General features: G+C 40.3%; 6 protein-coding genes across 11 annotated transcripts; 4 read left to right on the forward strand and 2 right to left on the reverse strand.

Annotated features, from left to right (window-relative positions):
- The first annotated feature begins 18,112 nt into the window (after nt 1–18,112).
- On the forward strand, nt 18,113–66,921 carry kcnq1.1 (potassium voltage-gated channel, KQT-like subfamily, member 1.1). Of its 3 annotated transcripts, none has more exons than XM_086294100.1 (18): nt 18,113–18,719; nt 25,812–25,902; nt 40,323–40,449; nt 41,022–41,100; nt 41,564–41,660; nt 46,843–46,983; nt 51,709–51,819; nt 52,280–52,375; nt 52,566–52,682; nt 53,789–53,927; nt 56,101–56,127; nt 56,406–56,462; nt 58,698–58,827; nt 62,942–63,017; nt 64,907–65,001; nt 65,201–65,247; nt 65,359–65,420; nt 66,226–66,921. In XM_086294100.1, the coding sequence occupies exons 1-18, from the start codon at nt 18,358–18,360 to the stop codon at nt 66,478–66,480; spliced, it is 2,109 nt and encodes a 702-aa protein (XP_086150226.1). In that variant the 5' UTR covers nt 18,113–18,357; the 3' UTR covers nt 66,481–66,921. The 3 variants fall into 3 exon arrangements, with proteins under 3 accessions (XP_086150226.1, XP_086150233.1, XP_086150234.1); XM_086294107.1 differs by having other exon boundaries at nt 56,104–56,127; XM_086294108.1 differs by lacking the exon at nt 56,101–56,127.
- On the forward strand, nt 34,169–37,724 carry LOC147339381 (uncharacterized). The gene is made up of 3 exons (XM_086294091.1): nt 34,169–34,258; nt 36,186–36,341; nt 36,770–37,724. Exons 2-3 carry the CDS (start codon nt 36,216–36,218, stop codon nt 37,001–37,003), a joined length of 360 nt encoding a protein of 119 aa, XP_086150217.1. The 5' UTR covers nt 34,169–34,258; nt 36,186–36,215; the 3' UTR covers nt 37,004–37,724.
- Nucleotides 66,922–70,447: 3,526 nt separating the features above from the next.
- cdkn1ca (cyclin dependent kinase inhibitor 1Ca) lies at nt 70,448–71,288 on the reverse strand. Its single transcript, XM_086299379.1, has 2 exons — nt 70,922–71,288; nt 70,448–70,828 (listed from the first exon to the last, which is right to left on the reverse strand). Exons 1-2 carry the CDS (start codon nt 71,286–71,288, stop codon nt 70,725–70,727), a joined length of 471 nt encoding a protein of 156 aa, XP_086155505.1. The 3' UTR covers nt 70,448–70,724.
- A 2,764-nt stretch (nt 71,289–74,052) lies between these two features.
- Nucleotides 74,053–94,132, forward strand: trpm5 (transient receptor potential cation channel, subfamily M, member 5). 2 transcript variants are annotated; one of them, XM_086294123.1, is made up of 26 exons: nt 74,053–74,190; nt 75,900–75,967; nt 78,949–79,105; nt 79,206–79,386; nt 79,729–79,895; nt 80,025–80,202; nt 81,034–81,098; nt 81,530–81,715; nt 82,043–82,142; nt 82,422–82,540; nt 84,024–84,371; nt 85,172–85,315; nt 87,031–87,154; nt 87,372–87,517; nt 88,165–88,277; nt 88,382–88,486; nt 89,229–89,487; nt 90,938–91,056; nt 91,220–91,352; nt 91,467–91,641; nt 91,822–91,990; nt 92,136–92,314; nt 92,528–92,660; nt 92,805–92,877; nt 93,008–93,098; nt 93,207–94,132. In XM_086294123.1, exons 1-26 carry the CDS (start codon nt 74,164–74,166, stop codon nt 93,350–93,352), a joined length of 3,705 nt encoding a protein of 1,234 aa, XP_086150249.1. In that variant the 5' UTR covers nt 74,053–74,163; the 3' UTR covers nt 93,353–94,132. The 2 variants fall into 2 exon arrangements, with proteins under 2 accessions (XP_086150249.1, XP_086150243.1); XM_086294117.1 differs by having other exon boundaries at nt 93,008–94,132.
- On the reverse strand, nt 90,695–101,334 carry traf6 (TNF receptor-associated factor 6). 2 transcript variants are annotated; one of them, XM_086294148.1, is made up of 8 exons: nt 101,095–101,334; nt 99,517–99,852; nt 99,115–99,265; nt 98,176–98,334; nt 97,995–98,066; nt 97,572–97,649; nt 95,653–95,985; nt 90,695–95,513 (listed from the first exon to the last, which is right to left on the reverse strand). In XM_086294148.1, exons 2-8 carry the CDS (start codon nt 99,831–99,833, stop codon nt 94,908–94,910), a joined length of 1,716 nt encoding a protein of 571 aa, XP_086150274.1. In that variant the 5' UTR covers nt 99,834–99,852; nt 101,095–101,334; the 3' UTR covers nt 90,695–94,907. The 2 variants fall into 2 exon arrangements, with proteins under 2 accessions (XP_086150274.1, XP_086150267.1); XM_086294141.1 differs by having other exon boundaries at nt 90,696–95,513; nt 100,990–101,331.
- ttc17 (tetratricopeptide repeat domain 17) lies at nt 101,200–130,157 on the forward strand. 2 transcript variants are annotated; one of them, XM_086294132.1, is made up of 25 exons: nt 101,200–101,438; nt 101,994–102,083; nt 102,234–102,403; nt 102,523–102,634; nt 115,371–115,502; nt 115,898–116,007; nt 116,103–116,250; nt 116,644–116,783; nt 117,077–117,237; nt 119,673–119,785; nt 120,702–120,854; nt 121,214–121,329; nt 121,497–121,653; nt 121,794–121,865; nt 122,162–122,386; nt 123,786–124,002; nt 125,897–126,025; nt 126,374–126,669; nt 126,782–126,935; nt 127,039–127,159; nt 127,359–127,518; nt 127,921–128,004; nt 128,486–128,605; nt 128,724–128,867; nt 128,984–130,157. In XM_086294132.1, the coding sequence occupies exons 1-25, from the start codon at nt 101,268–101,270 to the stop codon at nt 129,113–129,115; spliced, it is 3,627 nt and encodes a 1,208-aa protein (XP_086150258.1). In that variant the 5' UTR covers nt 101,200–101,267; the 3' UTR covers nt 129,116–130,157. The 2 variants fall into 2 exon arrangements, with proteins under 2 accessions (XP_086150258.1, XP_086150262.1); XM_086294136.1 differs by lacking the exons at nt 101,200–101,438; nt 101,994–102,083; nt 102,234–102,403; nt 102,523–102,634 and adding an exon at nt 102,657–103,957.
- Nucleotides 130,158–144,179: the final 14,022 nt, after the last annotated feature.

The raw sequence follows: 144,179 nt of genomic DNA on the forward strand, positions 1-144,179 counted from the left end.
ATCACCTTTTTTGGTTTTTCAGAACCAGATCTAAAATATCAAAATATTTAAAGATACAGTAAGTAAATACTGACTACATTTTCGGCTTATCTACTTCTTTCTATTACAGCCCAATGCACAACATATACTCAATGAAACTGCTTTGATTTGCATGTACGTGGGACTTGAAATGCGTTTTGTTAACACTGGATATGACATTCAAGCCGGTAATCAGAGTCTAACAAGCTGAAAATGCTTGTAACTCTATTAGATCATCTAAAAATGCCCAAGTGAACCACTGCAAACATTCTATTATTTGTGCACAGATTCACAGACAGGCAATTCTCCTGTTCCAAGCCAGAATCATGCTGGAGACCTGGTGGAAATTAGATTTGTTGTGTCTTTTAAAGACAGAGTATAAAGGTTTTATGTCGTTTAGATTGGATTATTCTTGACTGCTCTGAATGCTTTAGAGTAATATAAGACTTATAACATTACTGTTAATAACTGCTTGTTAGGCTTAGATTTCATTTTAATATTTGACTGATTACTTTCAGTGACTGAACCAATGTGGCTCCCATGTCTTTCATACAGCACTTTATTTTTTGTGCTCTTTTGAATATGATCATGTGCATCGTCCAACCATAATCTGTACCTGGCAATACAGTTAGGTCCAAAGGCTTTTTTGACATTTCTCCTCTCTGTACATAATTATGCTAAATCAAATAATCAGGATGATTGAAGTGCAACCTTTCAGCTTTGATTCAAGGCATTTAACACAAATGTTGCATTAACTGTTTTTGAATTACAGCCATTTTTATACAAAGTTCTCCTTTTTCAGAGGCTCAAAAGTAACAGGACAAAGGTTTACTGTTTACCGATGTGGCTGCACATCTTTTTCTTTTTCCCTTGGAAATCACTAAATTCTACGTTTCTTCCTTTGAGATGCTCTTCAAGGCTTTTACTGCGGCTTCTTTGTGGATCTCGCTGCTTTTTTGCCTTGAGTAACTGAAAAGCATGATTGAGATCAGGTGACTGACTTGGCCATTGAAGAGTATTGCATTTCTGTTTTGTGAAACCCCTGGGTTGCTTTTGCAGTATGCATTGGACCAATATCCATTTGCACTGTAAAGCACCATCCAATCAATTGTGCAGCATCTGGCTGAATCTGAGCAGAGAGTATAGCCCTGTACCCTCCAGAATTCATCTTTCTACATCTATAAGCAGTACCATCATCAATAAATACAAGTGACCTGGTTTCATTGGCTGTCACTGCCTGCACCATGTTGAGAAATAATGAGAGATGTTTCAGATAATAAGCTGTTTCTTTCTGACTTCATACGTTTTGCTTCTTTTTTAGATGTCTTCTGATTATCTAATCTGACCTTATTGTTCTTCAGTCTCAGCGTTTTGCACCTGTGCGTTTACAGTTATTTATTGAGTGTAGAATCTAAACTATTAATGCAATAATTTTTAGTTAAATACCTTGAATTAAATATCTTCTGCAGTCACATGACTGCTTTATTAAAGATCCACCCTGGTGGTGTAAAGAGGCAAAACACAAAACAAAGTGTCATTGTCCAAACCCTTGTAGACCTAATGTAAAGCATCAGAATAGTGCTGATCGGATAATTATGCAGTGTAATTATTGTACAAATGTTTAAATTCATGTCTTAATGAATACATTAGATAAATTACATTTAAACAAAGGCAGGAGCTAGATTGTAGACGGACAGCTTGATAGTCAGACAGACCTGATCTACAAAAACATGACATGAACAAGTGACACCCATTCTTGAGATCAGTTGTTATATTATTGGGCACACATTGTTTAAATAATATTTGCTCCCATACATTTCTTCATCTCCTGACTTTTTTTCCCTCTCTTATAGAACATTTTTGGAAAATGTCATATTGCATAATACTGAATTTCAGAACACAATGGCCAAGAGAGGGAGACAATAACAGTATTATTATTATTATTATTATTATTATTATTATTATTATTACAATAACAGTATTCTCCATTGCTGCTCTATGCAAAGATCACTACTGCAGGGTGCCAATTTTACAATAAATCAATCACGATAGTGGACAATTGTTAAAGCTTTGCATCCAGTTGGCTTTATCTGAACCAAAAATCTCCAATACTCCCCAACACTGATTACATAGTGATTTTGCACACATTTGTGCTCATTGTCACAGAGTATAAATGTTTGTTTGAGAAGTCAAAGGAGCTTGCAAAGAAAAGCATCTGGACTTCTTTAAGTTATTTGAAGATGTTTCACCTCTCATCCGAGAAGCTTCTTCAGTTCTAAGGTCAAATGGTGGAGAATCCCAGATATAAACCTAGTGGGAGTTTCCCCCCACAGAGGGACAAAAGGACCCCCTGATGATCCTCTAATCGCCTGAGCCAAGGTGTGAAACTGGGTGTGGGTCCCAATCAGCCAGCGTTTGGGTGAGTTCATTGTGAAACCTGGCCCCACCTTATCATGCGAATTCCTGAGATCAGATGGCCCAGGATGTGAGTGGGCATTAAGGCGTCTGGGAAGGGATCTCAAAACTGGATTATCGATGGCAGAGAGTTGGTGTCGTAAACCACCGCCTCTGTTCAAAGATGGTTGCTCACAGTGGACATAGATGGCTTCTTTCAGTCCTCTTTCAAACCATCTGTCCTCAAGGTTCAAGGTTCAAGGTTCTTTATTTGTCACATGCATAGTTATACAAGTATAACACACAGTGAAATGTAGCCTGACACGCTCCTCGACATGTGCAAAAAAATTGGGGGGGGGTGTAGAGGAAGAACATATATATATATATATATATATATATATATATATATATGTAGTATATACATTGGGTGAATGTGCAGTAGTAGCAGCAAGCAGGTGAATTCTGTACATTAATATGAATAGACATCTGACTATTTTACAGGATAGACAATATAAACATATTTAAAATTAAAGGAATTTGAAATGTACATTGTGCCTTGGTTTCGTGTCTGGAAGAGTCCTGTCTCAGTCAATTATAGATGATGTGAGAGGGCGGGTGTGTGTGTTTAGGGCACGGATGGCTTGGGGATAGAAGCTCCTCTTGAGTCTCTCTGTCCTTGCCCGGAAGATGCGGAACCTTCTACCAGATTGCAGAAGTTGGAACAGTTTGTTGCCAGGATGGGACGGGTCCTTCAGTATCTGCGCTGCTCTAGTCCGGCATCTCCTGGTGTAGGTGTCCTGAAGCGGTGGGAGAGCAATCCTGCAGCAGCGTTCTGCTGTACGGATCACTCTCTGGAGAGCTTTTTGGTCCTTCACACAGCTGTTCCCAAACCACGATGTCATGTTCTGTGTGAGGATGCTCTCCACAGCGCCTGTATAGAAAATCCTGAGGATCTTTGGAGAGACCCTGAACTTCCTCAGTTGTCGTAGGTGATACAGGCGCTGCCTAGCCTTTTTGGTCGGGACCTGAATGTGGGCAGCCCATGTCAGGTCTGAGGAGATGTGGACACCAAGATACTTGAAGGACTGCACCCTCTCCACTGGAGCTCCATTGATGATAATGGGCTTGTAGTCTCTGTGCTGACTCCTTCTGAAGTCCACCACCAGCTCCTTGGTCTTGCCGACGTTCAGCTGGAGGTGGTTGTCCTGGCACCACGATGCCAGATTCTTCACTTCATCCATGTAGGCCGCCTCATCGTTGTTGGAGATGGCACCCAACACCACTGTGTCGTCAGCAAACTTCACAATGGTGTTGGAGCCATGGGTGGCCACACAGTCTGAAGTGTAGAGGGAGTAGAGCAGTGGCGAGAGGACACATCCCTGAGGTGCTCCTGTGTTGATGGTGATGCTGTTGGAGAAGCACCTGCCCACCCTCACCACCTGAGTTCTGCCAGTGAGGAAGTCCAACACCCATGCACACAGACGGTTGTTAAGTCCCAGATCCCTGAGCTTTGTGAACAGTCTGTAGGGCACTATTGTGTTAAACGCTGAACTGTAATCAACAAACAGCATTCGCACATAGTTACCCTGTTTCTTGTCCACGTGGCTGAGAGTGGTGTGTAGGACGTGGGCGATGGCATCCTCTGTGGATCTGTTGGATCTGTAGGCGAACTGCAGCGGATCTGTGGTGTCTGGGATGGAGGAGGAGATGATGTTCTTCAGCAGCCTCTCAAACACCTTCATTACTACCGAGGTCAGTGCAACTGGCCGGTAATCGTTCAGGGATGAGGGTTTGCTGTTCTTGGGCACAGGGATGATGGTGGATCTTTTGAAGCATGTGGGGACCACAGACTTCGCCAGGGACTCGTTGAAGATGTAAGTGAACACACCTGCTAGCTGGTCAGCACAGCAGCACAGCAGACGGCCGGTGATGCCGTCTGGCCCCGCCGCTTTCCTTGTGTTCACTCTCCTCAGTGCCGCTCGGACGTCATGCTCCGCGATGCTGGTCACCGGTCTCTCGCTGATGACGTCACCGTCCTCGGTAGTCAGGCGGTAGATAGCATTAGCCGCCTGGCTAACCTCGAAACGGGCGTAGAACTGATTCAGCTCGTTGGTGAATGCAGAGTCAGCGTTGATCAGCGCAGTGTCCCTGGCTTTGTAGTCCGTAATGGTGCGTAGTCCGTGCCACATACTCCGTGTGACGCCCTGGTGGAAGTGGGACTCCACACGTTCCCGGTACCGGCGTTTGGCATCTCTCACCGCACGCCGTATGAGGCCGCTTTGTAGGCGCTCATATCGCCAGTGGTGAGACCCGCGTTGTAGGAGGCGGTCCTGGCGTTTACTGCAGTGCGGATTGATCTGTCCATCCACGGTTTCTGGTTTGGGAATGTGGTGACTCTCGCAGTGGGGATAATCTCCTCCGCTAGCATATTGACGAAGCATACTGCTACTTCCGTAAACTCGTTGATGTCGACTGCGCATGCTCTGAACATGTCCCAGTCGACGTCGTTGAGTGCGTCCTGTAGCGTAGCTTCTGATTGGGCAGTCCACCGTTTTACCTCCCTCGTGGTCACGTCCTCCCTCCGTATGCTTTGTTTATACTGGGGGATGAGGAAGATGGCGTTGTGGTCAGACTTCCCAAAAGCTGGGTGTGAGACAGCTTTGTAGCCCTGCTTGTATGGCGTGTAGCAGTGATCCAAAATTCGATCCCCTCTCGTTGGACACGAGACATGCTGGTAAAAGTTTGGCATGGCTTGTCTGAGGTTCGCTTTGTTAAAGTCTCCTGCTACAATGAGGGCTGCGCCCGGGTCCTTGTTTTGAAGCGAGCTCAGCACATCATGTAATTCGGACAAAGCCATACCTGTGTCCGCTTGGGGTGGGATGTAGACCGCCGTGGCGATGACCGAGGTGAACTCACGGGGCAGATAGAAAGGGCGGCACTTAATGCTCAGGAACTCCAGATGTGGCGAGCAGCCGCTGGAGAGAGTAGAAATGCTCCTGGCATCACACCACTTTCTGTTTACCATGAAACACACTCCCCCACCTTTGGTTTTGTTCGACTCTGCCGTTCTGTCAGCGCGGAGCACAAAGAATGAATCCGACGGAGTTACGGCCTGGTCCGGCACGGTGGGGGTCAGCCATGTCTCCGTGAAGCACAGAATGTTGCAGTCCCTCATGTCACGTTGGAAGGTGACCCTTGCTCTTAGGTCGTCGAGCTTGTTCTCCATGGATTGTACATTGGCCAGTAGGATACTGGGCAGTGGTGCGCGATGCGCCTGCTGTCTCAGTCTGTTCCTAATACCAACGCGTTTCCCCCGGCGCTTCTTTGTTCTGCGCCTCGGATGAGCGGCCCGTCCTTTGTTGTTCTCCGCGCCGCGTAGAATCTCTGACGGCCAGGAAGGGTCAGGTTTAAAAGTGTCCAAGATTAGATGTGCAACCTTGGCACCGATGTTTACAAGTGATCCGCTGTCATAAACTATAAGACTAGAGGATTTTGGGATGAAAACCAGAGCAAAAAATAGGTAAAAAACAAGAAAAGTAGATAGTCGGAGCGGAGTGGTCAGGAAGGCGTCTGGACGTGGCCACGCCATCTCTGTCCAAAATGTGAACGTTGGCATCCTCGAAAGAGTGTCCTTTATCCTTAAGATGCAGATGAACAGCTGAGTCTTATCCTGTGGAGGTGGCTCTTCTGTGTTGTGCCATGCGCTTGTGAAGTGGCTGTTTGGTTTCTCCAATGTAGAGGTCTGGGCATTCCTCGCTGCACTGTACAGCATACACCACATTGTTAAGTCTGTGTTTTGGCGTTTTGTCTTTCGGGTGAACCAGTTTTTGTCTGAGCGTGTTGCTGGGTCTGAAATACACCGGGATGTCATGCTTGGAGAAAACCCTCCTGAGTTTTTCTGAGACACCAGCTACATAGGGGATGACAATGATCTCAGGCCCTTTTGTTTCAACTGTAACTAAGCATCTATAGTTGTATATTTTATAAAGCCCAGATCATTTCCTGCTGTGCACTGCAGTTCTGTTCAAATATTAGTCACACCAAAGTAAATAATGCATATAATATGGTGCATTTTCAGCCATGGATTACAAAAGTGCTTGGTATATTTACAGCAGCAGGCTGTACTAACTAAGTGAAAATAAATTTCAAGGAGACTTCTTATGACGTGTGCTGACACTAAGGAAAATACATTGTGGAATATATCTGGTTTTGTCCTTTAATCTGACCAAAATTATCCCTGCATGTGTGTTGTATATACTGTTAACATGTCAATGTTTAATCATTTTCCAGCAGTTGAAGCCATTTCTGATGCTCTAACTACACACAGTCATACACAAGATCAAATCATTTTCTTTCAATATGTCTCTACAGCTGCCGTCTATCTTGAAACCATCTTAAATGGAAGTTGCTTTTGCTACCTCTCTGTAGGCGACACAGCACATGTGTCATGCAGAGCACCAGCACCCGGAGGACACAACAGGAGCAATTACACTTAACTCTTGGCATTTGAGTGACAAGGAAACTGATTCAGAAATAACTCGTAGCACAGAGCGCTGTGAAGTACAAATATCTTTGCTTAAAGGCAGTTTTAAGGTAGCTGAGCCAAAACAACAAGCATGTTGAGTTACTATTTTACACAGAAACTCTTCTTGTTAAAGAATTTCAGTGGGCTTCAATACAACAGTCTGCTTTCTAAGACCAACACAGCATGCTAACTGGATAAGATCAGACAGTTCTGCTTTAATATTGTACCAACTTTTCATTGCATGTTCTGCTGATGAGACCGTATTGTAAACAATGGATTTGAAAAATGGATTATATATAATCTCGCTCTCACCCCTGCTGCAGAGGCTGGTATGCGCATGTTCCTCAAGCTCTGGTTCTTTACCAGAGGCCTGGGAGTTTGAGTGTTCTGTACAGTATCTTAGCTGAAGCCACTCTTCAGGTTTCTGGATTTCACCTCCTAATACTCCTATTACCACTGGGATCACTTTGGACTTTACCTTCTACATGTGCTCCAGTTGTTCCTTCAGCCCCTGTTATTTCTCTTTTTTCTTGTGCTCCTTCTTCCACATCTATCAAAACTGTGTCAGTGGTCATCTTCTCCTTGCCAACCAGCGCTATGTCTGGTTGGATCAGCTACTACTGTCTAGAACTTGAAGTCCGACAGGATCTTATTGCTGTTGTTCTCAACCACCTTTGGTCTCGTCTCCCATTGGGACTTGGGGACTTCTGGTCCATATGCAGCACAGATATTTCTGTACATTACCCCTACAACTATGTTGTGTGTCTCAGTGTATGCAGTCCCTGCTTGCATTTTACATCCTGCTGTGTGTTGGATAATCTCCAGGGAACCTCTGCACAGTCTGAAACTTGGGTCCTGTCAGCTGTGGTGATCTGGTACTTAGGGGCTGTTCTTGTGCTGCCCCAGAGTCTCTGTGCTGTCCTTTAAGCTTGCCTTTTCTAGCCACTGATAGGATTTCTTGATATTAGCTACTTCCTCTATCTGTTGATGGGGCCCCATGTAAGGGTTGGTTGTCCATGATTAGTCTCTCATCTTCCTGTTCAAAATCACCATCTGTCTTCAGCTGCCTGAGGCATCTTTGAGGCAGCTTATCCCAGGAGGATATCTTTTATCATAATGTATTTACAGAAGCTCCAGATCTGGGATTTTGGATTTTTGGACAATCGCTAATTTTCATTCCCTTTCTTTCTGCTGATCATAGAACCTCAGGGTGTTGGACTCTGGGTGAAGATCTTTGTACACCATGAGGAGTTTTTGTGTCATAACATCAGTGGCATCTATCTCCTCCTGCAGCCAGCTTCTTATTCCAGCTGTCTGTCTGCTGACAGCTAGGGCATACGTATTGATACCTTGGATCTTCCTACTGTTCAGCCAGCTTCTCAGCACCTGCTTTAATTTCTGGGGGTATTTGACTGTGGCAGACCTTCACAAATTTTTGTGTTCCTGTTGATTTGCAGGATACCCAGGCAGTACTAGTTGTTCCTTATATCTGCTATTCTGCCTTCTGGTAGCACCACCCATTCATTCATTCTCACCATACCTCTCTTTACAATCATTCAGCTACACTTATCCAGTTGAAGTGACATCCCAATTTTCTGATCCTGGTGAGGTGGAGCTGTGAGTCAATGTTTTGCTCAATCCAGAAATACAGGTTGATGGCATCCATGTACCAGGGGTGGCTGATGGTCACTCCTGTATCGGTATCGTTATCCACTATTAGTGTTGGACTGGCTTAGAAGGGTTGTTTATTTGTGTTTAAGGGTTATTTGTGCTACCATGGATCATGGAGCGCTGTCAGCTTCTTCACCCAGTAATAATGGATTATTTCTGCCATCTTTCAGTATTGCTTAGTTTCAGTTCTTGGTGTGTCTGTCCTTTTGCTGTGCATCCCTTTGTAGCTGAGAGTATACCCTGGATGGATCTGAAAGTACCGGGACATTTATCCTCTTGGCCTCTGCTTCTCTTGTACATCTAGTCTAGTGACCAGACGTATGAGTCTTTGTTTGGCAGTTTCTAAAGCCTCAGTAGTAGACATCTGAGTGTATTTGTTTTTCATCCAGGATCTCTATCTCTCATGCTACTCTTCTGCATCTCACTTAACTGACTAACGTCCTTCCGAATTTTACTGATTTTGGCTTCAGGCCTTCTTCTTCACAGGGGGCTTCCTCTGCCTGAATCCTTAATCTTATACTCAAGGGCTTCTGGGATTACTGTTAGAGTGGTATTTATGAGCTCACTGGTTTCAGTGATACTGGTATTGGGGATTGTGCATCGCTTCTGAAGGGACTGTCAGTGAGTGCAGAGTCCTGCACTTGTTTGGGTGGCTACCTTGAGTCTGACCACAATCTGCATTTGTCATTGCAGGTAGTTGGGCATTGTGTAATTCAGTTCCACTGCGCTCTTCTTCCAGGGTTGGCACATTATTTCAGAACTTCTCGCTGTTGTTGCCACTGTACTGTATCACAGTTTTATCTTGACATTACTGCACTGAGCTATCCGATATCAAACAAAATTAGAAGCAGCCCCCTTCTCTGGTGGCAGCACACAGAAACAAATACAGTAAAAACTTTAAATTATGAATAACAATAAAAACAACTCTAAAAATACCAAAGTATACAAGTATACAAAGTTTGCTTTGTATTATTGCACTCAGTACTTGAAGGTAAAGACTTGTTAACATACTGGACAGGCAACAATCACAATCAACACGCAAAATTATAATTTCCTTGTCTTTTGAAAGTTTTTAAAACATGTTTAATATCATAATTATGTGAACTGGTACTCTAAGCACTACAGTATTTACACAAAAGTCAACATACATACACGCAGACATGCTAGTATACATAATTTGGCCTGAAGTCACAATAAGCCATTGTGTTTCCACAACACAGTTACACATTTTTTGTTTGTCCCAGCTGTTCTGGTGTCAGTTTTATTCCCTGCTTCCCTTTGTGTGTGTATGTCTCTTTTTCAGATGCTGACATTTCCCACCTGTCCACCAGCCACCCCCATTGTGTTTTCTCTTGTGCCTGACTTCCCGCACAGCTGGTACCCCTCTCCTCTGCTGTGTCTCAATCACTTATTATATGCTAATCCTAAATGTGTTTAGATTAGGTAGTGGTTAGCATGGGATAAAATGGTGGAAAAACAGAAGGATGTTAAGCTCTCTGCCAAAGAGTAACGAGTGTGTATTTGTGACCATGTTGCGTTTAGTAGTACAATTAAGAAATGGAGTAAGAGTTCTTATCTTTCTTTTTTTTATTGCATAAAAATCTGTCATTTGTTTATATTCCCGAATTTTATTTTTGATTCAGAGGAGGCTCAGGTGTATGGTGTTTCATAAATAAAAGCGAGCAACAGAGCAAGGCTACAATATCAAAGTGCTCAAAACAATAATCATCAAAGGAATCTTGACTCATGATAGTAAAAATCTGTATTGCATATCCTGAATACCACAGCATCGCTCAGCATTGTTGCAATACAGAAGCATCCGCTCATGGTCACATTTTTTGCCCTTTTCCAAATGAATGCTTCCTTGAAGAAAATATAACATGACATTGACTTACATTTACTCCAATAGCCGCCACAGTGACTGCATTCAAAGCCAGCAGAGAACCTGAGTTACAATAGGTTAAAACATTTGCAGGAAATATGTGATAGCATCATCAAGAAGAATGTTTCATGTTTACATGGTGGGTGATTGTTCAGTTATGGCAAAATGCAAATATTCAATATTTGTTTTCACTCTTTCATTTACTGTTAGAAGATAATGTTTGGTGGGTAATGTAGCCGGTCTGCCATTAAGTTGTAATGTTATCAAGCTGCTCGAAGCAGTTAATGTTTTGTTAGTTTTTTTTTAAACAATTTAGGCTGTCAGTTTAATAGACTCGTTCATATGAATTTTCTTGTAACAACCTCTTGCATCAGAGTCATATACAGCAAATATGTTGCTACTTTCTGGTTTCCTGTACCTCTGTCCAGAAGGTGATATTTTAGGTAATGCTTGCAAGCGTATCTGTCATTCTGGGGGGTCATGTTAACAATCCATAATCTGGGTTACGTCCGCCACGGTCTTCAAGGTGACCTTAACATGATTACTTGGTTGACAAGTAACAAAAAAACTTTTAAACTATGATTCTTACAATTATAAATATTACCAATATATAGAAATTCCCTTCTAAAAATTTGAAATAGCATGTTGATATGAAGGTCAAAGTGATTATAGTGCAATATAGAACTATTTCAATCTATGTTTCTATTGACATTTATGTTTGTAATGACAACATTTAGGGCATCAAGGGAATGTTATATGGGGATTCTAAGGTTCACGTTACTTTGGACCCCTGACCTCTTCAACGTCAAATAACCTTTCATTAAGTCATTTCATTTGCATCCAATGTTTCACATCTGCCTTTCTTTCAAGTTAACCTCAAAATGCATTCTATCTTCAAAGAAAGTATTCCCAAGAGAAATTCAACGAGCTGCTAAGTTTATTCTAAATATACTGTAGTGTTGTTTAATGAGCTCAAGTTGTTCATGTTCAGGTACTTATAGTAAATACTTATTATTCATAAACATCCTGTCATGCTACTGGATTTTTACAGTAAATTATTTAAAGTATATACAAAAAGAACAAACAAAACAATACTATTAAATAGGGCTGCACGATTTTGCATAAAATGAGAATCACGATTTTTTGGCTTAGAATTGAGATCACGATTCTCTTTTCCAGTATAAATATTTATTGCACTTATTAACTGCACATCAACTTCGTAACAGTTGAGACTGAACATAAAAACAATAAATAAACATAAAAACAACAAATGTCTCACGTTTTGTCGTTGCCGCAAAATGTTGTACTGCTTGAAATTCCGTCTCCACCGTTGCTCGACACTGCGTGTATAGAGCAGGTAGTGCAACAATAGAAAAATAGTTGCGGGACGGCACTGTGTAGCGTTTGTCTAGGGTGTTGATCATTTTCCTAAATCCCTCGTTTTGCACAGTGTTGATGGGAGCCATATATTTGGTCAGGTGATAAGTGATAGCCTCCGTAATTTCTTTGTGCCTGCGGGAGTTCGACGGGTATAGGGAAGCGCTGTATAAGGTTCCCGTTATTGATGTTTGGGTGGTTGACCGGGATGGATTTTCTCCTGTCACTTTCTCGTCATCCCTGACGTGTTCTCCGTTGTTTTTTCCCTGCTAATTTTAGCATCACACGGCACAGCTTCTGTATCACGTGGTATAAGGCTCCGCCCTTGTCATTTGTTGAGCAGGAAGCGTGAGCGCTTGTTTTCATGCAGATTACGTCCCGGATCAAAATGCGGTACAATCGTCGTCATCTTTTTTTTTTTTTTTTTAATCGTTGTCATTTGGAAATGAGATCGCACATAAGTATGAATCGAGATCGTGATTTTCTAAAGATTAATCGTGCAGCCCTACTATTAAAAGTGAATATTGGTGGAAGAGTGAGCTTGGCAGAGGTTTGCACTCTCAAAGTGGTTCTTGTTTGGTATGAAATAAGGAGGGACAAGCCTCATCTGGCCATAAAACTGCCTGCCAGTCAACTGTCCAATTTTGTCTGAGCCTCTGAAAATGGGGTATTAAGTATTGAATTTCTGTAATTCCTAATCACCTTATACAATGCTCTTGCCAAAACCCTTAAATAAAGCTAAAATTCTGCACTTCAGTCACATGTTGAGTGTTTTCTTTAATAACCACTGTGGTGGTGTACAGAGGCAAAATCACTAAAAATGTGTAAATATTCAGAAACTTATGGACGAGACTGTAGCTACTTACCAACAAGCTAGCTATGAAGATGATAAAGCCACCTCATACAAGTATTCAAATGCCTCCATGGGCAATGGCAAATGGCACAGAATGGCACAACACCAACGTTTGCTATCAACATTTTGGTAAAGGTGTTTACAGTACATCCTTTTACTGTCACATTTGCAATACTGTATTGCATTCTATCTGTAAAAGCTGCATTTCTCTATGTTGTTATGAGTGGATGGGGTTGAAAATAGGATCCAAAATAAAGAACAGCAGGCAGACAGCCAGAATGAATAAACAAAAGTAAACTTTAATAAAAACTTACTTGGGAAGTTATAAAAGGAGATGGCAGGAAAAACAACTATAAGTCCAAAAGAAAGAAAGAAGTAGTAATCTGATGAATAAAGAGCATAAGTCCGAAAGGTTAACCAAACACTCCAGCAGAGAGTAAAGAGACTATGAGACGCAATAGCATGTCGAGATGAGCTGACAAATGAAAAAGGATAAAGTTTAGAGTATATACACAGATAAAAAGGTTAACGACGGATAAAAAGGTTAACCACAGATAAAAAGGTTAACGACAGAACAAAATTTGAGCAAAAAGAAGCAAAAATAATAAACCAAAGTAAAACAAAGTGCCAACAAAGAGTGAGACCTCACACACAGAAAAACAGGGTTTTCTGTTTTGAATTTATAGGTGCCAACATCCCCTGAATTGGATAAGTAGTTAAGAAAATGAATGGATGGATGTATTGCAAAATTCTTGGACATGGTAATAAATCTACAATGAATGAAAACTGAATAATTTATAATAAACTACATGTCTAAATTATCTCGGATAAAGATCATTTACACCCATGTTGAAAGTAAGCTGTACTGAGATGTTTTGCACAGCAGAATTTTGTTCACTTCCTGGCATGCACACAGATTTACGACAGAGACATGGGGAACATGGGGAGATACAGTATCTCCAGAGCTGGGATGCAGTTCATCACGTCGCAGAGAGCCTAGAGAGCCTGATAATGGGGAGATGTATGGGTCTGTATATGTGGGAAGTTTTGTGTCTGTGTGTAAGAATGAGAGAAGATGAGGCAGAACTAAAACATGGTGTTCTGATGAACTGTGGGAATAACAATGGAAGAATTATATTTGTGACCGTGATGCCGTGTCTGGCTCTGCTCACAGTTAAGTCTGATTAACCCCTGTTACTTTCTTTTCTCTCTCTTTCTTTGTCTTTTTTTGATCTTGAGATCGAAGCGCAGACCCTTCATGATCTGCGGGTCCTCTGCAATCTTAAATAATAACAGCCCTCTGAAACGATGGCAGATCGGTTACAATCAGTTTGTCACTTTTATTGTTAAAGATTGAACATCAAATTTAGACCATTCCTGCAGAAAGTTGGTTAAATGGAGCTGTTTTTACTTTTGTTGTTGTAGCTTGGTATGGTACTTTACTAAATGTAGAATGTCTGCAACTAAGAAAATTATAACATTGATTTGTTTTTTCTTTTCTCTCTTTTTTTTTTTGCCAGGCTGCCTCTTTGGCCACTTGGACACCTCAGTGCTCTTTGGCATTGGTCCTGCTTTGCCTGTGTCACAGCAATAGTGAGATTAAACCTATCCAAACAGTGACTAAACGCAAAACTAAACCAGGAACAACAAACGCAAACAGTGCGAGGAAAAAACAACAGAAAAGATCACAGCCATGCAAATTACCCCGCAGTCGCTCCATCTGCCTTCATATGTGTGCTTAAATCAAGTATTTTAAACATGAGTTCTAATTATACAGCAAACACCGGAATAATGTTCATAGATGCACTCGAGGAAGAGCAATGTAGCTTCTCTTGTTATAATTTTACCGCATGTGACGACAGTAACTAAAGCTAATCAGGTAATGTTTCGAGTCATTCCCGTACCCTTTAGTGCTTTGACTGTTTGATCTTGTCACCCCATTGTTGTTTGCCAGAGTCCTTGATCTCATCATTATTAGTGCCTGCATGCAAATCACACGCAACCCACTTCCTCTTGTGTGGTGGGGGTGGCAGTCTGTACAAATGTGATAACTTCCGGTTGGTGGGTCTTACATACATAATAGTTTAATTTTTTTTATGTGTTCCAGTGCTGTTCCCTCACTGGCGTATGCACACTGCGAGGGATACACCAACTTTTGTTCTTCAATTGCAGGCAAAAGCGACAAGCATTTCTCAGGCTGCATTCAGGAGAGCCTTTGGAAGGGGACAGCCTTGTCATATCTGGTAAAGAAACACAGACTTCAAAGGATGCAGCCCTGAATGGGGCCACAGACAGCATGTGTACGAGAGCATCAGTGCACAGTGACGCACGCGGTGTAGACATTATTAATTGGGTTACATCATAAAACGTACAACACGAACACGTCTTCACGCATTATATGTTGTGGCTTCATTACTAAGGTCTTTACATGAATGGGCTTTGTCACTGATCATTTGTTTATAAAGCCATCGAGGGATGGAGCCCATTTTCTTTATGTGTTTATATTACTCATAAATATGGAGGACAATAAAGTCTGAGATCCCATGACTAATTTCAACTGACTGGGCTGAACGCTTGGACAGACTGTTTGGAAAGACTATCTGTGGAGTACCCTGCGGAGACATTTCAACCTTATGTAACTACTTCTAAGTTCAACATATTTATGACCAGGAAGATGAGTCTACTGGAAACTGTTTGTATTCCACTGGTAATCTTTTTAAATGTTCTCTCTGTTCTCGCTTAGTTGGTTACAGTGCAATATTATTTCTTGTCTTCTCACTGCAAACTAAATTACGAGTTGCTGTTTTCTCAGCTGGGTGCCTGGGACAACAACAAAAAAAGAATCCCCTTTTCTAATCTGGATATGCCTGAGTGAATAACAATAGCTTTCTGACTGCCCTCTGGTGTCAACTTCAGTAGGAGGAGGGTGTCTTTTCTTTGAGGGGATTCAGTCTTCCAAATTGGTTGTTGAACATGAGTAACAATAACCAAAATTTTAATATTATTTGCTCACAAGAGTACAAAAAAGAAATAAAAATTAAAAGAAATTATGCAACATGACTGCATTAGGTGATGTGGAGTTGGAGTGTCCTCCGTTGATCATGTTGAATTCAGGTTGTTATTTACATTCAAAAATGCAAGTAGGTGTTATATTTTTTTAATGCAGCAAAATCTTTTGTCTTTTTCGCTTAAAAAATGATTTTGCTGACTAATTGATAATCCAGATCTCATTACTTTTGCAATGACTAAGCATCTCTAAGTGTTGCCATTTTTGCTTTTAAATAGAAATTCAATATTTTATTTCCTCCGCACAATAAAATGCACATTGGAATGATGACATTTAGAATAATTGCCCTTTTTTATTATGAACAAAATCTCAAATGTAGCAGTGGCATCTAACAGCAAGACCCAGTTAGAATTGTTTTAATATCTACCTGTCAACAGATCCTGTCATCACGTGGATGCCACTGGACTCCTATTAAAATCTGCAGTGGGGGACTTGTTTCTTCCTCCTTGCACTTTCTTAGTCAAGGTCACAGCTAAAAATGAATGAGTAACAGGCTAACTTTGTCAAACTAAGCTCCATGTATAAGAGTTTTCAATTAGCCTAACACCAGTGTTATTTTAGCTCATGTAAAGCAAGTAACATCCACATGTTCATAGAAATTTTAAGCTGCAGTAGATCGTATTATTCCAGTTTAAGAAGGTGATAATAGTAATACGGTCTCTCTTGTCAGTTGTTAAAAGCTATTTCATATTTTGTGCACTCTGGTCTGAGTGGATGAAAGAAAGAGATAAGAAGAGGATATCAAAAGGTGAAAAACCTAATAAAAACACACACTGGTGCACACAGTGCAGCGATGTTTAGTAGTTTCAATGGTGGTGTGGGGAACAGGTGTGCAGAGGAGAGCTCTGTATAGCTCCCAAACACCAATGACTTTCACACAATGACTGCTAATGTTAAACTTCAAACTGGCAGTTTAATGATGGAAAATGACTGAGGCTGAATGCCTCTTCAAACAATGGAAGGAAATTCTACGCACTTCTTAACACATTAATTCAGCCAATCAAGTGGTTTCTTTGCAGAAAAGGGGTTGGAGACACGTTTCGCACACACTGCTCATTACACATTTGTTCCAGTAGGCGTCTGTGTGTATGTGTAATAAAACAGGTTACTGAGGTCACGTCCTAACCTGCCAATATAGCAGTCGCATCATATACTGACAATATGAAATGATTAGCGCTGAATGAGACCTCTGGCCTTTATATGATACTGAATGCTCACCCGCTGTCGATAGAGACATTTAGGGAATCTGCAAAAAAGAAGAAGCCATCACATACCCATCTATCTATTCTGCGGCTTATCCAATTCAAGGTCGTTGGGCGGCTGGAAGCTATCCCAGGCAAAAAAAACAAGGTACACCCTGGACAGGTCACAGAGCTAACTCAAAGAGACAGACAACCATTTGCATTCACACTAACACCTATGGCCAGTTTAGAGTTTAGGATCACCAACCTAACCCCACTCAGTGCATGTCTTTGGACTATGGAAAGAAGGCAGAGAGAACCCACGTAAATATGGCGGAGAACATGCGAACTCCGGCCAGATGATGGATTCAAACCCAGGAACTTCTCGCTGTGAGGCAACAGTGCTAACCTGCCCTAGCTTCCTACCCTCAACCCCAACTGGTCACAAATCACTGCCCCTCCCCTCCCCTGGTTTTGCTGGAAGTTCTCTTATGTCAAAAGGGAATTTTTCCTTCCCAGTGTCACCAAGTGCATGCTCACAGATGATTCTATGATTGCTGGGGTTTTCTTAGTATTATTGTAGGGTATTTACCTTACAATATAAAGTGCCTTGAAGCGACTGTTGAATTGAACGAAATATAAACAACAACTTTAGTTGCTGTCTAGTAATTTAATATCGATATGAAAAGACCTTTGAATGAAACGGGTTCCTTTTAATTTATATTGTGTGGTCACCCTTTTGTTTACACATTTGTTCAGTCTCTGCTACTTAAAGTGATTTATTATGCAGAAGTGAAACTCCATTAACATGTAAACTTAAGGTGCGAGGTGTCCTGATGTGCTTTGTTAAGAAGTTCTGGCCCAGCTGGACACGCGCGCATAAATGAACAGTGGCAGTTTCATTAACGTCGTTATAAAGCCAACTCTACTTTTAATAGAAATGCGTGTCACTGTTTTGCAGAGATGGTTTAATCCAAAGCTCGTCGCGCGACTGTGATGGAGTTCGCCAGGTTCAGATTGTTTTAAGCAGTTCTGCATTACAGTAAATAGTCTGAACAGCTGGCGGCTCGCAGCGCACCGCCTGGCGACAGCTCTCCAAGCTGATAAGTGCCCTGAAAGTAGCAAGGGAGGGGTTCCATTGAAGGCTGGGACTCGCCATATCCTCGACAACCCGGAGAGCTGTAAAGTTAAATTAAAGAAACCCCGCTGGTGATCTGGAGCATTAATAACTTAGTTTATGTTACAGTTTTATGTGCCTTGGTGCGATCGGGCGCGCAACAGAAGGTGAGCGCACATGGGCGAACATTTGTCCGTTTGAGTCAGTGACCGAAAAAAATAACTGTGAAAAAAAAAGTTAAGCCAGCGACAGAAGACTAACGGGAGGCTATAATGTCTAATTCTTCCGACCCTCGTCAGGAGAACACACGGAGGGGTTCTGGTTTGGCACGTGGAAAAAGACCACCGGATCTGGAGCTGTCAGAAATTACTTTTAGTGAGCCCGAAACAGGGACACCTGTGGGCAACAACACGTTTTGTGAAAGGGACAAAATGCCAGAGGACGGGTGTACCCCCAACGATATACCTCCCGTTCACCTCCACCCTTATTTTTCTCATCCCCGGATGTCTGTGCGGATGTCGGTGTACAGCACCGGGGTTCGTCCAGTCCTCACCCGAACCTACATCCAAGGGCGCGTGTATAATTTTCTGGAAAGGCCGTCTGGCTGGAAATGCTTCGTGTATCACTTCACAGTGTGAGTGTTTTTATTTTCCTAATCACCCAGATCCACTGGGTATTCAAGGGCATAATTGCAACTCTAAGATCCTAATTAAACAGGGAGTTAATTGCTCATGTAGAGCCTTGGAAGTCCTCACTACAAAGAACTGTTAATCCTATGAATTTTATAAAGATGCTACACAGATATCGCAGCACAACCGGAGGTCCCTTTAGGAACATTATATGGATATTTTAGTCTTACCGTGGCAGATTTTTAAAAAATGCATGTAATTCATCACAGACAAGAGAGTCTTGGACAAAACAAGCCTTCACAGGAGGAGTATAGGAATATTATACAGATCTTTCATTTGGGAGACTATTTTCCTCAGCACCAGTGGGCATTTAATTTTGCAGAACAGTTTGTGTGCAGCAAAGAGGTGTTTTGTATTCAGCAAGCCTCTGACAAGAGAACTTTAAAAACCAATTCAGCCCAGCAGGAAATGTTTCAGTGTTTTCCCTTCCTGACAGCATGATCGGTATGAAGGACTACCTTTTATAAAAACATAAAAGTGGGGTTTATCAAGTGTGGCTCAGGTTATATGGGATAAAGTACCACTGTCATGAAAATTAGAAAACTGATACTTTGTCTTTCTTGGCAAATGAAATGTTGTTACTGAGGATAAATACTGTACACCACTGATATCATGCTATCTTTGTGTTTCTTTCGTTATTTTTCTAAGTGTAACCCATGTCCAGTAAACTCACAGTCTGATATATCCAAGATGGAGATTTCAGGCCCAGGTTTAGGAATGTGGGATATGATCTCCGAGCACAACCCCACCGTGTGCTGTCTGTCCCCACTTGCTGGCACTGATAGCAGGCAGCTAAACTTGGCAGCATGTGTGCTTTAGAGGAGGTAGTGGCCCTGTCTGGCAGTGCCACCCGGTGACCCTGTGGTGTCGGAGGTGATGCAGGGGAACTCGGCCTGTCAGAGCGGCTTACTCTCAGTGGCTCAAAGGGAGCAAAGGCAAACACAGTGCAACTCAAACATGTTAAAACATTACTGAGAATGAGTTGACACTGTAAAGTTAGTACTGTACAATTATAGGAAAATCTTGCAATGGTGTCTCAAGAAGGCAAAATCACAGGGGTTTGATGAGATTAGGTTACATGTGCAGGTGATCATTTTGGAAAACTGGGTTACGAGGTTTCCGCTCTCCTGACATTTTTTTTTTAAATTGAGAAATTCTTATTTGTTGGGTTTTTTTGTTGTTGTTGTCTGGGTTTTCTTTTTGCATGTAAAAGAAAAGATGTAAAAGTAAATGCAGGGCATCATAATACTCTGGGGATCACTGCGAGAGTCACACTGTACTTTGTATTCTGAAATTTGTACTAAATATAGTGATGTGCAAGCAGAATAATCACTTTCACCTTTCTAACTGTGTCCCTGTTAGCAGTGTACATGGTCAAAGGTAAACAAAGGAGAAACTGCCACGATTGGGAGATGGAGGGAGTCTTTTTTTCAGGACATAAAGGCAATTCGATGGCACCCTTTAATGGCAAAAATATTCTTAGTGCCGCACATACAGATTCAGCTTTTTGAAAAATGGAGTACATTTGAAGATATTCAAAACGATTAGATTAGATTAGATTAGATTAGATCATTAGGTTTAATATGGTGGCGTATTGTTGTGCATTTAAGACAGAGCTTTATTGCTACTATGAGAGCAGCAGGTGCTTGCTGTAAGTATAGTGTATAACCATGCAGCAGGTTTTTAGTGTCAGCTTAGTACCTTGTTTTGCAAATGTTTGAGTGGGAGAAAGGCAGTTAGGAACAAGTACCGCCTTATCACTGACCCAGAACTCAAACACCAGAGTGACCCAAAGCCTTATCAGAAGCGCGTGTGTGTGTGTGCGCGTGCGCGCAGGTGAATGCATATGTAAGTCAGTTTAGTGATATAGCATGCTTTAAGGTTCTGAGGAATGTTTCATTATGCTTAAAAAGAAAGGGCCCATGCATTTCCTTTGAAATGATCATAAAATATACTTAGCTATTGGAAAGAAAGCCTCGCTCCACATATTGCTTTTCTTGTAGCACCACATTTAAAACGAGTCTTGAGTGCCACAGTAAACTCAGCATTGTGTTATGAAGCCATTCCACATGCTGGTGATGGATCAATCAACTGGGAAATGAAGAGAAAAATCAAATGAAAAGTGTTTGTTTTTTCAGACTAACTAGCAGAGGATGTTCAGTCAAAGACAACTTTAATAAGAAGATTTAATAAGAAGAGACATCAAGTTATTCTTTTCAATTAAGCAACTTTTTTTCCCTCCAGTTTAGATGGAGCTAAGATCTAAGTTACCCAGTGAAGCACATACACAAGACTACTCATCATCTAGGAGCTGGTATCTCTGAACTATTAACCCTAACCCGATATCGGCCAAAGTTTTGGCTGAGTTTTCTTTATAGTTTTCTTTTTCTTTTGATTGATTTATCTCTGTTTTATTGCGGGGGGTTTCATGGTACGTGACAGCTGAATGAAAGAGCTAGTTATATGGTCAGCAGCATTGCTACTCTTATCCTTTCCCCCACTTTGTCTCTACACTCGCTGCACAACAGACTGCAAGTGAATGTGTCCATCAATAATAGATAGGAGCAAAGCTTTGAGCTTTTGTTTAGAGTTCAGTGGTGCCTATGTAGCTTAGCCGATGTATTATTTTGTCCGTTGCTACACCAAGCCCACGGGTGCCAGACAGCAACACAGAGCCTGTATTATCTATAGGCCTGGAGGTCAAGGAAGTGAAATATGATGGTGCAGTTATAGTGGAGAGGGACTGACAAGTTAGATAGTCTCCGATGAATATAAAGAAAGCAGAAGTGTATGCTCAGCATACCGAGTGTGTATGTTTACAGGGATTTCAAACGCTCTGAAATAATTTAAGCGGCGCTTCACTGACAAATTACAACCATTAGCATAACAGAGTGTATGGTTTGGAAAGTTTGATGTTCAGCTGTGTTTCTTTTGATCTTCTCTTTAACTGCCTCTGTCACAAATTAGCATAAAGTCTGACAAATTACACTATGTTCTTACCGGTGAACATTTTGACCTTTTTTGTGTAATGTGGCTCGCTCTTCCTCGATGTATTTACTTCCATTTTTACAGGCAGCAGTCTGAAGATGTCGTTTTGAAGAGTCAGCTTACTGTGCTGCATTATCTACTTGTTCGGTCCTTTCAGACAAGACAAGCTGCTTTAGCTGTGTTATGCACCAGCCCTGAGCAGGTTTCTCCTCAGTCTTTTATCTGTGTTGATGTGTGGCGTGCACATTCATGCCTGTGTGTGCGTGTGTGTCTGTGTTTAAGCTAAACACAGACACACACAGAGGGGGTTATTTCGATTCCTGGCCAGTCTTCAATGAACTGAAGCTGTAGCGTGTGGCGATAAGGGTTTTCGTGGTGCAAACACTGACTGGAAACTGTAACTCTCCACATGTAAAGTTTCCATACAGGAGTGTTTTCACATTGGAACAAGACAATGAATATTTAGGGCTGTGGTGGCTTTGGAGGTGATGGGGTGAGTTCATGTAGCTTCAGGTTTCACTCGCCACTAAAGCTGCAGTGTCCCTGATATGAGTCTGGATTGTACTTAGTGCCAACTTTGGCACCTAAAGTAGATTAGACTAATAAAATTGGGTTTTTTTTCTTTTCCTTTTCTTTCTTTTTTTGTTGGTCGTTTTATTTTACATTTTTCAATCATCTAAGCATTTTACAGCTCCAGCTGTCACCATATTTGTGTACAGTTAAATTAGTTACAGCTGTCATTCTTATATAGCCGGGAGTATAGAAACAACTGAGGTGTTGTTTTTCTCGCACATACGTACACACACATACATAGTGTCTATGTGTGCACTGCAGTGATACAACAGATGGACTCTCTGCAGTAAATGTAGTTAGCATTGTAATTTCCAAACTCTACAGCATTATAGCTGCTGAAGGTTCTCTATGTCGAAGAGCAGCAACTCATTTAGAAGAAGACTCACTTATTCACAGATGTTGTCACCGAGGTCAGCGTTGGTAACATTATACAGTGATATTTCCTTAGTAAACAAGAGAAATTTCAGTGGGGTCCTGCAATTAATCCTGGAACTTGGAGCTATGTGAAGGTTAATCAGCTGAAAGTAACGTCATCCAAATAACCTGATAATGTTATCTCTCTAAATGTCACAGGACTAGCTGCATGTTTGCAGGTTGTCTCGGTTTTGGTTTAATTTGTAGATTAGGTAGCTCATATGTCACTTTCATCCAAGTGGTAACTTCAAACAGCATTACTCTTAGCCCTCCTCCGAAAGAAAGAAACACTTACTACATTTGCAGTTTGCCTTAAATAAATAATTAAATTAAACTTTTTCTTTTTATCTTTGAAAGATTTTTATTTCACCTGTTTAGTTATATAAAAAGTAAATTTTTTAAGTGATGTTGTTTGTATTCATGTTGCTTTCCGTGTGAAAAACGGGTAATTATTCACTATAATTCTGTAGCTGTTTGGTTAAGTAACATACACATATCCACTTGTAAATCTGCTTTTCCCAAAAGAAACAAAAATCACACATAATCTGGTGTTCTTTAACATGTGTACAATGTAGATATGTTAAAGATATGTGCAAAGCTTTTTTGTTTTATTGGGGTTTTTTGATCAGTGAGCCACTTAACACTGACCTATGATTCATTCAGGTATAACCTAACTCACTGGATCAAGCAGTTTTGAGTTTACACACACGTTAGCAGACAGCCCATTTTAAAATGTATCTTTAGGCACTCTCTTACTTGCAGCCTGTCACAAAAGCACATATAATTCTTTCCTTGAATCTAAAATAAATAAATAAATAAATAAAATGCCAAGAACAGCACAGTTTGACAGGCATAAAATAGCATTTTTGTACCAACAGGGTGATTCCCAAAGAGCTATTGGCCAAAATCTTGGCACATCTCAGCATTGTGTACAGAGTGTCCTTCAAAAAATCAAAGGAAACTGGACAAGTGGAGGACAAAAGAAGAGGCAGCCCTCAAAGAAACCATCTGCAACAGATGAACATTATAAGAAAGTCGTGTACTTGGAAAAATTGAGAAAAAAAAAATCTAGCAATGACCTGACACAAGACCTGAGAGATGTATCTGGCCCTTCATTTGATCCAGCTACTGTTTACTGAAGCCTCATCAGAAATAGTCTCATTGGAAAAGCAGCTGTCAAGAAGCTATTCTTAAAGAAAGAAAACAGGGAGAAAAGGCTGAGGTACACGAAAACTGGACTGAAAATCAGTGGCAATAGGGCTTAAGGAGGGATGAACACTATCAGTCATGGATAGGCTTCCTCAGAGCCCAGAGCTAAACAATACTTGAAGCAGTGTTGGGTTGTCTTGAGAGAGAATGGAACAAAAGGCACCCAACGTCCAAAGAATAGCTTTGAATGTCCTTCAAGAAGCCTGGAGAGGTATTCCTGAACACTAAGAAATTGCAAAAAAAACTTGCTTAAGAGAGTTCAGGCTGTGTTTAAGATTAAAGGTAATCATAACTCTGTTGACTTCCAGGCTTGTTAGAATTGTACAAACTCTGTTTTTCCCATGTATGTTTGCAGAGACACAGCAATACATTTGTGTCTGAGTTAGTCGTCAAAGTTTTCTTCTGTCTGACGGCAGGCAAAAACACTGACATTGAAACAAGAATCCATTCAGAAGTTTTGCCCTTTATCAGCAACATTCCATTCCCAAGGTAACGGAAATGAAAAGCCAATCATTTTAACCTTGGCCCTCCTGGCAACTTTTCGGCGAAGTATCGCATGACAGTTCTGTTAAGCTGCCAAAGTGCGAGTACACTGCTCGGTAACACGGCCGTGGCATCACTGGTGACATCATAATGAAGTGAAAGAGGACAGTAAAATACTATCTTAACTGTGGTGTCATATGGGATCAGAGATATGACTAGAAACTGTGTTTAACTCTGGTTCTCAGCAATGCACCCTGTGATTTAAAAGTAGATCATATGTGATGAGCAGCTGTTGAATTATTGGCTAAAGAATTGCAATGCTTAACACTAGCATTACTTGAGCTCTGTAAGCTGAGGTTACTGCAGTACTGCAATGATAAAAATTTAAAACACGAACGTCTGTCTTGTTGGACTGAAGCACATGTGAGAAGGTTATGGGTTTGAAAATGGTTTATCACTTATATTACAGTTAGTCCTGCTTTTCCACCTTCCTTTAATGTCGTCAAATTAAACAAAACCTTTCCCTTTGACTTTTATGAACAGCAGAGGGAAAAAATCAATAAAATTGATGTTATGTTACAAGGTACTGTGTAGACTTTTTAAATAAAGTCTGCTCTTTTCTTTCAAATAACAAAAACATTGTTAGAATTTAATCTCAAGGTCACATGGGTAGTAGGTTTTTGGTTTAGTGTCACAGCAGTTTAAAGCTTTATATCAACAATATATATTACTCAAGTAGTATGAGGAGTTTCAGACATCTCATTGTTTCTGCATTTGAAATGCTTGTGACCTTGAAAGGGATAAGGAGAATGTTAAAGAGCAATTTCATGTTTGTTGATACTGCTTGTGGGTTGTGTGCAAACCAGTGTTCCTATTATTTGACAAGTTTATCATGTGCTTTGCATTCATATGGTTGAGTTCAAAAGGTTCCTACTATTTCCTCCAGAGGGCTGTCCTTGAATGTTTTCTCAGATTCAATCAAATACTTTTCATGGTAAAAATACAACATAATGCCATGCTGTCTGGAACCTTCTTTTTTTTTGTAAGGTTGTTCAGAAGCTTAAACCCAAAGCAGACACCAAAGCTGACTGAATTTTTGCAGCTTAAATCAAAGTGTGAACTGCTGACATAAATATGAGGTGAGGTATTGAAAAATGGAGTGAGGATTTTGCAGTTACATGTCTTGACTGACAATTTATGCAAACTTTTGACTTAGGGAAAATAAAACTGATTGATAGTGAATATCCATTTGGCTAGTAGTATGCAATTGGATGTTATAAAAAATTATGGTGCTATGTATGAACTGTATTGTAAAACTTCATAAAACCTTTTAATCAAGATTAATGTATGTTCTCTTTCATTCTCTGCAGATTTCTGATAGTTTTGGCCTGTTTGATCCTCAGTGTTCTCTCTACCATTCAGCAGTACCAGGCCCTGGCGCATACAACACTCTTCTGGGTGGTGAGTGTTCAATTTTAAAATTAAGAAAAGGAACAACTGAGATTTTCTTAAAGAACATTGGTTTGTGCCTGGTTTGTTGTTATTTGGGTTTTTTCTTGTGTATAGAGCTTTACATAGCGTGGACAACAAATTTTACAATAGCTTTAATATTTCATCCAGAAGGTACCCCTGTCCGATGCTGGAACTGCCTCAACTGTTTAGACAAACAGTGGCTTTACTCTGAGCTCCTCCAAAATGACCAAGCGTCTCACCCTATCTCCAAGCAATGGTCAAGACATCCGATTCTTGTATCTCAGATATTATTTTTTTGGTCATAGCTCACAGCTTATGCCCATAGGCAAGGATAGGAATGTTACCAAGTAGATGAGTTAAAGTATCTCTGTGTAGACTGTGTAGACATTAACATCTTTAAATATACCTTGTCATTATATAAAATTTTAGTGATACTGACAAGAAATTTTCATAATTACGTGACATTTTTTTATATTGTGTCTGTTTATGTAAAAGCAAAAAAGGTCCTTTAGTAGCCATTGTGATTATGACAATAGAGACAGACTGAGTCAGATACTGTATTCTGCAGGTGATTAGTTGTTTGCTGTTCTTTTCCCTTTTATCAGTTAATGTTTATTTCATCTAACCATGGCCATTCCATGACCTTAGCTTAGAGTGAGGCCTATAAATAATGCAGCATTCTCATGCTGTAATCTCCTCTGAAGTGCTGAAGGCTCAGTTACCACCTTTTAATACATAATCAAACCAACCAGGACACAGTGACTGAAGATACCACGGGGGAAGAAAGAATTAATACTATGGATTCCAAAAAAAGATCTGTTTGCACATAATCATAAAGAAGGTGTTTGCTAGATGCTCAGTGACCCAGCGAGTACTAGAGGGACTACTCTCTCTAGAGGTACCAAAGTTTATGACATAAAAACAATCTGATTTTGTTCCTGATGGTCTGCTGTAAGCTTCAAGTAGGCATACAAGGAATAAAAAAGGAGTCACTGTGGAACAGGAGGTCCTGCTACCGTACCTCATGTTGTGCTATAATAACCACACACATCCACAGGTACAGTCACGGCCACAATTCACATTTTATTTGACAACAGAAATGAGTCATGGGGCTCATAAGCAGGGGGCTACGAAACAGGTTTGCAATTATTTTATGAATATATTGTTTGCTGTATTGAATTCACTGACAGTTTCCAAGGTCCTCGTGTCAAATCTGCTGTGCCGTATGACCAGACAAACTACCAAATACACGTCACAACAACACTTTCAAGCAATTACTGACAGTATCGGGATCTTCATGCTTGATGGTTGCAGTGATCCACGAAAGGTAGCAATGTGCGAGTACAAGATAAGGAAAAGAAGACAGTTCTAAAAAAATGTATGGATATATTTTTTAAGGTTGTAGACTTACTTGTTAGGCTGTAAAGATATGCAGGGTGCGTTTGCCAAGAAATGCTGAATCTAAACTGGTTTTGTGTATTTTTAATTATCCTGATCAGCAGTCTGTGACCCACTTGTTTCTGAAAGACGGAAGAAGTGTGACCGAGGTTTAAAAGAATACAAATCAAAAGCAAGATTCACCTCTTTTTCTCACAGCCTGTCCTCCCTTTTGAGTCTCCTCATCCGATCTTTTATATGACTTCTATCATCTGCTCGGCACCTTTGTTTTGTCTCTTTGTGTTGGCCTACGTAACACAAACAAGCCCAATTGGGATGCAGAAGGCTTCTGTTCTTTGCTAAACAGCTGTCTTTAAATCAGTTTTTAAAAATGATGATGGTGCAATTAACAGTGACCGAGTTACGATGTATATTTTGATTTTGTCTGTGCGATGTGATACGTGGATAAAGCACTGTCTAAATGTCAGTGTCACGGTTCAGCTGGTCGCTGATCAGCTGTTTCGCTCTCCCTCTAGTTCTCTTTCTCTCTCTCTCTCTCTCTCTCTCTCTCTCTCGCCAGGGCGGAACTCATTATGGGTTCACACCCTTGGCCTCCGGCGGAGGTATGGCAAGTGGAATGGGAAAACGGAACAGGAATTATGAAGACGAGAGTGAGCAACCCATGCAAATAGGACGCTCCAGATTAACGCCGGAAGAGCGACAACGGCGTTGGAGAGCTGGTGAATGCTTCTACTGCGGCCGTAAGGGCCATATGGCCGTTTACTGTCCTGACCAGCCAAAAGACCGCGCCCGCCAGTAGAGGGGAGAGTACGGGTGGGCGAAGTTTCCTGTTCACAATCTCCTCCTCGCTTGATGCTTGCGGCTAAACTAACGGTTCGTTCTGTTTCTCACCCACTCCACGCACTAATTGATTCAGGTGCAGAGCAGAATTTCATTGATGAGTCCCTCGCTCAAGAATTAAAACTAAACACTAAACCACTGCCACACTCACTCCAAGTTACCGCCCTCAGTGGGCAGCGTCTCCCGGATATCACCCGTATTACTGAGCCAATATCATTAACCCTCTCTGGTAATCATTCTGAGATGTTGCAGTTATTTGTGTTTAAGGCTAGTCACCACTAGTCTTAGGGTTCCCCTGGTTATGTCAACACAACCCAGTCCTGGATTGGAGGAAGTAAAGCATTCTAGGGTGGGGAGAGGAATGTCATATGTCTTGTCTAAAAGCCGCAACTCCACCCGCGAACCCTCAGAGTAACCCCCCACCATCAGAGTCACCCGATCTCTCATCTGTGCCCTCAGTCTATCACGATCTTAAGCAGGTTTTTTGTAAAGATAGAGCACGTTCTCATTCCCCTCACCGGCCGTACGACTGCGGAATTGATCTTCTCCCAGACGCCCCATTTCCTACCAGCCGATTATACAGTCTTTCACAGCCTGAACGGAACAGCATGGAAAAGTACATTAACGAGTCGCTCGCCGCAGGTCTGATTCGCCCGTCATCATCCCCTGTTGTGGCGGGGTTCTTTTTTGTTGCTAAGAAGGACAAGAGCTTACGGCTGTGCATAGATTATCGAGGCCTCAACAATATCACCACCAAAAACAAATACCCACTACCACTACTGATATCACCCTATGAACTGCTCCAAGGGGCCACAGTTTTTACAAAGCTGGATCTGCGTAACGCGTACCATCTGGTTAGGATACAAGAGGGGGATGAATGGAAGATGGCTTGTAACACACACTTGGGCCATTTTGAGTACCTCGTTATGCCGTTTGGTCTAACCAATGCCCCAGCTGTGTTCCAGGCTTTTGTCAACGACGTGCTCCGAGACGTCCTTAACCACTTTGTGTTCATCTAACTTGACGACATTCTCATCTTTTCACGCTCCGTCTCTGAACATGAACGTCCGGCTGGTTTTGCAACGTCTTCTCAAGAACTGTCTCTTCATGAAAGGTGAGAAGTGTGAATTTCATGTGACCACCGTTTCATTCCTGGGCTACATCATTGAACAGGGTAATCTCAGGCCCGACCCAGCTAAGGTCCAAGCTGTCAATAATTGGCCCGTCCCGACAAACCGCAAGCAAATCCAAAGTTTCCTGGGTTTTGCTCATTTCTACAGACGATTCATCCGTGACTACAGTAAGCTTGCTCTCCCACTAACTCGTCTCACATCTCCCAAGGTTCCCTTCTGCTGGAAGGAGTCAGCACAAAGGGATTTCAGCCTCCTGAAGGCTCGTTTCTCCTCCACACCCATCCTGGTTCAACCTGACCTCGGCCTGCAGTTTGTCGTGGAGGTGGATGCCTCGGACACAGGGGTGGGGGCCATTCTATCCCAGCAACAGAAGGGTAAGCTCCATCCCTGTGCCTTCTACTCTCGCCGTCTCTCATCTACTGAACAAAATTATGACGTTGGGGACAGGGAACTGTTAGCCATTAAGCTCGCTCTAGAGGAATGGCGTCCCTGGCTGGAGGGCGCTGCCCAGCCGTTTGTAGTTTGGACAGACCATAAAAATTTGGAATATATCCGTTCAGCGAAGCGGCTTAATGCCCACCAGGCATTAAGCATTTCACAAGATTTCAGTTTACTATAACCTACAGGCCAGGTTCCCGCAACACCAAACCCGACGCTCTCTCTCGTCAATTCACTGCCTCTGAGGAGACTGCTCGAGACTCTCCCATCATTCCCCCCTCGTGTGTCATTGGGGCCCTGACGTAGGAGGTTGAACCAGCCATTAGGGGGGCCCAACGAACAGAACCAGACCCAGGAACTGGTCCTCCTGGACTACTCTTTGTGCCCTTCAAGAAGCCTGGAGAGATGTTAATCAGCCAACCTCTGGTCTCCTTCAGCCCCTGCCTACGCCAAGCCGCCCCTGGTCCCACATCGCTGTCGATTTCGTCACGGGATTGCCACCTTCGTCAGGTAACTCTGTCATTCTATCATTGATCGTTTTTCTAAAGCAGCTCACTTTGTTGCCCTTCCCAAGCTTCCCACGGCCCTGGAAACCGCCCAGCTCCTGATGAACCACGTCTTCCGTCTCCATGGAATTCCGGTGGATATAATCTCAGACAGGGGTCCGCAATTCACGTCTCGTGTGTGGAAGGAGTTCTGTTCCTCCCTGGGAGCTCAGGTCAGTCTTTCCTCTGGCTTTCACCCGCAGACTAAGGGTCAAACAGAGCGAGCCAATCAGGAGCTTGAGGCGGCCCTCCGATGCGTGGCCTCCACCCATCAGACCACCTGGAGCAAGCAGCTCCTTTGGATTGAGTACGCCCACAATAGCCTCACCTCCTCGGCCACCAGAGTGTCCCCTTTTGAGGCGTCTCTGGGTTTCCACCACCTCTGTTTGCCGCTGTAGAGGGTGAGCATTTCGTACCTTCTGTCCAGCAGCACATCCAAAGGTGTTGGCGCGCTTGGAGGACCACACGGGCTGCCCTTCTCCGCACGGCTTAGCAGAACAAGTGCCTGGCGGACCGCCATGGGACCCCGGCACCAGTTTATGCACCCAGACAAAAGGTTTGGCTGTCGACCAGATTCATTCCGCTTAGAGCTGAGTCTAAGAAACTGTCTCCTATCTTTATTGGTCCCTTTGTGATTGACTCTCTGGTGAACCCGGTGTCGGTCCATCTTAAGCTGCCCTGAAACATGCGGATCCACAATGTTTTTCACGTCTCTCAAGTGAAGCCCTGTCTTTCCAGCCCCCTGTGCCCTCCTTCCAGGCCCGCCCGGGTCATCGATGGCCATCTGGCCTTCACCATCTCGCGCATCATAGATGTCAAGCGCAGGGGGCGTGGTTTGCAGTACCTTGTGGATTGGGAGGGCTACGGAATGGAGGAGCGGTCTTGGATCCCACGTGCGGCCCTTCTGGACAGGAACATGGTGCGGGCGTTCCATGACGCTCATCCTGAGAAGCCTGGGGGTCGCGGGGAGGCTCCCGTTGGGGGGGAGGGGGGTACTGTCACGGCCTGGAGGTTCAGCTGGTCGCTGATTCTCTCCCCCCCAGGGCGGAACTCGTTATGGGTTCACCCCCTCGGAGGAGGAAACACCTGTGCCTCATCAGTGTGGATGGCATTTAAGCCAGGAAGCAACGGCTGTTCTTCGCTGGATCGTTGTGAGAATCGCGTCAGTGAAAGTCGAGCATCTAGCAAGTGTTTTTCCATGTAGTTGTGTGTTTGGGATCTAACGAGCATTTCTTTGTGTGCAGACCCTCTGGAGTGTTTTCCCTGGTGTCCCCTGAGTGACGAGTGTCCGAGTGGATTCATGTTTGGAGAGAGACAAGAGTATTCACCTGGATTTCCCCCGGAGCCCTGCCCCTCTCACCTTTTGTAGATAGCACTGCCTCACACCTTTTGTATATACACTCATTGGACATTGCTCATTAATAAATTCTCTTGTGTGCATCAATCCCTGGAGTCCAGTGCGTGAGTCCACCTTGTACACCGTGACAGTCAGAGTAAACAGATGTTTCATTTTGACCATTTTTTTGTTTTGAAACCCCAAATGTCAGTGTGTGCTGTTTAAAAAAAAAAACAATCTATTTCATTTATTGATGGCCCTGACCGCTGCATTACAAAAAAAACAACAACAAAAAACATTTTAGGGACAGTTTTGCTCATACTATATAAGTGACTTTTCTACAAACAATTTCAGTGTGTCCCGCTGGCCTAAGAGGGCAAAAGCGCCTCCTCTAAAATCAATAGTAAATGAGATCAACTTAACCCCGAGACACCAGCAGCTGAGCACAGAGGAGCTGTCTGGGTGATGAGTGAGTCACTCAAGCTTGGATAAAAGAAAACCTAAAGAAAGGATAAAAAGGATTTTGAGGAGGACTGGAGCGTGCCACATGTGACAAGTTCACCTTGGCCTGAGGATAATGGGATAAAATAGTCATGGTGGGTCATGAGTCGGCACATCTCAAATCCTACAGGTTTATTTTCTGCTTCATATACAGGGCTGCTGTGTGTTCTTCTGTTTAAAAGTCAGACTTGTAATTTAAAAAAGAAACCAAAAAAGTCTGAAAGTCTTTTATTAATAAATACTATGGTATCATCAAATATACATGCATTTTATTGCAACCTGTTTTTCTGCCTTAGGTTCACCCTCTGGAGATATTTAATCTTCTTATTCTTCTCTTCTACACAGATAATGAATAATTAATATTTGCTGCTAAAATCTCAAACATTCATCTCTTCCATCCTGCATCCCTGAGGGACTGTTTTGTACTTTGTGCTTTCTAGTTTAGAGATTTGCTCTGACCCTGCTACTCTTTCATTCTTTCCTCCCCCACCACTGAAGCCTCTCCTTTGTCTTGTTTCTTTCTTCCTGTATGCTCAAGGTTAACAGAAACCTCTCTGTTCTTTAGTTGGAGATGGAGCTTTGGCTGGCACTGTGTAGTAGTGTTTTTGGCCAGATGCTTGGCGGTTTGCCCAAAGGATTCACATTCTCAAAAGAATTTGTTTATTTCTTTTTGGATCCAGAGCACCGTGACCTATTTAAAGTATAGCTGCATTGTTTTTGAGTGTGTCAAAGTGCAAAGGAATTCAGGCAATCTAAGCTGGCTGACCTGGAATTTCACTAATGGAGACCAGTAACTCATCCTTCAGTGTAGATTACTATTAAATAGATTTTGGGGGGGGGGGGTGGACACCAAAGGGTGGGATCTCAGCCTGGTTGGGGGGCTCCTTGGCCTCCCTCCTGCTGTGTGCCCAGCCCGGAGGCTGCGGTCTGTGACCGGCTCCCGGTGCAGACGGCTCTCTGTTATAATGTTTCCTCACTTGGCTCATGCGAGCCCAGCCCAATTTTTACTCTTTAAGTGTGCGCGTGTGTGTATGTGTGTGTGGGTGGGGGTGGGGGGATATATGTGTATTGAGAGTGTGGGGAGTGAGTTGGAGGGTGGGGTGGGCTGCTTTTAACTATGTAAAGCACTTTGTGCTACATTTTTTCTGTATGAAAAGTGCTTTATAAATAAAGATTGATTGATTGATTGATTGATTGATTGATTGATTGATTGATTGATTGATTGATTGATTGATATAGTGAGAGTCTAACATAAGGGAACGAGGCAGGAATGAGAATCAGTGATTTGTCTCGGTCAAAAGAAATCTTGCATTGAGGACTTCAGGGAAGGACCCTCAGCGTGGAGACAATGATTTCAGGAGGTGTTTTCGATTTGTTGTCACCCCCCCTTGTGGTTCTCATAATAAGACAAAAAGGATGGAAGAAGCAGAGTTGGGTGGGTTTGTAGGGGTGAGGGATTTGAGAGGAGTGAGATCTAGCGTAGCAGCGGGGCTAGGCACGAGAAGCTGGATGAGAATGAGGATTGATCTTTGCCACCTTTTTTTCGCTTGTTCACCCCCCCCCATTTCCCCATTTTCCCTTCTGTAAATAGCTTCCTTGTCAAAATGTGCTGCATTGTTTTCTTCTAAATAAAAAACAGACAGCTGTGTTTAGGTTTGATTTCTGACCAAAGGACGCATCCTTAAGGTCTTGTAAACAAAAAACGATAAATTCCTAATCTTAACTAATAATTGTTTGCAAAATCATTTTTCTCTCTAAATTCCGAAAACCACATCGTCTTAGCTCACGTCTTATCTACTCTGTGACTGATGGCATGTTGTCACCTGTCAGTGAAATAGAGTAAAACCACTGTCAGTATTCTGTGCACACTGAAAAAAATGCAATAGGGTGGTTGTTGAATTTGCATAGAATTACTTCATATATCCAGCATGACTAATTTAAATTTCACATCTAAACATATTTTTGTCTTTTAATTTTCACATATTCTTTAAGAATATTCATTCTTTTAGAACAAATCATGTTGAAAAGAAACAAGTTAGTCGTGTTTTATCCTCAAGCTCCGCCCCCTGGAAAGGAAAAATCGGCTGCACTGTCCGCCATTTTTGTCTCTCGCTTTGGAAAATCTACTACCATCTGGAGTTTTACACTTGAAGGTAAATAAGATTTTAAAGCTAACACACCAGTGAGAAAGAGTGTAGACCCTTTATATATGTGGACGTTTACTGGGGTGTTGTTATTTTACAGGTATGTGGGCTGTTTATCGAAAACCATGAAAGGCTAATGTTAGGCTCCAGTTAGCTAATGGTAACCGAAATTATGCGATAAGCAAATTAGTAATTAACATATATAATGTGAGTTAATATTGTTTGTATATTCTTTCAGTCTAAATTAACAGACTATTACAAACTTGCATCGGTGTCTGTAGTAAGTGGTGGTACCTGCAGTGTCTTAACCATTAAACAAGCTAATGTAGGGCTGGGATATGACTAGTTTGTTGAAACATGTCTGCTGCCAATGTGACTGCTCACACACGGTAACATTACCAGCACATAGCCACAGCCGCTATAAACATGCTGAAAGGTCAATCTAGCTTCTGTAGTCAGCAGCTGGAAGACTCAACACAGACCCAAGATTCAGTGTAACGGTTATCTAAATGTTGTGTGTCCTGTTTGTAAGCCCAGAAAAAGAAAGTAAATAAAATGACGACCTTGAGCTTCAAGCTAATGTAAGCGTAATGCTATAGCATAAAGCGACTAATGCAATGATGACGTTGTTAAATTAGTAAAAATACAGTAAATATATCCAACATAAATCATTTATCTTTTTGGTCTAAACATAATTAAGTCTCACGCCTTTCACTTGTTTTAGAAGGATGTTCAGTCTTTTAAAACCAGTCATATCAAAATAACAGAAAATAGTTATGTTTTCTGTTGAAACTCCACCCCCCAGGGTGTGTTCTGCGAGGGAAAATTCACTGTGGCGGTCCGCCATTTTTTGTCTTCGCTTAGTTTACGTTTGGTGCTGAGCTTTACTTTGTCGCGGTAAACTGAAAACTACATGTTTGAGAGGAAACGAAGAGAACATCCATTAGATGGGGAAGTTTTTCTCATGAATTGCTGTTGAGCAACATAATGTAAAAAACAAGTCATTCCTTAAGTTAACTAACGATAATGCTAGCTTAAGCTGCGGGACAATATTATGTGCATTAGCTTTTTTTCAGTGTGTGCCCAGTCACATTCGCTTGTTTTTTCTCAGTGAATACAGACTAACAAACTCGTGTCCATTTAGTTAACTGGTTGTACCTAAAATGTTTTAGTTAAACAGTTAAATAAGCTAGTTTGCCATGGGGTGGGCTGTGTTGGGGGGGGGTCTTCACTAAAGTCGGTTTATTTAGGGCATGACACCTATGCAGTACTCATTAGGAGAGGAAGTGCATGACGTGGGGCTTTATTTCATGTTCTGGGGCAGTGAATGTAATGTACTGATAACATGTTAAAGACACACAAAAACCCAACAAATTGTTTTAACTGATTTATAGAGAAACTGAGAGGAGGGCTTAAAGAGATAAAAATAATGACGATAGAAATATGTTAAATTTATTTTTTCTGTATCGATATATGGTGCTTATCCCTGCTGAAGGGCAGATTGGTGTTGCTTCAGAACAATTCTCTAGCGCTGTTACGTAGAGGTGTTACAGTTAAGGTTTTAATAACATTATTTTATTTACTAGTGAAGATTTGCATATGTTATCTCACATTCTGTAAGGTAAATTTTCTGGAGAAGTCAAATTAACTAATTTAACTAAGTATTAATGAAAGACCTTGATGTGTATATGACAATAATAGATGTAGTTTCTGGGTCATTTGGCAGAACTGCAAAATGGCCAGAAGGAGGCAACTGCTGTGGTTGCAAACAGGCTTTGGGTGGTATGGAAGTAAGGGCAACTATGGAACTGCTCAGCAACATGGGACCCATAGCTAATAAATAGTAATATGACAAAAAATAACAACTTTGTGTGGATGTAACCTTGTGAGATTTGAGATTTTGACTGCATTTTTATGTGACAACTTCTCTTTTTAGATAAATGCAGAGTTTAAGCGCATTACCACCATGCCACTGCAGTCCAGATTACTCTCGCAGATAGATGTGCTATCTGACAAACTAATAAAGGTCTTCAAAAGGCGAGGAGGACAAATAGGAAGAAGACTTCAGAACATTCTGGAGCCCACGGCCCAGGTAAGAAAAAAATTAATTTGTGTATACACTTTAGGGAAAATAATAATTTTAACAAAATGCTGCTTGTCACTCTATGCCAGGAGTATGTTGAAAATCACCTGGGATTTTCACAATTTACCATGGGTGCGTTTTTTTTTTTTTTCTTCTTTTACCTGCATTAGAACTATGTGTGGAGTTCATAGTTGAACACCTCTCTATGCTCTGACAGTATTCTGCTTCTTTGCATGGAGATTTCACTTCAGAAATGCATTACCTTTTTGAGCATTCTGAGGACTCAAATCACATGCTGTAATGAATCCATTTTTGTTCACCTAATGTGTTAATGTTAACATTTTTTGGAATAGTGACACAGATTAAAATAAGATTTGGTATAATGTTCTTTGACCAGTGTTCTGTTTAATTAAATTTTGGAATTCTGCATTTTCTAGGCCACAGATGAAGCCATTATCCAACGATCTAATAAGGAAACAACCATGGGAATTTACATCATAAAGTCAAGAGATGTCAATAGCAGCCCTGAGGACATCCGGATAGTCCTTGAAGGCCAGAGAGTCTGGCAGGATTTGGATAACTATACCCTAGCAGCTGCAATGCTGTTTGGACTAATGTACACTTTGAACCTCACCTACCCACTGGAAAAGTATACCTTCGAGGTATTATAGAAACTGGTTATGGAGCTCAAAAGGAACAGCCTTTCAAAGAAGGCCCAGGTTTTCAGGACCAGACTGTACGATTGAACAGTTTTCCAGTTATGATGTGGGAACAACATGTTTACCTCTTCGAATATGTACCATCCTTTCTTTTAAGCCAGCACTAGTAAAGTTGCAGTACATAGTGAAACTTATTTTTCTGGCACTTTTCAACTCGGGGCCTTTATTACTGCAGTTTTCACTTTTCAAGCCATGGCTCTTTTAAAAAAGAATTAAAACTTTGAATGTCCATTTTTCTCAATGGAAATGGTGCCTTGCACCAATTTCACCAGTTTGCAATTTTTTTCCCAAGGTGCACCACTACAAACAGATTGCATCGTCTAGTATTAGTGATTGTGATGTTTAGTGATAGAAGCAAGCCAATACTAATCAGTTTAGGTCTCTTGGTTGTGTGCCTGTGGGTTATAATGTTATTTTAAGTCTCTTCTTTGTGTCATTTTAATAATTACACCCCTGTTGCCATATTACCTTATGGCTCTTACATTTAAAAAACTATTTTTTACATAAGCGCGATGTCATAAGGCCCCACAATGTTGAATTCAACTTACAGAAGATAACTTTGAGGAATGTTGTGGAATGTTTTTCAAGAGATGCATTGTACAAATATGACTCATGTATATTTTGGAAGCCTGAATTGAAAGTCCGTTGTTACAACTGTGTAGTATTTTCAAAAATACAGGTCATTGTTCAAAAATGTTTTGCTTATTTCTTTGATTGAAGACAAAGTGTACAGTACATACAGTAAGATCAGCCTTAATTTAGTTTTATTTATTGAACACTCAATTATATATTAGATTATATATTATATATTAGAAATTTGTTATAAAATAAAATAAGCTTACCATAAAATAATCTTGTCAATATAACATATAGTAGTCCAGTACAATTAACACAAAAAGTTCATGTCTGATAAACAAGTGGTTTCTACTGTATAAATATTTGACCGGAATGAAAAACATAACAACAACATAAAAAAGTCATGTTCATGTTACCAGAAAAATGTGTGCAGGTATAACATAAAAAACTAAGGTTAACCAAACATAGCTTAATTTCGTGCAACCGATTACAATAATTTTTTTACGTTTATCCCACTGATTATTTTTTTCAGTGCATCTATCAGCTGTCTATAACACTGTTGTCACGTGCAGACACAAGACACAAACACTAAAAAAAATTGCTCTGCAGTACCCGAGGTAAAGAAAACTTTTAACTCAAGCTCCACGATTCACACCAGAGCTTTTGATGTAGAAATCCTTGCTGCAAAATTAAATACTTTAACATTTTACATATTAGCTTCCAGGAACACACTTTAGCATATTAATAATCCAATTTTCATTTTACAAGGTTTACATTTTTAGCTCAAATAATGAAAACAGCTCCAAAAGCTCTGAGATTTCGCCCTTAAAACACAATTTGCTCATCCAAAAAAAAAGAAAAGGAAAAAAAAAACTAAGGAAAGGTTAGTGATTTACTGTCAGACAGCTGCTATCCTGAGACGTGGAGTTTATTGTTGCCCCATCAGTCCCGTCCACATAGTCCGAGAACCGCTGGGTTACACAAGCAATGTAGCTTTTAATGATAAGTATATCTTAAATATGTTGATAGGCTGCTTTTAGGCTTTGCTAGCTTTAGACCAGATTAGTTCCTACAATAGATGGTAAAAAGTTACCATTGTTATACGCCCCACTGCTTTTTGCGCCACCATTTTGAAGCCTTTAAGTTTGCAACTTCCGTTTTAGCATCTTGATTTTTTTAAACTGGGTGAACCACATTTGACAAGGAAATGTGGCTAAGAGTAGCACTGGCTGCTAATTTGGTTAGCAAGGTGCATTGACAGGCTAATACTCAAAGATCTTAAAGAAATTTGGACTTACCTATCACATAAAGGTACTAGGACACTAAACAAGCATAACTTTAAGCCATAATACATTTTAAATGGGTTATTAAACTATAACTGCTTTGCTATTATCACAAAGAGGGAACTTAGCTTAAGAGAACGCAATAGTAAACATTTTTCTGACACAATGTGACAAGAGGCGCAGGTCTGACTGTGGGATAGGACTTCTAACTGAAAATTCCTTAGCCAGTGAGCCAGTGTCATACTATAGCTAATCACCATTTTAAAACATAGTATGACTGAGAGTTACAAAACAGACTGAATCTGTTATTCTGTAACACCCATAATCACTGACTGAGAACATCAGCTCAACAGGAAAGTGTATACAGTAGTGCGGTCAGAAAGCTGTTTTCAGTTAGTGTTCAGATACAGTATGACTTTAAGGCATTTTCACATTGGCTATTTTTCTAGCTCTGAAACTGTGTCAATGCTTGGATTTAATTATTTGGGGCAAGCTGCAAATTATATTCACGAAACTTTCACATTGGCTAATTAGTCAGTATAACCTAAGAAACTGTCACTGGGCTACCAGCTGCTATGAGTTTTCTCTCCTCTACACTGTCATTGTAGACAACTAAGCTAGGCTAACAAGCTGCTGGCTGTAGCTTCACTGTACAGAAAAATGAGTGGAACTTCAGATAAAATCAAGTATCTTTTCTAGAATGTTTAAGTTTTTGTTCTATTAAAAGAAAAATATCAAAATGGATAGTTTGCCTTCCTCTTTAAAACCACCTTAATCCTTGGGTAACATTTGCATGTGAGCAGCTAATGTAGCTTCAAGCTGCCACAATCAGCAGTAATGGGTGGGCTACAGAGGTCTTATAACCTACTTTTTTTCTCACTGTACACCTCCAGATTTTCATCAAATCCCAGCTGATGCTGACTCAAGTACTCAAGTCACTCTGAAATATATCAGATCTTATACGACTCTCTCCAGAGATAGAAAGACTTTATGTAACATTGCTCACATATATATTCTTCAAGATTTAATAACTTGGATGCGTAAAATAATCAAAATCCAGTTTCAAAATCAACTAAATAGAGATAAAGATTATTGAACCACCTGTCAGAAAGCACACATACCTTATTTTATCGGGTACATTAAATTATTTTAACAGCTGACTCAAATCAATGATGTGATACAAATAGGAAGTAGCAAATGGAGTATGCACAGAATGAAAATGAATATTTGACAAATTGGAAGTGTTATCAGGTTTATCTTGGTCATTAATAAAATTTTATCCATATTATTTGTAACACAAACATTGTTTTAGTCAAAGCAGCTGTTCAGCCGTTTTTGGACCGAACATCCTGCAGCAGCATCTGATGTTTGTTTTTTTCTGCCTCCCTCCCTCTCCCTCATTTGTCTGACAGGAGATTGTCCTTGTGGTGTTCTTCGGTGTGGAATATTTTGTCCGCCTTTGGTCAGCAGGCTGCCGCAGTAAATATGTTGGCATCTGGGGCCGACTACGCTTTGCCAGGAAGCCAATATCTGTTATAGGTAGCAACACAACCCCCGTGTGCACACACACACACACACACACACACACACACACACACACACACACACACACACACACACATATCTTTACACATGCATGCTGACAGACGTATCACTCCCCACCCACGCACAAAATTTAAACAATATCTGTAATATACCCTGAGCTTTATCCCAAAATGAGATATTTAAGACAAATTCAGCATGAAATTAAAACTGTCACTGCAATATTTCTTCCACCTTCAGCTTGTTATTCTTAAATTTGATGCCTCCAGGTGTTTTTTTTTAATATGTTGCAACGAAAATTAGTATTAATAATGTTTGTAACCCGTCTAAGCTAAATTGATTAATAGAATCATTCTGAAATGAAAACTGATGATAATTTCCTAAAATAACACTTTCTGTACTTTCTTCTTTGACCCCCACCGTCCCACCCCACCCCCATATGGAGAACAACACTTCTTCATTTCTTGTTGTATTAACATCATAATCATGAGTGTAAAATTATTCACATTATATACGTTATTGGTTATGGCATATGTAGGCTTAAGACCCCTCATTCTCTATTAATGCAGATCTGATTGTAGTTGTTGCTTCGATAATTGTGCTGTCAGTGGGCTCCAAAGGCCAGGTCTTTGCAACCTCTGCTGTAAGGTAAGAGACTGTGTCTAGTATGTACAAGCAGAAACTTTGTGGCCATAAGTATGAAGATGCTTTCTGTACCTCTGGCCTTGATAACATAACTATGTGCCCCTGCACAAAGCCAGATCCATAATGAATGATTTCATCAGTTTGGGGTGAAAGTTTGTAGCCATGACTGTAAGAACGCACTACACCTCTGGGATTAATCGCTGAACTGCAAGCCAGGCCTATTGCTCACTGCTCTGCAAGGGAGAAAATTAGACGAGTTTGCTCTAACATTTGTAAACGTCGAAAGTCTTTACATAGGAATGGAGACCATTTATGATATATGTGATAAAGATGCACACATGCTTTAGGTATCCAAATATTTCTAGCCTTATTGTGTGTACATGAATATTAACATTCAATTGCTGTGCAGAATAATATCTGCATATAAACACTTTCTCTTTTCCTTTTCCTTTTTTTAATTGACCAGAGGGATTCGCTTTCTGCAAATCCTGCGTATGCTCCACGTTGACCGACAGGGAGGAACGTGGCGTCTCCTGGGCTCAGTTGTCTTCATCCATCGGCAGGTACACAATCACTCCTTTAAAGGCTTCAAATTAGATTTTACGTCCAGAACTATTACCACCACCAGAGCTTCGGAGCATTATTAGTTATCTGCCAGCTTTCTGTCAGGGGATTATGCCAAGGATAGTCTGTCCTCTTCATGTTTTATTTTTCCTTTCTATGCGGTATAAAGAGAAGGTCCTCACATGGGAATACCTCATACAGTTAAATGAGTATTCAGCCGAGAACCACAACAAAAGCGCCACTGCGTAATAGCTTGGGTTTTTGGGATATAGGCTCATCTGCTGGAGAGGGCCATGTCTTTCTCTAGGGTATCATTCAGCTGAGACACAGAGGTGGACATGATTAGCCCCAGTGGTCACAGTAGTTGTCCTTAGTGTCAGTATAAAAAGAGAGAGTGATGAGCAGGGGATCAAGGATGTTACTCATCCAGTACCACCTACCATGCTTTCTTGTATTGGCCTTGGCTGATTTTGCTTGCAGCTGAAGCTGGTTATCATCAGCCACTGACCTCTGCTATGAATGTCAGCACAGGGACATATTGGGGCATTTTCAAATCTGATTTCTGACTGGCTGTAGAAAGCACTTTAGCTTGAAGGTAAAAAAAAAAAATGAAGTTTGGAATGTACTTGTTATTGAAGGAGATTGCAGTATCTATCACAGCTGATATGGCTAGGGGATGAGTTCTTGTTAATCTGCTAAGTTCTGTTTCCTTAGAAACCTCCTTTGTGTTGCATGCTGTGCTCCTAATTAACCGATTGTTTTAAAAGGTCATATTCACCTTCTCATGGTTAGCTCAGCTAAATTACTATTGAATAAAAACAAATATACACACAAATATACCATCTGCAGTGAAAACTTCAACCCAAGAGTGTTGTGCTGCATCTGACTAATTTTGAGGAAGTAACATTTCTTACAAAGCAAGAAAAGGTTAACAGAGATAATGAACATAGTTTATGCAGTCCATCTACAGTTACTTAGGGGGACTGAGACAATGGGATAGTTTGTTTGTTTGTTTTCAAATGTATGCAATCAAGATGTTATTGTTTTTGGTTTATTTCAAGGGTTTAACAAAAGTGTTGCATTAACCTTCTAGCAATTAAAGTCAAGTATACAGAATTATATATATTTCTAAACAGTTCCTAACAGACAAGCAGTTTCATGGTCAAGTCAGGATATTTTCCTGATTATTCTATGGCAAATTATGCAGATGAAAGATCTGGACTTGATTTCAAGTGATGAAATCAGCTGTCCACTGGAACATTCAGAGATCCTATTTTTTTTTTTTTTTTTTTTTGGAGGCTTTTGCTATTTTATTTTTTAATAAACAACCTATATGAACACAAATAAACCAAAATAAACAAATAATCAAAAATAAACAAACGGGTGAACCATCTAGTGTGTATATAAATATATATATATATAAATAACCACACACACACGTACATACACATACCTACATACATATGTATTTGCCTATACACATACATACTGACATATACATATATACACATAACAGTTCAAAAATATGGCATACATAATTACAGAGATTCAAACAAAATCGGGTCTCCTTGACAAAATGTAATGTTTCCATTTATCCCAAATATCACTAAATATGTCATATTGGAGTCTATTAATGAAGGTAATTCTTTCCATTTTAAACATCCCATAAACAATCTCATACCAGTCATTTAGTGATGGAATTTTCACACTAAGCCATTTCTTGGTAATAGTCTTACGGGCAGCCAGACTCAGAATACCATACAACAGCTTGGACATTTTATCTACATTCACTGAGTATAAATATCCAAACAAAAGTTCATCCCAATTAAAAGGAAGTTGCATACTAAAAATAATCTGTAACTCAGAATGAATCGATACCCAAAAAGTGTTGATCAATGGGCAAGACCAAAACAAGGAAGTGTTTTATTTCTTGGGCCCCACAGTTTCTCCAGCAGCTAGAGTGATTAGAATAATGTTTACTTTGTGCAGGAGTAATAAAAAAGGAACATTCAGAGATCCAAGGATCAAAAGTGGTGCATTCTTTAAAAGAATGAATGCATCGGCCAGCTCAGCAATAACAAAGTGCCAGGACGACAACGGAAGACGACTAAAGTAGACGATCACAGTATTCTTTCCACCTTCACAACATCTGGCCAAAATGCCTTCATGACTGCACATTTTTATATCAAAAGTTTCTAACAAAGTGCAAACCGCTGGTTGCAATCCAAAAAAGGAAAGTCAAATTAGACTTCTAAAGGAAATTGACAAGATCTGGGGAAAAATAAATCCTTGGACAGATGAAACTAAGATTAACTGGTATCAGAATGATGGCAAGAGAAACAAATTGAGAAATAAGTGAACAGCTCAGAAGCTTATTACAAATCTGAAAGATATCACATCATCTGTCAAACATGGGTGAAGGTAATATTGCACAGGCATGTGTGGCTGTCAGTGGAACCAAGTCAGTGTTTATCAATGATGTAACTGGTGAAAGAAGCGCTTGCAAATGTTCTCTACTCAGCTAAATCCTGCAAATTGATTGTATGGCATGTGAGACTACAAATAGACAACAACCCAAAGAAAGCTGCAAAACTTTCTCAAGACAAAGAAATTCAACTGACAGGTGAGTCACCTGATCTCGACCGAACACAGCATGCTTTTCACTTACTGAAGGCAAAACTGAAAGCAGAGAGATCCACAAACAAATAGGAACTGAAGACTGCTGCAGTAAAGGCCCGACAGGGCATCTCAAGGGAGGAAACAGCATTTAGTGATGTTCATGGGTTTTAGACTTCAAGCCGTCATTCAAAGGATTTTCATCCGTGTACTGAAAACAATCACGAGATTTAAAATTACCCATGTTCATTTGACCAATTAGTTTTGAGCCCTGAAAATAGAAAACTGTGTATAAAAATGACAGTAATTTCTAAACAGTTAATGCAAATGTTTTGTTATGCCCCCTGAACTAAAGCTGAAAGACTGCACTTGAATCCCATCTTGATTGTTTGATTTAAAGTCCAGTGTGATGGTGTTCAGAGGGAAAACTACAAAAAAATGTGTCACTGTGGACCTAACTATAAATCGTGGCTTTCTTTGTCTTTCTTAATCCTTTTAATCATCTTGTAACTCCCCCACCCCCCAAATTTGCATAGAATACACCTACAGCACGCAAAACCATGTGGGACTTATTTCAGGTTTTCTCAATTTTCCAAACCCTGCTAGCTGAGAGTGACAAGCCTTCACTGATGTAGACCATTTAAGGGTTTCACTGCCCAATTCCACTCACACACTGGCTGGGCTGTTCCTAAATAGACTCTGAAAGGAGAGGATGAGTGTGAGACTGACTCTAGGAGAGGCCTGGCTAAATTCAGTCCTGATTGCAGGCATCAGAAGTCATCATGTGTAACATAGAGGGAGCTGTTCCATGAGAACCACACTCATCACATCCATGCTTTATTTTTGTTTCACCTCGCACTGCAGCCACTGTTGGTATAGTTCTCATATCTTCTGCTAAGGCTCTACACAACTCCAACAGCCGTGAGGGAAATACATTGTGTACTCTCACAACAGCCAGTGCAGTAGGGTTCAAGTTGCCATCAACCAGCTGGTCTCTGGTGTATTGTATATAATATATGTTCCTTTGTGAGTTTCTTGGTGTTATACAGAGCAGGAATATTTTGCTCCGCTAGACTCTCGCATAAACGCATGAAAGTGCAGCCCCCTCTGTGTTAACAGCTGGAGTTTTTAAAGTCAATGGAGTTTCATTCACTCCAATCAGTATCCAATCCTTGTGTTATAACGGCATTTACATACACACACAGTGGCATTCTAGTGCCTGTGGCTCTAAACACAATTTGCACAGTTGCTCCTGGCTGATACTGGCAGATGGGAGGCACACATCTCGTGAATGTGTTTGCCAGGTCACAGTGACAGCAACACATCTACTAAACCTCAGGTAGCAGCTCAAGGAAAATGTACCTGAATGCGTTAAAAGCTGTTATTTCCAAGAATCAAGTTGCTAGCAGTACGGATGACTTGAAGGTGTTATAGAGGCTCTGTCAGGTGTTTACTAGCAAAGGTCTGATGCCCAGAAACATTCCCAAAAACAATGTGTGATGAAATGAGGAAATGCAGGTGCAAATGTGGACTACTGGGAGATTGTAAGCACCGTTTGTTTAGAGCAATGTAAGGCTAGGATGCTTACATCTGCTGCTGCTTCTCTGTGTCGCAATCTCAGAGTGACAGTTTTGGGCTGAGACACGAATAAAATTTTCACTTATCAGGTAGCGCTCTGGCACTTTGAGTAGTTAAACCCAGTTTAAAATCACGTAGTAGGTGAGTGCACTTAGAGAGCTTTTTCACAAAGCAGTAGTCTAATTACACTCAGACAGGATGAGAGCCCCAAACCCAAGTAGACCTCCTGAGCAAAGTGTAGACAGTTGCTTATTGAATCTGCAACACGATGCTTTATATATATGATAAATACACTGGAAGACATCAGACGTCTGGGTTTCAAAGTAATTTATGATGATTTACCGCACATCTGAATTCAATCAACACCCCTGCGGTGATTACTGATTATTACTGAATTTACTTTCAGTTTAAACTCATTAGCACTTATGGCCCCTTTAAAACTCAAGACATTTTAGTGTTTGCTCCGGCCAAGAATACCATGAGCATTTTAATGGCTTTTCACTTGATCAAAAAAAAACAAAAAAAACCACTTATTCTGAATAGAGTCGCACAGTTTTGGTTGAGATAGAGCGTCATAATCAAATTTCAGATGGCAGTTTTCAAATAAGATCCCATCCAATAGATGTTCGATTGAAAGAACTGGTGCCGAAAATTAGCGGCAAAATGACAGGTTGCATGATTAAGAACAGCTTTGCATTCACTTTTGGTTATTGAATGACATAAGCCCGCACAGGCAGCAAAATGCTCCAATGGAAAAATTTAATCATCATATTTACCCAGCACTCTTACATGAATATTCACATCCATATGTCATGTTATTAGCAAACACAGCCACATCGAGCTACAGGCAGCTGACTGGTAAGCTAGCTGATGCATTTTGCCAGAAAGTATACATAAATTCACACCTCATATTACTTAATATTTTCTCTAACATGGTCACATGTCCGAGTTTGAAATATGTAATGTCTTTGTGCATGTGTATTTCAGGAGCTGATCACAACCTTATACATTGGCTTTTTGAGCCTGATCTTCTCGTCGTACTTTGTCTACCTGGCAGAGAAAGATGCTGTTGACAGCAGTGGCACCACTGGTTTTGGGAACTATGCTGATGCCCTGTGGTGGGGAGTGGTAAGCATTTGTATTACTTATAGTGTATGGCCATAAATCATTGTACACACATTTTTGGGACTCCTGGGACAAAAAGGGAAATGATAATGTCAATTGAAAAAATGAACTGTGAAAGCATATATATGGAGAGAGAGAGAGACTGGCGAGCAGTCATGTTGAAACAGGAAGGGGCCATCCCGTTCCCACAAATTTGTTAACAGTTGGAGCTAAGGGGCTGAGCCCAACTCTTAAAAAACAAAACCTACTTGAGCCAAGTGCACAGACTCATCACTCCAGAGAACACATCTGCACTGCTCTAGGTTCCAGTGGTGGTGTGCTTTACATCGCTGCATCCGACACTTAGAAGCTAAGGCTCAGACTAAGGCATGGATGCAGCTGCTCAGCCATGGAAACCCATTCCATGAAGCTCCCTCTACGCTCCGTTCTTGAGCTAAACGAAGTCCACATGAAGTTTAGAAGGTCTGTAGTAACTGCCTGCAGAAAGTTGGTGACCTCTATGCACTATGCACGTTCACTGACCTCGCTCTGTGATTTTACGTGGCCTACCACTTTGTGGCTCAGTTGCTGTTGTTGTTGACTGTAGTAGCAAGGAATTTTCATGACTATGACTATTACAGTACCATCCTGAAAATCACTGAGCTCCTGAGTGCGACCCACTCGCTCACAAATGTTTGTAAAAGAAGTCTGTATGTCTTGCTGCTTGATTTTATACACCTGTGGCCGTGCAAGTGATTGGAACACCTAGATTCAATAATTTAGATGGGTGAGTGAATACTTTTGGCAATATAGTGTATGACACACAAAAAAAGGAAAATTATAATAGTCTCTTTGTTGAGTCTTGGGATTTGGCAAGCAGTTATGATGGTTGAAGAAAGTCTCCAGAAAATGAAAGTAAGTTATTGAAATGTTCTCTAAAATGACAGAAACATGAGCAGAGTTTGCCTGGGGCTCTGAGGAAAATTCTGCTAAGGGGGCCCTCCTAATTTACCCATAAGCCATGCACGCTGTGTGAGATTGCCACACAGTCCCACCTGTCAGCACAGTGCAAACAATTTGCTCAATCTGTTCATCTACAATTGAGTATACTTATACAGAAAAGTATGAGATAAACAAACACGATTTTTTTCACACAGTATATTCTTTACAATCTCAAGATGACACATGAGAATGAAATGCTGCACGAATGACTTTTTGTTTTGTTGTTTTTGTTATCATTTCATATGCACAGCTAAGGAGAATTTATATTCTAATACTGAATCAATTGTAGTTGTCAGTCACTGGCTTTGCAAAGAGTTTCCTTTTTTACATGATCACTGTCGAGTTCAGGGTGCTTTTGTGGAGTGCAATCATACTCCTACATTGTATTTTCTGGACTGGCCCTTGCAGAGGCTGCTGCTGTAAAGCATATGTTTCATTTCACGAATGTGCATACGAAGCCATATGGTCACATATGAACACATGTGAAGTGTGAATTGCAGTTTCTAAGCCTTGTCACTTTAGTCAGCCACAAAGACAAAGAACCCAGCCATGGAAATGGTTAACAAGCAACACACAGACATACCAAGAGATGCTCTGTCCAGCTATGTTAGTAAGACAGACAGGCTAGAGGGATTTGCACTACAAGCAAGCACATCAACTTAATGTTAAGGTTATTTGCTGACATTTTTCTTTCTTTCTTTCTTTTTGGAGAAAAACTGGAGAAGCTATGTTATGGAATATTTCAAGCGCTCTTGGGGGCCCTCTGCTGTCCATGGAGCCCTAAGCAAACACTCAGTGTGCTTGTGACCTGATTCAAGCCAGCTCTGTGTGTGCATGTGTGTGTGGGGGGGGGGGGGGAGACCTACCAGATTCACCTGTGAATAAGTATCTTTTCGCTGATCTGTGTTATGAGTTATCCCAGTTTTAATCATGTTTGGGATTGTGGTATAAAACATAACCAGAGTGTTCACATCCCTATATGATTCTAACATTATCTCTATGAGTTCTATACTGAGAAACTATAACAGAAGTCATTAATATGAGAATGTCACTGCTTTGCTTTATGGTTCACTTTGCCCCATTATATGCCGTACAGTTCAATATTCAACCCTATGTCAAATTTAGTGATGCAGTTTAGCTGTTTTACAACTGAATAGGATTAAGGACATAAAGTATTCCTTATAATGTAATATATATTATATATAATGTCATAATATTTCCCAAATACAAGAAGATCTGCCAAAGACTTAGATAGACACTCATAAAACTGTGAATTAGCTAAAATACAGCAGCACTTTAGAACATTTGTTCGACTCCACAATGTCACTGAAAGATACATAAAAGGCCTGCTGTAGGACATATCTGGGCATGTAGTATTATCTGTCCGGATTATGATTTTTCCCAATGAGGATGAAATTGTAATGTTTGCATAGAACGTAAAGAACGTGTTTACTCATGTCTGATACACAAAGCCGTGTGAGCAAATAATCTGCACGGTTGCAAAAGCAGCAGCCGGCAGGTTATATCAGCAAGAGTCAGGCCCCAGTAGAGAGCCTTTCAACAGTCTGTCTAGCTGGTGTTGAGAGCACAGTGACCAGTATTTGTTCAAAGTAAGGTGTGCTTTAGATGTTTAAAATTAATTACAAAATATTTTGTCCTTACCTGAGGTGTCCTGGGGTCCTGGGCAACTGCCCAGCGCCCTTTAACTAGAACAGAAACCCGTGTAAAATGTTAGTGAAATTATCCTTAGAAATAACTGTCAAAGTGAAATGATCCGAAACAATTCAATTATGATTGTCTTCTGAATTCTGAGATTTGACATTTCTATCCCGGCACAAATAAGATTTTGCAGAAAACCATGACTTGTTGTAAGCTGCTTTTTACCAAGTGAAAGGTCAAATATAGACTGTTTTATCTGTACTACTGATGTTACAGTAGGAGTTGTGTGAAGCCCCTTGGGCAAATCCAGTGGGCTGCTAATACAAACAGCAAAACAAATAGTGCAGAAAACACGGGATGAAAATTTATTTTCAGACAATAAGTCACCACCCACTCGGCCTCATGGAAACTTCAGGGACTCTGATATTAAAAAATGCACGCACACACACATTCTCACACATACACAGCAAAGTCAATAACTTGTCTCAGTATGAAATGAAAGTTGTTGTTGTACACATTAGATCCCATGATTTATTTTTTTTTAAATCTGATTTGGGTCTGCTGTCACACACGCTGAGAGTCAGTTTGAGGTATTTCAGCACATGAAGATGTTATTAAGAGTCCAAGAGGTGAAAAGATCAGAGTTGTAGTTGGAGGATTGGGAAATCAAGGGTCTAATGCACTAAAGACTCAAAGCAGAGAAAGTATTTGGTCAAGTAAAGTCAATAGATAATTGTGGGTTCAGCTGTGGATGTGATGATACAGTTTTTAAACTGTTTGCTAGCAGTACTTTCACTGTTTTTTTGCAACCACACTAGCAAAATGTCTGTACTCTAAAACGACTACTACTGTTTTTGGATCAAGTCAGTGTTGGATACTTTAATGATTTTCTGTACAAATCTAATAACCCCTGTCAGTACCAAGTCATTAGCCCAAACTATCAAGTTAATGCTAATGCTAATGCTAAAGTAAGCTCTGAGCACATGCATGGAAATAGATGTGCAATGAGTAACTCGGTCGATTAGAAAGATTAGAATTTATTAGATTAGATTAGAAAGTGTTGCCCTGGTGCCTGTGTGCCTGAGCTATCCACTCTAATTGGTAGTGTTTAGAGTGTTTATAGCAGTTTGTAGCCTAAGCTTTTTAGGGTTACTTTACACATTGTTCTTTAAAACTTTAGCAGTGTTAAATATTAGCACTCCAGCCTTGATAACACTATGTATATATGTGATAGAAAATAAGGAAAAGCATAATAGGTCCCCTTTAATGATAGGGTAGTGGTTAGAATTAGGGATGCAGTGATAATAAGTCTCCAGAAAGTGCATACAAGTTATAATACTATCCACTGAAATGACTGGAATATGAGCATTGCAGTTTCACAAGAGACATCTGGAGCTCAGCTGTGTTTCCAAAAAAAGTATTATTAGCAGCCTAGTTACTGAAGAGCGAGGAAAAGACGGTATCAAATTGGTATTTGAGTCAGCAGATACTCAAGAGTGTGGTATCAGCAACTGCTCTAGCCTATCTGCAGGGACCACGGATGTACTACTGACTTTGATGATCCCCAGATTTTTCAATCAGTGATGATGATATGTAGTAATGGCGGCCATGTCTCAGGGGACCAGTGGTGTCCTTAAGCAAAATATATGAACCCCAAAATCCAGCTGTGTGTCCAATATAAATACAGAACATAGCACAAAGCAGTTTGTGATACAAACAAACAAAAACAAACAAACAACCTTTATTTGTCACATACACAATTATACAGAGTACAACATGTAGTGAAATTCTTGTGTCCGAGCTGCAGACAGTCTGCAGACATAGTCGCGCCATTCCAGGACTTGGTTTTTAGCATGGGGGGTCTAGCCAGGACCTTTACTGGATACCGGGTGGGAATCGAACTTGTGACTCCCGCTCCGAAGGTGTGTAGTTCCCATTTAACTTTTCATCTAGTGCCTCAGGTAATTATTTAAGCTGTCCTATACTTTGGTTTATTAAAAACACATACCCTAGCTGTATATTTTGATGAACGCTAATTATAAAATGCTACTGTCGTCATTATCTTGTCTGTGTTTTTTTTCCCTTTAGGTCACAGTGACAACTATTGGCTATGGAGACAAAGTGCCACAAACCTGGATTGGAAAGACTATTGCTTCCTGTTTCTCAGTCTTTGCCATTTCATTCTTTGCCCTGCCTGCAGTAAGTGCAGTGAGAAATTTCCATCTAACCATATCATTGAGTTGTGCCGTGAGGATTACAGAACAGCAGTGACTTTGCTGAGAAACATAGTAAGTCAGTGAACCCAGTAAAACTGGGTGAAAAATTGGATTAGACAAGTATAGTTTTCCTCATCACTTTTTATATTACCCTTGGTTCAATATTCATAATAAGGTTTATGAAATGTCTCAAATACTTAGAGCCCCAATTATTTACGTTTAGTTCAAGAAATAAAAACGCTTAATCTCCCCATTTAAATCTGCTAATTCCGTGTTTATGAAGGTTAATGGGAAAAAATAAATTATTCTCAACCGAATAGAATCATGAAGGATCTCTCTTTGTTTCTTCCTTCTTTCTCTATCTTTCAGATCGTGCAGCTGCCTGAAAGTGTGTGGTTAAAACTGAATAATGAGAAAAAACTCTGCTATGCTGTTCTTCACAGGGAATCTTGGGCTCAGGCTTCGCCCTGAAGGTGCAGCAGAAGCAAAGACAAAAACACTTCAACCGACAGATCCCTGCAGCTGCCTGTCTCATTCAGGTATTTGACCAAGAAAATACTCCCAACAGTAGCTCAGTACAGCCGGGGGATTATGCTGTCTCAGAGCTACAGTCTTATTATGGAGACCATCCTTTCATGTAACCTTTTCTTTCTTTTCTTATATGGCAGACATGTTGGCATGAAATTTGTCCTGTCCAACCAACGTATTGCTATTTTTATGCCCCTCCAGACATCGTGGAGATGTTTTGCGGTGGAGAACTTTGATTCTGCCACATTCAAGATGTTTTTGAGAAAAAGATCAAACATCCCTGCCTCTTCTCTATCCACCCCCAAGCCCAAGAAATCGGTTAGTAATCATTTTATAGATTTCTCTGTAACTGCTTCATACACCCGGTTTCCCGTTTATTAGACACAGGCAAAGTGCAACTAATGTAGTCTGAAGCAACACCCCTGCAATACTGTAAATCCTAAATTTACAAAGGTTTCCATGAAGGTTTATGTAGGCTGTTTTTGTTTTTCAGTTATTATGTGCTCACTGTCAAGGCTGTAGTCTGCTGTGCTGCATTGTGTTGCTTTATACTGCAACTTGTTTCTGATGTTTAGACTGCACTCAATGATGCAAATCTGATATCTGATATCGATGCAAAAATACTGGAAACACCATAGTTCTTATGAGAGAGGTCAGTCTTTTCCGACTAGTAATGGCTAACAAATAATAGTAATAATAGAAAAAAATAATAGAAACAAATAAACAGAATTATTGTAAATAATTTCATAAATTAATGTCAGATTGGGTTTCAACCCCCTCACTCACTCTCTACTATCAGACAGGCTTAATCAACTAGTTAGATTTAAGAAAATCATCCATTACTGTAGCATAACAGAATCACAAGACTGGATATCAGATTTTGAAAAGATACACATAAAAACAAACAAGAAACGCCTGACAAGGGGAAAAAAGTCAGCAAGTAAGACAGCCAGAGGCAATTTAATAATGATATTGATTATTCAGCATCTTTGCAACCAACCATACATCTACTAATGCATCTGTTTTTAAATGTTGCTTATGTGCAGTCAGTAACAGTGTTTATTTTGGCCCTCTTTTTAGACTCTGATCCTCCTACTGTATTTCCATGTAATTATCATCAACAGAAATGATAAATTATTTAAATGCTTGACAGCTCCACACTTTTTAAAACAGAGAGTGGCAGTAGAGAAAGGTAGGCAGATTATGAAGATCATTACATCACGTAATTTGGCGACTGATATGCCTTTATGTTTACGAAGGTTTGTTGGCTGCTAAATCTAATTCCGTTTGACAGTTGAGACTTTGGCTGCAAAATCAAAATGTAACTCCAAATGTTTTTCCCACATGGTGAACACGGTTACCTTTTTGTGTCACTCAAGTTGCAGCCAAACACTTCATTGAGCTGTTTGCATTTTCTCGAACAGGTGAAGTTGAGGAAGAAGTTGAAGAGCAGTGACAAGGATAATGGTCCAACTTCCCCCACAGTTCCGAGCATCACCTTCGACTCTGTGTTTGACAGCGGGAGGGAGATGAGTTCAGATGTTTACAGCACTGTTGGCACAGGTACTAAAACCTATTGAAAGAGTGAAGAACAGTTTCTAGAAGAAAACAGACTGATGTTTGTTGCAAGTGTGTAGATATATGGAGTGGTGCCTGTTCTTTCCTTCAAATCAGAATCAATACTCACAGCATCACTTAATGAGTAAAGATTTCATTAGCGCTGCTCAGGTGTCAAACCAAAAATTCTTTCATGATACAGAAAATAGAGAATGTTGAATTTAAACTGCAGATATAAGGCTGTCCACAGCAGGTGAAGAGGACAAAGTCCAAACATTAAAAATAGATGAGCGCATTGCAGGAATATAACGTGAGGTTGCATTGATGAGTATGAACTGCAAGGGTCCTCTGCTGAACTTGTAAAAATCTGCACAACAAACAGTGCTGCTGATTCAATGATGAAGAACTAGGAGTCAAATAAAGAAGGTATTCAAATCAATACTGCATCCTGTCAGTGTCACTTAAGATTATGTTGTGTACTCCAACTACTTTGATGAGTTCACTTTAAATACTTCAAATCAAACCTTTTCTAATAGCTCAGGAGTAGTGCCACCAGCAGGTCAAAGTTTTCCCTTTTCCTTTTCACTGACACTGAATGACTTTTTTACATGATTTTACTTTAATGTATAAATGATAGAAATGTTCCTGAAAACAGCCTGAATCACGAGCTAGACAGTACAATGAAACACTGTCCTTGCATTAGTATTTAAGAGCCATTTGAAACTACTCAACACATCTAACATTAGTCAAATTGAACTAAATGTATTGTGGAGCATGTGGAGCATGCACACTGCATAGCATTGCACAGACACAATTTAATATGCAATTAGATTGTGGCCAACTTTAGCAATCAGCAGTCACCTTAAACCCTTTAATGTTAACGCTCCCATTCTTGTGGTCAGTGTAGTCACAGATTTTCTCATTCAAGGGACTATGTGGCCTTTTAAAGCCTACATACAAACAAATCAGAATGTGAGTTACTTTTCCAAAATATCATATGCCCCACTTTCTAACTTCCTGGTTTACAACATCCTGTCATGGAGAGTGGGGGCTGCAGCCTTTTGGGGCTGAGAATATTTGAGCTGTTCTCATCAAAAAACAAGCTGTGGAACTTTTGCTGAAGTAACATATACTGACTAATTCAATATCATCCTTGAAAATGCCTCTTTCATTTTTTTCCCCCTGTCAGTTCATTTTCCATGTTCATTCATTTCTCTCAGAGTGTATTCCCTAATGTTGTTCTGCTCACCGAGTAGCCTATTTTATACCTTTTCAAAAGATCATCATTATTACTCCTCTCACTGCTGTATGAAGGACATTAATGGATAGCCTGATCTAGTAGACTGACCAACCAAGACACAGGAGAGGATCATCTGTTTACTTTTTCAAGAAGATAAATATGGATAGTTTTAGCACATCCATAATATATAAACATCTAATTGGATGCTACTCTTTTCAGGCCCTCATTATATAACCTCTTTCTTTAACACAATCTGGTAATGTGAAAAGCTGCTTACATGGGTGACTGCAGCACCACCAACACAACAGTGCCAATGGTTTTGCTTTGCACTCACTTCTCAGTACAAGGGGAGAATTTAATTTGCACCATTGTACGGTTCTATGCATGTCTGTGCACTTCACGATCTCTGATGCTACAGGTCTACTGCACATCTTACATTTACAGCATGGTGCTTTTAACACGTCCATTTTTTACTAAGTTGCTACATTGCCATCTGTTGTATGCTTGGGGTGAGGGGATGCAGGCACTGATGCTGGCTCAAGTGCTTAGCTCCTTACAGAGTTGTCAGCTTACACTAAAAGCGTATCCTGTCTTCTGCATTGAACAATTTCATCCCTGCGTTAACCTTGTTGGTTATCTCTGCTGTGTGGGCATTTATTCCTCATAATTCTGTTCACTGGGTATGTGGTTACATAAAATAGATACAAGTCATTATAATTTTGATTGCAAGAGTGGAAAAACTGAAGGAAAGTAATTTTCCATCAGTGTTTTTCAGTTCATAATAAACGGAACTATCAGGTGTATTGCAGATGTGGTATTTCTTTTTACATTTTAAGTCTTTCTGCCTCTTTTTAATTCTCATTGTGCTTCTTCCATTCAACTTAACTGCCTACTTCCTTGCTTGTGTCTTTTTTCTCTTTGTGTTTATGCCTGATTTAGCAGGACTCTACACTCTGGGAGGATGTGGTGAGCTGCATGTTAGTGTCCACATCCTGGTCACGTCCTCTGCGCACTCGCTATCCTCTCCTAATGCTTGTTTTTAACAGCCCATCAAGTCACTTTTTGTCATTGTCAAGTTTTATAACAGCATGCTTTCTTAGTCAGGCACCCATGAGGTAATGAAATGTTGTGTTGTTTTCTTAATGACTAATGACTATGAAAAAGGATTCCAAGTGCCACATTCATTTTTCAGGATAATTAAAGTTAATAATTTATGCTTGTGTTTTCCATCATGTATTCTTCAGATCGCCAGCAGTCCTGGACATCTTTGTCCTCTCTTCAGTTCAGCTCACCACCTCCAGGTAACTTCAGAGCTTAATGTTGTTTTTATGTTACTTTGTTTGCCTTGAAGATACAGTCTGGCGTTCATATAAAAGGTGCACATGGCCAAAGAGATGGCACTCATGAGGTTGTGGATTATTGTTTTGGAGCCTTGAGTTTAGTATTCTGACCTTCGCCATCTTTACTGCTGCTTTCTTGTTAGATTGATGTTAATTATGACCACCAAAAAAAAAAGGTTGTGAACAAAATGGACACCTGAGAAAATACACAGCCTACAGAATAGTCGATTCATGGCACCTTCCTGTCTCTCAAAGTGTCCAGGCCCCTAATAATGCAAATAATGCTAATGACTTAACAATTTAAACCCCTCTACAAATGTCATAAGAAGGAAAATTAGCTAGTGAGGTTTTGTGGTCCTACAACTGCTAACCACGTGATGTTAAGTGGTCCACCATTTTTGATGTGTGACTATGTATAATCAATTCAGCAAGACCTCAGTCACGATGCCCTAGAGACGGTGCACAATAATCTGGCAAGGGAAAAATATGTATTACCAAATAGATCTTGGAGGTTCCTAGCTGTTGCTAGGTCGCAAAGAAGATGCCTGTATGTGATTGCTTTGGTTCCTAACTCCAGTTGCCCACAGTTCGTAGGAAACATGGCAAGTTGTCTGAGACTGCAAACATTTGCCAACTACTCTTCAAATGGGGATGAAACTATAAAAGTGTGACACAAGTGAGGCACAACTCTTACTTTGAAGGGAAATGCCCTCAATTTCCAGTTTGTGTCGAGTTTGTGTTGCACTTTTATAAGTTTTCTTATAAAAGCGAAGGTTTATAGAAAAAATTAGTATCTTTGATGTAAAAGCTGCAGCAATCTTCAACCACACCAAGGAGGTTTTTGGTGCAGCACCTTCTTTATGACCAACTTCACCCAGTGGCATGAAAGCAGCTTCCAGGAACCACTCATCAACTGGATTACACATTTTTCCCTTGTGGTTCCCTTATGATGGAGGAGGCCAACGGTGTGCATATGATGTCATTTGAGAATCCTCTGTAGAGATTGAAGCCTTTTCCCAGAAGAAAAAAATGCATATTTCTGTTGTAAAGTTAGAAATTTGAACATGGATGTCTATTAAGAACTTTTGAAATCGACTTCAAGTGGTCATTCCAGGAACTGCAGATTTTTGGCACTGGGGTGCTGGCTTAATTTTTCAGTTTTAGTTGCAACAAGTTTTGGTTTCATCATGTGTGATGTTACATACAGTTTGAAGTGTTGTTGCCAAGAGGACTAAAGGTCTGATGTGTTTAGATGATATGCAAAGTAATGTTTGGCATTTCATCTAAAAAGCTGCCCAGCAGGGAGTTAAAACATTTTCCTGCATTCTGTTATTGAGAAATATCAGTGTGCTGGTCAGGGCAAGTCTTGTCACCAGATGACGACACCACTTAAGATCATTTGATTTACAGTGCATTTCAAGCAGTGCCATTTAACACCTTTTTTTTTTTTTTTTTTTATTTCACACATCAAAATCATGAACCTGTTGTGTCATACGTCTCTTAATGGTGCAGTTTCAAAACACTCCAGCGGCAGATTTGGATAATTGAGGGGTTACATTTTGTCTTTCATTTTTTTTAAATTAAATTTTACCATTTTAAAAGACACAAAAAAGTCTCTTTATCCAAGTTTATGTGGCAAAGAACAGAAAGTGCCACCCTGCTGGCATGTTGCATTTGAGAACATCTACAAAAAAAAAGAAAAACCCATCTGTGTCTATCCAAACGGAGTTGTTTCCTCTCTTCCCTGTTTTTGCAAGATGACTGTAGCTGTAAATTCAGATCTCTTTTCCCATCTAAATACAGCACTTTTATAATCCTAAACAGAGCTCTGGAGAGTCAAGATCCCAGGTCACATGAGGCCTAATTTTCCCACAGTTCACAAGCCCTCACTAAATCACTAGCGATTCTGAAAGCTACCATAGGAATGTCTTTTTCCCCCCTTTCCACTGTCTTCAGATAATGTTACTTTTAATGCAACATATGGGCATATTTTTGTTGTTGGTTATATCAGCATACACAACATTAGTGCATTAAGAGAAATTAGAATACATTTAAATGTGTAAGTAAGTGTAAATCGCAAAACCTGTTTGAACAGGATGTACACAGCGAAACTTTATCTGCAGTGTCACTGCAGACACATATTAATAGCTAAAGTCTAATGAGTGTGTTTCTGGGTGTCTGTGGGTGAACGTGCAGTGAAAAGAAGCCCTGGCCTTTTAGAAGTCCACTCGCCCAGCGCGCTCCAGAGGAACTGCAGCTTTGCAGACGACATGGAGCTGGAGCCAGAGAGAGAGAATGAACTGGCCCCAGCCTCCTCAGTGTCACAGTGAGTTTACCACCATAGGATTCTGTGTTTATGTGTACGTTCGTTTTAATGACCATGACAGGGAAGGTTTTTATGCATTTTGTTTTAGGGTTGTTGTTTTTTTCCCGCTATTTGTAATTAACCTTTGAAATATGCCAAACCCCAGAGGGCTCGTGTCTCTACTGTGTAATGAGTGTGTATCAGGAAAAAAAAATCACTTGCATTTGCCGAGGCACTTGCACAGCTAGAGACTGAGAGTGATATGAGGAAATGAGTGTTAAGTAACTGCAGTGCAATGTGAGTGCACAGTAAGTGAAACAAATGGAGCGACAGTTTTGACCCGTGGGACTTCTTTCTAAACGGAGGAGTAATGATGCAGAGTGGGAAATGCATGCAGCAGCGTTGTTGGCAAAGATCACTCTGTGCTCTGCTGACTTCAAAATACGTAACCAGCTGTTCTCATAGAGCAGCGCCACATCAAATCCCATGCTGCATTGTGCCATTATAAGATACTACTCTTTGTGTTATCCATGACGAGACAACACCAAAAATATGAGAGAAAAAAAACCCTTGAAGAATGTGTTTCTCTTCACCAGGTTTGTCTTTGATTACACGCTTTGTTACATATTTAACACCAATTTGTCAGTTTTATTTTATTTATAAGACCGGAGAATAGCTCAGTTTAGTCATTGGTACAAATCGTGGTGTATAGATTCTCGCTATGGAATACTTCCCAGGAGTCATATTTCTGCAGCTGCCAGTTCTGACTTTGCAGTGCTATGTTTTGGCAAATTGATAATAATCGAGGTACTAGACTTTCAACAAAACTGCCAAACATTTGTCCCAAACAAACGAAAATTACACACCCAGTTACCCAGAAGACGGAGCTTTTAAAGTCATAATAAAAGAAAAAAAGTGTGTGAGGCAAAAATGTAAAGCTCAATAGAAACTTTTTTGAAAATCTTTTTCACATTGCATTTTTGTTTATACCAATCACATGAAGCATTTGGAACAGGGGCGATTCTAGGATCAGAGCTTTGGGGGTGCTGAGCACCCAGAGAGCTGCCCAGCCAAGCAAGATAAACTGTACTCGTCACGATGAGACTTCTTCCCTGTCTCTGTCAGTCCCTGCATCCTTAAATGTCTCCAGTTGTCCTGAGTCCTCTCTGACTGTCTCCTTGGTGCATTTAACCCCTGTTCCTCCCTGTCCTCGTCCTCTGTTGTCTTTGTTTCCGTTATCAGTCATCATAATTTTACCATCTCTGTGCAAGTCTGCAAATTTCTTTATTAAATCATAAGATTCTTAAATTCATCAAGTCTCTCTGTGCCTGGGTCCTCGTCACAAAACATGACATCACTGTTTTGTATATTTTAACACAATTGAATCCCCACATTTGTAAAAGAAAAGAAAAACCACTTTTTTAAAGTCTGTAACAAAACCATCAAATCAGATAAAGGTTATTTAAATGCTGCAAATAAAGAATGGATTGGAATAAAAAAAAAAACAACGTTTTAATATCAGTCATTTTCGACATTTCAGCATAAAAATGTCGACAGTACAAAAAGCGGGGTTCATGTGCCTTTAGACCTTTCAAAAAAGCCACAAAAAGCACTCGAGGAATGTTCAACAACCATTATTTGCTTGGGTTTCATATTTTTTAAAGTACAAATTTCTATGATGAAGACAGACTCTGTGGGCTACATTATTGATCACTACTACTAATAAATATAAGGCAGGGGTTTGAAGATACACAAAGTGTAGATTTCAGCTGTTTTTGGAAGTCTTCTCTCTGAGTTCATTACATACCTCGCAGAAGCAGACAGCAGCAAAATGAGTTTTTCCAAAGTTAAAGAATTGCATGTATTATTGCATGTAACCCACCTGTATTTACTTATATGTTATATTATCAATTATTCTCAATGTAGAGACACAGTCAGTCAGAATCCATGTCACCTTAAAAATTTTTATGGATGTTTGCCCCTATTTGAAAAGTCTCCTCATAACTCATAGTGATAATAAAACCATTGGTACAATACTGATCGTAAGAGTAACTTTTTGAACTGTCAAAGCATGACAGCTAATAATAATGAATTATTCATATCAACACTTTACCGAGTTCTTTTGATTCCTCAGAGGCATCCGATGGAAGACAAAACACTGCTCAGTAGACCATTCTAAAAGAATATATGGCACTAATAGTAATCAAAATGCCTTTACTGCATTAAATAGCACATTTAGGTGCTATTTAAATAGCACTGTATATATTAAATAGCACAATCAAGTATCCCCTAACGGCTCCAAAGACATCCTTCTAATCTTGCTAAGGCTTTAATCCGTGGGATTTCATTCCACTTATCAAATTTAGGGTTGCAGGTGGGATTGGAGCCTATCCCAGCTATCATAGGGCAAAAGGCAGAGTACACTCTGGACAGGTCACCAGTCCATCTACAGGGCTGCCGCAGAGAGAGACAGACAATCATTCATTCTCACAATCATGGCTAATAGGGAATTTAGAAATTCCAATCAACCTAAACCACACGTCTTTGAGAGATGTGATGTACTCAGAAAGAACCTACACATGCATGAGGAGAACATGCAAACGCCACACAGAAACACTCCAGTCAGCTGGTGGATTTGAATTCTGATGTTGACTTAAAAAACTGCCCAACATGTTGCCTGGTGACTCCAGTGGAGTAAAGATCAAAACTTTTGCATCTGCAACACACATATATATGCAGACTAAATGATTGATGTACTCAGACCATGATAATGATCAACATTAATAAAGTTCACTGATGGCTGTTACTACAAAAAAATGAGAGTGAAAAATATGCTTACTCACTTCCTTCAAGCCCTGTAGAATCTCACTTCTCAACACATCAGGTACTTATTTTGAAGCACTGAATATCTAATGTCACCAGGACATTAAAAACTGCATTTATAAAATCACCCATTAAATCTGATAAAAGAAATGAAAAAAATGTTTGCTGACTTTCCCCAAACAGGATTTAAAAAATCTTTTTCCTTTGGGTGCGTTAAGCGTCATGTTTGTCTCGAACCACTAATGTAGCTGACTATTCGTTAAGATCTCTGTTGAACATAAAATGATCATAGTGACTTTGGTTTCTACTGAGGAATACGTAGTCCAGCACATAATCCCCTTTAAATCTGTACAGAGTTAATTACTAAGCTTGCTAATAGGTAGACTTGGATGCTTTAGATAGAGCAAGGCTAAGCTCCTCTTTTTATTCTTTGTGCTACGTAAAACAAACTGTCTCTTAATTCCAGTCTTAGATCTCCTCTTTTTAAGTTTAATAAGCTCCATTTCCAAAATATTTAACAATTTCTTTAAGGATTATAACCTTACAGATCCCTAGGATGTTCACATCACAGTGTTCATTGATGGTAGATGAAAATATTAAAGAAACATCTTTGATATTCAAATGCTTCCTTTTTTTCTGAAGAAGTCACAATTTGCCATTAGAGCTAAAAGAAATTTGTCTCACTGCCTGGCTTCTGCTTATATCACTACCACATAATCCTTTTATGATGTAAAATGGATTCTATAATAGTTCAGGAACACATTATTGACGTTTCATAGTGCTAATTTGACAAAATGTTATGAAAGCTGTATGTGAAAATCAGCCCATTGCATTGCCTCTGAAAAGTCCATTATGAGACTCTCACCTACCTTGTTATACACCGGACTTAACAAAGAACTCGCTGCGCTCCCACCTCACATACTCGCTCACTGCTTTTCCAGGGTAATGAGCCTGTTAAGTAATACCTATTTAATAATTCCCACAACATAATAATGGAGGCTAAATGCCCGACAATCACTCTAAGCTTTGTGCTAATGATTTTTCGAGAAATGTGCAGACCTTGAAAATTACCCGCCTTTGTTCTTTCTGTAACTCACCTTCATCACATTCAAAGGAAGACAAGTAATAGAGGAGAGGCTTTTGATGTAGATGGAGCAGTAATAATGAAACTTAATATTTTTGCCTATACTGATAAGAGTTCAGGTATGAAGGTTAATGTCTGCCACATTCATTCAATTCAGTGAAAGAAGGGGTGTAAACAAGTGTAACAGGTTGAAGTCGACCAACCTTGATGCAAATGTGTTTTTCACAGACTCACAGAGTCTCACCGAAAAGCCATCCGGGTGATCCAGAGAATGCGTTATTTTGTGGCCAAGAGAAATTTCCAGGTAATTATTACAATTTTTTTTAATAGCAAAAAAGAATAATATTCACACATTGGGAAATAATTGATGTTTATGTGCTCTACTTAAAATTGCGTAACCTATCTGCATACTCTGAACACCTGCTAACAGCTTGGTTTCACTAAGCAGTATTTATTCATTTCTAACATTTCAGTAGTTATTAACTAAGTACTGTACTGTTATTTACTGTCACACTGTCACTGTGCAAACATCAAACACAACAAAAGAGATTGGGGAGCAACAATAATACACTTTGCTCCAGGGTCACAGCAAGCAGTGGTTCAGCTGAGTTTGCAAATGAGCAGTGGTTCAGCTGAGTTTGCAGATCAGCAGCATCATTATAGTAATAGGTTTTTGAATTGGATGTGGAAAAAAGATGAGTACATCTGGATATGAGTCCTATACTGTATGTTTTTTTTTCTTTTAGATGATGTTAGTAACGCTTTTATGACTTCTCTAATTCTAATCAAAAGCTCAAGCCATGAAACGCTAGCTGTGCCACAAGAAAAAGCTTGTATTGGATTGTTTCTAATGAACAAAAACTGAAGAGACAATCTCAGGATTTTTTTTATTCTGTTTCGGTTGTAAGTTAATGTGGCAGCTATGGCATTTTTGCTTTGCTTTCAAGTATAAAAAAAATTAATTCCACTTCACTTTATGTCCAGCTAACCTCTGTTCAGTGGTTTGTTTGTTTTTTGTTTTTGTACAGGCTTTGTTCTTTATCAGTCAGTCACAATAACATTTCCATGATATTAAATTAATAAAAATTACTGTGTATACAGGATTTACTTTATATCTGGTTTCTAAACCTCACCAAACATCTGTGGAAGAGAAGGAGCACTCTCTTTCTGTTCTAAACTTTTACATTTTGGGGCATAATTTAAAAAAAAATCGTCTGGGCCTTACCAGATCTTTAAATGATTCGAATTTATATTCGAATCATTTAAAGATTCGAAAAGGGGGGAAAAGTGTGACATACCAAACTTTATGATTATTTATTTAACAAAGAACCAAGCCAAAGAAGAAGCCGCGGATGAGAAACTAAGTATACCTCATGATTCAGTACGCTGTAGAACCACCTTCAGCAGCAATAACTTGAAGTAATTGTTTTCTACATGACTTATCAGTCTCTCATGTCATTGTGGGGGAACTTTACAGCATTTTTTACGTCTTTACAACATTTGCAGGCATTCATTCATGCACAGCTCTCTTAAGGCCCCTTTTTTTCTCTGCAATTTCTCTGAGCATTGCACAGCCTGACCTTGGAGTGAATTTGCTGACATGTCCATTCATAGTAACTCTAGAAATTATTTTGTATGTTGTCCATGTGTGAATAATCTTTCTCCCTGTGGAACGATGGACTTAAAATTGTTTTAAAGTGGCCTTGTAACACTTCCCAGATTAATGAGCAGCAACAATTACTTATCTAAGATAAGATCGTTGCAATGGTCTTTCCTCGCTGGCTTCGTATTAACACACTGCTGAATGCTCCAGGGCAGTCATCAAACTTGCTGATGAGCAATAAGACTAGTGCACTAATGTTACCCTTTTAGTTTCTATGAAAGCAGTAAGTGTGTACTTAGATTTTCACACACTGTCTCCTGAATTTTGGCTTAGTTTTTGTTAAAGAAATAATAACAAACATGTCATGTCATGTGTTGTTGTTCACCCGAGACTTGACTTAACTAATTTATTATTTCTATGCCATGAGTAAAACCTTTCTTTTTTTACATAAGTTTCTTTGACAGAATAATTTTCTAAAGAATATCCAGTTTCTGGCATGTAAAGACATTCGTACGGGTTTGATCCTGACAAGACATTTGTAATAAAAGAGATGACGTTTTGATTAAACAATCTGAAACTCTCTGTTGTAGCAAGCTCGTAAACCGTATGATGTGCGAGATGTGATTGAACAGTACTCCCAGGGTCACCTCAATCTCATGGTGCGCATCAAGGAGCTTCAGAGACGGTAAATGGTTTAAATAAGATGAGCTTCATGTGAATTATATCCCCTGAGTACAGCATGGATATATGTGTACAATACTGTCAAAGGCAAAGAGATAAATTTTTAAAAAAAAAAGAATGGAGAAGATCTAGGAAGATGAAAGGGGAAGTAGAGAGAGTGTGTAAATATTCCTCTAACTTAAGGCTCCCATTGTTTCCCCCAGACTGGACCAGTCTTTAGGGAAGATAACTTTGTTCCAGACAGGTTCAGGTAATGAATCACTCCACTGACTTCTCGAAATACATTACAGCAGCTATGGTACAAACCACAGACCTAATCCTTCTGTCTTGTTATTTACTTGACTGTTGTCTGCCTCTGAAGACCGAGCCAAAGACAAAGGCAACAACTCTATCGGATCCAGACTCAACAGGATGGAGGACAAGGTGGGATTTGTGCAACCTCAGTGGAAAAATACAGTAACACTCACAAGCCTTGTAGAGTTTGAGATTCTTTCTTTTCTTTGTACAAGAGAAAAGTCAAATATTTAATTCCGTCTCCATTTATCTTGCACTATAATTTGAGCTTTTATAGCCATTCACAAGGGTTATCCCAAGAGGATGTTTACAATGACAATTTACAATTCAGTGAACCCTTGAAAATAAACTGCATTTGGGAATTTTCTGGGTAATGCAACAAGAGCTGTCTTTGTTTACTGTAATGTAACATGAGCCACTATGTATGTGTGCACATGTGGCCTCGTTTTTGTTGATTCAAATATAAAACTTTAAGAGCCTGTTCCAGTTCTGTGGCATAAAAAGAGGAACTGTTTGCTTTCATGTATTTCAAAGATGCATCAAAAAAAAGAAAAGAAAAAGGAACACAATGTGCAATTCCCTCCCTGAGTTTTTATATACATCTGTGATTTTTTTCTCTTTGTTATTTGTGATTGGATGAAAAAAAGATCAAACTGCGTCTAAAGCTTTTAAAGAATTTTCATCTCATAATCCTGTAATAAACATCACTTTAGTTTGTGTTTCATAACTGACCATGAAAACTACAATCATTAAAATAATTGGCCCAAACTAAAGATGCTGTTTGTGCTACACGGGTTAATTAAAACTTTATGAACAACGTAACCGTAGCTCCTTTGTTTAACAAGTAAACAAACCTAATTTAATTTTAATTACTAAGAGGCACTGTTGGTGTCATAGCTGTCACTTAAATGAATATTTGATTGAACTCTTACAGATAACACACATGGACCAGACTTTGAATCGCATTGTGGAGTCCCTCGCATATCTGCTGGAACAGAAGGATGCTGGTGGCGACGGTGGGGGCGGGTCAAGGCTCGGACCGACCTGTAAAGTCCTCCCCAGCCAGGACAGCCTGCCAAGCTATGACCAGCTATCTTCACCCTCTTTGTATGCCTCCTCCAACACCGCCAGCACAGTGGTCTGCCCCAACCCGCCCCCGAGCACCACTGGCAGTCAGGATGAGAGCTGATGAAACCAATAAGCAAACACCAAGTTTTTCTTCTTTTAGTATAATATAAGATATTTATGATGAATGTCCCAGCAGACCATGGGGAATATGGACATCTGTGAGAGAAAAACAATAATTCAACACTGCAATATCTCTTAAAGATTGCTATTAGATCTTTGTAATTGCCAGGTTTGAGTATTGTACTTAACATTTATTCAGGTTAATGCCAAAAACCCTGCAACTTCAACCTCCATTCTTCCTGTTTAGCATATGCATATGTAGAAATTATAATAATTTGCAGTAACTTTATTACTCTTAGGGGCCTTACATTTCTATATATCACTTGAAAATCCCAAATGAAAGGCTGTTTTCACTGTTTTCCACTTTTTCACTTTTTTGTTAATGTGAAGATTTCCTTTCTCTTTTGACAATAAAATAATGCAGTAATCATAATCATGCCTGTGTGATGTGAAGCAAAAAACTTTCAATGGTTCATGTTTTTATGAGCCAATCCTGTTACAGTCTGAGTTACTTTTTTTCTCAAGCATTATCCTGCAATAGCATATGATTTATTTCAGTAAATCATTTGATTAGGTAGAGGATCAACAGGGGGTTCTCACCCCCTTGGGGGACACACCCCTAGGACTTAAATATGGGGCTCTCCACCCTTTGACCTTATAACTGAAGAAGCTTCTTGAATGAGAGGTCAAACATCTTCAAGCAACTTGAAGAAGTCCAGACGCTTTTCTTTCCAAGCTCTTTAGACTATGTCAGTAGTCTCTCTTCCCCCCAGTGGATGGTAATGGTACTTCAGGTGGGCTGTTGTTGAAAGTGAATTTGTATGCTATGATATGATATGATTACTTTTCTGGCTGATTTCTGATCCTGAATTTGCCTTATATATCCATAATAATGGGGGAAAGTATGTAGAAAGAAAGGGGCTATGACGTGTCATAAGCAATGAGCTAAATTGCAACTAAGGAAAAACATGACCTTTGGCTTATATTATGACCAAAGCTCTAATGAGAGGTTTGGGTGAGCCACAGAAAACATCCAGGTTTCTGAACTGATCATGGGAGTCTTAAATTTAGGAAGTGCTGATTTACATTGTAGCTGACCTTTTTACAGACTTTTTAATCTGCATTAGTTTTTTAATCCGTAAAAGCTTAAGGTGCATATATTGCTTTAGAATCAATTATTATATTATTTTAATTACTATATTGATTACTGAAATTTCAAAGCAAGATCGAATTATTGAGAAAGAAAAATGCAAATAAACTTCCCAAATCTGGAATAAATAAAATATCTTAAAGTCATCACTACCAAGCCTTCTTTGAAATAATACATTAAACTGCATTCATCTTTGAGATTGTTCTTATACATTAATAGGTTTTACTTAAATATATGCCATTATTTACTATACAGTTTCAGTTACTATTTGTTGTTTAGCACAACTTTTACGTAGCAATAAAAGATTGAACTAATTATTACTGAGTGTCTATGTATTGAGTCTGCTGGCCTCGAGCAATCTCTCACTAAAACCAGTGAGATAAATATTTGAGTTACAGAAAGACATTTTTCTTTTGTAATAGGTATTTTGAAGGAAAAGCAAACAAAAAAAGTCAGTATTTCACACTAAAAATGAAAGCAAATAATCCAACTAAGAGTCCTTGTCTTGAATGTCTGGAGCACCGTTCAAGTCACTGCTTCCACAAGTATTTTGCATCACTCATGTTTTAACACAATGAGGTGGAGCTGTGTGTCGTGTCCTCGCCAGCTTATTGAAACAGTCAAAAGCATGGCTAATACCATGCTCTTTAGACAGCTGACCTTTGAGCGGCAGATGGTGACCTTTTCCCTGCTGACCATCCGTGGGGTGTCCAGGCATTCCTTCATACAAGTACCCATGTGGAGAAAGGGCCCAAATGACCATCTGCCTCTGGTGTGGACAACAATGGGCTGCACCCTCCTAAAGTGTGCTGAGGGGGCTTGGCCTTTGTGGCGATCAGGAAGAGGGTGAGGGGAGAGTTTCATTACAGGGAGGGCGTGGATTGTTTGGGATATTGGAGTAATCTGCGTTATAAACAATCAAACAATACAGAAAGTCATTATGTCCTAAAGCTACAATGAACTGATTTTTTTTTCATGTTTCTTTAGCATCTGCTTAGGTGAGGCAATTTGTAAGGCACATTTCATACAGAAAGAAAAAAGAAATAAAACACTAACATGCTAATTTTGCCAGCAGTTTGCTTCGCATCAAAGGATACAATTTCCTCAGATTGTATTTGTTGAGTGATCAAACACAAGTGGAAGTCCTAATGCGTGTCTTTTCTGCAATTTCTTCTACTTTGGACAATTTAATGAAATCCCAATCAGCCAAAAACAAAGCAGTACTCTTTGCAGGATGCTTTTTGTTTTTTGTTTGTTTGTTTTTTAATCAACCTATGGGTCATTATGAAGGAACAGTTCTTATTCTCTCAGCAAAATCACTCTAGAATTGCATGAAACAATCATTGCAGGCTTGTTAGTGACAGTTAAATTCACAGATAATGTACTGATGCTTGTAATGCTTCTCTTTCAGGAATGTAATTACTGCTGGAGTTGGAAACCTGGGAATCCTCTATCCTATGGGAACCTATGGACCCATGGGACAGTTTGCTATTTATTTTTGACACGTTTATTTGAAAAATAAATCCACTGGAACAAAGTGAATGATCATTTGTCTCCCATTCAGAAATAACACAGTTAGCAACGTCACCGAGCCTTTTAAAAGTGTTATTGTCTTTCTTTTTTCTTGCTTGTGTAGCAAGTATGAACAGGTGGCCTTTGGGAAAGTGACATTTGAGCAATCGTAAGGCAAAGTAAGAATAAGCGTAAGTGGTATTGCTTCAGGCACTTGTCAAGGATGATAGCAACTTTGACTATGAACAGGGACTAAGTGAAAATAGAAAAGCCGAGGGAAGACCTGGGGGTGGGGGGGTCGAGGAGTGCCAAAGGCTGATTTGCAGGTGAAATAGATGGCACGCTCTGCTTTGTTGCTATTATCCTGCTCTCAGGCCAGATGGCCTCTTGAAGTTCTTTAGAGCTGAAACCCCAACACTGCAGGAGTGCACATACTTATGCGGGATTTGGCTTTTCTAATGGGCTAATTTGGCAATTACAGTTTATATTAATGGATATAATTTAAAGCCTGACGGCACATTTCTTACAATTGTGATTATGAAATATCTCATAATAGAACCCAGAAAATGCAATTACTCTGAAACAATTTTCTTCTTTGAATTGCTAAACTTACAACCCGAATAGTTTTTTTTTCTTCTATGACTTCAGAGAGAGAGCGAAAGAGAGAGACTTATTAACCTACTCATCTGTGTCTGCTGCAAAGACAGCAAAAAAACACTAAAGATGTACTCTCTCATAAGACTGCAGTCATATTGAAAAACCAATAATTTAGAAATCTGTTCACCAAAGGGCACGGCTATAAATAGATGAACATTTTAGTGTAAGAAAAAGCAGTCTCGGTGTCTTGCATATAAAGACAAGACTGACAACACGTTTGACAGCCGGAGGATAAAAAGATTAAGCTCTATTCAGTGTCAGCAAACTGTCACAGTGCAAAATGTGGTGGACATTGTTTTGGATATTACCAATCTGTAGTTTTTACATTGTGTATTATTGATGTGCTGCAGTTCTCAATGTATGTCTTAGACAAGTATAGATCTGTAAAGTATTGACTGGCAATCATGCATGAGCTTCTGAATGGCTATGTCTGATTTTATCAAAGAAAGAGTTTTTAGAGATAAAATTCACATTAAAAAGGTTTGATATAGGAGATGAAAATGAAACTATCACAAATTTGTTACTTTACACGAAAAGTTTCCTGGTGTTAAAAAAAAGTCAACAGGCATAAAATGTAATGATCAATAATCACAGTTTATTAAAACTGTAATATGCACAGAAATGTGCTACATATTCATTTTATATAACAATAATGACCTAACAAAATAGTGCTTTTTTAGAACAAGTTAGATTAGCAGCACGAGTGTATAACAGATTTTTTTAAATGCCAGTGAAGAACATTCATAACATCCATAAATAGAATAAATATTCTAATAAGAGATGCAATCTAAAAAAAAAAAAAAAAAAAACTGCTAAAGAAAAAAAAAAGAATAAATAAAATCCACCAACATACAATAAAATAAAATAAAATAATTTGTTGTGGGGATCAAGTCCATGAAAACAAATAGTCATTTTCAGCTGCATGTTCATCTTAAAGTCTTGCGCTGAGCTGCTTCATTAGAACCGACGTGAAAATGATTCGGGATGCTCTTGGCTCTTGTTGTTGTCCTCCTTCTCTTTGCGAAATAATCTGAAAATCGGAGCGCGAGATTGGTCAATATCTTGGCATTACATTTGTCGATAAGCCAACAAACAAAAGCCAACGGGACTCATTTTCCTGTACCTGTGATCCGTGCATTGTCTTTGAGACTGGCTGCCGGTTTGGAGAGCCTGTGGAGCATCTCTTCAGTGGGACTCTTGCGCTTGTTGGTGATGTTGGAGCAGTTCTCCTGGTCGGTCCCTGCGCCGTCTTCGCCGTCGCTCGGCCTGTCCCCACCTGAACGGTGGGCAGCGTCCTTCGGCCGTGCGGCTTCCTCCCACTGAAACCGGCCGGGCAGCGGGGTTTCACACTCGAAGTTAAAATTCCAGCGCCGCCTGTCCTGCTCAATGATCTCCTTAAGCTTCAGCTTCAAGTCCCGGCGCAGCTGGCTGTGGTCCACCGGGCCAAACAAGCTCCTGCAAACAGACTCCCTGCGCCTGGTGGGCTCCATCCTTCAAATGGTTAAGTTTTTGGTGGAGATAGTGGTGGTGCACTCTGCTCTGCTCGATACTTGACTGCAGGTTGATTTAAAGGCTGCAGGGCGCAAAACTTTTTTGTTTGTACACAATGACAAGACTTCTGATTGGCTGTTGGAGAGGGACAGCTGTGGTGTGGGGGTTGCTGGTGGTGATCCAATCATTGTGTGACGAACTCAGCTGAAACACTGGATAAAAGCTCCTGATTGTGTTTGTTAGTCTGTCCTGTCTAGTGGTCACAGAAGAATTTCTTCTTACTCAGCATAATCCAGTTCAGTTATGTTTTATTTATTTTGAATCACAACAAAAGTTACCTCAACGCACTTTAAATTTTAAGGTAAAGACCTCACAATAAAACAGAGAAAAGCCTAACCATCAGATGACCCCCTATGAAAAAGCACTTGGTGACAGGAAAAACTCCCTTTTAACAGCAAGAAACCTGCAGCAGATCCAGGCTCAGGAAACCGATCATACTGTGGAAGAGAACAACAATAAATTTATTAAAATATGAGACCTCTTGCCTCAGTGAGATTTACCTACCTTTATACATGTGAAATAACATTTTTTAAAATTAATAATAACTAGTGATTAAATGCAAACTGGTGTATAAACACATAGAGACTGAAGAAAAACACTCAGTGAATCACAGGAAGTCTCCAGCAGCCTACACCTATTTTAGTGTAACTAAGACATTGAGGATCACCTTAGCCAGTCTGATCTATAAGCTTTATAAATAAAAAATATTAAAAATTAAAAGAAGAAAAGCTTAGAGCTTAATCTTAAAAGTAGAGAGGGTGTCTGTCTCCCAAATCCAAACTGGGAGCTGGCTCCAATGAGGGGGGGCAAGCTGAAGTCTCTGCCTCAAGTTCTACTTTTAAATACCCTAGGATGCCCCAGCATGAATGCACACAAGCACATTTATAACCCATGCATGGCTGCAAACTGTCAAGAAGTACAAACCAACACTAAATTGTTTGCAATTATTTCTGTTTATAAAATGTTTTTGTTTGTCACACCAGATGGCAAAATGCAGTTCAGTCCCCACGAGCTGTGATTAAGTGGTCTGTGAAGCTAAGTTGGGAGACTAGCTTGAAGGAGATTTTAAATTTAAATCAGGTACGGTTTTGCTTTTTTGCAGGCCTATTCTAAGACTGAATGTAAAAAGATGGCGGTAGCCACATGTTTGGTGACAAGGAGCACACAATAAAACAATAAAACACTCAGCCTCAAGCTGAGTGTTTTATTGTCGGTATCTTGATGTCTTGAAAGCAGAACTGATGAGTTGGGGGTTGATCTGACAGTGAAACCTCATGTTAGTAACAAGCTTGGCCTACCGTGAATTACACCCTGCCATCCTTCGTCAAAAAAGAGAACATTATCTTGTTATTTCTTTAGCTGACATTGGAAAAACAGGAACTTTTCTCTCATGTAATTGTTTATCTAATAGTTAATTACTTTAGTGTAGTATGAATGGCTGTGTGTGTGTGGGGGGGGGGGGGGGGGGGTAGTGAGGGGCAGTCTTTATCAATTGGAAACGTTGGAAAACTTATACAAATACAGTTACATTTCTGAAAACTATGCACTCCTTCACATTTTCTGAAGCTGTCCAGGGGACTGGATTAGAGTCTTTGCTAAACTGGGGGCAGCATTCTGGCTCCCAGGCCTTGTATTTGACCCCCCTGCCTGGGGCTCTGCTTTTCTCATGGACATTATCTATTCTGGTTTCCTGGGTGTTCAGCTAGTCTGTTCTTTACATCACTTTCACTTTCCCAGTACTGACATCACTGCCTGCCTCCTCCCCGTCTCCGCCTCATCCGAGTTGGTCAGAGCTACATCAATCTTCAGCTTCCAGCTTCATCTTCACCACCACCAGTGTCTAGACTCGGAAGAGTCCTGTCCTAAATCCTATCACCACTGGGATTCTGTTCTTCCATGATGGATCATCAGAGTCTGATCACTAAATGTGTTAATTTATTTCTTTTTCTCAATAAATCATGTCCAGTTCTTCCAAATGATCTCTCCTCATTGAACCTCTTTCAGAAGCCTGAGGAGGCACTTCTGTTTTGGCTTTACTTTTCAGAAAATGGAGCCCATGCTCATTTTTAATATGCAACCTGTACTTGAGTTAGTTGTATTGCATTAGTTGTATTTTGGTGAGAAATCTTCACAAATACACTTCAAGTGGACCAGTAAGAGAGGACCACACATGTAATTTCCTGTTCACTCAGGAACTCTGCTAGAGAAACTGTGGGTAATGGACCTTGCACTGCAAGATCAGAATAGTAATGATAAAGAAGGAACGATTCGCACTCCTCATATGACTTTTCCCGATCAGTCTGGTGACCTTTGAGCCCCTCTTCTCTAAACTTGAGTCTGCCACTGACCGGTAGGCATTTTGAGTTACACCTCTGATAAACTGAAGCAAGTGAGCACAATACAGAGCACCAAAATGAAGGAAATACACTGAACCTTCGTGTCCATTCGTTTTATATACAACACACACCATTCACTGACCATGTCAAACATGTGGAAAGTTTCCATATGGAAATGTTAAGCCTATAATTCTTAAGCTGTCCAAGAACATTGCCCTGCAGTGTAGAGAAACTAGACACAAGGCTGTTCCATTTTGCAAGTAAAGGTGTGGTCCAGATGAGGGTGATGTGCAACGGCTGACCAACATGCAAAGTGATGGTGCACGCCAGTGTCTGGGATTGGCTGGAGGGAGGGCCCCACCTTTGCGCTACTTCCTAATAGCCCAGGAGGTTCACCTGAGGCTTGTGGAAGGACACCCGCTGAGCTCTCACAGGTGTGGTTCTGCAGGGGAACAAGAGGGGAACATCTATTTCAGCCATGCAGGAGGGACAAGACACACCTCTGGTGAGTATCTAAATTGCAGCTCATTTCTTTTCTCTTCTTCTTCCTTTTGTTGTCTTTTTTTGTCTGAAAAGCATCATCTCACACACGTTAAGACATGTAATGATGACCACTGGATCACCATTGTGTGTCTGTGTGTGTGTCTCAAGCTACATTAAGATACACTAGTTAATAATAAAGTAGATAATTAAGGTTTTAAAGTCAAACAACAGATCAGAGAACAAAAAGTTAAAATAGCTCAAATTTGAATCTTCAGATTTTACATTTTAGGTTTTTTTTAAAAAACAGAATATATTTATTAGCCATTCACCAAATCACTAAACTTGGTGAAATGGCAAAGTGTGAGGAAAAAAGGTGCTAAAAATATTGCTTATGGAACATTATTGTTAGTTTAAATGACAACAAATGCATAAGCATTTAAAAGAGGCCCCACATATGAGCCCTAACAAAGTTCATTCAAGCTAGAAGTGCGTGTGTGTGTGTGTGTGTGTGTGTGTGTGTGTGTGTGTGTGTGTGTGTGTGTGTGTGTGTGCATGGAAGAGTGTGTGTGTCCTTGAGATACCCACTCCAGCACACATACACACAGCTGCTTGTCCTTTCCTCTACCTTTGCATGTAAATCGTCCTGTTTGCATGCCCAGTAGTCTTCTCCCTCCCAGACCCAGACCTGTAGTCAAATAAAAGCCTCCACAACAAGCTGCTCTCTCCCATTAAAACAGATGGCTGAACACAAATTGACTCGCCGCCTGTATATTAACCATTGAACCACAGTTGCTTTAAAACGCATGTTCTTTACTCAAAGTAAATGGGGAGGCTACTGCTGTCGGTCACAGGAATTTGCACTACTATTATTTTTTTGTTTGTTTTAATCGTCTTTCACAAAGCTGCTCAAGCGCCCATGCAAATAAGGCTGGCTGATAAAAGTGTCTGTTTACTGAGGCAAATGGGTAATCTTATCAATATTAAATGAGCCTTCTTTCTGAGCTCAGTGTATTTTGGTTCCTATGAAAAGACTCATCCCGAGATAAACTGAACTGTAAAACAATAGCTCCGTATAAAGAAGGTCACGATGTCAAAAGCAGATCCCCTCCCCATTTTTCTCAAGGTTCTTTCCAGGTTAGGTTGTTCCAGGTGCCTTAAAGAATTTGCCACAATTTTTTCTGCTGATTTATGCTGTCTTAGTTGCATATTCCTCTTCATATAATCCCAGACTGACTCCATGATGCTAAGATCAGGGCTCTGTGTCTACCATGCCATCTGTCGCAAGACTCCTTGTTCTTCTAGCTCAAAACAGTCTGTTATGAGGCTTTAAGTATGTTTGGTGCTGTTGTAATGCTGCACAATAAATGCTGGTCTGATCTGATGCATTGACTGATGTACACAGTCCTAAATATCTAAAGCACCTAAAATTTTGCACAGGGCTAGCAAATGTCCTCATTTCACAACTTATAAGGGGGCTTACATTTAGAGGTTCAGATGCATGTCTGTTTCCCTGCTTCGTGCATACCAGCAAAAAAGAGGGTTTTGTGCATTTGTAGTTCAAACATGGGGCACGAAGCACTTTGCATATGAAGCGAGAATGAAAATTCTGCCAGCTTTGCATTGACCACATGTACTTCTAAGAAGCTTTCCGTCTGTAGAGCCAGCGGTGAGTGAGTCATAATGGATTTATCGTTAAAGCGAGCTAATATCTGGGTATTCATTTGTTTACAGGGGACGCTGCAACCACAGACGCGATGCCTGCAATGTGGGGACACGCTGGAGTGGTCAGAGGAACATGGGTGTGTGTGTTTGTGTGTGCAGCACTCTGAAACAAGAGAAACTTTTTTTTTCTTCTACAGTAGAATTATCGGCTCTGACAGAAGCTTTTTTCTCAAACGAGTGTTCAGAAGCATTCGTGATGAGGACGTCATCATCAGAGCAGCTGAAAAGGCCAACGCTTAAGAGGCCTCACGGGCAAGAGTGCCACAGGATGAAACCATTTGCACTGGACTAACAAACATTAACTAAATCCAAGTACAGTTTTCTTTTTAAATTATTCATGAGAGCCGGTCCATTCCTGGCTGTGGAGAAATGAATGCTTTCTCCGATATTAAATAAGAAGAAAAGCACAGAGCTACATTTTTCATTTAGCTAATACTGGACGAAGCAGATAAACCATAAAGCATTTAAATCATCTAAATGAGTTCAATTAATGAAATAACCTCCCAATTTTTTATTCCATCTATGCATCTTGATCAAATTTAAAAAAAATGGTACTGCAGGAAGCTTCAACCCTGTCTGGAAATATTAGGCTTCTACTCAAGTGAAAATTAAAGTGAGAGTTAATGGAATAGCATTAATTACTGATTTCAGTCCACTTATGTTAAAAAAAAAAAAAAAAAGGAAAAATGCTATGGGGTGGCTGTAGCTCAGGTGGTAGAGCAGGTCACCTCGGAAGGTTGGTGGTTCGATTCCTGGCTTCCCCTAGTCTGCATGCCAAATATCCTTGGGCAAGATACTAACCCCAAATTGCTCTCCGATGCATCCATCGGAGTATGAATGTGTGTGAATTAGAGATGGACCGATCCGATATTAGGTATCGGTATCGGTCCGATACTGACCTAAATTACTGGATCGGATATCGGAGAAAAATAAAAAATGTAATCCGATCCATTAAATATCACGAAAGCACCTCACAAAACTTGCAACACGCCGTAACTCACCTCAGAACGTTAGCAGTCGGAGCAGTATGCATCACATGATAGAGCGGCTGTGGCATGCAGGACCTGTCGGTGGTCTGGATAGCATTTGGAGCTTCGCTAGCAACCCGGCATTTCATCTCCGACAAAGTTATCCCCGAGAGAAGTAAAGCAAGTGTGTAAGTCCATCTCTGAATGTTTGTAAAGCATTCCTGCGTTAAGCTTAACAAACGATATATGGAGCGACTGCCTCTTCTTGCTGCTACTTCAATCATGAAACTGCTTAACGATCAGCTGATCGGCTTTTCTGTCGCCAGTCGTGTCTCTAGTTTGCTTTTGGCCCACTTTGCACCAGAAAGAGGAAACCAGCGGCTGAACAACAGCAGCACGTTTAAGCTTGATCAGCTGTTGTTAGAATGTATTTAATATTACTTTCTACTCGAGGATCTTTTTCTACGTAGCTGACGCTGGTAACTGTGCAGGGGCGGATCTAGCAAAGTTTAGCCAGGGGGGCCGATAGGGCATTAACAGGGAAAAGGGGGCACAAAGACATACTTTTCTTTCTTATTCTCATTTAAAATGTCTAGCTTTTAATAAATAATTATCTGACACCCAAAGTTTTAATTTGATGTAAAATGAATAGAAGTCAATTACTGTATATAGTAACTATTAAGTCTAATATATATACCCTAGTAAGCTATAGTACTTTTTCCTTTGGGAAGGTACCATCTGTGCAGTCTGCAATTTTGTTGAAGAAAGATGTTGAATCTATTTAATATTTCTTGAAAAATAATTGATTTCTGTGCATTTTTTTTCACACTGCATCAAATTAAGGTTGATTACGTCGATTAAGCATCATGAGGTGGCGCGTGAGGGGTGGTTCCCTATTTTTTTATTTTTTTATTTTTGTTGTTGCTGGGAGTTGGAGCCCTATTAGTTAGGTTGCTTAATATTTATGCTAAGTACTCTTTAAAATACCAGAATAGGGAGGATGGTGTAGGTTTAAGTTTATTAGATTGATCAGTATTGCTGAACTATGAAATATTTTTTTTTTGCATACAGGTATAACAGAATAGCTTTTGTGTAGTTGTTGTTTTAAACTTGAGTATGAACTTATACAAAATGCAGCAAGATATTTAAAAAACAGTTTTGTTGATTAAAAAACACTATATCGGATTCATATCGGTATCGGCAGATATTCAAATTTATGATATCGGTATCGGTATCGGACATAAAAAAGTGGTATCGTGCCATCTCTAGTGTGAATGTTAGCTAAAGAAAAAAAAAAGCACTTAGACAAATGTGCTTGTGTAAATGGGTGAATGCACAAGTTGTATAAAGCGCTTTGAGTGCTCAGAAGAGTAGAAAAGCACTATATAAGAACCAGTCCATTTACCATATGGGAAAGAAAACAAAAAGAGTGTATGTTAGGGATATTTAAAATATCGTTAATAATCAATTCAATGTACAAAAAAATAGAAATGTGTGGTACATATGGAGAATTTCCATAATATAATATTATGTCTGATCAGAATCGGAATCATTGTTATTTGGCAAAGTTTGTGCATACAAACATGGAATGCATACAAAAAGAAAGAAAGAAATAGGCAATATATATAAATATGCAAATATACACAAGAAAAACACAAGTTGCAGAAAGTCTTTAGAAACTATACAAAATGCAGCAAACTACAAATGGGCAGCAATGATAAATATAAATAGGCTGAACACAGTGCAACCTGGATGAATCTTAGATATGACTTTTAATAGTGCTTTAATGTCAACGTTAAGGTGTTTTTGTTGAACTTTGACAAGCTTTTTTTTATATTAAAAAAATACATAAACACACACGGTAATAAGACGCAAACCAAATCAGCAAAGAGAACAGTGTAACAGCCTTGGCAGGTGAAATTAACTGTCCTTTTGTAATTGCAACAGCACAGAAAAGTGTTGCTGCATGTTTATGAGGAGCTTTGTGGGCAGGATAGTCTAGATAAAAATTGAATCTGATTCTTTTTCATACCTTTTCTGTGCTGCAGAAGACTGATGCATATAACAATTTCACACTTTTTTGCTGTCAGTGTCCTGCTGGGCTGTTCCTGCTGCTCTACAGTAGATGAGACTCTAGAGAATGTAGCCAGAAGACTCGGCAGCAGAATGAAGAAAGAGAAGAGCCACTGGGCAGCTGGCAGAGTTGGTGACATTGACTTTCTCGGTCCGACTAAAACGAGAGGAAAGGTGAGACTGGATGTCATAACGAGTAAGGAAAGTAACATAACAAGAGTGTGCAGTTCAACCGGTATACTGACGCATCACTTTCCCCCTTGCCTTCAATCAGTTTGTGAGGGTGCGCAGCAACACAGACCCAGTGCTGATCTACCAGATGCTGACAGAAGAGTGGGGTCTTGCTCCTCCACACCTGGTGGTTGCAGTAGTGGGAGGCGATGAGGTGGCTCAGATGAGGCCCTGGCTTAGGGACACACTGAGAAAGGGACTTGTGAAGGCTGCACAAAGCACAGGTTATAATCAAGGGTACAAACTGGCCCTGGCTTTTGAAATCACAGAAATGGAATCTTTTTAGGCTGCTATACTGGCAAGAGAGTGCCTTTTATTTGATATATAAAGTGTTGTTTTTTTCTGTGATATTATGTGGTTTTCATTAATAAATGATATGATTAATTTCAGAATAACTAGCTTTATGATTATATTGGCAGCTACAATAGTTTAATATGCAATCTTGGATCCAACTTTCCAGTTTGATACTCATCAGAATTACAACTTTGCAGAGAGATCATGTAAAATTAGACATCAAACGTTCAAAACCTCATATGTACATATACAACTGCATTGCTGTTCTCTAGGGGCATGGATTTTGACTAATGGCCTTCGCTTTGGCATCACCAAGCACTTAGGCCAGGCGGTACGAGATCACTCCTTGGCCAGCACCTCTTCTAAAGTTCGTGTTGTGGCCATTGGCATTGCTCCCTGGAACATGATCCACAACCGAGAGGCACTACTCACAGCCAAGGTTCCTGTTCACACAAAGGGAGCACAAGGCCAATATTAGTATCCTCCATGAACTAATATTTACATCTCTCGTGTTAATGTGTTGTCGCTGTCCTCTTTCCTGCTGAGTATCCCTTCATATTTTCTTAAGGTTGATGAACCCGCAGCATACAAGCCTCAAGACCTGCCCCATGGATCAGTGTATTCCCTGGACAGTCACCACTCTCACTTTGTTCTGGTTGAGGAAGATCCCAACAGACCTGGAGCCACCAGTGAAATGAGGGTGAAGCTGCTCAAGCATATCTCTCTTCAGCGCACAGGTTACGGAGGTAAAAATCTTTTAGGTCATTGCTGGGAACCAATCTTTGACTTAAGCAGTATGCCGTATGTTAACGTTGCTTCATTAAAAGTTTATATCATTCCTTTACATGTACCTATGTAAAAATGACACTGGAATGTACTTACGAGAATTCATTGTGACAAATGGTAGCTTTTATGGATTTCAATTATGGATGCATTTTGGCATTGTTTCATTGTGGTGTTGCACATAGTACATGTGGCTGCTTCATATATAAATAGCTTCTTTTTTTTTAAAAACAAAAAAGGAAAAAAAAAGCATATTCATATTTTATGATGTTTATGAATTCTTGAATTACTTCACAAGCACAATAGCAGTGAATCTAATGGAGTCTATTTTTACCATTTTAATTGTAAATTAAAATTTCCATTGTAATTGTAAATTGTAAAGCATTTTGTGACTTTTGTTCTTGAAAAGAACGATATAAATAAGCCTTACTTAATTGCTTACTTACTACTTTTACTGCATATTCAAAAGTAGCCTGTTTCCATAAATAGTGTTTCAGTCATTTTCCTTTTCGGGTTTCCAAAGCTGTTCACATTTAATATCAGAGCAAAAATAAAAACAACATTTGGTTCAACTATCCACAACTTAGAGACAAAGGGAACACATCACAGAGATATTTTTACATATAGAGCATGCACAACCAATGTAGGTAACACTTCCTGTTAGTGAACCTCTTATATTTAACTTGCTTTAGCCTGCCCAGAGCTACTAATGCTACCCCTGTAAGCTTCTTTGCAACCCACCATCACCCCAGCTTCTCCTTTTTCTGCATTTCATTCTGTGAATATTCTTCTAGGTGCAGGAAGTTTTGAGATCCCTGTTCTGTGTCTCTTGGTCCACGGAGAACCCAGGATCCTAAAAGTAAGCTTTTTTTTTTTCATTGTGCTACATTAGCTTCTCAAGAACTTTAAAGGCGAAACCATGAAGAGACCCTCTGAAAGGCAGATTTGTTTTGTCATTCAAATGTGCACATTCTCAGTTTGAACGCTGGCTAAGGCTTGAAAATTAGGCTCTGAGTCAAATTTTGGTGGTGCCATCTCCTGAGGCAGCAGACCAAAGCCAGACTGAGAAACAAATTCTTTCTGTTTTCACAAAACTAATCTCTTCAACCAAAAAGCCCATCAAAGTCACCAATGCATTTGCATAAATAGAGCCATTACTGAGGAGATTATAGACTACAGCTTACACTGAGAAATATAATTCTTGTTGATGTTTAGTTGGGAAGTTATCATCTTTAAAAAAAAAATCATATCAACTGAAAATTCATCAGAACACTGTGTCCCTTCTTGCAGAGAATGTATAAAGGCATTGGCAATTCGACACCATGGCTGATCCTGGCAGGCTCTGGAGGTGTGGCTGACATCCTTGTCACACTGATGAATAGGGGCTGCTGGGATACGGACAGTGTTCATGAGCTGCTGCTGGACACCTTTCCAAATGCCCACCACAGCACAGACATCAGTAACTGGGTCAAGCTGGTAAGAGCGATGTGCACAGCGTGGAGCAGGCACATATACAGATATGCACATCACAAGACTTGAACATTGGCAGAAAAATAGGGCACACTGGGGAAGATTGTGAAGGAAGCTAATGTAGGATTTTCATCATTATCGTCAACATTTGTATGTGATGACCTAATTAAGAACACAAGGAGGGAAGGCAAGACAACAATTTCGTAACATATTTTTTTCCGAGCTGATACACATAATAAAGGTACTTTGTATACAACACATTAAATTCTCTTTAATAAATTGCGTCACTCAAATGATATTTCCATAATTACTGACTGTCGCCCTGACAATCAGATTCAGAAGATACTTGATCACGAGCATCTCCTCACTGTCCATGACCCGGAACAAGAAAGCTCTGAGCTGGATACAGTCATTCTCAAAGCTCTAGTCAAAGGTAAAATATTTTTCTTGTGAGAGATATGTTTAAGAAACTTGCAATTTCCTAAGGCTGCACAATTACAGGTTTCCTGACATGACAGTTGCAATAAGAAAGAGCTTTGACATTTTGAGCGCTTGATAGATTGTAAATCTGTTGACATTTTGTGTGTGTGTGTGTGTGTGTGTGTGTGTGCGTGCACGTGTGTGTGTGTGTGTGCGCGTGTGTGTGTGTGTGCGCGCGTGTGTGTGTGTGTGTGTGCGCGTGTGTGTGTGTGTGTGTGTGTGTGTTTATCAGCTTGCAAGAGCCAAAGTCAAGAAGCCCAAGACTTTCTGGATGAGCTGAAGCTGGCAGTGGCCTGGAACAGAGTGGACATTGCAAAGAGTGACATTTTTAATGGAGATGTGGAGTGGAAGGTGAGACAAAAGGATCTGATCAAGGTTTGACAAATTTTGGTAATTAACCTCCTAGGACCGGCCGTCCACATATGTGGACATCACATTTTGGGTTATTTAGACCAAAATACTCAATTCTGCTCTACATGGGCCTGATATCCACTTATGAGGACATTATACTGCTACTGTTCTATCAAAATTTAAAATGAATATCCTCATTTGTGGCTCTCACTTTTCTTAAAAACAAAAATGAGGTAAAAAAAAATAAAAATCTGGTAATTCTTTGTTTTTACATTCATCGGGCCCCAATATGCCCAAATATCAAAGAGAAATTAAAAATGCATGTCGTGGAAGAGTTCGGGTCTTAGGAGGTTAAACCTGGCGTGCCTGCTAAAGCAACATAAAAAGGGAGTGGGAATTTTTCGAGTACAATCAGTGAGAGTCTGGGCTATTTAAGGTAATTAAAACAAAAGCTAGCCCAGTTGTGAATATGCTAGTATTCTAATATGCTCACAATGATATCAATAATATATTTCATCAGATATAATATTTTTCATTATCACTATTATAGCCAAATGTGCTGGTTTCATAGTCTGTATATAAAAGATGGATGCAGCTAGCGTGACATTGCCCACTGATTTGTGGACTTCTATTTTGAAGGCTGAAGCCTGACATTTTGGCAGTTGCCATGTTTTGCTGACATGAGATGTCATGACTGAAAAGTGGAGACTGAGTGAGAAACCCATGATAACTGCACATAGACAGGCAGCAACAGTCCGAATTATACCCTGCTTTGTCATCTATTTTTGTCTAAATAAAAGCAAAATGTACAAACTGCGCACCATTCTCTGCTAGATATGATTTAAAAGTAGTGAATGACACCATGAAATCATCATTATAGTGTTCACTGAGATCATAAATAAAGTGGAAAGTTGGGTTGTTTTTTATACATCTTTATACAATCTGACCTCTTTTTGCAACCAGCCCTCTACTGGCCGTTAGGAAGAAGGCAGGATTTGAAAGAATTTAAGAACCAAAGAAAAAAGTTTTGACACACTTCTATGCTGGAATTCAAACCTAGAGGCTATGTCCACCTTTTTTGTAGAGGCTGTTATCATTTTGATATATTAGCCTGCTAACATAGCCTAATTAATAGATGTTAGCAATTAACACCAACCTCAAAGCACCAGCTGTGCCAGTAGGATTCACCTTCAGAGGATCATGGATGTGTGTGCAAAATTACACAGCAGACCACCTAATAGCTACCCTCTTAGACCTCTACAGAGCATGTTTTTAAAGCTGTTTAGCATGTGCAATTTGCAATATTCACATTTGGATTAAATCTGCAAGAAAGGGATTTATTGAATAGTATTATAGTAATAACAATAAGAGTACCAATCAAGACTGGTAAGGCTCTTCATAATAACAGAAAAGAATATTTTTACAGCTGTGAAGAAGAGAGGTCATGAGTGAGTCACTGTAATAAGTCTACTGATCTTTGCAGGCTTGCGATCTTGAAGAGGTGATGATGGATGCACTGATCAATGACAAGCCAGACTTTGTACGCCTTTTCGTGGACAATGGCGTGAACCTGGGAGAGTTCCTTACCTATGGCCGTCTTCAGGAGCTTTACTGGTCTGTCTCAGAGAAAAGCCTCCTTCACAACCTGCTCCTCAAAAAGTACGAGGAGAAGCAGCTTCTGCTCGGAGCTGCCAGGACACATGGTCCACCCGGGCACCATCCTTCCGAGCAAGGAGACCGAAAACCCCGCTTCACCCTCTATGAGGTCGCCAAAGTGCTGAAAGACTTTCTCCACGACTCTTGTAAAGGCTTTTACCAGAAGACTCCCACGGTAGGTGATGTACTCTTCTTTGAAAGTTCCAAACAAGCAATATGTTGTCTGTGTTAGGTTTCTCATCCCTTTTGGTCTGCCAACTTAAAATGAAGCAGTGTCTCTGTGAAACCACATAAAGGTTTGCATTCATCTATGAGATGTGAGCAGCGAGTGAGAGAGTTTACCTCTAACCTACCCAGGCAGCTATATTCGCAACATTTAAGCGCCTGAAAGATGCAATGAACCAGAAAATATATAGACTTTGTGGTAAACTGACTTCCCGGAAGACAGTGAATCTTTAATGGCGACTTTAATAGCAACTCATCCTACCTACACTAATAGCAGAAAAAAACATCAAATCTACCCAATAAAGCCAAAGTGCTCTTTTCAGGGCAGCCAGCCCTTTTGTTACTCCTATCACATCATCATTTTTTTCTCTCTAACTGCAGCAAAAAAGAGATGGATCATCGTGGAAAATCACACCTGCTGCTGCACTCTAAAAATCCCTATATTTTCTCTAATTATGCTGTCAGGTTTTGTGCTACTCACTGTTGTAAGGCTGGTTGTCTCAAAGAAAAACACAGCCACAGTCAAATGTTTTCTTGGCTGAAGGTCTGCTTGGCTAAATTCATTACATATTCCAGTTGACAACCAAGCAGCTATGACTTCTTTACAGCGGAGCGAGGGAAATTGGTTTTGCGGTAAAAGGACTGTCGTAGATTGACTTATGTAAGCACTGCCTGTTCTGTAAACTGTGTGCGGCTGCCTCATCTACTATACATATTAAATACATTAAGCGTTCTCTCTGTGTGCTCCAGGAGAAGCCAGCAAAGGGTCGACTGTTCCACACCCAGAAGAATCTGGCTGAGTTAGAGGAGCGCTGCGAGCATCCTTGGCGAGATCTCTTCCTCTGGGCGGCCCTTCAGAACCGGCAGCAGATGGCTAACTACTTTTGGGCCATGGTCAGTCTTGTCAGCTTCTTTAGTCGGTTGAGCTACAGCTCGTACTATCTCAGCACTGTGCGGCTCGATAAATAACTAAATGTGCCTGGCTTTGGAAAATTCTACTCAAAGCAAAGTGAAGTGAGCAGAATTATGCTGTGATAGTTTGCGTTCTGCTTTGGGTGTGATGAGCGATGCGGGCCAGCCCAGTGCAGGTGTAGGTCAGTCCTGCCATATGAAAATGTCACTCGAGATTAAAAAAAAAAAAAAAAAAGAGCCCGGCAAACGGCGTATTTATCAAGAACTGAGGTGAACTAAAAAGCTATCTTATCTCCAAGAACATTATTCAAATGAAGGTCAGGCTGCTTGCTGAGGCAGCCAACCAGCGGTGAGCCAGCGCATGCGTGTCTAACGTCCTGATGAAGGTAATGAGACATATAGGCCGACAAGGGATTGATGTCCCATGAATAGTTTAAATGACACTCATCAATGATAATTGCTCTTTGTTTTCAACGTCTTTTCAAAGCACCTTTCATTTCTTTATTGCCATTCCCTGAACTGAGGCAACCAATTGTTGTAATCTCACACGCGGTCATCATTATGTGCTCTTTTCCAACGTCTTATATTTCAAACATTATCTGAAATTATGGTAATTGCGTTCAGTGTGTGCCCATCCCCCACCTCTAGCGCCTCAGCACTCAGGCTCTGGCCTGGACTCTGGCATTCGTAATTTGATTGTTTGAAGTATTTCCCACGTTGAAGGCGACAATTATTCTTGCAGGCTAGCAAAATCTCACATATTTATTATGTGCATATACAGTATGTCGACCCAGGAGTGTGAAGAAAATGCAGCATAATCAACACAAATCATTGATCCTTTAAACAAAAATGGGAAGAGCCCTCTGCTGCAATATGCTGCTCTTCCTCACAGTCCAGTGCATGAGTATTAGCATTACTGGTGACTTTAAACGGACCATAGATCTGCTTGTAAGCATGAATATCTCTTGAACATCTCATAAATATGTCTTTTCGTTAACCCTGGACTGATGTTCCATCCAGCATCTACCCAGCCTTCCAACCATTATACTCCAAGCTATCAGAGCCCTAGTTGGATAAGTGGTTAAGAAAAGAGTGAATCTGGCTGTTATCTATATGTAATACTTGCTTTCCTTGTCTTCCCAAGACCTGTAAGAAGTTAGAAAATGTCCATTTTTATATGTACAACAGACAGGTTTATAATGTCAGCTATATATAGATATGTTGTAAAGAATCTTTCAGTTCATGAAACATTCAGGGGAACTATCTAGCCACACTGTGAAAACAGTCATTCTTTATTTATACTTTACACAATCCATGCAGTTCATATACAACCTAAAGCAAACAGCTTCCTTCTGGGTTATTCAATAGATCAAACTACAGAGACTGAAAATAAAACAACCATTCAAATATGCCTTACATTCAAGGTCAGATGGTTAAAGCCCTTCAAGAGCCTGCTATCATACCCAAACTGGCTGACTAGTTATTTTGGCCGATAACAACGGTGTCGCACGACATGTAAGGAAGTGCCTTTGAATGCAGGCTTTAGAAATCACATGGGGGAAAAAACCTACAAGTTGTATCTGTAGTAGCCCCATGCACACAATAGAAGCATTTAGATGCAAAAGATGCAGCTCTCAAAAATTCAAATCCCCCTTTCAGACCCATTTCTTGGATACAGCTCTCTTGTAATCTTTCAGGGCCCTGAGGCGGTTGCGGCAGCCCTGGCGGGTTGTAAGATTCTGAAAGAGATGGCACGACTGGAATCTGAGGCTGAGTCCGCACGTAGCATGAAGGAGGCCAAGTATGAGCAGTTTGCCCTTGGTGAGTACATAAACTGTTTAATGACAGGAGCTGATAATGCAATGGTCAAACATAGCAAGAGGTAAAACCTCTAACTTCAAGCCAGCAGTGTTTTGCTTTGCTTTTTTTTTGTTATCCACAAGCACAAACAGATTCCACTTGAGGGACTAAAATATAAATCTGGATGTAATCTAACTGAGCGGTTGACACTGTGTAACTACTGTTCTTATTGTGGCAGATGTCTTTGGAGAGTGTTACTCCAACAGTGAAGACAGGGCTTATGCTTTGTTAGTGAGGAGAACACACTGCTGGAGCAAATCTACAGTCCTTAACTTGGCAACTGAGGCAGATGCCAAATCCTTCTTTGCCCACGACGGAGTTCAGGTGACAAGAAGACACATGCGGTGCTCCGTTTTAAAATTTATACGTTTCATCCTACAGATTAAGTATTGGGAAGACGACAGATAAGTCTGGTTCTTTGCCACCATCTCTGCTGATATACTGGGTTTCCATAGCAGTTATTAAACATTTCCCTCTGCACTGTATGCCATTAGATACTTAGAAGCCACTTTATGCACAGTTTTGTCTAAATATGCCTCCAACAGATGCCCTTGCTATTAGAAAGTCATCAGTGAGAGTTAATTGGTATTCAGTGTCAGTAGGGAAGGTTAGCACATGGGAATGATATATTTTATTCATAGCACACAGTCGGAATTACCTTTTTAATGGGATGCCGTTAATTACAATCCAGTACATGTGTAATGTTTCAAGAGAAAGTGGGTTTCCCTGGTCTCAGGCAAAGTAGCTGCTGGTTAATGAAATGGTTCGACTGGGGGAGAAGCATTTTGATTTTGATTTTTTTTTCTGTCTGTCTATCTGAGATAACTCCACATATGTTTCTTCTGTGAATATGGGCTCCAAGCTGCAAAGTAGAAATTTTGTAAGGCCTCTGGTGCCCCCTTGTGGTAACCTGAATTTACACACTCTGCTAGTTTGCCAATGTTGTATGAGAAACTGATTCTGTTCTGCAGGCTCTGCTCACAAAGATTTGGTGGGGGTCTATGAAAACAGACACAGCCATCTCCAAACTCGTGGCGTCTTTCTTCTGTGCACCGCTCATATGGACCAACCTCATAAAGTTCAGGTGATCAGTCTGTTGATGAACTCCACCTTTTGTCTTTGCCATGCTGATGAGCTCTGTGTCACTCGGTTGTGTGCATTATCTGGGTTTTGGGGTTTTCTTTTCAGTGATGAAGAACTTGACAATCGTAATGCTGGCAAGCAGTTTGTGGAGCTGGACAGTCTGGACACAGAAAAGGCTTTACTTCTAAGCGATGATGATGATGACCCTCTGTGAGTTTGCTCTCTTGTTTAATTTAGAGTTCATAGACTTCAGCGTGAGTGCACACTGATCTGCTTTTTGCCAAAATGATTAAGCTAAAAATGTAATTTCAGTTGTTGTTTATATTTTCTATTCAGCAAGACTGTTTTTTGTGACAACAAATTAGCTACTTAATGTTTTCTTTCCATTTTTGATTATTTGCTTTTAATTCGATTTACTTTGAGTTCGTTTCCAGAGTGGATTTTCTTGTTTCAGTTGGTTTTTACTGTTTTAAAAATCTTTATTACTTCAAGCGTTAGGTCTACACTTTTTAATTTTTAATATATGAAGGGTAATTTGTCAGAGGCAAAATTTAAGGAAAGTCAGTACAGGTATTGCATTAAAAGCACTTAACTATTTGAATGCTGTTGACTTACAGACTTGTAGACATCCAGAGTGTCGATACACAGATCCATCAATGCTTCACAATGTTTGTTTGTTTTTTCACATCTAATTGTGGTTTTGTTTTTAGTTTAGTTTTAGTTATCTATAATAACCTTGGTGCTAAAACCCTATAAACACAAATGAGCTGCAGTGTGAATAATAATGCGAATAAAACACTTCCTGATGCCCGTCATACCATCTCAGACTTATAACATCAGTAAACATGTTTGAATTTTAGAATCCTGGCTGTTAATCTCCATTTACATGATTATATCTATAGTTAGATATAGATTTGTCTTTACATATTAATGTGGTGTCTTTTTTTTCCAGGGACTCTTCACCTGGAGGTCAAGCAGATCAGAGCTGCGCCTCTGTTTGGTGGCGTTTCTTACTGCGTCGCTGGCGTCGCTTTTGGAGCGCTCCTGTAACGGTGTTCCTCGGCAATGTCATCATGTATTTTGCTTTCCTCTGCCTCTTCACTTACGTGCTGCTGCTAGACTTCCGCCCGCCGCCGCCTCTTGGCCCTGGAGCGCCAGAGATAATGCTCTACTTCTGGGTCTTCACAATGGTGCTGGAGGAACTTCGACAGGTGATCATCTAATCATGCTGGCACCTATATAATGCCAAGAATCAGCATCTTTCTCTCTAGGCAGCGTGACACATTTTTCGAAGCAGTGGCATTTCTATTAGACGTGTTAGGCTCTGACACATCTGAGTAGGAGGTGATGTGAATCGCTACAGTGAGCTCATTGTCTCAGGGGTTTTAAGCCTTTCGCCTCTTTAGTGAGCCAGGTCAGACAAGCATGATCCCTTATTGCACCGATCCCACTGAGCTCTCTTCCCTTGGGCACAAAAATGCCCAGATGACAAAGTCCTTCACCACTCTATTTTTCAATGTGTAATTCAGACAGAATTATGGTAGAGATTTCCAAAATAAGAACCACACTGCTGCAGGCAACTCTGGCATGCTACCATGCCCAGCAGGGCCCCTGTGCATTCAAAAGGATGGCTCTAAGGTGCATGCCTTTTCCTAAATGAAGATAACGCCACAGGGGCCTTGTTATCATACTTTTTTACAAAAAAAAAAAAAAAACTTCAACAGCCTAGTTCTACCAGCTTTTTAATAAACGAGTAGTCCCAGTCTGCTCCCTCTCATAGAGTTATGCCAGTAGTGCATTTTGCTCATTTTACCATCTTTTACTGCAGATTTATTAAAATAATTAATTGCTGAGTGTAAGCTAGGTTTACCTTAAGTGTTTAAATCTACAGCTTGTACCTGGGGACAGTTGAAAGTATTTGGATGTCATGTAGACATCTGTCGAATGGCACTCAAAGCTTTCGCACAGCAGACTGTGACTTTGTGAAAGCACACATGCTGCCCTCAGCTTATTGACAAACCAACTGCGCCATCAAGGGACCAAGCAGTGGTTCTTAAGGCACGTTCAGGTAACCTGTTCAAGTCACAGGAGAAAAGTCAACCTCACACTCTAAGTATAAAAGACATTTGACAGGACTCACCATTTGGTTGCACTGAAGGTCCCCTCTAAAGCAGCAGAGCTGTGGGGACTGCTGTGCAATGCCACACATTTAGGCATCAAGCTGATGCCAGGTAAAAGACCACTATTAATGATACAAATACCAATGCTTTTAAACTACAAAGGCAGCCTGTGTAGGGGACAGCAGTCTATCATGATTTATGACATGAATCATCATCAATTTGAAAATTCTGAACACATTTTAATGAGCACTAAATCACTGTGATTAGTATTTTCCACAATAATTAGCTAACACAACAAAACACACCTTTCAGCTTTTCAGAGTGAAATATCGATCTGATACCAATACCAGCGTTGGTATCAGTGCTATTGATTTTGGGATCGACCTTTAGCTGTGGGCCCTGGAGGTGTGTTTGAATGTCGTTCTAGTATTTGATCTGAAAGAAGTCAAGACAGGCTCAGATTTTCTGATGAACAGTTTTACAAAAATATTCACATGTAAAAAAAAAAGATATATCTCTTTATTAATCTTTATGACAACAGAGCTTCTTCACTGATGAAGAGATGAGCATCTTAAAGAAGTTTAAACTCTACGTGGAGGACAACTGGAACAAGTGTGACATGGTTGCCATCTCACTCTTTGTTGTTGGGGTCTCCTGCAGGTAAATCTAAATCTAATGTGAGCACTTAGGCTTTAGTATGTGTCGTGGTGATGATTGTGGCTAAAGCATCAAAATAAGTAAGCAAGTGGTTAAATGAATGAATGGCTGAATGCAAAAAAAGAAAAGTGTTGCTACAGGGTGTGATTTATTTTTTTTCTCTCAGGATGGTGAATGACACCTACGAGGCGGGAAGGACAGTTCTGGCCATTGATTTCATGGTGTTTACTCTGCGTCTCATCCATATCTTTGCCATTCACAAGCAGCTGGGACCCAAGATCATCATTGTGGAAAGAATGGTGACCAAAACAAAATCATGACTTTAAGTTGTGCTCTTGCTAATAGAAGAAGACGCCTAAAAAGAAGATTAAGACGGAGATCTTTTGCTCTCTCTCTCTTTTTTTTTTAAACAGATGAAGGATGTCTTCTTCTTCCTGTTTTTCTTGTGTGTCTGGCTCATTGCATACGGAGTTGCCACCCAGGCTCTCCTCCACCCCAATGACCAAAGGATTGACTGGGTGTTTCGCAGAGCGCTGTATCGTCCCTACCTGCACATTTTTGGCCAGATCCCTTTGGAGGAGATAGACAGTACGATACATCCTTTAACTGTTTATCTGTTTGTGAAAAAATGCAAAATACTTTGCCAAGATGTGTAATTAATGTTTTGCTTATGCTTGCCATTGGGGTTGTAATCTGTTTGCCCTAGATTTTTTTGTTCCCCCCCTTCTAATCTTATCGTATCTTGTTCTTACATCTAATGGAGCGCAGCTGCTCGCATGCCTGAAATGAACTGCACCGATGACTCAGACGAGATTATCGAGGGCCTGCGGCCACCATGTCCCAACGTCTATGCCAACTGGCTGGTCATCCTGCTGCTGGTTATCTACCTCCTCGTCACCAATGTCCTGCTGATGAACCTCCTCATTGCCATGTTCAGGTCAGGGGATGAGAATCCAGGAAAACGTGCATACATTTGCCCGTCTGATCACATGAGATGAGCCAGTGGCTTATTGAAATTATAAAATTAAAAAGAAAAACACACATACACAAACTGGTTTACTTGCTTCTTCCCCCATTTGCAGCTACACATTCCAGGTAGTGCAAGGCAACACAGATATCTTCTGGAAGTTCCAAAGATATAACCTGATCGTGGAATACCACAGCCGTCCAGCACTGGCCCCACCCTTCATCATCATCAGCCACCTCTCTCAGCTCTTCCTCAGCCTAATTAAGCAGCCTGAGTCCAAGCAGGAACGTCTTGGTATGAAGGCTCTATATACACTTTTCCATTAGGGGCTATTAAGCCGTTATTTGAAACAGACATTGAAAGAGTCCTCTGCGGCTTAGGTGGCTAAACAAAAACCAAATCAAACACAGGCAAACACATGGCGGGCTTATCTTTGTCTCTCACCCACCAAGTGGAACTTTTTTAGGTTAATTGGTTACTCACTTCCTTGCTTTTGTGTGTTGCCAGAGAGGGAGTTGCCGGCGGGGCTGGACCAGAGGCTGATAACATGGGAGACTGTGCAGAAAGAGAATTACCTGGCCAAAGTAGAGCGTCAGCACTGGGAAAGCAGCGAGGAGAGACTCAAGAGCACCTCCTCAAAGTAACGGTCACTTCATAATTCTTTTGCAAAAGTTTGCATGCTATTCTCAAAGCAATTAAGTTAGAAACTCTTGTAGTACCTGCACAGCACCAATCTGTGTCTCTTAAGGTTAAAATGTTCTAAATGACTTTGTTTGGGATCAAGGGTTCAAAGCTTGCTGAAGACTGTCGGTGGATTTAAGGACCAAGAGAGACGACTGGCATCCATGGAAAGTCAGGTAAACGGTATACTGAGCTCAATAGCACCATCCAGGGATGCATTTTCCCAAATCTATTTCAAGTTTAAAGTCTAGTGCAGAAGTAGTTTATAAGTTAAAAATAGTGACCTCTGACCTTTTTTTTCTCCAGGTCAGATATTGCGGAGAGGTGCTGTCCTGGATGGCTGAGTGCTTTGCTCAGAGCACACTCAAATGTGGGAAGGACGCGCCGAGAGTTCCGAGTGAGTCAAAAATCAGCGAGAAGAATGACAGTAATTATGCAAAAAGATTCAAACACAGTGCTTTGTGCCTTTTCGATGTAGTCCAAGCAATAATATGTCATTCTCTAGCGTCTCTTGCAGGCGACAAGACAGATGGCGCCGCTGCAGATGCATCTCAAAGTCAAACAGCGAATGAAGCGAAGCAAGAAGAAAAAACAAAACCGGGACATCCAGGATATGGGGCCAACAAAAAATTTCCTTACATTGATGAATAAAAGTGATAATGGCTGCATACAGACAGCTGAAGAATATTGAGAGAGATGAAAAATATTTTTTTAAATCCAATAAGGGGAAAATGGACTTTAAATGAGTGAAATGGTGTTTTATTTATAAAAATATTGGGTCCTTTAGAGGAAAACATTAAATGTTCCACTGTGGTAACTGTGTTTAGGAGGACAGCTTTCATTAGCTAAAACATTAATCCAATCAATTATTAGCATTTCATGGAGCGTGACAAAGTTGCATTCACATTTACACTTCAATTATTTAAGGTTACATTAGTTAGGAGCTTGAGTAAAAGGCACTTTGAGTAATCCGTCCATCATTTCTGCTGTTTGTGCCACAGTGATGCCTCAAAAATCAGGATGGGCAGAAGCAGTGACGCTTGAAATGCGGCATTTGGAATGGACAATAAGTTTTTGCTGATTCTGTTCCACACAATGACCTTTCTCACAAGATACCCCCGTGGAGCTTTTGTGTTACTGCTGTGTTTCTCATCAAAATTCTCTGTGTGAGATCCTGGCGTGCCCAAATGTGGCAAATGCATCACTTTCTTTGTAAAACATCTGAAAGGGAATTTTGAACGTTACCACCCCCAAATGCCCTTTGTCCTACAGTGGAACAGAGAGATTGTTCCTGATTAAAAGGAAAAATGGCCAGGGTTAGTTCACTGCTTGGAATTCAGTTTCACCTGTTCAGGTTCATTTGCATCTATTCTAAGATAAATAGCACCTCCAGTGTTTCCAATATATGCTGTTTACCCAGAATATACAAGGATGGAGGAGGAGAGGGAGGGGGAGGGGGGGGGGGGCCTCTAGGCTTCCATTGGTTTGGCTTGCCAAGGTGAGTCAGTAGACTAAGCACACATAAGGGGAATGAAAATAAGATTGTGTCTATGCTAATAATTATAAGCGTTTAACTTTCCATTGTTACCTAGTGACCCTTTTTTTTGGTTCATGATTCAATATTAGATAACATATGATCGACTGTGGTTACAACAAATTCCCACAACTGATTCTAGGGATTTAAGCCTGTTCACTTAATTGAGCATTTTATAAAAACCTGTCATTTTCATCCTCTGCTGTTAAGAATATGTAATACATTATCCACATATCCTGTACACACTTGCAGATGACAAGGGAAAAAAAACCCAAAAAAGGCATCTGCTCTTTAAACAATGATTGAAAAATGACACTAGAGGTAAAAAATAAAAACCCAAAACCAAAAAGTCCTCATGCTGTGTTCTACAACAATAGCAAGAGAGCCTGTGGTGCTGAGCTGATTAGATACAGTTCACATGGTCTTAACAGCATAGATTTAAAGTACATATCTCTCATAATGATCTAAATGAATTCTGCTGTACATGTATTACAACAAACATTGAGATCTTGAAAAAAAATAAATACTAGCTATTTTAAAAGGTTGTTAATGTCAATTTTTCTTCCACTTGATCACCATCAATTAAAAATGAACTTTACTGAATTACTAAAACACTGGTAGAGGTACCATAAATGTCAGCTTGTGGAAGATCCCACACGAAGGAGTGCGACTTTAGTCTCTTGAAGCAAATGCCTCAGGTCCTCTTGGCTGTACAGCTGGTCCCTCACGGTGAAGGATATTGTCAAAACGCGGCGTCACCTCGCAGCGGATGAGCAGAGTGTCGTCTTTAACATAAGCTCTCTGACTCAGCTGAGACAGGTGCATGAAGGTGACATAGCCAAATCCTTTGGGATTGCGCTGAATTGTCGGCTTCTGGAAGGCCTGTAGATCTGGTTTAGTCTCCATTGCCTCCATGTGATGCTGACCCTCAGGGCCCTGGTCTAGGATGGCGAGCCGGATGGTTCCTTGAAATGGCCAGGTAAGCTGCCCATCAAAAGCTCCTTGCATGGTGTGCACAAATAGGGAGATGTAGTTGGAGCAGCGAGGGGCATTGGGGGTCTGCAGGTGTAAGCGCAGGCACAGCTTGTAGCCTGGGCGGCCTGTGTAAAAGCCGGGGCTGTGCTCAACCACTGGCTGGCCCGCTTCTTGGTTCCGCAGGTGGACTGAAAAACCTTTGAGGCGCCAGATGAAGATACCATTGCAATGTTGGGCCTCCAGCTCTTTTACTGTATCCTCCAGCATGGACACTCTACGCCTGAGCTCTGCTAGCTGGCCTGCCTGTGAAAATGAAATGGGAAAATATTTGAGAGAAAATGAAAGAATAGAGGCTTTGAGACTAATCTAAAAGAAACTAATCTAAAAGAACAAAAACAAACCAAAACCCCAAAAGGTCAAAATACACTTGGATATCACTTACTTGGGTGTCTTTTAAGATGATGAGTTCACGGAGCTGGTGATCCTGCTTCACCAATCGTCCATCCATCTCACGGAGCCTCTGCTGCATCTCTTCACTAGACGGACCTGGAGCACAACTGCTACTGCAGCTCAGAGCTGCAGCCCCTCTGGGCCCACTACAGGCCGGTACTGATGGTGCAGCTCCTTGATCCTCAGAGGAAAGTGAAGGTCCTAAAGTCCTCAGGGGTTTGGGTGTAGTACCATTGAGGCTAAGGCCACGCAGAAATTCAGCCATGTAGCGCATATGCATCTGTGTGAACTCCTGCATGTGCTGAGCCAGGTTGTGGCGCTGCATCTGCAGAGTCAAACCAGCTTTAAAACTTGTGTCGCAAACTACAAAACCTATTAACCCAGACCTTCCCAAAGTGTGCCATTGCAGGGGGGGCGCGGTATGAAAAGGGGGAAAAAAAACAAAACGCTTGTACACTGCTAGCACGGGGCACCCACACAAACGCAAAGCAGGAGATGAAGCATCGCTGAATATGTTTCCAAACCAACTTCATTCTAAGCCAGAGACTAGAAAATATCCCTTTGGCTTCACCTGCACAAGTGCCAAGGTAGGTCTCCCCTGCAGAATTGGTTTTCCCTTGTTGGGAGCAGCACTGGGCTGTTTAAATCACGGACAAACAGTATCCCACATTTTTGATTTTTAGTTCACAAACACTTCTTGTAATGACTAACTACTCCTGACATTTTGGAGATGTTAGCTCTTTATACAGTAAAGTTACAGTGGGATACAAATAATATCAGGCTGATCCTGCCACAGTTTCCATCATCAAATGTGAGATTTACAAGGAGGGAAAACAGTACACCTCTCTGTACAGTGTCTGGGAGGCTGTGGTTGCTGCTGCACGCAATGTTGATGGTGAACAGATCAAAACACTGACAGAATCCATGGATGGCAGGCTTTTGAGTGTCCTTGCAAAGAAAGGTGGCTATATTGGTCGCCGATTTGTTTTTGTTTTGTTTTTGAACGTCAGAAATGTATATTTGTGAATGTGGAGATGTTATATTGGTTTCACTGGTAAAAATAAATAATTGAATGGGTATATATTTGTATTTTGTTAAGTTGCCTAATAATTATGCACAGCAATAGTCACCTGCACACACAGATATCCCCCTAAAATAGCTAAAACTAAAAACAAACTAAAAACTACTTCCAAAAACATTCAGCTTTGATATTAATGAGTTTTTTGGGTTCATTGAGAACATGGTTGTTGTTCAATAATAAAATTATTCCTCAAAAATACAACTTGCCTAATAATTCTGCACTCCCTGTACACTGTGACGCCTCTGCCTTTCTAAATAGAGGGACAGTAACTGTGTGTTTATATGTAAGCGTGTAAAACCTGAAGATAGAGACAAAAAAGACAAAAAAATTCATCACATGTAAACAATAACGTGGCGCACAGCTGACGTGAAAAAAGGCACATACCTTTGACGTGATGAACTCTGTATTCCTTGTCCACACGTAAACGCAAAAAAGGAGTTTTAAAAATCTCAGTTTTCGGTGATTCGAAACGCCGTTTACGTGTGGACCAAACAGCTGCGTTTTTTAAAAAAATACCGGTGTAGGTGCGGCATAGCGTAAAAGAGTTAGTAGTTTATTTCCTTACTACCTGTAATTTATTGCAGATTACTTGTATTTGCTTAATTGTTTACTAAATGTTTGAGGTGTGAAATAAACCGCAACGGAGCAAAATATGGGTGTGTGTGGTTGGAGGATGTGTTTATGCCTCCCTGTGCGCGCGCGCGGGGGGCATTTTTCTTGTAAAACAAAGGGGGGGCCAGCAAAAAAAGTTTGGGAACCACTGTATTAACCTATTAAGAATGTGCTGTATGAGAGCTGAAAGAATGGAAATCTAGAAATTGATCACCTACCCTTTCTTTACATCCAAAGATGCTAAAGTTACAGGCAATAGGTGCTTTTGGGCAATCTGTGTCACAGTGAGACTCCATCTGGGGGGGAAAAAAGAAAAAGAAAAAAAAATTCATTAGTAAATTAGCTTCAGTCATATTCAGATTGGGTTTTTTTAAGCATTTCAAAGAGATTGCTTATTGCTGAAAATGACAGACAAAGGGAACAAGGGAACAGGAATAACAGACAACAATTAAAACAGAAGTGGTTCCACTTTCTACTGCTGAAATGGTGACTGTCCTTCTGCACTGTAACATGTGATGTGACCGAGTTTGGAATGGTTCCCCATTGCTTAAACAAGAGAGTAGTTCCTGTTTTGATCACCACTTCCTAACCCTTCATTCACCTGAGGCCTCTTCTTCATGGCAGACTCTTAAGAGACTCACCTGGTCTCTGACGAGCTCCAGCTCACAGTACTGACACTTCACACTGGCAAAGGGACACTGTTGCTGATGAAGCTGAAGGAGCAAATGAAAGGAGACTATTAGGAAAATTTCCTCACAGACACACAAAACATCACTGTAACTCTGCCATGAGATCTGTTCTTGAAAAGTGATTCAATGGTACCTCTCTCTCCTCATAAAGAAAGCATGCCACACAGTCTGGACATGACATGGGTCTTTTTTGGCACTGAACAGTTATGTGCTCTTCTAGGTGGCTCTTTTTCACAGACTGCTGGCACTGTGGACAAGGCACAGTGGCAAACTCACAATGCACCAAATGATCCTGGAAGTTAAAACAATAAAATGAAAAAATAAATACAAAAAACATTTAATTTGCTTCTGTAGCAGGAAAGTCTTCATCTTTAATCATATAGCACATTTAAAAGACATCAAGTGTCGGCCAAAGTGCTGAACAAAGGGATAATATAATCAAATAAAAAGAATTAAAATAGATAAGATGAAAACAGAAAACATTGTGAGACATCCATATGTTTGTAAAGATATGTGTACATGCAAATATGCACATACATATACAAAAATGTACATTCAGCACACATACATGAACATAAAATACATGTATACGTATACACATGCAAACATCATCCAATGAGATAAAAGACCAGAATAGCTAAAACAGAATAAAAGTGGTGTCAGGAAAGCTGTAACAAGTCCTCTGTCCACACCAGAGAAAGACACAAACTGGGGGATGAACTGTTATTTATGTGCCAAGAAAAAAAAAAAGTGTAGTTGTGGTGGTGTTCTCTGAAGTCATTTTATTGTGTTGACAAACGTGTTCTACAGCAATCTCAAAAATGTCTACAAGCCGCTGACACCTGTCCATTTTATGAAGTTGGCAGTCAGCAGTAGTGAGAGGTTTATAATCACACTGACAAGCAAAAAGCTTTAAAAAAAAAAAAAAACCAAAACAAAGTGATCACAATCATAAATATGTCTTTGAAATGTTCACGTGCAAAGCAACTGCATCTTCAAACACCAGCCTGTTAACATCCCTGACTTCGTGTTCTGTGTTTGGATCAAACATGTCTGTCACAGTTTTTTTTACCTCCAAATGCCGGAGCTCCATCTTGTCGGCACAGCCCAAGTTTGGACAGCGAACAGTTAGCGACAGAATTTCCCTTTTGGCAAAGTTATCAGGGAACAGTTGGTCTTCTGACAACATTTCGTTGTCCACTGGGCACCTCTGTCCCGTATCACTGATTTGCAAGAAGAAGAACAGAAATCGTTGGTCCCTTTTGTCTACTTCACTATTAAAACAAGTACCAGTGAATTTTTGGATCATTCGGAAGCCTTTCATTTCTAAATCATTACTCTGTAATTTGCCAGATTGCCCTGATGCTAATAAAGAACTAACAAGGATTCAAAACTGGCCTGTGAAACTTGTGATGATAAATGAAATAGAAACCTAAGTGCTCATTGCTGATTAAAAAGATGCACAATAGCATACCGGATGGATTTCTCAATGCAGCTCTTGCAGAAGCGGTGACCACAGCGTGTTTGAATGGCGTTCCTCAAAGCCATGAGACAAATGGGGCACTCGTATTTACTCTCCAGCGGTGGATCAAACTCCACATCGTAGCCCTGCAGGGGGGCAGCCTGAAAGCTGCTGCTGCTCATGAAGGCACTAGGGTTCTCTGAAGGGCTAAGAATGGACTCCTGTTCTTTTTCCAGCATAGCCAGAGCACAGTCAGACAGCACTCCACCAACAGCTCCATCATAGCTGTCCTCCTCTAAACCCCCCTTATTGCTTTCACAGCAGGCCATTTGTAGCAGGTGGCAAAGTCTGAAAGAGGTAAGGAAGCATGAAATAAATTCTAACTCTATTAACTTTAAAATAGACATGTGCATTTTTCTGCTTTTAAAATGGGGATATTTTTACTTCAGCCGCACAAAAGAGATTTTCTTTTTGTATGAAGCTGCTAAAAAGGTTTTGTAGAGTTACACAATGATATGATGTTCAAGAAATATCCTCCTACAACCATCTTTATAATTTCCTCCAATCAACTTCCTCCCTTCTTTTAGAAAAAACCTAAAGCAAATCAGCTCATTTATCATGAAAACAGGATCCCTATGGGAAGGTTTTAGGGTTATTTCTAATGATCTTTTTCCTTAATGAGCAATCAGACAATTTATTTTTCACATAATCGCATTACCAATTCATTATTTGGCCTTCCCTTACTCTTCCACATCTAATCTGTGGGTTTGTAAGCAAATCCTATACCAGAAGAGTTAACACACACACACACACAAACACACACACACACACACACACACACACACACACACACACACACACACGTGGGAATTCACTTCAGAGAAGATTCTTGGATTCTTGCAACAAACCAAAATAAATAGAGAAATCTTCACAAACCCGAGTATGAACTAATGAAATATGCAGTGTAGTCTTTGGTTGGTTATTAAACTATAATACTGAACAACACATTTTGTGACAACTGGAATTAATCTTAAAGACTCAGTCTTGAATTTAGATTGTAAGATTAGTACCATTTATCGTTACTCCTTATATCCCACCTAGCTTAACAAACCAAATAAGCTAATCATCCTTGACTATATGCAGCTTTGTACATAAAAACATGCCAACCAGACTGTCAACCTGTACAGTGAGTCATGTACAAGCTATGGGCGTCGTAAACCTCCTCCTTGAATCTACTATTCCTCTACATGGGGCGTAACTTTTACTTTTCATTAGTCAGCATCAGTCAGTCGATAAGGTTCTGCCTAAACTCCAACATTCGGTATCAAATCTTTTTTACATAAAACACGTTACAGCTAGCTAACAGTCTGCATACAACGACTGGAAGTGTTGGCACTTGACGAACCAGCCATGCCCCTGGATACGGAACTACAAATGCGAATCTGGTTGCAGTCAAAAGTAAAGTATTAAAAGAAAACCACTGACCAAAACAACGGGCAGCGAAATCACGTCCCTCACATCGGTGACAAAAGCGTTATAAGCTCCGAATGTGTCCGTGAACGCAGGTTTTTATTCTCGTAGCACACCCACCTTTGCCTTGAAAACGTCTCGAACTTTTGGTATCTACAGAATTTCCTGTTTTTTTCTTTTTCCAAACGTCATTACATTTTTTTTCGCGCTTTGCAGACGCGAGCGCCATCTCCTGGTGGGAGTCTATTGTTGCCGCAGGAAAAAAATAGAAAAAGAAAAAGGGAGATAGAAAAATGGCGGACCTCAGGAAAATCTGCCCGGAGTCTTTGCCCTGCCGTGTCAACTATTCGCGGAAAACGTCGCTACATGGAAAGCTTTTCATCCTCCTGTGTATACTTGCAGTGGACTCCGGAGGGGCTACGACCCACTGGGTTGTCACAGAGGACGGAAAAATTCAGCAGCAAGTATGACAGCTCATTGACCTGCTAACGCTTACGTTTGGCTGCTAGCTTATGAAGCTAACTATTTTTCATAGCACCGACTGTAACGTAACTGTAGTACTTATAATAATTTAACTCGGTGCGACTCATTTGTCAGCTTGAGCAACTGTGGATTTAGAAAGAAAGTTCCGTGGATATTAAAATCCCGCTTGTTTGACCAAGTGGTTTAGCTTTATCAGACTAGTTCCTTTATCTTTTGGTTAACCGGGTCAAGATAAACACTTATATTTTTATGACAGTGTGTATGCCTCCATTGGAAGGCGCTTGCAGATATGCCAGAACGTCAGTGGTGTTTGGTGCCGACTATAGACAGGGACATTACGTATTTATGTGTATTAGGAGCGTCTGACAAGACGAGTGTGCGTGTGTGAAATTAACAATCGGGCGCACTAGTTAAATCAATGACTCCACACTATCTGAATGTTGTCATATCAGAGATTAATCAACTGCCCAAGTCTTTTTCGGCCTAAGTAAGCGAAGCTAAGCACGTCGGTCACGATCGCGCTGTTTGCTTTTCAGGTGGACTCCCCTTTAAATCTGAAACACCCGCACGATGTTGTAATCTTCATGAGGCAAGAAACCCGCGTTAACTACCTCAAGAAGCTGGAGGTGGGTTTACCCATTTATTCTTTCATTCATGCTGGTCATTCGCCGTAGTTTGTGTCACTACATTATTAAATTAAATTCAGTCGTTTAATTTAAGATCCAATTCCAGTTTGTCATGCCTCACTGCTGCCTTCTTTTCTGATTGTTGAGCAGAAGCAGCTAGTGGCACAGAAGATTCATATTGAGGAGAATGAGGACCGAGATACGGGTTTGGAGCAGAGGCATTACAAGGAGGATGCAGACTGTGTAATGGCTAAGGTACCCCTGGGAGACCTGGATCTGTATGATGGCACTTATGTCTCATTGGAAAGCAAAGACATCAGGTCTGTGCCATTATTTTGCTTTTAAATATGCATTTATGGTTTCTGCTCCTAAATAACTTCACGGCCTCTGTGTGATTATGATGAAATTGTCATCTTTTCTTCTCCTCTTTTCTTTCTAGCCCTGAAGACTACATTGATTCCAGGTCTGCTCTACCCCCAGATCTAGAGAAGCCAGACTGTGGAAAAGTGTTTGAACTACCTTATAGTATCCATGCTTTCCAGCACCTCAGGGTGAGTAGACACCAGGCTCATCATCTGTTGTGAGGATATAGGGCCGCTTGATGACAAGTATTATCTGCATGGCTTTTTTATTTCCCAACAAATATTTTGAAATGTTATCCTGAACCTAACCTCTGGAACTGAATTGCAGAGTTGCATGGAATTACATGGCAGTTCTTGTTTAATTAGGCTTTAAGCCAATTTTACACTTAATTACTAGAAATGGACCATCTGACCAGCCAGGGACTGGAATCTGCTGTTTTCCGACATGCTCATCCCAGATCAGCCAGTCTGTCTCATGTGGGTCTGATTATGAGCCGGTCTGTTACACAGATGGGTAACGTGAGCAGGTAGTCATGCCCACACTTGCAGCCTTGTGCTAACATGTCTTTAACTAGAATTTATTTACTGTGAGTGAAGACGCAGAGTTTGCTAAAATAAACAACAGACCTTATTAGACACTTAAAACACCCTCGCCCAGCTGTACTTAAACATTTTAAAGAAGCTAACAAAGGCAAAGAGGCTAAAGTTAAAGCCATCGAGAGCTCAGAGCCAGCCAGCCACAAGGCAGCAGCCTCAGTATGAGCAAAAGATCATAGGAGCTATGAGGGAAACTATGCTGATGAGTAAAAAGGTTCAAGGTCCTGGTGATTTTCTAAGCACAGTAGAAAACAATGTAACTAAATGGCATTAGATTTGTTATATATATTTATTGCAGCTGCTTTTGTTTGGGTAGGTCAAGCTTGCCAGGTATAAGTGGATGTTGATGCCACTGTTGTTTGTTTGTTTTAAACCAACCCCTTGTTGCAGTTTATCTACAAACTTACTTGTATGATGTTTGAATTTAAATTTCTCCTTGAATCCAATGTCAAGAAATTTATCATTAATTAGGTACACACCGATCCACGTTTTTCTAGTTCCAATACTATTCCCATACATTGGAAAAGAGGATTTGTACTGATACCAGTGTTAAATTAATAAGCTGTATTCCACACTGCAAAGAGTAGACTAGGAGTCCTTTTTTATGCGTAAGGAGACGGTAGTAAATGAATAAGAAACAACAGGACCAATTTAAATGACATGGAAAACATGTATTTATATTCAATCTGTCTATTTTCTTAACTACTTTTCCAATTCATTGTCGTGGAGTGGATGTAGGTTATCCCATTTGTGAGAGAGCAAAAGACGGGGTACAGCTTGGCCAGTCCATCACAGGGAGACTGATAATCATTCACATCACGTTAATCACCACTGTCCTGTACCCGAATATGAAAACTTCACACAGAAAGGCCTCATCCGGCTGGCGGATTCGGGCCCTCTTGCTGTAATGTGAAGGTCATAACCACTGCACTGTGTCAAGCTTGTATTTATGTTATTCACTTTATTTGTTTTTACAAGTCTCATTTTAGGTAATTGTGAGAGTCTTTACTGCAGACTGCTGTCAAATGGGGTCACAATAGTAGGGCTGGGCGATATGGCCTAAAATCCATATCACGGTATAATTTGAAGCATGTGCAGTAACGATATATATCGCGATAAATTCTTTTCTTCTGTATCATGTATTTTACACACTATAAGGCACACATAAAATCCTTTAATTTTCTCAAAAATCGACAGTGTGCCTTATGTATAGGGATGGGTACCGGTGTCGTTCTGACATAAACGGTAGTAACCAGACCGAAAAGCAGCGCACATTTCGGTGCTTTATTTCGGTGCTTTTTTTTCCTGAGCTGTGATACACTTTTAGCCAATTGTTTTACGTTTCCGAGGATAGTAGGTGGGGCCAGGTACGTACGTTCTGTTAGCGCAGAGCTACAGATTAAAAATGTCCAAGGCGAAGCGGTTAAAAGTCTGGCTGTACTTCACAGCAAAATATGCAAACTCAGAAGCAACAAGTGCTTTAAGCTGATACTGTGATACTGTCAAAGGAGGTAACACCTCGAATCTCATGAAACACCTGGCGACGCATAGCGTTTTTTTTAAAAGCCGAGAAATGCGCCGTATTTGATGGCAGCAGCAGCCGTTCTTCTCTGCGTGAGTAGCTTAATGTTGTTCGTGTGTAATTTACGTTGAGTAGGCTAACCACGTTATTACATTAATGCATGTAAGGTGAACTAGCAAACATCATCATAGCTACATGCGGCTGTCTTCTTGTTTGATGGCAGATACTCTCTTCACCCTGGCCAAAAAGGCTAAAATGACCAAAGAAGAAGTGGAAAACAGTTAAACATGAGAGGTTTTTGGACAAAGTTTGTGTTTTTTCCATTGATTAAGCACTGCTTCCAGCCATGAGTGATACCATATATGCCCCATAGCTGCAGAAAAGGCTAACATTGTTATCTTTTTACAAAAAAAAACAGCTGAACATGAGAGGTTTTTGGACAAAGTTTGTGTTCTCCATTCTTTAAGCACCGGTTTGAGCACCGTTTGAGCACTGGCACCGTTTCAAAAGTACCGATTTGGCACCGGTATCGGATAAAACCTAAACGATACCCATCCCTACTTATGTATGAATTCTGGTTGTGCTTACTCACCTCGAATCAATTTTATGTGGTACACGGCGCGCAGAAATCTGTTCAAAAATGTTTTAGTACGACTTTGGTAGACTATGAAGGCGCACTGCTTGATGGATTGCCGGAGCATTACAGCTGCCATAGTCAGGAGCCCTGCGGAGTAATCTGGGTCCAAAACTCCCTCTTCTTCAGGTCCCAAAGTCAAACAAACACTGCGGCATCACTGAGCGTTAAAAACTGTCTAAATTATTTTATCTTTAATAAAATGATCAGTGTTGATATAGCATGTTCTGACTGAGAGACTTCTCAAAAAATTAAAACGTACAGCTCTGCTATCACTTCCAACATAAATGAAGACAGAAAACTAAACAGCAGTGACGTTTTGTAGGGTTACTGAAGTCGGACTAGCTGGTATATAATGATGTGCTACGTGATTGCTAGCAAAAGTTAGCATAACATTAGCACAGTGAAGCTAAAGGACGAACGCTAACTTTTTTCCACTCGATAAAAGTTAACGTGAGGGTTTCTGGTGGTTAGAGACAAATGCAATTGCATGGCAGGATGCTGTAAACGGACCAAACTTCACTCAGGAGAACAACTGAGATAATCCATCCATAATATGAGGTTAGTCATTAATATACTGCAACAACGTGGGAAGAGCAGCTGCGAGAGAATTCAGCATTAATGAATCAATGGTACGGAAGTGGAGGTAGTGCAGTTTTGGGCTTTCCCCATGTCACTACCCGATCTGTACCGGAAACCCGATCGGTACCACGCATATGCGAAAGGTGTCTACTTCCGGCCGTTACGGGTCAGAGTATCTGTTAAGATGTTAACAATAATAATTATCTCTTAAAATGGTTGCAATAATGAAACATTTCAATATAATGTAGACAAAAATGAAAAATAAAAAGATAGTTACGGATCAGTACTCCCCGATCCTTACTGCACATGTGCAAAGTCTACCCGATCTGTACTGCGCATGTGCAGATTTTTCTTCTTCTTCTGTTTCATTTAATGGCAGTTTACTCCCCAGTGTACGAGGATACCGCCACCTGCTGACTAAGTGAATGAACTGTATTGTAAACTGAAGTAGCGCCATTACAAATGCATGTTTAATTTGATTTAGTGATAGTCAAGTGTGTTTATGCTTCTCTGTGCGGAGAGGATTGTTGGAATAGTCATGATGATGTCAATTGTCAGTAAACACTTAATCTGGCTGATGAATCTTCACGTGACACATTCTGCGCCATTCTTCTTATTTTACGGCGCTGTTGTTAAAATGGGGGACGCTCTCTGTTGAGGAGAAAAGCATGAATTTGTTTGTAAACGGATTATCCATTGTTTAAATGTCTCGGGCAGTTGAAAAGGAGGCAGAGCTGTTGAGAAATGCTAGGAGCTAACTGGGCGCTAACCGTGTCACTCAAACACATTAACTGGGGGGCTGAGCAAGATGGCGACGTGAAGAGGAGTATTTTTTTCGAGCTCTCAGCACTAGAATGTTATAAAGCAGTTTTATAGCACCTATTTGACGTCTTTCTAGCTTCCAAGACTTTTTTGAAGATCAGCGCAATAAAACCTGCTAAATCTGAATCCAAATTTAATAACAACAACATGTCGAAATCTGTTCAGAAAAGGCTGAGTAACTCGGGCAAACCACATGCAACTAGCATGCTAGCTAGCGACCATAGCTACATGAAAGAAATGGATTGTCAGCAGATGGTTGAAGAAGAATTTCCACCACTACCAGTTACGCCTTCCAAGCCTCCAGTGGCTAAAAAAACCAACATTGTCTACCAGTCACTCTGATGGCGACTCCCTGAAAGCTGATGCAGTCAACACTTTGATCAATCTGATCAACACCAGAAGTGACGCCATTGAAGAAATGGTAGGAACAGTTCGTACGGAATGAAAGGACACAAGTGATAAGATTATGGTCATTGAGAAAAACGAGTGGCTTACACAGAAATGTGACGAATGCATCTCTGAAATTGAACGCTACAACCGCCGTTGGAACCTGAGACTGTATTGGGTACCGGAGTTGGAGAAAGAAGATGTGTGCGCAAAAGTGATTGAGATATGCCAAACGGTTCTGCCAGCAGAAAAGGAAAAGCTTCCAGAGGTCTTAGACATCGCTCATCGAGTGGGGAAACCAAAACAAAATGACCCAAGACCCAGAGGGATCATCATCCAGTTCATCTCAAGGAGAATTCGTGATGCTGTGTGGAAAGCTGCCAAGAACAATACTTTCCTTCAATATAATCATCTGCGGTTCACTGAAGACCTGACGAGAGAGGACAAAGAAAACAGACTGAAGCTGTGGCCCATTATAAAGAAAGCATGTGAAGAAGGGAAATCTGCTTACTTTGTTGGAGGTCGAGGCTTTGTAAATGGTGCTGAAATTCACACAAACTCTTCAATATTCCCTGACCCTCATTTCTTCTGCAGGTCATTACATATGTCAAGTCATAAAATATAATGATTTAGTTTTAATTGTAACTAACATATATGGGTTTAACACGAAGCTAGAAAATGATCATTTATTTTTGACGATTGGAAAAAAAAAAATCTAGCTGGTTAAATAAATTTCCAAATGCAAAATTATTACTAGGTGGAGACTTTAACTGTATTATGGATGCTGAATTAGATAAATTTCTTCCAGGACATTCGAACAGAATTAATACTACATTGAAAACTGTTATGGTACACCTAAAACACACAGACATTTGGAGATTCAAATATTCTCAGTCCAAAATGTTTACTTGGTGCAACAATTCTAACTCGAGACATTCAAGGATAGACTGTTGGTTAGTTTCAGAGAATTTTGACATCAATAGCATAGATGTAGGTGCATGGCCTTCTCCAGAAACAGATCATAAAGCCATATATAATAAAATAAATTTAACTTCCCTAATGCCCTTCCCTCTGTTTAACTTCCCTTCTAATTCTTCTGTTATTAAATTTACATATTGGAAACTCAACAGCTCATTATTACAGAAAGACAATGTGAAAAAGGATCTTAAAGATCTGATCTCAAACTTTTGGTCTATAGCTCAAGAAAATTTAGGGAATTATTAAAATTTGTAATTGGCAAATATTTAAGGAAGGTTGGCAGCCTTAATGTGAAATCCAAAAGGTTAGAGGAAGAAAATATAATCTCTCAAATTACAGTTATCTAATAAACAAATTGACACTTTAACTGAAGAGGATAAATTGAACCTTGCTAAATTACAAGATAAATTAGATTGTTTATACTCAGCCAAAGCAAAAGGAGCCTTTATCAGATCAAGATCTAAATGGCTTGAAGAAGGTGAGCGTAATTTCCATTATTTCTTCAGTTTAGAAAAGAAACACTCAAGCATAAATAATATTAGCAAATTAATGATAAATGGGATAATAACAGAGGATTACAGATTAATCTCTAAACATTGTAGTCATTTCTATAATGAACTTTATAGCTCTACATTTTCTCAGGAAGCTGTAGATCACCTCTTAGAATCGCTGAATGTTAAATCTATCAGCCAAGAAGATTCTATATTATGTGATCAACCCATTTCATTAGAAGAAGTCAAAAATGCAATTGGGCTATTAAAAAATAATAAATCTCCAGGTACGGATGGTCTTACTGCAGAATTATATAAAACTTTTTCTGAAGAGTTGTCTCCCTTTCTTCTTGAGGTATTTGCAGAAAGCATAGGAAACCAACAACTTCCCACTATGATGAATCAAGGTTTGACCACGTTGATTCCGAAGCCTAATAAGGACCTATTAATGATTGATAATTGGAGACCAATTAGCTTACTAAATAATGATTATAAAGTATTTGCTCTAATTGTAGCTAACAGACTTAAGATGGTTCTTGACTCTGTTATTGATGAAACACAATCTGGCTTTATGCCCAAAAGACATATAACTAACAATATTAGATTGGTTTCAGATATTCTTGATTATTCTGACCTCATAAATTGCAATGGTTTCATATTATTTTTAGACTTCCACAAGGCCTTCGATACGGTGGCGCATGAATTTTTATTTCAAGCTCTAGATAAGTATGGTTTTGGTACTTCTCTACAGCGATTAAAACATTATACCATAACAGTAACAGCAGTATTAAATTAACAAACAGCACTTCACCCAGATTTAACATACAAAGAGGGATAAGACAAGGCTGTCCCATTTCTCCATACCTGTTTTTATTAATTGCCCAACTATTGTCTAACCATATAAAATCAAGCAATGTAAAAGGTATATTGCTAATTGGCAAAGATTTACTCATAACACAGTTAGCGGATGACACTACATTATTCCTAAAAGATGAATATCAAATCTCTCTTGCTATTGAAACAATCTCCATATTTTCCAAAGCTTCTGGATTGTACTTGAATATTCCTAAATGTGAACTTATGGCGATAAAAGAATGTTCGAAAACAGCTTTGTGTAACATTCCAATAAAACAATAAGTTCGTTATTTAGGTATCATCCATCCATCCATCCATCCATCCATCTTCATCCGCTTATCCGAGGTCGGGTCGCGGGGGTAGCAGCCTAAGCAAAGAGGTCCAGACCTCCCTCTCCCCAGCCACCTCCTCCAGCTTGTCCGGGGGAATACCAAGGCGTTCCCAGGCCAGCCGAGAGATATAATCTCTCCAGCGTGTCCTGGGTCTGCCCCGGGGCCTCCTCCCGGTGGGACATGCCTGGAACACCTCGCCCAGGAGGCGCCCAGGGGGCATCCTTGCCAGATGCCCGAACCACCTCAGCTGGCTCCTTTCGATGTGGAGCAGCAGCTGCTCTACTCTAAGCCCCTCCCGGATGGCCGAACTTCTCACCCTATCTCTAAGGGAGAGGCCAGCCACCCTTCGGAGGAAGCTCATTTCCGCCGCTTGTATCCGCGATCTCGTTCTTTCGGTCACTACCCACAGCTCGTGGCCATAGGTGAGGGTAGGGACGTAGATCGACCGGTAAATTGAGAGCTTCGCTTTTACACTCAGCTCCCTCTTCACCACGACTGACCGGTGCAGCGTCCGCATTACTGCAGCCGCAGCCCCAATCCGTCTGTCGATCTCCAGCTCCCTTCTCCCATCACTCGCGAACAAGACCCCGAGATACTTGAACTCCTCCACTTGGGGCAGGAACTCATCCCCGACCCGGAGTGGGCACTCCACCCTTTTCCGGCTGAGAACCATGGCCTCAGATTTGGAGGTGCTGATCCTCATTCCCGCTGCGTTACACTCGGCTGCGAACCGCTCCAGTGCGAGCTGGAGGCCCTCACCCGATGAAGCCAACAGAACCACATCATCCGCAAAAATCAGAGATGAGATTCTGAGGCCACCAAAGCGAAAGCCCTCCGCCACTTGGCTGCGCCTAGAAATCCTGTCCATAAAAATTATGAACAGAACCGGAGACAAAGGGCAGCCCTGGCGGAGCCCATCACCCACCGGGAACGAGTCCGACTTATTGCCGGCAATGCGAACCAAGCTCTTGCAACGGTTGTATAGGGATTGAATGGCCCGTAGCAATGGGCCAGACACCCCATACTCGCGCAACACCTCCCACAGGACGCCCCGAGGGACACGGTCGAATGCCTTCTCCAGGTCCACAAAACACATGTAGACTGGTTGGGCAAACTCCCATGCACCCTCAAGTATCCTCGAGAGGACAAAGAGCTGGTCCAGTGTTCCGCGACCAGGACGAAAACCGCATTGTTCCTCCTGTATCCGAGGTTCGACTAGCGGACGAACCCTCCTCTCCAGCACCCTGGCATAGACTTTCCCGGGGAGGCTGAGGAGTGTGATCCCCCTGTAGTTGGAACACACCCTCCGGTCCCCCTTCTTGAAGATGGGGACCACCACCCCCACCAGGTATCATAATAACCAAAAACCAGGAAAATAGAATCACTCTAAATTTCTATCCTATTCTAGAGAAACTCAAACACAGATTTAATCAGTGGCTCTTAAGAGATTTGTCGTTAAAAGGCAGAGTATTAATAACTAAAGCAGAAGGTATCTCTCGTCTTACATACGCTGCATTGGCATTGCACCTTGATAATAAACTCATAAAAGAGGTTGATAAGTTACTTTTCAACTTTATCTGGAAAAATAGGACACGCTACATTTAAAAAAACAGTTCTTATGAACTCATATGTCAATGGAGGACTTAATGTGTTAGGTTTTAACACTTTAAATAACACATTCAAAATAAATTGATTAAAGAATCTAATTACTAATCCTACTTCCATTTGGAATACTATACCTGTGTGCATGTTTTCTAAGTTAGGTGGCACTGAATTTTTCCTTACCTGTAATTTTGATATTGATAAAATACCTATAAAAATCTCTGCTTTTCATTGTCAAGCTTTTTAGCATGGACACTTATTTACTAGCATAACTTTAGTCCACACAGTTATTATCTGGAATAACAAGGATGTTTTATTTAAAAGAAAATCTCTCTTCTTAGATAGTTGGTTTAGGAATAACATTGTTTTAGTCAACCAATTATTTGATTCAAATGGTATGCTTTTCTCCTGTGAAGAATTTTGTTTACATTTCAATTTAGCTATAAATCGTCATGATTATACAAAAGTATTTGGCTCAATACCATCAGGGGTTTGTATGCTGTTTAAGAATCAACCTAATATCACTTCATTCCACAGGCTGTTGGCATCTCCTATACAAACTTTTGTTGGCAAGATTTGCTTTTCTAAGCAATTTTAAGAACAACAATAAATCTGTCAGATCTTTATTTCACAGTAGCATAACCACGGTTATTTAAAGGATTTGTACTGTTTTGGAAATGTGTTTTATTTGGTCTACACAAAAAACAAAGACAATTCAACTTTGATAACAGATATATGATTAACTTGTTAATTTTAATGGCTAAATTTCATATTCACAAGTCCAAATGTTTAGGAAGACATCCCTCTTTTTATGTATTCTCCTTTGAACTTGTACAGTATCTTAATTCAATTAAGAACTCCACTAACCCAAAAGCTATAAAAACTATTGGTGTTTGTGAAAAAAAAATCAAGATCTTTCAATCACTTTATTCTTTGGCTTGATCAGGTACTTTCCCCCTTGCATATTTATATTGTAGGTTCTGAAAATTGTTCTTTTGTTTGTCTATGGTATGCAATTTTTTTTGCAAGTACAACACCATTAATATGGTACTGTTTAATTCTATTTTGTATTGCACTGAGGTTTAAACAAAGGTTTGAATGAAAAAAAAAAATACATTAACTATCGCAATGTTGGCAAATAGGGGAAGTGACGTAAGATTTGCGCATGCGTGGTACCGATCGGGTTTCTGGTACGGATCGGGTAGTGACACCCCATATTCCAAAAGTGCTTCGTCTCTTTGCTATTACTGTCACCCGGCATCATTTGCAGATGATATTGTTTGCAGCCGCTGCAATGCTTTCGACCAAAACCGGCGCCGCTTGATGACACCATCAACATGCGCTATCGCGGTAGAGCGGTATAGTCAAAATCTCTACCGTTGGCCAAATTTATATAGTTTGTACCGTATACCGTTTATACCGCCCACCCCTACGCAATATTTTCTACTTCATCTGCTCTGATGTTTGGTGTACGTAGGACTGGGCGATATGACCCAAAATTCATATCTCGATATTCTTTAGCTGGATGGCGATATACGATATATATCTCGATATTTTTTTTAAAGCCATAAAGTAAGAACAAAAAGAGAGTTCTTAGTCAAAGCTTGTCCCAAATCTCACATGGGCACTTTTATTAACATACTGTGTAGAAAAAATTGCTGGACATTATGGGCAATGCTGGGCATCCTCTGCACATGGCCATAAACAACCAGAGGAGTCTGTTCAGTGACAGGTTGCTTCTCCCAAAGACGACAACGAACAGACTTAAAAACTCCCATCAAACTGTTTAACTCCTCTGTGGAGGGGAAACAGGAGGACATTTATCCCTTTCGTATATTTTATTTATATATTTCTCTGTACTGGAAACCGGATTTCCCAGAGGAACCCACCCAAGGGATTAATAAAGTTTTATCTAATCTTATGTACAAGAAAAAATTACTCAGAAATAAATTATCAGCATTTATTAAATAATAATGCTCCATAAATAAAATAAAACAATGTTGTTTTTGTGCATAACAAAAAGCTCACAATTGTGCAGTCAAAATGTAAATAACAAAGACAGATTTTACAGCTGCTCTGTTCCCAAGTTCTACTGACTGACAGCCTTGAGTTTGAAATCCTCTTTGTAACCGTGTCTCTTAACAGGTGCCATTTGTGGTCCTTATACACACACAGTACGGTAATATTACGTTGAAGCAGAGTACGTACTACTCTGCGAGGCTCCTCGATAGCCTTAGCAGTGCAGCTTTTGTAGCTTACCGAAGTCGTACCAAAACATTTTTTTGAAAGGTTTCTGAGCGCTGTGTACCACATAAAATCGGTTCGCGGTCAGTAAGCACAACCAGAATTCATACATAAGGCGCACTGTCAATTTTTGAGAAAATGAAAGGATTTTAGGCGTCAACGCGTTAGCCCAGTTAGCTCGTTAATGCCATCCCGCCCCACCCACAGGGCGATCCGCGGTAACTCGTTAACAGAGATTTATGTTGACGTTACTGCAGTTATGGCGTTAACATTACGCTGACAGCACTGAAATATCCATCCCATCCATCCATTCGCTTCCGTTTATCCTTTTCAGGGTCGCGGGGGGCGCTGGAGCCTATCCCAGCTGTCATAGGGCGAGAGGCAGGGTACACCCTGGACAGGTCGCCAGTCTGTCGCAGGGCCAACACACAGGGACAAACAACCATTCACACTCACATTCATTCGCACATTCACACCTAGTGACAATTTGGATTATCCAATTAACCTATCCCCACAAGCTGCATGTCTTTGGACGGTGGGAGGAAGCCGGAGTACCCGGAGAGAACCCACGCAAACACGGGGAGAACATGCAAACTCCACACAGAAAGACCTCGGCCTGGTGTTGGAATTGAACTCAGGACCTTCTTGCTGTGCGGCAACAGTGCTAACCACCGTGCCAGCACTGAAATAGTGATCTCCAAATGTTTTCTTTTTACCGACCAGCTCCTCTTTGATAGCTGCCGTGTCCATCCTGTCTTTGCCTGCAGGTGAAGCGATGGGGGAGGGGGAGTTTTGTTCAGTGAAGGAGAGGCCGAGTAACGTTGCGTAGAGACAAAAGTGGACGAAAGAGAGGCAAACTTGCGGCTCCACAAGTAAAATTATAGCGTAACATAGACTATATCGATATAAACGATATTGTCACATCTAGGGCTGCACGATTAATCGTTAGAAAATCGCAATCTCAATTCATACTTATGTGCGATCTCATTTCCAAATGACAACGATTTTTTAAAAAAAGAGAGAGAGAAAAGACGACGACGATTGTACCGCATTTTGATCCGGGACGTAATCTGCATGAAAACAAGCGCTCACTCTTCCTGCTCAACAAATGACGAGTGCGGAGCCTTATACCACGTGATACAGAAGCTGGCTGCTAAAATTGGCAGGGAAAAAACAACCGAGAGCACGTCAGGGATGAGGAGAAAGTGACAGGAGAAAATCCGTCCCGGTCAACCACCCAAACATCAATAACGGGAACCTTATACAGCGCTTCCCTATACACGTCGAACTCCCGCAGGCACAAAGAAATTACGGAGGCTATCACTTATCACCTGACCAAAGATATGGCTCCCATCAACACTGTGCAAAACGAGGGATTTAGGAAAATGATGAACACCCTAGACAAACGCTACACAGTGCCGTCCCGCAACTATTTTTCTATTGTTGCACTACCTGCTCTATACACGCAGCGTCGAGCAACGGTGGAGACGGAATTTCAAGCAGTACAACATTTTGCGGCAATGACAAAATGTAAGACATTTGTTGTTTTTATGTTTATTTATTGTTTTTATGTTCAGTCTCAACTGTTACGAAGTTGATGTGCAGCTAATAAGTGCAATAAATATTTATACTGGAAAAGAAAATCGTGAGAGAATCGTGATCTCAATTCTAAGCAAAAAAATCGTGATTCTCATTTTATGCAAAATCGTGCAGCCCTAGTCACATCTCATATCTCGTATAAAAATATATCAATATTTTAAAAAAAATCGATATATCGCCCAGTCCTAGGTGTACAGCACCAAGGAGACTTCAGCCTTTTTGCTTGTTTGATCACCTGCTAAAATATGATCTAATTGTCTTCCCCTTCTCTCTCCTCTAGGGTGTACAGGAGAGGGCAAACCTGACCTCCCCACTTCTTTCTAAGGAGGATCCTATTTTTAGTTCATTGTCTCCTAAGCTGGGTCGGAGTGCTGATGAGGTGGGTCATCGCATCCATGAAGGCTTACTGAGGGTAAGGGTCTCTGTGAAACATTTACTCAGTATACTTAAAAACAAAAAAAGTGACTGTTTTTGTTTTTTTCCTTTGGAGTTGGTGTAGGAGTATGATATAAGTACTGGCAAATGGTCCAAATATAATTTTTGCATGTCTGCTTATCTAAATTTGTTCTGTTCAGATGATTGGTTTATGACACCCAAATATTGAAGCAATAGTCATTCTGAGTGCAAGGTCAGACACGTTCTGAAGCACAGATTATCAGTGAGTCTTAAGGTTACTGAGCTCTACTGTCCAACGCAACAATATGAAGGAGGAGGAAAAGCTAAAATTCTGTAGAACCTTAAAAGTTGGCAGTTTGTGTATTTCATAAGGCATAAAAAGACACATAACTTTAGGATTGTGTGTTTCAGAATTCGTCGTCCTGGGTGCTGTACAACATGGCGTCATTTTATTGGCGTATGAAGAATGAGCCTCAGAAGGCCGTGGACTGTGTTGTGCGCGCTCTGCATTTCTCCCCAAGGTACTGTGAGGCTCGTCAGACGAGTTTTGCGGTAATATTTAGTTTATTGCGTGCGAGTGGTTACAGGTGTATCTGTGTGTTTGTTGTTCCTGTAGGCAGCACAAGGATATAGCCCTGGTTAACATGGCCAACATCCTACATCGTGCCCATTTTTCAGCAGATGCTGCTATCCTCGCCCACGCTGCCCTCGACCTTACCTCAGACCTCTTCACCAGTCACTACACTTTAGGCAACATTTATGCTGTAAGTTAAAGGGAAACCTTCAAGCCACAGTGAATGTTTTATCACAGCATTTCCTGAATTTCACTGTAGTTAGGTTTCAGAGAGAATCAAAATCCAGCTATCAAAATCCTGTTTTCTTACGGACTAGTATTTTAGAAAATTTCTGACTATCAGTGGATTTACAAGCAAGGCCTGTAAAACAGTTTTCATATTTACGGGGAGTACCAGTATTTTACAAAATGTATTTTTATATAACACTTCTCTTTGTGTCCACCAGGCTTTCTATCAGTGTACTAGTCTGTACATATTTTTAGTCTGTTTATCGTTCTGTTGTGCTCGCAAAGCGTCGCTACATGAAACAGGTAAGTCTGACCTCTGCTGTATCTGTCGTGCTTTATGTTGCTGTCTGACTAGATGCTTGGGGAATACAACCACTCGGTGCTGTGTTACGAGCAGGCACTGCAGGCCCAGCCAGGCTATGAACAGGCCCTAAGGAGGAAGCATGCTGTGTTGTGTCAGCAAAAACTGGAGCAACGCCTGGAAGCCCAGCACAGGTACACAAGCATTTTAACACACTCTCTAAGTGATTTTGGTTGTGTTTTTGTTTTTACTGTACATTTCTGTTACTGATAATGTCAAAGAAAAGCCTTGCAATGAAAATATATTGTCATTTGCTGTATGTCGAGGTTGTTCAGTGATTACAAGAAATACACATAGACGTACCTGTAGGGAAGTCAAAATATGTGATTAAAATAAGTGCAGAGCTGGCAGCCAATGGACTATTTTTACACTTATCCATGTCTACCAACTGTCCTGTTTTTCCCCTCTTTGTTTTCCATATTTGTAGGTCCCTACAGCGGACACTGAATGAGCTGAAGGAGTACCAAAAGCAGCATGATCACTACCTTCGCCAGCAGGAGGCGCTGGACAAACACAAGCTGCTGCAGGAAGAACAAATCCTGCGCAACATTATCCATGAAACCCAGATGGCCAAAGAAGCCCAACTTGGTGAGATGCCACATACAGGAATTAAACGAGAACAGAACAGGAAAGAGAACATTTAGGATAGTCATGAGATTATTGCAAAGTAGTGTAATCGCACAGTTCAGTTAATGAGTTTTGCAGCAAATTACGTTCTACTTTGGAGAAAGCTAATTGCTTTACCAGGTCAAAAGATAATATGAGGAGCCTGGGCTGGCTGTGGTTTAGCTTGTTACATACTAAATTAATGTGCATTTTTTATAATTGTGAAAAAGAAGCGACTTGTTCAGCCAGTTGTTTTACTGCAAACTGATGTGTATCAGTTCTGAGGAGGGCAAAGTTTATTACTTGGTTTCACATAGCAGAAGTGGTAAAGCTGTCAAGGTGCAGTAGAGATGATTGTAAAGTTGTGAAACTCATAAATGAACTCAAGCATGAATAAGCAAATTCACAATATGAGCAACTCAGCAAGATGTCAAGTCACATTAATCTAGGTTTACACATGGTCCCTTTAAAAAAACAAAAGTAGGGTTTAGTTGGGGTTAGGTGCAAAAACAGGTTTGGCTGTAACGTAGACTACGAGAAAACAAATTAAACAAAACTTTATCTCGATCACAATTTTGGCTCCACACAATCATTTGAATGCGATCGAACGATATTAAAAGTGTGTTCTCTGTCAGTACAACACCAAGAAAAAGTAAATTAAGCACTTGCTAAATTGTCTTGATGCATTCTCCATCATCCAGGTAAGTAAATCTCCAAAGGTTGATTCTGTTCATCTGGACGTAGCGTTTTCAGTGGGAGAAATGTTTCGTCACTCATCCAAGTGACTACTTCAGTCTCAGCTGCCTGCAGGTCAGCTGAGACTGGAGTCAAGGAGGCCATTTACGTGAAAAGGGAAAGACCATCTCTGAATCGAGGAGGGGGCCTAAGGGTACATCTTTCACCATCCTACAATGCTGTGATTGCAGCCATTCCCCAACTCTCTGTGAAGGGTACTCATGGCCATTGATCAGTGGTCTTTGATAAATGGTCATGAGAATTTGCATAATCATGATGAAGGAACTGACCTCCCAGCCCATTGTTCTTTCAGTGGGCTGGTTTCAGCTATTATTCAAAGGTACTGTTTATAAGATTGGGAAAACCTGCAGTCAGCTGAGACTGAAGAAGTCACTTGGATGAGTGACAAAATGTTTCTCCCACTGAAAACGCTACGTCCAGATGAACAGAATCAACCTTTGGACACTTGCTAAATCAGTGTCTTGCCATTTACCTGCATGTGCCACAGCTGTTTACTGCAGCTGACGGCTTGAAGTTTCCTGGATTATTCAGGAGAAGATTAAACAACATTAAAATATAGATTTAAAGCACCATGAAAATGTCTGACACTGCAGAAGCTGAAGAGCTTGTGCCTTAAAGCTGATCATCATCCCACTGCTCGGAAATACTTTGGAATTGGTGCCAGTCTGAACAAACGATTTGCCAAGAGAGCACTAGAGTTGTCTGTGAACCACAAAGCAACATAGTCATTTGCTGTATGTTGAGTTATCCGGCCACCTGCAGTATAATTAATGCATGTAGACCAAAAAAAATTGTGTAATTGTGAATCTTCCAAAATCAACTCCGATGTCAATAAAAGCGAGCCTTGCAGCGCATCAGCGTATCCAACCAGATCATAAAGACATTTGGTCAAAAAGTATATTTCCAATAAACACGGTGATTAATAAAGGCAGACAGTTGTCTTTCTACAGTGACAAAACCTGTGTTCTATGTAGAATGTCACAGAGGAATCTCACAGCTGTCGAGTATTTTACTCGAGTTTTACTAGAGTTATTTTACGTGTTATTCACACCCACCATGCAGGTACAATGAATGGAGTGAAAGATTTTGCTAGGTTAGGTGTTAGGTCAGGTGAATAAAAGCCAGATATTCTAATTAACAGGAATATAACGCAGTGTATAAAGTGAAAGCAGTGCCATGTTTGTTTAATTTTTATGTTTATTTTTCTTCAAAGAGATGCGCTTAATTCTGGCAAATTAGAAAGACCGGTTTTATTTTAGTCTGTACATTAGCAAGAGTGTCACACAATACGAATATGAAAATAGGATTTTGTTTACCTGACAGCAAAAAAGATTTCTGTCTCTAAAATCAATGAATAATCAAGACAAATAATTGTGATCTCAATTTTTAACAGCATTTTGGTCATAGTCATCCAGCCCTAAAACAGTCCTTAGGCTCCTCTGAACAGTGACTTCAAATAAATAGTTTTCTGATAAGTTCATTTTCTAAATTGCTAGTTACGAGTCAGTTATTGACATTGTTGGCTTCAACACACTAAAATGCTTAGCTTTAGGTTCTAAGATGGGACTACGCTAACTCACTTCCCAGTGGCTCAGTCCCTCTTTTATAGTCTCCGAGTGTTTAGAATAGCATCTGAGACTTTTCCATCATGTGTGTTTCAGGGAACCATCAGATGTGTCGGCTGGGTCAGCAGCAGCACAGCCTCTACTGCCCGTTTGACCTGCCTGTCCGCTACCACCGGGGTGATCTGTTTGAACATGTTCAGTATGTCCAAGTGAGTCTTTGGAAAAACTGTTTATAAGAAAATGTAGACATCAAAATGATAAACGCTGACCGCCTTCTTGGCAGATGCGCACACTATTGAAAGTATGTTTAACAAGTTCATCACGAGAGGTTATTCTAGTCTAAAAGCAATGGCATAATCTCTTCTTTTCTGAATGACTTTAGGGATATTGCTTTTTTGCTATGAAAAATCAGTTCTAGTGTACAAAAATTGTTCTATTCAGTTGTAGTTGGTGTCCTTGCCAAAGTGACTGTTAGATGTGACAAAGAGAGAAGATGGTCTGTTAATATGTTAAGAACTGGTGGATCAGTCAGTCTGCCTTTTTTTAAAGTTTTTCTTTTCTTTCAAGTTAAGGCACAAAAACCATCAAACAGTAATGAAACTGGCTCTCAGGTTCTCATTTCCCCTGAAAGGAAAGACTAAGAATTACCTCTGCTGTACAGGAGATGTTCTCAGTCTCAGAAATTAACGGCACACTGTAATAGCTGCACACGACTACATCCCCCGATGATAAATTTACTTCAGTCACTCTGTAGAGAGCTCTTGCGTACAGGTAGATGTGAACACTCTAACACTGGCAAATGCATGTAAAACTCAAAACATAATTTGCATTTAAAACATTTTTTCACTTACTACATAAAATATGTCACAGTTTGAATGTCATCAGTATTTTTCTACAGTGTAGAGCATATCAAAACCAATGAACAATCCACGAATGAGCATGTGTGTTCAAACAGAAGGACAGTGTTTCTTAGCCCAGGGTTTTTGTTTGTGTTTTTATAGACAAACAATTTAAATGCAACGACACTGCTGTGTTCTTTCTACAAGAATAAAACAAACATTTATTTATTGAGTCATTATTTATGAAGAACCTTGTTTTGCTTTGTGTTTCTGTCTTTGTTCGTAGTTTGGAGAAGAGGTGTCAGTGGCATCCAGTGTGGCACTTGTGTCAGAGCGCAACTCAAACCAGACGGAAGCCAGCCTCCAGCTCCACCCCACCGTGTCTGGGGGCCAGGATCCCGCTGCCGCCCTCTGGGGCAGCCATCAGGATTACACAAAGGCAGGCTAAACCAATTACATGTTTTTTGTTTTTGTTTTTTGTTTTCTTTTAATTTTCTTGTTTTTCACAGGTGAAATCTGTGACTGTAAATAAAAACAAAATAAATAAATAAAACTAAATAAAACTCTTGCAGTGCTTAAACAAACTTTAAACAAATTGCTCGAAATGAACTTAAACTCACCATAGTACTTACAGCACTGTGTGGGAACTGGTGGTTTACATTTGGCAGACAAATTTAAATACTGAAGAGAAAATGTTAGACTTGTAAAATAGTCACATATAGCCTGGATAAACTGGATAACTAGAGCGTGATCATGTTTTGAATAATTAGAGTTACAGGAAGTGTGTTTGTGATGTAGGACTTGCAGAGGATGTTGTGGCCTCAGAGGTCTGACTGTGCCCATGAGTATCCAAGTGTCCCCCCAGCTCACCTGCTGCCAACCTACTACCTTTCACCTGAATCACAGGGCATCAGGTCAGTACAGATTCCTGGATGGACACATTTCTAGTGGTAGCAGCATAGATGTATTAGTTTCACATTTCTCAGACGGATCTACAGGAATGCAAAAGAAACACATGTGTTCAAAGAGCTTTGCAAAAAAAAGAATAATGAGTGAAATATGTCTGCTTATGTTTATTCAGCCCAGTGGCAACTCTTCTTTATGGGACCAGCAGTCTTTCTGGGACAGTAGGTCTGCCAGACTGTGGTCCTGTCCCCCAACCATACCCAGCCCTTCTGCCTGCCTCACTAGAGTGGCCCCTGGAAGAAAAGGAGCTGCCAGATCCTTTTGCCTCTGAGGTATCTGTCTGTCTATTTGTACACGTGCGGGACATTTGCATATGAAAACAACCACTACAGTCCTCTTGTGGGTGTGTTTGTATTCTTTTTTTTTGTGGCAAAGACTATCCATATACACATATTTCTGTCTGTGTATATAGATACTGCAGTTACGTAGTGGAGGATTGATGCTGGACCAAATTGGCCATAGAATTGCTCAAGCCATGAAACAAGTAAGGGAGCTCCTCACACCCACACAGGTTCTGATCGTTGCTATGTATCTTACCATCTGGTGTATAAGCCTAAATCTGTATAGAGTGCTACAGAGTATGTTTATTTTTCTTTAAATATAGTTTAGATGAACCCTTTTCTGACTCAGTGTTCCTGCAGTCCAACTTAAGTTGAGTTCACAAGACGTTTCCATTATATCTGAAGTCTGATTATGAATAACTCTAGTCACTCCAAATAGCTCCCAGCTCAAATTGTTTGAGGCCACCTTAAGCTAACCTAAGTTGTTTTGTATGTATAGGCCACTATACCCCGCTGGCAGGTCCACAATGAGGCAGCTCTATTTTGGCGAGCCAAAGGCAATGGTAGCCGTGCCCTGCAGTGCCTGCGCCAAGCCTTGAGCTCAACTTCGCCTTCCCATCGCCACCTCCCTCTCGCCAATGCTGCAAACCTGCTGCTACACCACGGCCTAAGCACCCACGCACAAACACTGCTGGAGTATGCATTGGCACTTAATGCGTCAGAGGTAAATAACCTGCTGGGTTATGCTATTTCAGTATGCTGTACAAGTAGTTTGTTTAGGTGTGCTTTATATTTTGTTTCGTGTTGGAGAAACGTATTTGCTAACACAAACGGTATTCATCACATCGCCTTGCGTCAAAGGAAACAAAAACACGCCTGTTATCGTCTTTGCAGCACGCTGCGTTGTACTGGACTGAAAATCCCAAATCAGCAGTAGTGGTTTTTTTGTTTTTGTTTTTTTGTTTTTTATTGCCTGTGCTGAATGCGACTTAGCCAACAAACTTCTGATGAACTGCATTTTTGATGGCTTCACAGAGCACCACTTTTCAATTACTGGGATCAGTAGTGTCATTGTGCCATGTCTGAGCACTCATCAAGGTGGTTCCAGGAACAAATGTCCCAACCACTGGACAACACATTTCAACATGGCAGAGGAACCTAGGAAAATTTAAAACCTGAGTGTTTGCCTAAAAATGCGCAGCATCTAGATGTTAGACTCATTTTACATTCTGGGCCACATATAGCACGCTTTGATGTTAAGTGGGCCGGACCAGCAAAACTCTCCTTTCTGATAGTCTAAAGAAGTTTAATCACACATTTAATCCTTAAAATATTTTAATATATAAGAAGAAAATGCAGTTTCAAAAATATATCTCGAGTTTTATATATGATAAATAAATGCTGCTTTAAATTTCTTAAATTGCAAGAAATCAGTATGAAAAAACAGAAGAAGCTCAGTTAGGTCATTGCGCAGACTTATTTAATTAAAAACTGAAGTTTTTTGTTAATTGATGGGTTTTATAGTAAAGAATACAAAAATCTTGCATTTTTAGCACATGGTGAAAAAACAAATTTTGTGTAATTTAATGGTTTATCTATTAGTTGTTTTAGTGTAGTATGAATGGTTACAGTGGAGGTGTTTATTAGAAGGAAAAGCTGTAAAAATGTGAAAATACAGTTAAAAGTCAGATATTTTGTGCCCTTATTCGTATTTTCCAAAACTGCCAGTGGGCCAGAATGGAGTCTTTGTCTTTGGCAGAGCTGATTTTGGCCCTTGGGCGTTATGTTTTGACACACCCAATCAAGAAAATGCCATAGAGAAACCACAGACTAAATTTGATAGGGAAAATTTCCAATATCATTCTAAATCAAGCTTTGCGGGTAAAAGCTGGTTTATGCGTGTAGAGAATTCTCATGTTATAATAATTCAGGAACCGCAGGTCAATTGTGTTATATGTAAGCTGGAAACTGCAGAAGTGCTGTTTTACATGCATGATTTAAAAAATAAAAATAAGAAAAGCAGATCCTCCACAGATGACAGGAACAATGTTCATTATCATGCACATCATCCACCATCTAATTTCACCCGTCTTGTCTTGTTTTTGTTTTTTTTCCTCCCTCAGCCTCATACCCTGCTCAGCCTGGTGAGCGTACACTTGGCCCAGGGCAATGTGACAGGTGCCCTGGCCCTGTTCCGCCACATCCTGGTCACGGCCCTTTCCTCCTCTTCCTTCACGTCCTTTTCTGGCTGTGAGCAGTGCCGCAACAGTCTACCTCTGCTGCGTTGTCTTCAGTTCTACCCCTCCCTTTACAATCTATCAAACCGACAGTCCTGCTCAAGTGAGTAACTTGGGGGGTGGGGAAAAAATACCTAGTTTTGTTGTTTATTTGTGGGTCGTTTTTTTTTTGTTTTGTTTTTTAGTATAATTTTCTGTTTTGCTATTTAGTTACGGAGTGTGTCTAAAATGATGGATTACAGTACAGATTCAGATGATCAGCAGTGACCTAGTTGAAAGTTTTGCATGACAAAATTCAAGTGGGAGTATTTTAAAGAAATCTTTGCATACTAAAAACAAGATAAATATTTATTCGAAACTAATAGTTGCAAAATGATAATGTTCTTAAGTTGCTGAAACCCTGAAATATCTGAAGTTTTGTAAAATGAAGAACTGTTGGGTAATCTCTTTTAAAAGCAGAGCTTTATTGGGCGACCAGAGAAACTCATTCTCTGCCCACTGGCTGTGTTTTTGTTTTGTTTTTTTTGTTTTTTTCCTGTGTTGGTTCACAGCACGCTGAAATGCTGTAACAGCCACTTGAGCAGAATCTGTCACATCTAATTTAAGGGTTTTAGTTTTATTCGGTTGAATACACAATTAAACATTCCCAGTAATGTTTAATGCGGGAATGTTTGAATTAATCAGCAAATGTAATAGCATTTATTAAGAGTTGGTGAGTCTAAATGCATTTATTAGAGCTTTACAAATATTTATTTTTCTATCTCTATGAGCTGAAGTGAAATTTAGCCTCGGACTCATCTGCTTTGGGCCTTACACTCACAAACCACCTCGTGTTGCTCTGCCTGAAGCTGCAAGAGTTGCTGTGAAAAACTGCTTGTATGTTGGGTTTCTTTCCTGTATTCATATCAGTGGGAGTGGAGAGAACAGTGCTTTGAAGTGAAGAAATTTTTCCACTCAATAATTTAAGCTGCAGAAAATAGCTGATGCCAAATTTAGAAGGGACTATATTTTGCGCTCTAAAGTTGAAGGTTGCGTCCATAAAGCGCACACCAAATGTCTGAGGTTGCTTGAGCCCTTACAAAGCACATATCTACCATTTAGATTTTTCAATAAAAATCAAATGTACTAAAAAAAATAGACTTATAGTAAAAGTTTGGTGATGACTGCTGTCCTTGTGTTTTAGATCTTGTCAGGGGAAGAACTACAGTGAGCTAGAAAATAGTGGTGCAGAAACAGCTGAGGTCTCAAACTGGTGTCCCTGATAGATAAGATCCATCGGTTCTTCTGGCTCCCTGTTCTGGCTGTTGTCCATGCAAGGCCAGCACAATGTGTACATGTATGCACTTAAGCACCCAATGAAAAAATAACATTTGAATTATGTGAAAGATTTGAGGTAAAAGTCATAGCCAAACATTATATCAGTCAGTTTACAGTAGTTACCGAACGGCTGCCAAAGACCTACTAGTACAAGAAAGAGAACCATATAACGTGGGGGGAAACATGTAGGCTTCTTCAGGGGACAGTGAGACAGTAAATGGAGTCGATATGTAGATTTTGAACTGATTTTTTTTTTTTTTTTTTTTAAACCCAAAAACAAACACAGTAGCTGTGTTTTCACTGTTTGAAGTAAGTACAACAGGAAATTGTTTCCAGTGAGCTGCAGTGTAAAATCTGTAAGGCTGTGAGCTAAGGTTGAACAATTATCACATGATATTCTGGATAAATGTTAAAAGAATAGCAAAAAATAACCAAAATTATTTCATAGTTCTCCACCTAAGTGGGGGAAAATACTTTTTAAAAAGTTGTATTAGCTAAAATTACTAAAGTATAATGTCTAAATTGATAAAAAAAATAGTTGCAAATATGCAAAACCCTTACATAATAATCCATTCATCATTGATTAATTAGTCTTTTTTTGTTTTTGTGCATTTGTGTCCATTTTTGTCAAACATTTTGTAGTTTCATTTTAATTGCATGCTTTTTGTGGTAATTTATAGTTGATCCGGAGGGCACTGCCTGCATGGCTGAGGAGGACCTCGGCCTGCAACTGGAAGACTGGGAGGGCAGTGAAGAGAAGCAGGACGCACCGGCCATTTCAGCCATGGAAGACACTCTGCTCTTTGAGAGTAAGAATTTGATATGTGGCGTCTTCACTGGCACAATGAAGCAGTCAAGATATTATGTCTGTGGCACTTCAGCAAGGATGTATTTGGTCTAAATAATTCAGAACTTGAGATTCCGTCTTGTGCAGTTTGGCATGTGGCAAAAATGTGTAGTGTAAGTGTCACAGACAAGCGAGATTTAACAGCAGTGGAATACTTTACTACATTTTACTGGCTTTCAGGTTCCCATGGTCTACTTTGAGGTGTCCTATCGTTTTTTCTTGTTTGTTTGTTTTGGGGTTTACATGCTCTTTCTTTCCTGTTGAGCTAATGTTTCGTAATCCTATTCATTCCTTTCTCCGCACCATGCAGAGGTCATCGTGGACAGTAACGGCTCAGATGAGGCAGCCGGACAGCAGCAGGCTTCTCCTTCTGCATCGGCAGCGGCAAAAATGAGCGCTTCTTTTGGAGATGATGGAGAAAAGGAGGAGGAGGACTGGCAGCTGAAGGAGGATCTGATGGGAGCCTTTGAGGGTGCACTGGATGTCGGTGGGAAGCGAGGTGACCTGCGAGGTATCCGGGTGCTAAAGAACGACCGCGTCATGGGTGCTCGTCCTGGTAGTGGGCCCTGTTTTGGAAACTGTGAGGATGACGAGGGAGCAGAGTGGGTAAGTGTGGAAGTTCACTGGTTTTTAAATGGCAGAACTGAGTTTGAGTAATCCTTGCCAACATCTGTCAGATATTTGTGAGTACCTTAATTGAGTATTACTACTACTTCAGATCACTTTCCAAGTAAAGCGGGTCAGAAAGGCTAAAGTGGATGGGTCAGAAAGTGTTTCCACCTCTGATGACAGCCAGAATGGGGACTCACTGCCTGGGGGTCACTCTGTTTTGGAGATCAGCGGTCCAACTATCCCATCGCCCGGTCCTTCAGGTAACACATAAACCTTTAGTATTAACTGACAACATCACGCACAGAGAAAAAGCCTCTCAGAGAGGTGTCACTGTATTTTTCTTTTTCTTTATTCTTTGGACAGGCCGTTGGAGAGACTACACAAGTCTTGGCTGGCCAGGGCCAGAGGAGTGCCAGCGGATACGGAGGGTGGACCTCACCACTGTAGCTAGCACTTGGTTGGCTGTTTCTGCCAAGAACATTGAGTAAGGCTCTCACTGTCCTGAATACGTTTTTATCCTGTATTTATGAAGTTCTAAACAGATTCAAAGAGGATTTGTTTTATTACCATATCACTGTGAAAGCAGGTGGCAATTTCATTTTTAACAGGACTTAGAAATGTATTTATAAGAAATAGACAGCTGGATAATTTCTTTTTATTTTCTCTCCACTCCCTCCCATCAGCATCACAGAGCACATAGACTTTGCCACTCCACTCCAGGAGCCAGCTGTTGAACCTTTATGCAACGCCAACCTAGCTGCTAGTATGCACACCCTCGACCACCTGGCAGGGGTAGCCAATCGTGCCGCCATTCATTACACTGGGGAGAGCCAACTGCGTGAGGTATGCTGAGGCAGAAGCCGGAGATAACAAGAGGCAACATATAAAATAAATGCAAACAGCACAAGACTGGAAAAAAGTTCCATGTTAAGGTTTCCTTTACAGAAGGATTTTTCTAAGAGCAAATAAGATGAACTTAATCACATCAAAACTAATGTCACTACATTCTAGTCTTCTCATCCAAATTGTTGACAAGCTTGTATATCACTCTTTTTAAACTTAAAAGTTTCAAATTACCCTTAAGTGGGGGAAAACACACAACATTTAAAAACAATCTCAGAACCTTCTTAAGAAATAAAAACACAATTTTGTTGTGTTTAACTTGATTGACAGGATTTTTTTAAACCCATCTTTCTTACAGTAGCTCATAGTGTGATTTATGTCTCTTCTTTTCCAAACCCAAAGGTCCTGCAGAACCTTGGCAAAGATAAGTTTTCCCCACAGTCCTTTGAGCAGGTGGGCACCCGCATTGCTAAAGTCCTGGAGAAGGTAAGGGCTCTCTGATGCTCCAAGGCAATTTAAAAAGAAGTTTTTGCTTTAGAATAATAGATTTTTCCACCTGTTATGACTTGAATGTACAGCAAGTCATGTTCATATATCAGGAGAATACTGTTTTACTGTGATTACCATTAGACTAGTATTTTAATAAAGGAAAGATGTCTAAAAATATATTCAGCTGTATAAACATCTGATCACTGGTCGTCTCCTTGGCGCTACAGCATGTTATTCAGAATATCCTTCGCTTTAAGTCAAAACTGAATCTAGCAAATATAAACACCCCACTGTGAAAGTCGGTACTGTGGTTTATTCACTTCTGGTGGTTTGTTTGTCCAGTCGGGCTTTATGATTAAACTCTCCAAAGTTTTTCTCTGAATATTATTGTACTTCTTTTGATAGCTGTACCATGCAACTCCAGTGCGACTAACACGGTTCATTGAGTTTTTCTCTTCTCTAATCCCTAAAACGGCAGAATCAGACTTCCTGGGTTTTATCCAGCATGGCTGCACTATACTGGAGAGTGAAAGGTCAAGGCAAGAGAGCCATCGACTGTCTACGACAAGCACTCAACTACGCTCCCCATCATATGAAGGCAAGTTAGGCAAAAGTTGTTCCCAACAGTGGTTTTCTTGTGAAAATGAAAAATAAATCTCTTTATATGTTGTTTTGTTTTTTTTGTTTTTTTCTCCCTCTCGTGACTTTTAAACCAGGATGTGCCACTTATCAGCCTGGCCAACATCTTCCAGAACGCCCGGCTATGGGAGGACGCGCTTACAGTGGCTCGCATGGCAGTAGAAATTGCTCCGCACTTCGTCGTGAACCACTTTACCCTTGCCAATGTCTATATAGCAATGGTAACAGCCACAGTCACACTTTTTTCTAATAATCCATCAATATTTACTGAGAGCTGCTCACCAGCATCATAGGTGCATCATACCACATCAAGTGTCTTTGTTTTCCTCGTCACCAGGAGGAGTTTGAGAAAGCCATGCGCTGGTACGAGTCTACTTTGAAGCTGCAGCCAGAGTTCGCTCCTGCCAAAGATCGACTGAGAACCATTCAGTGTTACCTGCTCACCAAGAGGGAACGTCGTCAGCCCTAAACCACTCAGCCAGTTTAATCCCAGTAGTACCCACTGGCCATGCACACATCAGATAAACACTCACACACATACATGCAGACAGAATACACATCAGAAGATTGCAACAAACTTGCACAAAGTAAAAGTGTAGGAAAAATGAACTAAGTCAAACATGAGGTGTCGAGCTTTATATTCGGCTGAATCTTGAGTCCTTGTTTGTTTTTGTTTTTTGGTTTGTTTGTTTTTTGTGGGGGTGGGGATTGTTTTTATTTAATTTTTTTTTTAAAAAAAGGTCTAACCAATACCAAGAATTAAGTTTGAACTGTCATACAGTAAAACTGTAGATAATCTTGGCCCACTACTTGCAGGATTTTTGTTATGTCTCAAAATCAAAAGGCTCAGACTCATTTTTGCAAATCAATTTTTGCATGATTTGCAATAAAAGTTGGACAAAACTAATGACCACAGAACCCACCTAATTCGCTTACATTATTTTATTTAAATTGAAGAAAAGCTTAAACTGTCTTTCTTGAAGACATTTTACTGCTGTTTAATATGAGGAAGTGGGATCTATAACAAAAACAAAAAAAAGTATATTGCTCTATTACGCTGAAGGATAATGAGATACTACCGCCTGAAAATGGTACATTTTAATCTAAAGTAATTGGGGATGATACAGTATTTGCTTTTGCTGACACGGTATGGAATGTGCTTTTCAACTCGAGTTTAAATGAGGTTGACTCGATTAATATATTCCCTCACTATTTCTGCTTCTTAAAATGGATGGGGACATTCAGTTCTTTTGCACTTTTTTTTTTTTTTTTTCTTAAAGCATTCCTATTTATATGGGACCTAAACGATTAGATTTTTGCGCCAAGCTACAAAAGACAGAAAATAAACTATGCTATTACATTTGCTTCTTAACTTATGGAAATCATCTGGCAGAAAAATGATATCTCATTGCCCATCTATAAAAAGAAAAAATAATGATAAAAAAAACTGGAATCTGTATTAAATGTACAGTATTAAAGGCAGTGTGTGGATTTCACTTTGTTTCTGTGTCATTTCTTTGTTTCACTGGAAAATAAAAGCATTGGGGAGATTTCACGATTGAAAACTATGATCATAAAGACAAGCTCAGCATTCTTTTTTTTTTTTTTTCCACTCATGTAATCTTAAAAAATTGCCAAGTGGTGGCGCTGTTTGAATTTTTTTTTTAACCAACTTTATTTCCCAACATTGTCCTAATGGGATTCGCAAAGAGAGAGACAAAGTTAAAAGTGTATTTTGCAGTCAAAAAGAAGTTGTATTAGCAGTCATTTATTCTATATTGCCAGATCTGCTACTCAAATACCCAAACCTGTTCCTTGGTTATCGTACCAAAACATGAAAATACATGAAAAATGATAAGTTAAAGTTAAATGCCTCTTGTATTCCAAAGGCTGTTATCAGCAGAGACTGACAAAGACTTCCCACCCACCCTCAGCTTGTTCAGATAATGTGGTTTTTATGCAGCATTCACCTGTTTTACTACTACTATGAAGAATGAACCTCTTTCAAAGGATGTTGTATTGGCATTGTGTGAGTTGAAGATAATAACAGATTTTCACACATTAGGACAGCAGAGCTGTACAATGAGTGTGTTATAGCAAAACTAAGATTGCCACAACATCACATCAATATTACCATAAGTTATTTTTTAAATAATATATGTGTTTTAATTATTTTGTGTGTGTATAATAAGTGCAAAAACAAAACTGAGTTTGCTCCCACTGAAAAGCACCAATTGTTTATGTGATGTGATTGTGAATATGGGCTTTAACAGTACTTAAATGACTAAAGCTGCCAGCAGTGATAAGGACGCCAAGCAGGTCAGCAGAGCACAGCTGTCACATTAGAAGCGTGGTTGTATGTACTCTATGCACTGACAGGAAAACCCTGCTTCTGCTTACAGCACCCCTGTGGTCAAGCAACAGATTTTCAGCCTGACCCAATGGAGTCCATACGCCACATTTGGTGCAAATACAATCAAGGATTGCTGGTGTACGGTGCTTAGCAAATTCATTAGACCACATGTCATGAAAACGGAAATAGTCTGGACAGAAATCTGTCCATAAATAAATTCATCTGGACTTTTCTGAGAAGTCGGCAATGAATCAAGCATAGGATATATAAACTGATTTTTCTGCAGAGCAAATAACTTTTCTCTCACCTTAATCAAAATAAAGTGTTTGAATATTATTTTCTGCTTTTTTGTAAAACAATACATTTGAACATTTATGGCTAACAACAACAATATTATTTTAGCATTAAAAATATAAAGAGCTTGCACATACTGACAGATTAACCATTACAGAAACCTAAAAAAATGATAATTCTGGTAATTACCAATACTGTTAATTTAGGTCAGCTGTGGCAGAAACCTTATAATGCTCTAATACATTTGTTAGGCATCGTAGCTATGATCTCACTTCCTGTTTGGTGGCTTTGCTCCGATTGGCTAATGATCCATCTGATAACATGAGACTAGGTCTGACAATCATCTGTCCCAATTCTAATTGAGATTGAGAGGGAAAAAGGCGACCTGTGAAAATGCTTAAACTTTTTAGAGCAGCAGCAGACATCACAGTTCACTTTGAATGTGTCTTAATCCAAGAAGCCAAATGTCATGTATGTGGTTCAAAAGTTTTTTGTGCAAAAACGCAGCTCTAGCTTGACCCATGGTGGCGCTAGAACGCTCTGGGCACAGACGTGACACTGGATGCAGTTTTCTTCTTCTCCAGTGAAAGAAGAAACAGATGATGCACTGTGAGAAACGCTAGAAAATAACTGGATTTCTAAAGCTTTACACGTGTGAAACAATTCATATAGGCCTCATGAATTGAAACCTGGCTGCGTTAAGCATTGTTTACTTGTACACAATGTTGCCAGTGCAGCATGGAGTGCCTTAGAACAAATATGGAACGGTGTGTTCATTCACATAAACAACAGTATCTTTTTCTGCCGCCTTGTTCTTTTTTTTTCCATTTCATTTCCAGGATCTAAAAATGGCACACACACACACAAACACACACACACACACACACACACACAATGCAGCCTGCTATTTTTAGAACCCTGGAAAGGAACAAGATGGTTGCAGAGAAGCTGAAGTGTATGCACAGACTCCTATAAATACAAGCACAACACATGGGGGGATTTGCAGCTGCACATTTGCTGCCCTTTGGATTCAGCACCACTGAGGACAAATGAGCTGCTGCATTGCTAATGGATGTTGTTTATTGTTAGCCCCCTCACCCACCCCCCAGCCTGTGCAGACGAACTCATTCTCCTCTGTGTTTTGGAATGTTTCTCAATGAATAATTGACTGGAGTGGTATTTTTGACCATCCCTGTCTTGGGTGCTGTATATAAATAGTTCATGTGCAGCAAAGCGTGCGTGTATTTATCAGGGGCGTCAGGCCTGGGAGTAGGAGCCCTGTTATGTAATAGGCATGTGAGTTGGCACACCACAGAGACGCTGCATTGAATGGGTGTGTGTGATGCTCTGTTCCCATTGAGTGTTTTCAGAGTGATAGTATACTCACTGGGAGTCCTTTGTCAAGTTTGCTGCAGCTGAGGCAGCTAATTTTGTTACTGCGATTGGTAAACATGAACTTGCATGCACCATGGCCTTTAAATAATGCACTTTGTTTGATGCATACGTTTATGCATTATAAATCAGCTGTAGCTCACTTATCCATGTTAGGTATTGATTTGGCCTTTTCACAGTATCGACACTGACCTTGTAAGTGTAATAACATGCAGCTGCTGTTGTTTTTTTAATAGTGGGGACGGAGATATATATTTTGTGCAACACTGTGTTGCATTTCTACTGATGCAAATTTGAAAATTAACATTCAGAATAATTTTTGCAACTCTCTGTTTATATTCTGCCAAAATTGTCTGCTATATAGATGTAAAAAGACACTTGAGGTTGAGAAACAGTGGAACAAATGGCCAATGTTCTAAGATTCTAATTTGTTCTCATGCAAAACTTTTTGATGCCACGCTGAAATTTGTTATCACAGCTGATGGTATGTAGTTATATTTAGCTCGCTACTGCTGAATATAGTAACAGTGAATGGATGTTGCTGTAAGATATTACATAATAATAGTGAGTTTCCTACATGGACATGAAAGGAGATGACTGTTTTAAAGGCACAGTGATAACGAGAGGAAGGAGATTTCAACACGCGAGGAAGAATGCTGTTTTATTTGAACGTCTTCTCTGTAGCTGTTGTCCAGTGTGTGAACTGATTTCCAACAAAGTCTGTAGATACGGTCATTTTTATTTCATATATTCAACATTTAAAATAGTTTTTAAAAAATATAATAGAACCACACAACTGGATTATAAAAATACCAATAAATACGTACATTACATTCACATAAAAGTGAATGGGCAAAGTTTGCTTTGGTACACTATGCACATAGAGTCCACACATCATAGTACACACCATTGACCTTTTATTTCACAAAAAACTCCAAACATCAGTTGTGAGTCTGCTTACAGACAGAGGAATGGTTTATTTGAAGAGTTTCAGCCAGGATTTAGAGTGCATCATGACACTTCTTATGGCCTCTTGATGATGGACTCATCTTTGTGCTTCTCCTTCTAGACCTCAGTGCAGGATTTAATACAGGGAATAGCAGAATTTTTCTCCAGAGACTGCAAAGACTATTAAAATGTATTAAAATGTCCTTCATTGGTTTGAGTTGTATTTATCTTATATATTTCAATTTGTCCTTGAAAATGAGGAATGTCTCTAACACAATTAGAGATAAAGTATCTGAATTTCAGGAACGGGACCCCGCCTCTAAACACGTTACTTCCGGTTCTTATCTATATATGTTCCCTCAGTTCTACAAGCTGTTCATTCTCGTTTACGTCCCCCACCCTCCCTCCCCTTTTCAATTCTTTCACTTCTTCACTTCTATTTAGTACATGGGGATCTGCCAGGCCCAGGAGCTGCTTTCAGTCCCCTTCGAGGCCTTCCCCAAACCGCAGCTCAATTCATTTCTAAGCCATTCACCTGTATCTACTAAAACGCTGTCAACTGCTTCCCTCATTCGATATGCATACATTTCCATTATCCCTTTTATTGGAATGGCCATTATTCCAGGGTGTACCATGCCCTTTGCTGAATGATACCTGGTTCAAGCCCTCGCCATGAACCTGATGTGAATAAGTGGTTAATAAAATGCATGGATGGATGCATACATTTCCTTTGCTATGCAGATGACAAACAGCTATATTTATCCATGAACCAGATGACCCTGGACAGGTCGCCAGTCTCTCGCAGGGTTAACACATAGACAGAGACAACCAATCACACTCACATCCACAGGCAATTTAGTGTTTCCAGTTAACCTATCCCCACTAACTGTACGTCTTTGCTATTGTCAGATAATTCCCTGAAAAGCATTCATCTAAAATGCAGCAGCAAGAGTCCTGACAAAGACCAGAAAAAGAGCTCATATTTCCTGTATTAGCTTCTCTTCACGAGCTTTCTGTAAAATCCTAATTGATTGTAAAATCCTTCTTCCCACATACAATTCCTGAAATATCAGGCCACATCATATATAAAAACTTCATAGAATCATATTATCCCAGTAGAGCACTTTATTCTCAGACTGCAAGCTTACGCGAGGTTTTCAGAGATTTTGAAAGTAGAATAGGGGGACAACCATCCATCCATCTATCAGGCCCCTCTCTTGTGCAACCAACTCTCAGTTTGGTTTCAAGATGAGAAAACCTCCGCTATTTTTAGATTGAGCTTAAAATTTTCCTTCTTAATAAAGGTTATAATTAGGGCCAGATCAGGTAATCCTGTGTGCACCCTCAATTGATCGCAGCAGATGGCTGCCCCTCCATGAACCTGGTTCTTCTGGAGATTTCTTCTTGTTAAAAGGGAGTTTTTTCCCCATTGTTGCCAGAGCACTTTGGGAAGGGTTGTCATATGATAGTTGGGGCTTTCCTTGCTTTCTTTGTATAGTTGTATGGTCTTTACTTTACAAAATAAAGCACCTTGAGGCAACTGTTCTAGTGCCATACAAATAAATCTGAATTGAATTAAATTGCATCATAGGGCACTTTCCATGATGAATTGAGCAGATCTTCTCCATTTGTTTACATAATATAACCAAAAGTATTTACTCATCTGCCCTCACATGAATATGAACTTCAGTGACATCCCATTCTTAGTCTATAAGGTTTAATATGAGCGGGCAGGCGATGAGGGAAAGTAACAAAAAGTGTCCGGGTCGGAAAAAGGAGACAGGGAAGCAAAAGGGTTAAATTAAGGAGTTTTATTAACGTTTTTATTAATAACTCAACTAATAGAGACGGACAAGCCGCTATCACCATTTAAAGAAACAAACAAAAACTCAGGCATCGGTCAGTAAACTGAAAAGTAAGTAAAAAAAAGTTTAGTCACCAATCACTCCTCTCCACAGAGTGGGAGTAAACAATCACCGAACACAGCTCACTAGCTGCACCCACCAACATGGCTTGCTGATGGGAGTCAGCTGTCCAAAAGAAAAAGGTGGCACCTAGGGCAGGAGAGATGGTAGGACACGCCCACATAGGCAACTTCAGGAGAAGGCCCTGCTAGGTCCGTAACACCATTACTTCAGAAATGTATTTGTGAAGTCACACACAGATGTTGGATGGAAAAGGCATGGGTCAGAGTCTCTGCTAGTCTCTGATCGGGTTGAAGTCAGGCCAGTGAAGTTCTTCGGCATGAAACTCGCTCATCCATGTCTTTATGGACCTTGTTTTGCCATCCCAAAATTGTTACCACAAAGTTTGGAGCATAAAATTGACAAAATGTCCTGGCATGTTGAAGCATTACAAATACCAAGACATCCTTCATGGGCGCTGGTTAAGCTCAGTGCGTTGAGTGGGCGACCACATGCCATACGGCTGAGAGCAGCCCGCCCGGGTTTGAGTCGCACCCGCGGCCCTTTGCCTCATGTTTTCCCTCCCTCTCTGTCCCCACTTTGCTGTCCTCTCTCCACTGTGACTATCGAATAAAGATGAAAAAGGATAATGTTTTTAATAAAAAATGATAAAAATGTTTTTAAAAAAGACATTATTTGACTGGACCTAAGAGGCCGAGCCCAACTCCTAAAAAAACTACCTGACATCACCAGAGACTGTAAGCTGAACCTCCCACCCCTGTTTGTTTTGATACCATGGACAGCTCCTGAGAAACCTTGTCACAGTCTTTCCTTGGCATGCTGTTCCCCTACAGATCTATTCGTCGAGGTAGTCAAAAAAGGAGCAGAAAACAAGTGTTTTATTTAAATCACAATTAACGCAAAATAATTTACACTGAGCTATTTTCTGTCTTCTCTCTCAGAAGAGATTTCTGCAACTGTTTTTCAGATTATACTTTAGGTTTTGGATTTAACATCCTGAACTTTTTGTCTGTTCTGTTACACTAATAGCTTAGTCCCATTGCCACTGTGCCAGAGCTAGCTCTGTGTATTTTGTGATGTGAGAACTGAATATAACTGAATTTGGACTGTGTTAAGCAACTTTATTGTGTTACATTTTTTTTAACAAAACTATATCTAGGTTGGGCAACTATCTGGAAAGGTATGAGATTTTTTTTTTTTTTACCTGTTTACTGAAACATATTCCAATTATAGTTATATAGTGAACATGGACAGAATGTGTAAGATCAGCTATCATTTGAAGGTATCCACATTCAAATTTGATGAAGTGTTTAGGAGTTCCTGCTTCTTAACGTGTGCCACCCTCTTTTTAAAGGGAGCCAAAGTAATTGGACAGTTGACTCAAAGGCTATTTTATGGGCAGGTGTGAGCAATTCCTTCGTTATGTCATTATCAGTTAAGCAGTTAAAGGCGTGGAGTTTATCTGAGGTGTGGTGAACTCATCAATGCAAAAAGACCTGAATGTCCATGGAAGACAACAGTGGTGGATAATTGTAGAATCATTTCCATGGTGAAGAGAACCCCTTTCACAACAGCCAACCAAGTGAACAACACTCTCACGGAGGTAGGCCCATAAATATCCAAGTGTACCATAAAGAGAAGACTGGTTGAGTTCAATGCAAGGTACAAACCACTCATAAGCCTCAAGAATAGAAAGTCTAGTCTAGACTTTACTTAAAAAAATGATGTGACACAGGACGGAAGCAGCTGAATGAATTCTGAGGTGTTCAGAGACATACTGTCTGCTCAAATCCAGCTAAACGCAGTCAAATTGATTGGGTGGTGTTTCATAATACAGCTGGACAATGATCCAGAACATACAGCCAAAGTAACCCAGGAGTTTATTAAAGCAAAGAAGTGGAATATTCTTTACTGGCCACCTGGTCTTAGCAGCTGAGTTTGCATTTTACTTGGTGAAGACTAAACTTCGGACAGAAAGGCCCACAAACAAACAGCAACTGAAAGTCGCTGCAGTAAAGGTCTGACAGAGCATTGAAAAGAAGGAAACCCAGTATCTGGTGATGTCCATGACTTAAGGACTTCAGGCTGTCATTGGCAGCAAAGGGTTTTCAACTAAGTATTAGAAATTAACATTTTCACTTATTTAATTTGTCCAATTACTTTTGAGCCTCTGAAATGAAGATAGTGTTTAAAAAATGCTTCAATTCCTCACATTTTTATACAGTCTTTTTTTTCAAGCCACTGAATTAAAGCTGAAAGTCTGTATGTCAACTGCATCTGAGTTGTTGCATTTAAAATTCAATGTGGTAATGTACAGAACCAAAATTAGAAAAAAAAGTTGTCTCTGTCCAAATATTTATGGACATAACCGTAGATGCCTTAGTTATACAAAAAAGAAAAGCATTTTTGTTCTGATGCATCAAGTTTGCATATAATAAAATCCTACAGGTTGCAGCTTTAATGAATAACAAGGTGCTTCATTCATAAAGGGATAAATTGATAATCCAAAAAAACCCCTATAATTTGCTTAGGAGTGCCCCCCCCCCCCCCCCCCCCCCTCCAAACTAGAGAAACCAGATCTCGCCCGCTTTTCTTTCCCGTGTTTATATTTTGCCTCTCATACAGTATAGTAAGCTACCTTGAGCAGAGAAACCCGCAGCGCCAGGCATGTTGAGTATGGGAGTTAAAAATAGCATCATCGGTCGGCCAAGCGCCGCTCCGTTACTACGCGTTTCAGCATTCTGCCCTGTGCAGTGAGAATCTGCAGGACTCAGACCGCGGCAGCAGGCTTGCACCGTGTGTGTGTGTGTGTGTGTGTGTAGTCCAGCTCCGCATGATCACACCGAGGGCCACTTGTAGTTGTGCTGAAAGGGTAAAACCAACCCACAGTCGTTTTAAGGACCTTTACCACCTTCACGGGCCTTGTGCTGTAAAATAAGAGCCGACAAGACACATCTGACGGCTGGTGTTGTCTCAAGTTGACCAACCGAGCTCATGTTTTAGGCAACTCACCGTTTTTATTGTCGTGCAGCAGGCTTTTACTCCCAGTGACACTACACAGAGCTCTGACATTACATTAGACCGTGGCCTTTCCGTATCACCCGCTGGTATTTTACATTTGCAGAGCTTCGCTGGTCTTTAGGCTCAACGTAGGCAATGGAGGCTCCTGCTTCCACCTTCAAAGTAGGAGATTCTCCACCTGACGTCAATGCCGAGTGACTGACGCAGCCCACAGGAGAAGGAAGTCTGCTTTATAACTAAATTTGTTATTGGCGTTAAACATAAAGCGGGCTGCATAAAAAAATGACCTCTCGTGCTAAAGCTAAAGCCTGGTTAGCGCGTTTTTAACCACATTATTTTATAGTCACATTTGATAGGCTGTGGGGCGTCCGCGCGTGTGTGTTGTGGATGGCGGGGCGCGCGGGGGGTTACAGGAACCGTGCTTCCAGCGGCAACACCATGAATTAATAAAAAATAAAATCAAAAGCCTATTTCTGCCTTCTTTCGCCATTCGGTTTAAATCAAATCGCATCCCCCCAGTGTCTTCTTTTTCTTTTCTTTCCTTTTTTCTCCACAGTGTATATTAGGGAAGACATGCGGGCGTGCTCGCGCGCGTGGCAGTGCAACAAGGAGGGAGAAGCGGGAGCTCGCGCCAGTTCTCAAACAGCCCGCACGCGCTCGAAATTCCTCCAAGGAACCTCTGCGAGCTTTTCTTTTTTCATCACGCGCGAGTTAAAAATAGAAACGGGGTTGGATCGTGATCCAGAAATAGATAGGGGGCATCACTCCTATAAAAGGCACACCATTCAAGAGTACAGTGAAGAAGCGGAAAGCCGGAGCACATTTTATGGTTAATAAAAAGAAGAAGAAGAAGAAAAGAGGCGTTTTATTTGGGGGGCCTCTTTTTACGCCACTTTTCGTATTTTTAAAGGAGGCTCCGCTGCTACAATGGTGAGTTGTAGGCTATATACTTTTCTGTACCTGCCTGATCTTTTTTTTCTCTGTTTTAAATGCTTTGCAAAAAAAAGAAAGCCGTTTGCTACAATGTTTCTATTCACAGTGCTGTAAAAGACGAGGGAACCACAAATGTTTGAAAAAACAAACAAAAAACGCCGTGTCACGAGTGTTTTGTGTGGATTTCTGCTATTTTTGCCGCATGCTTGAAGGGATATCAAAGCAGTCCGCGTTTGCAGCTACGCGGGGATCACCCTCAGCTATGCTTAAAAAAGGGGGTGGATGTGTCTTTTTGTCGGTCTGCTCGAAATAATGTTGCCATTGTTGCTCTTATTAGCGGCACTTCGTGACGTTAATCTCAAGCCTTTCGCGGTAGACGAAGGCTGTTAGAGCGAGTGGGGAGCTGTCCCCGTGTTGGTGGTGCTGGAGTGTTTTAAGACTGGCTTTTGCTTCTTTTTACACTCTAGTTGTAGCTTGGTGCACTACGTTTTTCACAGTGGGCTTTTAGGGTGATTACTTCTCTCTGCTTGCTTTTTCCTCTTTTTTGTCTTTAATTGGTAGTGGAAAGCTCTATTATATTTTCGCTATTCTTTCTCCAACCCCCCATTCCCATTGCTTACGCTGCAGGGTGAGCAGCTCAAGCAGCAATCCGCCTCAGATACTCAAATATAGCGCAACCTTTACAATTTGATCCTTCTTTGCAGATTCCCCCCCTCTTCCGTGCACGATGAGTCTCGAGTCGTGACTGCTGAAAGTGAGTAAGGCGCGTGCTGCGTCAGTGGCGTCTGGCTTCGGTGCGCTCGAGACAGATGGGGGGAATCGTGACCGGCTGGGAGAGGCGTCCACGAATGAACGGCTGGACGGCCCAATGAAAACGAAGCGAGGGTAGGGCCCCTTGGTTCGGCAGCTGGAGGTCTGGAGCCAAATTAAGCGTTTGCAAATAAAGAAAACTTTATTATTAATGGGACTGAATGGGAGGGGGTATGATAGTGTTTTTTTTTTTTTTCTTTTGCAGCATCACTGAAAGGGATCCACAAGTGGTGCAATCACATCACGACGTTTTCTCGCGCGCTTTCAGCTGATGTGATGGATTAAAAAAAAAATATATATATATATATATATATATATATTTAAATATAATTTTTTGGACTGGGTGTCACACTAATGTCCGTAGTGAACGTTGTTTGGGAGGGGGTGTTTCGGAGGCGGTGGGGTGAGGGGTGGTCATGAAAAACTGTCAGGTGCCTCGGCCTCCTGCTTAGGTGCTCCTTTCCTTTACGTCGCTATTGGTCGATGGCGACTCGTCCTGTCCAATCAGCTCGCTGCCATCCTCTGCTGCGTGTTAAAGTCTATAACGGCAATGAGATGCCGCCTCTCTTCGTCGCCGCTCTTTTTTAATAACAAGGATTCGCGCTGTTGCGAAGCTATGCCGATCCAGCGGATTCGAGCTCAATTTTGCTAGATACGTCTTCGCTGGGAAGTCATCTAAGCTCGTGATCATGTGCAAAAATCGCCCTAATGAGCAACGTTTCTTTTCTTCTCCATTTTTTTCTTTCTTTCTAAAATCTGAAAACACTTTGAGGATGAAGACCCCGAGGAATCGATGACTGGAGTTTTTTTTTTTCTTTTTCTTTCTTTCTTCTTTTTTCTGAAGCTGTTGCAGTTGTCCGTCACGAATCTTTTTGCGGTCTGGGCTTGCTGTGCATACATGAACCTGGGAAGCCCTTACCCCAAAAAGCATTTGTGGAGGATCCAAACATCGTTCGTGTTGTTGAGACTGAGAAGTCACATTGCTGCTGTCAGGCTCTGTGGTGTGTTGGAAGAATGAGATTTGGGATCACAAAGTGTACAAGTGTGACCCATGCTTTCAATACACACACACACACACACACACACACACACACACACACACACACACACACACACACACACACACACACACACACACACACACACACACACACAGTGATCAGTTGTAACAAGGTGTCTTTACACATTTCATTTAGATTTAATTTTTAAACACACGAATCTCTTGCACCTCTTGCTTTGATGCAGCACTGAGTGAACAGAGGGAAGGAAAACAAAACAATCAGGAGTGCTGTCTTGCACCTCAGAACCCCTATCTAAACTCTCACACAGCATAATTATGCAGTTTTTTTTCTGTTGTGCTATAAATAAACAATTTATCCTCTACTAATATTTTTTTTTAAATTAATGATTTAGTTATTCTCCATAAACATTACATCTCCATCTGAATGCATTTCTTTCTTTCTTTCTTTCTTTCTTTCTTTCTTTCTTTCTTTCTTTCTTTCTTTCTTTCTTTCTTTCTTCTTATATTTGGAAAAGTTTGGAGCAATTCCAGTGAGCTCAAAATCTCTATCTTGATGTTTTCCAAAGCCATGTCTGACGCTCGTTTAAAAGACAGTTCCAGACAAACAAAAGTGGTCTAATCTAACAACACACAGACACACACATTTTTGTGTCTCCTTTAAACACTCTGAGTTTTGGTTAACGTGTGCAGCTTTGCCAAAACTTACTTGGAGTCCTGTGTTTAAGATAGCAAGATGAGATTTACAGTGTGAGTTACAGAGGCACCCCTTCCTATTAAGAACACATGCATTCTGCTTATTTATAAAAGAACTATCTTCTCAAAAAGAACGTGCTGGTGTGAAATACATTCACATGTCATTAGAAATAGAATTGTAAATAAACACGAAGGCTAGAAAAGCAGTTCTAAAGACTACAGAAAATAAGATAAGATCAAGCACATTCAGTATTGGTGCTGCTCTCTGTAGGACCTCAAATGAACCCTCAGTGTCATTAAAACACCTGCACCTTAAGTTTGGATGTTCCACGACATGAATCTACAGGAGGGGAAAAAAGGTCACAGCACACAAAGCAGTAAAACCTCATCCAACCTTATATGAGTTACTAAATTAAATTCAAATTCAAAAATTGCAGCCTGCGCTGTGAGGTATTACTCGGTGGGTTCCATAAAGACATAAAGAGAAACCCCCCACAAATAAGCATCTGGTATATAAACTGAAAACTGGACAGACACATGTCCAGATGAAGGAGGTAAAAATGAGCTCAAAATTCTGTGAGTAATGAATATATGAAAGAAAATTTTCAACATTTCTGCAGCTGGAAAAAGACACGTAAATCTGCCAACTTAAATAAAGTGTCTAGGGTTGTGAGGTGTGCGCATAGATGTCAAAGCGAAGATGTCCAGTGTGTGCTTCGTTTCTCATTTTATTTCTTTGTTGAATAGTTTGCTTGTTTAAAACATCTTTTCTCTATTCCTTGCTTATGGTTCTGTGAAATAAACTGGCTGCTGTAAACTGCATCACAGGGCACTTCCTGACCATTTCTTTTTCCACTCCCCTGTTTTGACTTCTGATGCATTTTCATTGTTAAAATTACAGCTTACTGGGCGTGGATATTCATACTAGTATCACCCTGTGTGCTTCTACTCCTTTATATCTGTATATATCTGTACATTTACCCCGTTACTCTTCACAAGCACCTGTACGCCATTGTGTCAATTCTGGCACAAAGAATGAAAGAAAATGTCTTTATTATGGCAATAATGTTGCCTCGGCATACTATTATTATTATTATTATTATTATTATTATTATTATCATTAATTCGCTTTTTGTCATTGTTCTTGGGGTTTTTTTTGCCTTTTGTACTCGCAGGTTTGTCACATCACACATTGGACAATGAGACACAGCAGCAGTGACCAAAGCACAATGAGGTCAGAAGGTGGAAGCACGTGAGGGAATCTGTAAAAGGGAAGTAAAGAGTAAAGTCTTTCATTTTATTTATTTTTTATTTTTTATTTTTGCAAAATCAGCTGGTAATGTTCTCATGGTGTGAGGATGTAATCCTCACCTTCAACACGTACACAGACACACTCGCTGCGTTTATCTTGCATGCCCTTCTTTTTCATTCATCTTCTTCTTTTGTTCTCCGTCTGTTATTGTGGATCAAAACGCATTACGATCATTCCAAGAAGGAAACTGATTCGGCTTAAGCAAATTTTCTTTTACTCTTTTTTGTTAAATACTGGACTATTTAACAAAGGCACAAGGGGCACATTTAACGTGTTGACAATCAAATATTCATAATGTGTTTATGACATGCCAATACACAGTCCTGTGTAGGGTGCCTGTTTTTTCCAACCCACACTGCCGTGCATACACAGTCAGATCTCCACACATATGAGTGTTCAGATTATTGCACAATGTTATGATGATTGTGTAAACTTTTTAAATCTGCCTTAATCAGGATCGAATTCTGAGGTCACACACAGGCTGAAAGAAGCAGGAAGTGACCCCCCACGCCCCCCACCACCATGCCCTAAACCCCTCTCCCTTAGCTCCAGCATCTCATGAAGTCATGAGCTCCTGGTTTAGAAGAATATGTCCAACTCTCCCTATCAGCACCTCCTCTCCAGGACATCTCTTAAATCATCATAGCTCCGAAATATACACACACTGATTAGAAGGCAGTCTTTTGTCATTGTGTGTTGATGGAGGTTTGGGGAAAGGACAGGGACAAGGTAGAAATACTTAAAAGGGTCTTTTCAACAGTGAAGGACACTATACTAAAAAAAAAAAGCCTTTCACAAACCAAATAAATAATTTAAGGAAAACAGAGGGAT

The sequence above is a fragment of the Aulonocara sp. 'chitande type north' Nkhata Bay genome, linkage group LG1, assembly GCF_057382095.1.
Source record: "Aulonocara sp. 'chitande type north' Nkhata Bay isolate Kocher_YH1m ecotype deep benthic linkage group LG1, A_spYH_male_GT1.1, whole genome shotgun sequence".
Taxonomy (NCBI): domain Eukaryota; kingdom Metazoa; phylum Chordata; class Actinopteri; order Cichliformes; family Cichlidae; genus Aulonocara; species Aulonocara sp. 'chitande type north' Nkhata Bay.

Coding starts and splice junctions, on each gene's coding strand:
- cdkn1ca (XM_086299379.1), bottom strand. CDS start 71,288: ATGGAGCCCACCAGGCGCAGGGAGTCTGTTTGCAGGAGCTTGTTTGGC. Junction 70,829..70,921: donor AGACAATGCACGGATCACAG/GTACAGGAAAAT, acceptor TCCGATTTTCAG/ATTATTTCGCAAAGAGAAGG.
- LOC147339381 (XM_086294091.1), top strand. CDS start 36,216: ATGCCACTGCAGTCCAGATTACTCTCGCAGATAGATGTGCTATCTGAC. Junction 36,342..36,769: donor TTCTGGAGCCCACGGCCCAG/GTAAGAAAAAAA, acceptor TGCATTTTCTAG/GCCACAGATGAAGCCATTAT.
- kcnq1.1 (XM_086294100.1), top strand. CDS start 18,358: ATGTCTAATTCTTCCGACCCTCGTCAGGAGAACACACGGAGGGGTTCT. Junction 40,450..41,021: donor GAAGCCAATATCTGTTATAG/GTAGCAACACAA, acceptor CTATTAATGCAG/ATCTGATTGTAGTTGTTGCT. Junction 51,820..52,279: donor CATTCTTTGCCCTGCCTGCA/GTAAGTGCAGTG, acceptor TGTTCTTCACAG/GGAATCTTGGGCTCAGGCTT.
- ttc17 (XM_086294132.1), top strand. CDS start 101,268: ATGGCGGACCTCAGGAAAATCTGCCCGGAGTCTTTGCCCTGCCGTGTC. Junction 102,635..115,370: donor ATGCTTTCCAGCACCTCAGG/GTGAGTAGACAC, acceptor TCTCTCCTCTAG/GGTGTACAGGAGAGGGCAAA. Junction 127,519..127,920: donor GGGAGAGCCAACTGCGTGAG/GTATGCTGAGGC, acceptor CCAAACCCAAAG/GTCCTGCAGAACCTTGGCAA.
- trpm5 (XM_086294117.1), top strand. CDS start 74,164: ATGCAGGAGGGACAAGACACACCTCTG. Junction 82,143..82,421: donor TCTCAAAGCTCTAGTCAAAG/GTAAAATATTTT, acceptor TGTGTTTATCAG/CTTGCAAGAGCCAAAGTCAA. Junction 88,487..89,228: donor GATGATGATGATGACCCTCT/GTGAGTTTGCTC, acceptor TTTTTTTTCCAG/GGACTCTTCACCTGGAGGTC.
- traf6 (XM_086294148.1), bottom strand. CDS start 99,833: ATGGCCTGCTGTGAAAGCAATAAGGGGGGTTTAGAGGAGGACAGCTAT. Junction 98,335..99,114: donor TGGAGCTCCGGCATTTGGAG/GTAAAAAAAACT, acceptor TTTAACTTCCAG/GATCATTTGGTGCATTGTGA. Junction 95,514..95,652: donor TCATCTTAAAAGACACCCAA/GTAAGTGATATC, acceptor TCATTTTCACAG/GCAGGCCAGCTAGCAGAGCT.